At 45.7% G+C, this 137,042-nt stretch overlaps 19 protein-coding genes and 1 pseudogene across 21 annotated transcripts; 16 read left to right on the forward strand and 4 right to left on the reverse strand.

Annotated features, from left to right (window-relative positions):
* Positions 1-606: 606 nt before the first annotated feature.
* LOC120709072 (CBS domain-containing protein CBSX6-like) lies at positions 607-4,762 on the reverse strand. 2 transcript variants are annotated; one of them, XM_039994589.1, is made up of 3 exons: positions 4,039-4,742; positions 2,886-2,981; positions 607-1,860 (listed from the first exon to the last, which is right to left on the reverse strand). In XM_039994589.1, the coding sequence occupies exons 1-3, from the start codon at positions 4,359-4,361 to the stop codon at positions 966-968; spliced, it is 1,314 nt and encodes a 437-aa protein (XP_039850523.1). In that variant the 5' UTR covers positions 4,362-4,742; the 3' UTR covers positions 607-965. The 2 variants fall into 2 exon arrangements, with proteins under 2 accessions (XP_039850523.1, XP_039850524.1); XM_039994590.1 differs by lacking the exon at positions 2,886-2,981 and having other exon boundaries at positions 4,039-4,762.
* Positions 4,763-19,988: 15,226 nt separating this feature from the next.
* On the forward strand, positions 19,989-22,610 carry LOC120709076 (uncharacterized protein At3g27210-like). Its single transcript, XM_039994593.1, has 3 exons — positions 19,989-20,395; positions 21,238-21,318; positions 21,912-22,610. The coding sequence occupies exons 1-3, from the start codon at positions 20,197-20,199 to the stop codon at positions 22,331-22,333; spliced, it is 702 nt and encodes a 233-aa protein (XP_039850527.1). The 5' UTR covers positions 19,989-20,196; the 3' UTR covers positions 22,334-22,610.
* Positions 22,611-23,215: 605 nt separating this feature from the next.
* Positions 23,216-25,734, reverse strand: LOC120709077 (transcription and mRNA export factor ENY2-like). The gene is made up of 5 exons (XM_039994594.1): positions 25,578-25,734; positions 25,332-25,419; positions 24,931-25,025; positions 23,869-23,945; positions 23,216-23,634 (listed from the first exon to the last, which is right to left on the reverse strand). Coding segments are annotated over exons 1-5 (339 nt in total). The 5' UTR covers positions 25,580-25,734; the 3' UTR covers positions 23,216-23,557.
* A 162-nt stretch (positions 25,735-25,896) lies between these two features.
* LOC120709074 (uncharacterized RNA methyltransferase pc1998-like) lies at positions 25,897-31,479 on the forward strand. Its single transcript, XM_039994592.1, has 16 exons — positions 25,897-26,231; positions 26,407-26,521; positions 26,834-26,945; positions 27,081-27,125; positions 27,221-27,288; positions 27,464-27,518; positions 27,611-27,690; positions 27,837-27,920; positions 28,556-28,669; positions 28,918-29,036; positions 29,648-29,765; positions 29,852-29,982; positions 30,119-30,272; positions 30,382-30,461; positions 30,785-31,052; positions 31,188-31,479. The coding sequence occupies exons 1-15, from the start codon at positions 25,939-25,941 to the stop codon at positions 30,867-30,869; spliced, it is 1,653 nt and encodes a 550-aa protein (XP_039850526.1). The 5' UTR covers positions 25,897-25,938; the 3' UTR covers positions 30,870-31,052; positions 31,188-31,479.
* Positions 31,480-31,887: 408 nt separating this feature from the next.
* On the reverse strand, positions 31,888-38,942 carry LOC120709073 (dynamin-related protein 3B-like). Its single transcript, XM_039994591.1, has 20 exons — positions 38,364-38,942; positions 37,562-37,844; positions 37,441-37,469; positions 37,247-37,348; positions 36,814-36,882; positions 36,670-36,729; positions 36,476-36,589; positions 36,287-36,335; positions 36,044-36,153; positions 35,837-35,929; positions 35,650-35,742; positions 35,273-35,410; positions 34,573-34,683; positions 33,959-34,060; positions 33,820-33,862; positions 33,430-33,578; positions 33,205-33,351; positions 32,779-32,831; positions 32,582-32,681; positions 31,888-32,474 (listed from the first exon to the last, which is right to left on the reverse strand). The coding sequence occupies exons 1-20, from the start codon at positions 38,760-38,762 to the stop codon at positions 32,247-32,249; spliced, it is 2,472 nt and encodes an 823-aa protein (XP_039850525.1). The 5' UTR covers positions 38,763-38,942; the 3' UTR covers positions 31,888-32,246.
* An 8,352-nt stretch (positions 38,943-47,294) lies between these two features.
* On the forward strand, positions 47,295-48,945 carry LOC120709079 (uncharacterized protein At1g28695-like). The gene is made up of 3 exons (XM_039994597.1): positions 47,295-47,654; positions 47,753-48,130; positions 48,310-48,945. Exons 1-3 carry the CDS (start codon positions 47,439-47,441, stop codon positions 48,793-48,795), a joined length of 1,080 nt encoding a protein of 359 aa, XP_039850531.1. The 5' UTR covers positions 47,295-47,438; the 3' UTR covers positions 48,796-48,945.
* A 601-nt stretch (positions 48,946-49,546) lies between these two features.
* Positions 49,547-50,928, forward strand: LOC120710302 (uncharacterized protein At4g15970-like). Its single transcript, XM_039995935.1, has 3 exons — positions 49,547-49,759; positions 49,946-50,320; positions 50,407-50,928. The coding sequence occupies exons 1-3, from the start codon at positions 49,547-49,549 to the stop codon at positions 50,926-50,928; spliced, it is 1,110 nt and encodes a 369-aa protein (XP_039851869.1).
* A 526-nt stretch (positions 50,929-51,454) lies between these two features.
* On the forward strand, positions 51,455-54,113 carry LOC120709080 (uncharacterized protein At4g15970-like). The gene is made up of 3 exons (XM_039994598.1): positions 51,455-51,720; positions 52,853-53,215; positions 53,307-54,113. Exons 1-3 carry the CDS (start codon positions 51,535-51,537, stop codon positions 53,811-53,813), a joined length of 1,056 nt encoding a protein of 351 aa, XP_039850532.1. The 5' UTR covers positions 51,455-51,534; the 3' UTR covers positions 53,814-54,113.
* Positions 54,114-61,576: 7,463 nt separating this feature from the next.
* Positions 61,577-64,817, forward strand: LOC120709078 (uncharacterized protein At4g15970-like). Its single transcript, XM_039994595.1, has 3 exons — positions 61,577-62,061; positions 63,519-63,887; positions 64,008-64,817. Exons 1-3 carry the CDS (start codon positions 61,852-61,854, stop codon positions 64,521-64,523), a joined length of 1,095 nt encoding a protein of 364 aa, XP_039850529.1. The 5' UTR covers positions 61,577-61,851; the 3' UTR covers positions 64,524-64,817.
* A 394-nt stretch (positions 64,818-65,211) lies between these two features.
* On the forward strand, positions 65,212-66,728 carry LOC120709081 (uncharacterized protein At4g15970-like). The gene is made up of 3 exons (XM_039994599.1): positions 65,212-65,516; positions 65,638-66,006; positions 66,116-66,728. Exons 1-3 carry the CDS (start codon positions 65,313-65,315, stop codon positions 66,620-66,622), a joined length of 1,080 nt encoding a protein of 359 aa, XP_039850533.1. The 5' UTR covers positions 65,212-65,312; the 3' UTR covers positions 66,623-66,728.
* Positions 66,729-71,866: 5,138 nt separating this feature from the next.
* Positions 71,867-73,419, forward strand: LOC120710303 (annotated as a pseudogene).
* A 1,072-nt stretch (positions 73,420-74,491) lies between these two features.
* On the forward strand, positions 74,492-76,035 carry LOC120710817 (uncharacterized protein At4g15970-like). The gene is made up of 3 exons (XM_039996386.1): positions 74,492-74,789; positions 74,873-75,247; positions 75,434-76,035. The coding sequence occupies exons 1-3, from the start codon at positions 74,538-74,540 to the stop codon at positions 75,920-75,922; spliced, it is 1,116 nt and encodes a 371-aa protein (XP_039852320.1). The 5' UTR covers positions 74,492-74,537; the 3' UTR covers positions 75,923-76,035.
* Positions 76,036-78,243: 2,208 nt separating this feature from the next.
* Positions 78,244-79,791, forward strand: LOC120710304 (uncharacterized protein At1g28695-like). The gene is made up of 3 exons (XM_039995937.1): positions 78,244-78,492; positions 78,763-79,125; positions 79,234-79,791. The coding sequence occupies exons 1-3, from the start codon at positions 78,244-78,246 to the stop codon at positions 79,735-79,737; spliced, it is 1,116 nt and encodes a 371-aa protein (XP_039851871.1). The 3' UTR covers positions 79,738-79,791.
* A 23,257-nt stretch (positions 79,792-103,048) lies between these two features.
* On the forward strand, positions 103,049-111,615 carry LOC120709082 (alpha-glucosidase 2-like). Of its 2 annotated transcripts, XM_039994601.1 has the most exons (22): positions 103,049-103,484; positions 104,279-104,352; positions 104,608-104,859; positions 105,097-105,271; positions 105,398-105,484; positions 105,579-105,647; positions 106,100-106,196; positions 106,411-106,493; positions 106,847-106,954; positions 107,120-107,241; positions 107,365-107,472; positions 107,566-107,639; positions 108,012-108,137; positions 109,317-109,384; positions 109,491-109,640; positions 109,746-109,796; positions 110,098-110,154; positions 110,244-110,390; positions 110,483-110,574; positions 110,762-110,871; positions 110,953-111,016; positions 111,110-111,604. In XM_039994601.1, exons 1-22 carry the CDS (start codon positions 103,143-103,145, stop codon positions 111,261-111,263), a joined length of 2,610 nt encoding a protein of 869 aa, XP_039850535.1. In that variant the 5' UTR covers positions 103,049-103,142; the 3' UTR covers positions 111,264-111,604. The 2 variants fall into 2 exon arrangements, with proteins under 2 accessions (XP_039850535.1, XP_039850534.1); XM_039994600.1 differs by having other exon boundaries at positions 103,064-103,484; positions 110,762-111,016; positions 111,110-111,615.
* A 2,098-nt stretch (positions 111,616-113,713) lies between these two features.
* LOC120709083 (probable arabinosyltransferase ARAD1) lies at positions 113,714-115,423 on the forward strand. The gene is made up of 2 exons (XM_039994602.1): positions 113,714-114,298; positions 115,063-115,423. The coding sequence occupies exons 1-2, from the start codon at positions 113,789-113,791 to the stop codon at positions 115,369-115,371; spliced, it is 819 nt and encodes a 272-aa protein (XP_039850536.1). The 5' UTR covers positions 113,714-113,788; the 3' UTR covers positions 115,372-115,423.
* LOC120709084 (probable arabinosyltransferase ARAD1) lies at positions 115,239-116,637 on the forward strand. The gene is made up of 3 exons (XM_039994603.1): positions 115,239-115,380; positions 115,530-115,625; positions 115,826-116,637. The coding sequence occupies exons 1-3, from the start codon at positions 115,375-115,377 to the stop codon at positions 116,243-116,245; spliced, it is 522 nt and encodes a 173-aa protein (XP_039850537.1). The 5' UTR covers positions 115,239-115,374; the 3' UTR covers positions 116,246-116,637.
* A 2,199-nt stretch (positions 116,638-118,836) lies between these two features.
* Positions 118,837-122,080, forward strand: LOC120709085 (exocyst complex component EXO70B1-like). Its single transcript, XM_039994605.1, has 2 exons — positions 118,837-120,903; positions 121,621-122,080. Exon 1 carries the CDS (start codon positions 118,916-118,918, stop codon positions 120,893-120,895), a length of 1,980 nt encoding a protein of 659 aa, XP_039850539.1. The 5' UTR covers positions 118,837-118,915; the 3' UTR covers positions 120,896-120,903; positions 121,621-122,080.
* Positions 122,081-122,794: 714 nt separating this feature from the next.
* Positions 122,795-125,028, reverse strand: LOC120710305 (SNF1-related protein kinase regulatory subunit gamma-1-like). The gene is made up of 6 exons (XM_039995938.1): positions 125,006-125,028; positions 124,404-124,863; positions 124,097-124,282; positions 123,702-123,977; positions 123,445-123,605; positions 122,795-123,263 (listed from the first exon to the last, which is right to left on the reverse strand). The coding sequence occupies exons 1-6, from the start codon at positions 125,026-125,028 to the stop codon at positions 122,984-122,986; spliced, it is 1,386 nt and encodes a 461-aa protein (XP_039851872.1). The 3' UTR covers positions 122,795-122,983.
* Positions 125,029-125,342: 314 nt separating this feature from the next.
* LOC120709086 (probable mitochondrial import receptor subunit TOM20) lies at positions 125,343-128,843 on the forward strand. The gene is made up of 6 exons (XM_039994606.1): positions 125,343-125,564; positions 125,678-125,756; positions 126,658-126,827; positions 127,077-127,124; positions 127,438-127,521; positions 128,381-128,843. Exons 1-6 carry the CDS (start codon positions 125,463-125,465, stop codon positions 128,513-128,515), a joined length of 618 nt encoding a protein of 205 aa, XP_039850540.1. The 5' UTR covers positions 125,343-125,462; the 3' UTR covers positions 128,516-128,843.
* Positions 128,844-129,667: 824 nt separating this feature from the next.
* LOC120709087 (disease resistance protein RGA5-like) lies at positions 129,668-134,464 on the forward strand. Its single transcript, XM_039994607.1, has 3 exons — positions 129,668-130,691; positions 131,850-133,953; positions 134,075-134,464. Exons 1-2 carry the CDS (start codon positions 129,865-129,867, stop codon positions 133,903-133,905), a joined length of 2,883 nt encoding a protein of 960 aa, XP_039850541.1. The 5' UTR covers positions 129,668-129,864; the 3' UTR covers positions 133,906-133,953; positions 134,075-134,464.
* Positions 134,465-137,042: the final 2,578 nt, after the last annotated feature.

Below are 137,042 nucleotides of genomic sequence, written 5' to 3' on the forward strand. Positions count from 1 at the left end.
GTGCATGCAGGACACGCTGCTCCGGCTCCGCCCGACAAGTGTAGGCTCTGCCCGTCTCCCCGCTTTGTCTCGGTCTCGGCTCGTCGGCGAAGGCACGGCTCGAGCGATGTGCCAACTCCGTGCATTGACTAGTGCTGTGCCTGTGCTCCTGCCATGTCCTGAACCTTACGCTGCCGCCTGCCGGCGACCGGTGGCTTGGTGAACCTCAATCTCTCTGAATTCCAACCTACCTTTCGCAAATCAAGAGGAAATCTTCATTTGAGATGGATCATGGATGGGCAAAAGTGGTAGGAGCGATTTCTTTTTTTTTTGAAGGGAGGAGCGATTTCAATTGAACAAGTAGTAGAAAGTACGAAGGCAGGTGTCACAAGCAGAAGGAAATTCAGAATTGCTTTGCTTGCGAACAAACGAAGGACAATAACAAACTGACGGCCCAAGCCAAGCTCTCGGACCGAGCCAGACAACATGAGAAGAATGGAGTGGACTCCCAAGCAAGTCCCTCGCATTTTTCCTCTCCATTTCAAATACGGCCACCTCAGAGCTGTATGATTTTTCCCTGTCTGTTCCTGTACTGATGGAAACGCTAAACACGCTTAGGTCTAACAATGGAAGTCTGAATTTTGTACCACATCAGATTCAAAGCATGCACAGGAACTCAACTACACTCTATACATGGAAAAAGCAAGGTAACATCCATACGTACATTTGGCAGCTGCAGGGGAGCAAGCAGAATGGAGTGGACTCCCAGGCAAGTCCCAGTCCTTATTTGAACCGTCCAACGAATGCAACAATATACCACCAAGTCTTGCGCTATGTAGACCAAGAATATCTAAAACTCTCCAAACGAACCAACAGACCAACCAAGTGCAGTTTACAGTTCGGTGCAAAGCGTGCACCTGGGGGCGACCACCAACGGATCAGCCAAGTACAGTCTACTGTACAATACGGTGCGGTGCATCAAGCCATCAGGAAGTTGTCGGGCTGGAGCAGGTGCTCCGGGTGGCAGCATTGAAGATATCGGTGTAGCCCACCACGCCGACGAGAACACCATCCTCCTCCGACTCCACGTCCGTCACCCAGACATGCGTGGCCCGGTGAGACAGCATCTGCGCCATGACCGCCGCGAGGGTGCTCGTGCTCTTGCAGGTCAGCGGTGTGCTCCTGCCCCGGTGGAACGAGCTCCGCATCCGCCACGCAGACATCTGGTTCGCCTGGAAACCGATACTCCTGCTGCTGAACTTCTTCGCCCTGGGTGAGCGCCCGGGACTGATCTCTTCCACTGGTGATGATGGGCTGACAGGAGGCTCCGGGAGGACAGACATGGACATGGATCCATTCTCATCAGCGCCAATGACAAACTGCCCGGCTGACAGGTTTGCCAGCGCCCATGCTGCTGAAATATAGTCACATTTCCACAGTTTGTAAGTAGATATGTCTCCTAGTATCTTACGAGTTCCATCTGGCATCGTTTCCACTACAGCAACGGCACATGGGTCCTGAGGGATCTTCTCAATTGCTTCCATGGCGGGCGCAGATGCTTCTACATAACTATAGTGTGGATTGATGGCTCCGAGGGAAGATATCTGAGTCAGTGGAATGGGCGCAAGAGCGCCAAGGCATCCAATTAGAAACCGGAGAACATCTTCCCTTGAGAGGCAGCAAAACTTGTCTGCAAGACCCATAGATGAGGACAGCTGTCTGCTGCTGCTGGCTGCGTTTGGAGAAGTTGAGTCCATATTCTTCAGCCATTTGCCATTATAAAGCACTGAAAACCTCTTGGTAATGCCTTTCCAGCTCCCACTCTTGCGAACAAGGAAGCGCTTCACTCCATGCCTCATGAGCTCCAGTGCATCAATCAGCCTTGGATAACAAAAAAAAAACTTATTTGAGTAGCAGGCAGTATGGACCATAATACATTTGAAAAGGATCTACTTTATTGAAAAGTTAAAGAAAAAAACTATTCAGGGAAATATGGCGTGAGTAGACTCTTTTTCTAAAACAGAGAGAATATCATGGGAAATGCAGGTTCAGGTTGTGTAAACATTCAGAAGTTCTTTCCTTTTTTACAATTGAATTATTTGGTTACTTGTTAGAATATGAGCTGTTGCCATTTCTGGGTATTTCCAAAAATCACTGACACGTCATTGGACCGCCTTGCATTTGCCATGCACTCATTTGTTCATGTATTTGAGTTACAGTATTTGCTCATGTTTCGGTTACAGCATGTACAGCCTTCCACACGATCGTTACCTTCCTGTTTCTGACATTACTTAGTGAAATGGAATCATGTCCTCACTTTGTTCCTCTTTAGGCAAACAAAATCAGAAATACAAGTTCTGTGCCACATGAAACCCCATCTGGCTTGTGTAAGTTTGGAAGAGCATGCCAAACAACTGGAGTTGTCACCATCACATTACAACATGAAACGACTGTTTTTTGTTTCATGAAGAAAACTTGCACAGCTCAGCAGATCATTGGGGTCTGTTATATACTGAAATTTATTCAGTTCCACCATTGCACATTTGTAGCTACTAACTAAATATCAGAGTTTTGTTTGTTTGTTTTCTGATATTGTACCATTGATATTTTACCATTGAGTTGCCATTGAGTTACTTTGTGAAATATATTACTGCCATATCATCTCAATTTACCAGTGCAAGAATTAGGATGCATGTGAGCACAAATGGAACTGCCCTACCTATTTATAGTGACAGTAATATATTTTCGTGATGAACTAAATAATCTTTGTGGTGAATACTTCTACATTACACTCATAGCTATAATTAAGGTAGTTGATTGACTTTCATTATGACTTTGCTTTGCCTATCAAACGAAAGCTTGAGGAATCTGTGAAGGAAGCAGTGTTTTAAAGGCGTCGGCGTCACCTAGGCAGCCCCAGCTTGTCTTGGGTAACAGCCACGCCTTGTCGCCTAGCATACCCAGCTCGCCTTGGGTCGCCTTTAAAACACTGGACGGAAAGGCTATAACAAAAGAAATTATATTGCTACGTCAATTCGATATGAAAGTTCCATCCATCAAACTCTTCTCATAGATTGTACTTGTAACAGAAATTGATGACTGTTTAAACTTTTGCTCTTTCAGGTTGTTCTTTATTAATTATGACCATGACGACTGATCAAATCTACATGACCACCAAGGCGCATACAGAAAACAAATCGAAGACCTGAAAGAGACCTGTATGTTCACATCGAATATTAAGATCAATCCTAAACTCAAAAGATCAAATCTAAAGCAAAATGAATGTCATCTTCAGTTTGTCTAAAAGATGCTGAATCGGCATTCTTTAATGCTGCCTCAAAATCAAGATGATCTATCTATCATGTGATGTGGACTACATTGATAAATACTAGCAACATGACGTAACATCCAACCCTCAAAATCCATGACAAAGAGAGGAAGGTAGGCAGCTTGGGTAGTCAATTAGCATTTGCATTCTGCAAGGGCAACCTGAAGTGGAACCCCGATCGCAGGAGTAAATTAACTACAAACCCATGTGGTCTCTAAAAAAAATTGAGATGGACTCAGGAACAAATTTTTGCCCACATCTTCCACGGAAGGTCAAACTACTACTACGATTTAGAAAAGACAAAGATGAACCACCAGATCAAATTAAAAACGGCTAGCGTAGAAGCAGTAAAAACAGTGATCCAGCAGAGCAGGAGCTATAGTAAAAAAGAAAGACTAGAAGACTTATATCCGCGCACCATAGGACGTGAAATTGCTTCCCTGAGAGATGCCTACAGATAGAACACATAAAGGCACTAGTTGAACATGATTCAGCGGAGAACACATGGGAAGATTCAATTCCGCTCCCTGATCAGTGAAAACGCATGGAATCGCGCGCGTATTGATCGGTTCAATACTTACCGCGTATGATTAGTCTAGATATTGGGCACAAGCATCCCAATGGAAACGAATCAGTCGACGCACGCAGTCGGAACCAAATTTTCTGGATATATAGGACAGCAGCTAGAAGAGATCGCGCTTTATAAACCACGGAACAAGCAGAGACCTCACCTGGTACCCGGATCGATCTCCCTGAGCAAAACGGGGTTGGGCTGCACGACCTCGCCGACGACCGCCCGCATGGCCCGGTCCCCGACCCCCGCGGCGGCCACGAACGCGGCGATGTCGAGCGCGGAGATCATCCCGATGAACCTGGCCCCGGACGGCGGGTCGTCGGGCGTGGCCCGCGGGCGCCAGACCGGCACGGCGCCCTCGGGGCTGGAGGCGATGGCGCGCGCGGCGTCGTCGAGCGTGTCGGTGTCGTGGAGCTCCGCGACCTCCGGCTTGCCGACGGTGAGGTCGCCGACGACGTGGTGGAAGAAGACGGCGGCCATGTGCGGGGCGCCTGACCCTGACGGGGCTATAACAGCGAGTGGAGGAGGAGCAGATGGAGCAGGAGGCTGGAGGGGCCGAGGCTGGGTCTCGGTCCGCCTCCTGCAGCGGCGGCGGCGAGGGAGAGGGAGGCGGGGCGGTCACCGGCGGCGCGGGTGCGGGGATCGCCGGCCATGTCGGTGGGAGGGAAAGCCCATTAAAAGCCGGGGGCAGGGGGGGAATTGCGGCCTTGCGGGCGGCGGAGTCCGACGAGCGCTGAACGATGGGAGGGGCGGCGATGCGAATGCGAGGGAGCGAGACGAGTTCACGAGACGAGACGAGAGAAACACGGCCGAGCGCTTCGCTGAGGTGCGGTGGCCGCGCAGGGGAAGGGTGGGGGAAGCTGACGACAAAGGGTGCGGGTGGGCAGCTAATGCGGGTGCTTAAGCTTAAATTGGCTCCACCGCTTTAAGATTCGGGACGCTGTCGTTTTTTTCTTTTTCTTTTTTGGCGGTCCAGCGAGGAATGGAGTGGGTGATGGTGATGATTGGTCCTGGAGCTTTCGCTCATCTTGCTTCATGAGGTTGGTGTACGTTTCTACTAATGACTATAATCACTAGAACCTTTTTTTTTCCTTTTCATCGTGTTATCGTGATCGCAGACACTTGTCTGTTTTCTCTCTCTCTCTGTTTAACGGCATTGGAGAATGCTTTCAATGAAAACGATCGACCAAAGTGCTAGACTCATGGGAAAAAAAAACTATCATCACCGGAGACCGAAACACACGACTGCTTAGATCCGCGTGCCACCAGAATTTTTTTTTCTTGAAAGAAGGATAGGGCAATTTTATGTACGGCACAAGCACAATGCATACGGAGTATTACCGTAACAAAAGGCGCTATTACAGTCAGAGACTGAAATATGATTACTTTCCATTAGCACCGGTAGGATAATTTTTTATGTACGTCAAAATGCATGTCATTAATCTAAAAAAAATGCATGTCACTATTGGTCTCCAGACATACTACTTTAAAACCACTTGCGAACGTCACCTAGATATTTTTTTTTTGCTAATAACATCTGTCGTTTTCGGTCTTTTGTTGACTCCGTTAGCCTGTCGATGAATCGATGTACGTCAGAGCGGTCGTCTATTTCCTTGCTCGGCTAAAAAGAAGTAAAAGGATGGCATCACGTATGATCCAAGGAAATTGGAAACAAATCGTCCATTCGTCTCCTTGCTCGATTGCAATAATCCGTCCGACGTGGCGACTGGTTGGCACGCCCAATCGCCAATCTTATCCATCATCGCGCAATCACTAGTGTGAACCCCGGCTTGGCTGGCCTGGTTGCAAAAACAAATCGAACGAGCGCAATCATGCATGATCGGGGGCACCAGTTTGGATCGTGCGAGATCGGCCCCGCGGCCACCGAAAGGGCGTTTTTTCTTCCGGCCGTGCTGACTTGTCATGGATCTGTGTTGAGGAGGGGGACGGAGGGGCCCACCTCCCTGAGAACTCCGGCGGCCATCACGGCCACCTGAGACCTCTCTCACCTAAGGCTTTCTCCAACCATTCCCCGCATCCAACTCCCCCCAAACGTACTATTTACTATATTTTACTACCTCTCTCTAAAAGATTCCTCCCCCTATAACTTTTTCTCTCCAACCATTCCCCTCATATCTATTCTCCCTATATATTATCACTCATTAACTAACTATTTATTTAATGTTTTTGAATTTTAAAAAAATCATACAGTATTTGTACTGTCATAATACGCATTATCATCGTGTTACGGGGTTCAAACGGGATTAATATCGCGAAGAAACGGTGTGATTAGAGATATAGGGGGACGAGCTGCTCCCCCCACATATGCGGAGACGACGACGCTCACCGGACGTAGGGGGAGCATTTGGAGGGCGCCGTTGGAGCGTTTGGGGGGCACTGGCGCCGGTACGTGGGGTGGGGGGGAGCAAATAGAGGGCACCGTTGGAGAACGCCTAACCTCAATGCGTGGCACGTCGGCATGGGCAGGGCAAGGCCGACGGCGATAGGCGGCGACCGGACTGTGCGTGCTCCGGTGGCGTGCCTCCACAGCCCACGGGTGATCGCCGTCGATCGGATCCGGGCGCGAAACCGGCCAGGAGGCAGTGGCTGTGGACGCGCCACGGCGATCCCATCCCTTGGGATGGCCCTCGGACCGACTCGCGAAACGACGACGGCCACACCACGCCAGCAGGCTGACGTGCCCGGGGGCGCGTCGAGCGAGACGCGCCGCAGCCGCCACGCAGTGACGCAGGCTGGCGGATGCAGCTTGGGGTGGTAAAGGGCTAAAGATTTTGAATTAGAAAATGCTTGATCAAATTTTAAAAAAATTAGATTTTAATTTTATATAATTTTGAGCTAAAATATTTAAAAATCTTGTTGGGCTGTGAAGAGGCCACTAGGACCGTGACCCATTACCACCCCTAGACGCAGCGCCGCGCCGGGGTGGATACTATATATCTTCCGGAAAATTTTTTCCTCCACCTTCCAATATTTGAGATTCGTGCAAACTATCTCATCCGTTGGATTTTCTCAAACCTAACCTTCTTCCTCCTTGTGCCCCCTCCTCCTCACGCGCCGCCGCCGCCCCGTCTGCCCGCCGCGCTCTGCGGGCTGCTGCTGCTCGCCGCCGCGCGCCGTCGCACACCGCCCGCTGCGGGCTGCTGCTGCTCGCTGTCGCGCGCCGCGCGCTGCTGCTCGCTGCCGCGGACCGCGTGCTGCTGCTCCCTGCCGCACGTCGCGTGCCGCTGCTCGTGGCTGCGTGGCCGCCGCTGGGTGCTGCTGTGTGCGTGCTGCTGCGGGGGCGCGCGCGATGCGGCGGCGCTCCCACCGGAGGGGCTTGCCGGAGAAGAAATTTTCAATATTTTTATTTAATATTTTTAATATTTTATGTTTTTACTTTTAACATTTTGTCTTTACAATTTCAATATTTTGAAAGCTAAATGTTGAACATATTTAATAAAATGTTGAGTTATTCTTATCAAAATATTGAATATATTTGCAGTAAATAATTAACCTAAAATAGACTTTAAAAATAAATATTTTATCGATCTTCCACAAGATATAAGATAGATAGGAGCCCCGCGCCGGCGCGGGTTGGTTACCAGTTACCACCGGGGCGGGCTGGGCTGATGCACGTGCGCGGAAAATGGGCCGCAGTATGGGCTGCCATGCCGCGGGAAAAACAGCCCGTTATATCGATTTTCCCACTGAACGTTCTTGCTTGTGGGCTGGTTCGCACTAGGTCGCCGCCGGAGGCCTGTGGGCCTCATGCAGAAATCCATGCCGGCCTCTCTCAGTTCTGCTGTAGTTGCGCTGCTTGCCGTTTTCTTTCTTTTTTTTAATCGAAACATCAAACAACACCTGAATACTGATCACGAGTCTTTCGCTTCATCAGAAAAAATCTGGGACGGAAGGATTCGAACCTGCCCTTCCATCTCTTGGATAAATAGAGAGGGAGGGCAGAGCACTTGGCAGCCGCTGCGACTATACGTCCCGCGCGTTGCAAAATCAACAACCATCGCCTGAAAGAATTAAATAGGTTATTATAGAAAACCGGCCCAATAAATTTTGAACCGCCAGCTTTTGATCCTGCTCTGTACATACTCGTAGGTAGCTGTAGCCTAGCTGCACTTATAGTACCTGTAGTCTAGCTGCACTACGCATGCTGCGTGCATGCTGATTTAGTTTTTTTCTGTTTATATTTTTTTCTTTTTTTTATATTTTCTCTTTCTTATTTCTTTCTTCCTTCTTTATATTACTTTATTACTACACATGCTGCATGCATGCTGCTTTAGTTTTTTTTCTGTTTATATTTTTTCTTTTTCTTTTCTATGTTTTCTCTTTCTTATTTCTTTCTTCCTTCTTTATCTTACTTTATTTCTAATCTAAACATAGATAAATGTTCCATTAGCTGCTCCTTTTGGTTTACTTTTCTTTCTCTATTCTTTTTCTTATATCTCTTCCTTTCCTTATTCTTTTCTTTATAGTTTGAGGATATTTCTTTTCAGTACATAAAAATTCAAGCAACAAAAATTATTGAAAAATTGGTGTGTGTGAAATAATTTATTTTTTATACACTAACTTGTTTATCATGTGTATATGTGTTTATAAAAATACTTTTTGCAATATAGATGCATTTGTTGTCATGTAATATTATTTATCTGTGTATAACTAATTTGTTTGAAAAGTCAAATTATTTGTTCGCTTAGTGGATTAAATTGTTCCGTGATATTGACTCATTTGTTCGTGATATTAATTTTTATTATTTATTCTATGCAAACAATTGTTCATGATGTGTAATATTTTGTTCGTTGTATATTATTATTTGTTCGTTATATTTAACTTTTTTGTTCGTGTAAAATAATCAGTTGTTCGTGTAGTTAAAATATTTGTTCGTATGAGCTGAAAATAATTATTTAGTATTAAAAATATGATTATAAAAAATATTGTATAAATATAGGCAAGTGTGGTCTTGTTTTGAAGATCTTGTTATAAGAAAGATAATGGTGCAATCCAAATTTGATTTGGATGCTCGGTTTGATGGATATTATTATTTTTAGTTTCAAATTTGTAGTGGACATATGAGTGACAACATCATCATTACTGTCTTTTTTGCATGTAAATTTATAGACTATCAGTTTATTAAATACCGTGCTAATTTATTAATTTTCAGGCGATGGTTTCCGTTGTCATCGCCCCGCGCATAGTCCCACGGTCCCACCCCTTGGCAGCATGAAAGCCCGCCAGCCTGCAGATGAGCGTCCAGAGTCCCCGGTCAACCGAGCACTGCGTCAACCCAACCCGTGCCCGTCTTTCACGGCCACAGGTGAAACGAGCGACTGTTCGAGATCTTTTCAGCTCAAGGTCCCTGCCAAGCCTCTTTCCGTCTTCCCTGACTCGTAGGTTGTTTACTGACCATCGCATCATTCACGAGAGCCTTGACTCGACACAAGACAAGACGATTGGCCTAATGAATCATACTACGAGCATGCCATGTACACGATGCATCATCCACACCCGAGCAGGTCGTTTTCCATCACCCAGACCCACCTGCCCATCAAATCATCCAACCCAAATTACGCCATGTGTGAGAATCGCCAAATTTAATACTATTTTAAACGAACTGTCGGTCATTATCATTCAGATGAAAGTTAACACATATTTGCCAAAGAGCGTGCCACGTGTTATCCCACATCTAAAAACACGAATAACCGACACGTCATTCATCCAAAATAATATCAAATCTGGTAGTCCCGGTATGTGCTCCAACATACGCCCAGAATCAGTATATGCACATACCGTTTACAATCGAATACATCGCCAATAATCCACAAAGAGCGGTTTTACAATTTCTAGAGATCGAAACTTAAGATTACAAGTTCAATATAGGAGGGTTCAACTAATTTCCATTACAAGCCTTGAGCTCACGAAAGCCATATTAAACATGAACTTAAAATTTATTGTATTTACATGCTTTTACGGAGTTCGACTACGATAAAAACATACTAAGGTAATGATGCCTTGCTCAAGGACATCATCATAGCCACAACGACCTACTCCTCCCCCGCATATGGATCGGCGGGGTAGAAGTGGCCGAACACCACTTCCGGCTCACCTGCAACTAGGTTTAGAAGCAACCTGAGTACAAAGGTACTCCGCAAGACTTACGCGATTAAATAAACAAGGATCATGCAAGACTCAAGTAAAAGCTTTTAAGGGTACGTAATTATTACATAAACATGAGCTTCCTAGAATATCTCCTAGCAAAATTAATTAGTCTTGCCCAACCCCCAGAATATTTTAGTTGATTAAGATAGTAACATAACCTTCAATAGATCATTGACAAGACATGAATCCAAAACCAACAATACCGAAACTCTTTAAGAGGAATTCGGCGAACCAAGAGTTTGCTCATATCCGAGATCGCGGCAATTCGAATTGTTTATAACCTTGCAAGGGTGTACTACTTTACCCACACGACGTGAGGACCATGCGGCTCACCCAACCGATCACGTCGGGCAAGGGGGTACACACGTCAACCGTTCCCAACAAGGCTCAACCGTTGAGGTTACGCCCATCTTGCGCGTGGAGACTTAGTTCCACCGAGGACATCTCTAAATTTCCTACACATAGTTCCACTCGGGGGACCCGCTAAGCCTCCCTGCATAGCCCTTGGCCACGTATATGGGACCGGGCCCCAATGGTTAAGTCAAAGAAGGTAATTGGCTCATCCGTACCATTATATTGGATATGTGGTAGCACGGAAAGGTGCTCAAGGCCGATGGCATCCACTCGGTCCTTAATCGATCCAAGCGGACTATGCCCATGTGACTTCATTCTCTAGGCTCTACCATTCCGCTCGAATCTCGGTACTACCACTTCACTAACAATCAAACCCAACCAGTGCGATCAAGGGTAACCGGTAAGTGTGATACTCCAAACATTCCCTCCTAGCAAGCGATAAGAAATCTAAGTAGGGCTAAACATCTAGTCAAGTTAAGTAATTAACTGACTAACACATGGCAAGGACATGGATAACAATTCAAGGAAGGATAATGCACAAAAGTAGGTACCAAATTGCAATACATACATACTATACATACATATAGCCCAACAATATCCAAGTGGATTAGCTAAATTAAATCAGATTAGATAGGTGCAAGGAATATACTTAGCTGCTTGCCTTGGTTAACTTCGGGCTCAACCATGAACGGGACTCTGGGTTCAGGCTCAACGGACTCGGCGGGCTCCACGGGTTCGTTCTCCGACGGTTCGGTCACTATAATGCATGAATGCGATGCAAGAATTAAGAAATGAACTAAACAGCAAGCATAAATCATGAAATAATTTGACCATACAGAGGACATTACAAGGGACTCATGAAAATTGGTTTTGCAGCAAAAGCATTTTCCTATAATTAATCATAAATAGATCAACTTTCAGCCACTCTAAGCAAGTAAATTCGGAAAAGGCTTGCAACCTTAACTAAACAAAACCAAGAAAAATATCTTAGATACTAGGCATGAAAACGAAGCTAACAAAACTAGTTTTACTCTTTTCGCACTTTCCAGCAAAAATTTCTATATTAAACCATTTTCAGATAAAGTATAAGAAAACAAGCTAAAATTTTGATAAACAACAAGGAAGCATGTGAACAAGTTGCACCACTGAAAACTACACCTCACAAGGAATCTAACAAAATTTAGTTTGAAATTTTTAGAGCAATACTCAAATAACTAAGCATTAAGATCACTTTTGCAAAATAAAACTACAGATAAATTTACAGCAAAGTAACATACGAAATATTATTTTTCTAAGTGGATCTCAGTGATACGAACCCAACAAAAAAAGTTTCGTATTTTTTTGAGGTTTGTAGAATTTTCTACACATTTTTCAACATTGCAGCACAAATCAAGAAACCCTAAACGCTAGATCCACCCCACGGCCAGCCAGCCCTGAGGCTGACATGCGGGGCCCACGGGCCAACGGCCCACCAGCCCAAGTCAAGGCCAACCAGGGGCCTTGACCCGCGGCGGGGCGCGGCCAGGGCGCGCTGTGGGCGCGGCCACGGCGTCGCGCATCGTGCGTGCGCGTGCGCACGCGTCGCGCGCGGCGACGGCGAGCAACGGCGGCACGAGACGGTGCAGCGAGGCGAAGCCGGAGCGGGGCAAAGGGTGCTTGCACAGGGTGGAGGTGACAGCGGCGAGGCTCACCAGCGGCGGCGCGGGCAGGGAACAGCGACGAGGGGGCGGCGCGACGGCGACGGGCGGTGGCGGGCGAAGGAGCTCGCCGGCGGCCCTGCACGGCGAATGAAAAGGCCGGATGAGGAGGGGAACGGGTCGAGGAGAGGGAGGAGATGCTCTCTGCGCGAGGAATCGGAGGGAGGCCCACCAAGGGCGGGGAATCGGCGGCGGCAAGGAGCTCGGGCCGGCGTCAATGGTGGACGGGGACGGGAGCTAGGGTTTGGGGCCGGTCGAAATGGAGACGGAGAGGGCGAGCGAGCGGACTCGGCGCGGATAAGGATGCGCGGAACGAGGTTCGTCGGTGGCGACGCCCGACACGTGACACGGGGAATGAGGATGGCCGACGCGTGGACTCGCGCGACGCGTGCATCGCCCGCCGAAGCAGAGGAGCGGCGGACCGTCCGGGCCTTCATCCGGACTGTCCGGCAGGGGTCGTGACAACTCTCCCCCCCCTTAAGAAAATCTCGTCCCGAGATTTGGTTAAGCAAGAGGGGAAGGATAAAAACTCAGACTAGGTTAAGGCCATATTCACCTAGACAGAACAAAAATCTAAAAGAAGATGTGCAAAGGCAGGGGTGATGTGGTGTGATGAAATATTGCTAGAGTCTTCTCGATGGTGATTGTGTACACATATAACAATATTTAGAAAGATGAACTTCATTAAGAAAGTAGGGTGTGGTAGAGAAAGAATTTACTCATCGGAAAAGAATTCCGGATATTCTTGACGTAATTGATCTTCATGCTCCCAAGTGGCTTCATCTTCGGAATGATTGCCCCATTGAACCTTTATAAATTTCACTAGGCTATGCTTCACCTTTCTTTCATCTCGGTCCAGAATGGCAATTGGGTGTTCTTCGTAGGTAAGACCCGGTTGAAGGTCAAGTGACTCAAGGTCGATGGCGTCAGTTGGAACACGATGACACTGCTTCAATTGAGAGATATGAAAGACATTGTGTACTGCAGAGAGTGATTGAGGAAGTTCGAGTTGATAGGCCACTGCTCCCACTTTCTTGATGATCCGAAAAGGTCCCACATAGCGTGGCGCTAACTTTCCTCTGACTTGAAAACGGCGAGTGCCCTTAAATGGAGAAATCTTAAGATAGACATAATCGCCAATCTTAAGATGGAGTTCCCGACGGCGACGATCAGCATAAGTCTTTTGACGAGATTGGACAATGCGAAGATTCTCACGGATAATTTTGACTCGTTCTTCGGCATCTTTTACCAAGTCAGGGCCAAAGAAAGATCTTTCTCCAGATTCATACCAATTAATAGGAGTCCTGCACCGTCTTCCATAGAGGGATTCAAAAGGAGACATTTTGATACTTGCTTGATAACTATTCTTGTAAGAAAACTCTGCGAATGGCAAGCAAGTAACCCATTTCTTCTCATATATAAGAGCACAAGCTCGTAGTATGTCTTCTAAGATTTGATTAACTCTCTCGGCTTGACCGTCGGTTTGAGGATGATAAGCAATACTATAAGTGAGATCGGTTCCCATAGCTTCATGCAGACTTCTCCAAAAGTGAGCGACAAATTGAGGGCCGCGATCCGAGACAATTTTCTTAGGAGCACCATGAAGACAGACAATGCGAGTGAGATACAACTCCGCATATTGTTTGGCATGATAAGTAGTCTTAACTGGAAGGAAATGAGCTGATTTTGTCAAACGATCCACAATTACCCATATAGAATCATATCCTTGGGAAGACTTGGGTACCCCGGTGATAAAATCCATTCGAATTTCTTCCAACTTCCATGATGGGATAGGCAAGGGCTGAAGGGTACCGGCAGGTTTGAAATGTTCGGCCTTAACCCTTTGGCAAACATCACACTCAGAGACGTACCGAGTAATTTTTCGCTTCATGCGAGTCCACCAAAATCTTTGCTTGAGATCTTGATACATTTTAGTACTACCTGGGTGAATGGAAAATTGAGAACTGTGGGCTTCATCAAGGATAATTCGCCTGAGGTTATGATCCTTTGGCACCACAATTCGCTTCCCAAAGAATAGAACTCTTTCATTATCCGTAGAGAAGCATCGAGTTTTGCCCTCCTTCATTAATTCCCAAATTCGAGCCATACCCTTATTCTTCTTTTGGGCCTCCTTAATTTGATTATAAAGATCAGATCTGACTGTGAGAGTGGCAAAATATCCTTCTTTGACCATAGAAATTCCAAGTTTCGAAAGATCATCACAGAGAGTATGCACAGGAGGAGCTATGGTCAAGCAGTTGCATTGAGCCTTCCGGCTTAGTGCATCGGCAACGACATTCGCCTTACCGGGATGATAGTGCACTTCAATGTCATAATCCTTGATTAATTCAAACCATCGATGTTGCCTCATGTTAAGATCAAATTGAGTGAAAATGTACTTGAGGCTCTTGTGATCGGTGTAGATATTGCAATGATTGCCAAGCAGATAGTGACGCCATATCTTTAGAGCATGGACAATGGCCGCAAACTCTAAATCATGGGTAGGATAATTTTCTTCATGTCGCTTGAGTTGACGAGAAGTATAGGCCACTACTCGGCCTTCTTGCATAAGAACACAGCCAAGGCCGATGCGAGAAACATCGCAATAAACATCGAAACTCTTGGAAATATTTGGCTGAGTAAGAACAGGAGCGGTAGTGAGACGATCCTTAAGAGTTTGGAAAGCTTCTTCACAAGCTTGAGTCCACTCAAACTTAACTCCATTTTTCAATAACTCAGTCATTGGCTTCGCAATTTTCGAAAAGTTCTCAATAAACCGGCGGTAATATCCCGCACGTCCAAGAAAACTCCGAATCTCAGAGATATTTTGAGGTTGCTTCTAATCGAGGACATCTTGCACCTTGTCAGGATCTACAGCAATACCATCCTTAGAAATAATATGACCGAGAAAGGATACTTTTTCAAGCCAAAACTCACATTTGCTAAACTTGGCATAAAGACGATGTTCTCTCAATTTTTGAAAGACAATATGAATATGACGAGCATGATCTTCCTGGGTCTTGGAATAAATGAGAATATCATCAATGAAGATGATCACAAAAATATCAAGTTCTTCCATGAAGATGCTATTCATCATATACATGAAATAAGCCGGTGCATTGGTGAGGCCGAAGGACATGACAGTGAATTCATAGAGACCATATCTAGTAGAGAAAGCCGTTTTTAGAATGTCTTCCTTCCGGATCTTGATTTGATGATAACCTAACCTTAAATCAATCTTAGAAAAATAACGAGCTCCCGAGAGTTGATCAAACAAGATGTCAATCCGAGGAAGAGGATATTTGTTCTTGATGGTGACCTCATTTAACGGACGGTAATCAACACACATCTGCAAACTATCATCTTTCTTCTTTAAAAAAAGAGCCGGGCATCCCCAAGGAGAGGAGCTCGGACAAATAAAACCCTTGTCCAATAAAGTCTTGAGTTGTTTCTTCAATTCCTTCAACTCATTGGGAGGCATTCGGTAAGGCTGTTTAGAGATAGGAGCAGTCCCGGGCATGAGCTCTATAATGAATTTCACCTCACGATCAAGAGGCATTCCCGGTAATTCTTCCGGAAAGACATCTGGATACTCACACACCATATGAATATCTTCCAAAGCAGTAACTTTAGTACTCGGCAAAGCATATAAACAAGATTCCATCTTGGCAAAAGAGAGTAGAACTCTATTCCCTAAGGGATGCAAAAGATCGATGGTGCGGGGCCCACATTTGATAACTCCATCATGCTTACCCAACCGATTCATCCCAAGAATCACATCTAATCCCAGCTTGTCTAGAATGAGAAAATTAGCTCGAAAAGTAACTCCCTCAATGAGAATTGGAACCTCATTAACAGAGTGTCTGGCAATGATTTCCTCACCCGGTGATTCTATATGGTATGACACTTGTAGGTTTTGCATCTCAAACTTACTATACAGCATAAATTTCTTATTGATGAATGAAAAAGTTGCTCCAGAATAAAAAAGAACCATAAAAAAGGGACGCGCGGCCTCCTACCTCCACCCCCACCTCACCCGTCGGCGGCAAGGTCGGAGGTCGGAGTGCTGCGCTCGCGGTGGCGGGGATCGGACGGGAGAGAGACGCACAAAAGTAGGGCTCCCTTCAATCCTAAAGGATTTGGATTATCCTTTTTTTTAATCCAACAGAATCTGATTCTAATTTATCTAAAGCAAATGGATATCCATATCCAATCAGATCCAAATCCAACTAAGTGTAAGGGCCAAAATCCAATTGGATTTGGATCTAATCCAATCCATTCCCAGGACTAAGTAGGAGATTAATTTTCTGCAATTCTATTGGCACTGACACTGTTGGACACATCGGCAGGTTTCCGGCCGGTGTGCTAACACTGCTAACTCTCCACACGTCAACATGATATTTTCGTCTCTTGTAAGTAAAAATAAAATAAAATAAAATCGGGGTAGGAAGCGACGAGGCGTGCACCAAGATCCTCGAATCGGATTAGCTTCCCATTACCTGCCGCACGGCGCGTCCTTACCGGCAACGTTAACTGTGCACCGTATCGTGCAGGACAATCAGTTGACATTGCTGTTGCAGGGAGAAAACACTATTCAATTTTTCTTTCGTGTTTAACATCCAGAGAGTAACCTGCAGAAAGCTCAGATTTCTTATGGCCCTGTTGGTATCTCTGAACTTTGAACAAACACAATAAAAGTCTCTGCATAGCAAACCCTTGATCTGTGAAAATTGAAGTTAACGCCTGATTGCAATGGGATTAAATATGCTACATGACCCAAGTACAAGAAGAGTGCATGTATCAGCAGAAGGATAGGATACGCCACTAGGAGAGTGATGTCTGAAGCCTGAATTGAGCCGGGATTTTAACATCGATGTTGCTCTCTGCTAACTGCAGAACCCCGTGGCCCATGCCCAAAGGTCACGCTCATCTCGCCAGCAAGTCCCGCCACGCTCGGCGTCGTGGGTGGACGTCGCGCACTTGGGCGTGGTTCCAACTTCCAAAACGTCTATTCCCGGCCCTGTCGCCATTCCGCCAAGTAGGACAGAGAGAGAGAGGGGGAGGACCCGACGGAACGTGACAAAGAAATTTTGCAATAAACTTCGCTTTCCTGGTGTATCAGTTGAGAGCATCTCTAAGAAATTCTTTATATCTTCTCTAATTTATAGAAATATAGATTTTGATGAAAAATTAGCCTCCAACAGGCTCTTCAAATGAATATCCAAAGATAGATATCCTCTATTTCGGATTTCATGTTATCCAAAGATGGAGAGTACAGATGACTCTCTAGACTACAAATAAGATATAGAAGAGCTGTTGGAAAAGACAAAGATATGAAAAACGATTTTCACTCAAATGACTCTCCAAATGATAATTTAGAGTGTAGATTTTAGAAAATCTCTCGGAGATGCTCTGATTAACTGCTCCCTCATTGTATTTCTCTAGAATTTATGTAGCAGCTGGTACGTAAATTATTTGTTGAAAGGGCGACGTTTTTAAGTCGTATCATGCATATCTACTACTTGGATTTGAAAAGTTTTGGCTATAACCAAGGGTTCGACACCTTAAACCTACGTCACGCGACTAGTTTGGTCCGGTTGTCAACACAGTCGAGGAAAGGTTACTTTGGACATCAACCAACATGGTCTTGGATATATAGTTGGAGCATCTGTTCATCAAATTTTTGCTCGGAAAATTACTTACCTTCCTTTTTTTTTAAAAAAAGTTCAGTTTTATGTTCAGAAAATACAGTAATAAGATACCCTAACACAATAAACGGCTCTTGTGAGTGGGGTTAAATATGATTCGCTCTGATATCTAGGACAAGATGGCGACGGAGATACAAGAGGGTGATTGAAGAACAATTTCTACGAGCAATTATTGACATCTCGCATAAAGTTCTTTTTCTTTCGTAGAAAATATGAAATGTTTTGACCACTGATGGTCTCGAGGTTTTCCACGTTCAATGTTGGATATTTGATTCTTGTTATGCTATAGTTGCCATTTGTGGATGCATTCATTATTTTTAAGGAACTATTGTTGAATACTCGTATACAAACCTTAATTTGAGATTTATTTCTCAACAAGTCACAGTTGGAAAAAAGAAAAACAATAGTAGCTTGGTTAGTTATGTTCATTTATCATTATGACAGAATCTACCTATCCAGGTTTGAGTTCTTGACTAAATACAAATATGCATATATTATATTTTGTGAAAAAAAATCACCAATGGAAAAAAATCTGTCCATTTAACAAAGTCCAATCTGATCCCCTCACGGAAATTGTGTGGTACAAGAAAAAAAAGAGAGAAATACTGTGTGCCACAATTAATAGTTTCATGAAGGGTATGCACTGGATATGTTCTCTTTCATGAATTAGGACGCCGCGCTTGGCAGTTTCAGAATTGAGGCTCCCCAGGTCCTTCCCACGCCCGTATCTCAAAAAGAAGAGGCATGGCCGCCCCGGCGTCGCCGCACTGCTCCCACTCCCAGTAAAGAAGCCTACTCCTCGAGGGTTTTATATGTATACTATTGTAAAAGTTGGCCCCGACGTCCATACCACTAAAAAGTTTAGAGGCATCTCTATATTATTGTGTTTTTTCGTTTTGACATACACGCTATTCCGTCCACGTGCCGTTAAAACTTAACGAATTCTCAGTCCTGACAGGTGGAACCCCCTATGGAATTGTCTATTGTGCCCCTTACCAAGAGCTTATACCAATGGCGCGGGCAACAACGTCGTCCTCTGCCTCCTCCTCCTGGCCATGAGGCAATCCCCTGCGGCAGTGCCGACGAAGAAAAAGAAGCTGTGTCGCCGCCCAAGAGCAAGAGGAAGAAGAAGGGCGCGTCCGTGCATGTGTCCCGGCCGCCGAAGCCCCCGTTGCCAAGAAGCACGAGGCCGCCGACGCGCCCACCACCGACGCCAAGGCCGCTGCGCGGCCCCTCCCTCGCTGGCCCACACCCTCGAATCCCGGCCGCTAGGGCGGTCGCGGCGACTGGGGCGGTCCGCCGCACGGGGAGGGCGGCCGTGGCGAGGGCGGGGGTGGGGCCGCCGAGCAGCGAGGGCGGCTGTGAGAGGCCGGCCGGGGCGAGGATGGCCGGGGCAGGGCCGCCGCGCGGTGAGGGAGGCCCATGGCGGCAAGCAGGGGCGGCGCCCATGGCCGGCGCGGGGCAGGGAGCAGCTGCGGCGAGGGCGGTGGCGCGAGGGTCCGCGTGTCTGGGGCGGTGCCGAGCTCTAGGCGGGGCCCACGCCCCTCGATGCCGCCTGCTCGCCGCCGCCGCCGCCCACGCTCCTCGACGCCGCCCGTGCCCGAGCCCGCCGCTACCTCCCACTCCTCGTCTCCCTCTCCGGCGCGCGGCCCGGCCTAGAGCTCGGCGCAGCTCGGCTCCGCCGGCCATGCCGCACGCCAAGGAGAGCAGAGGCCGAGCGATGCAGGCGGCCGCGGGTGCGCGCGGATCGAGCCGGCGGTGCGCGTCGGGCGGCGACGGGGCCGGCGAGCACGTTCTCCTCCCTCCTCTCCCCTCCGCGTTCCTCCTTCTCCCTCGCGCCGCCCCTCCTCCTTCCTTCCTTCCTTCCTTCCTTCCTCCCGCCCGCACGGGCTGGCGCTTGGTCGTGCCCTTGGCCGAACAAAAGCCATCGTCGTCGACGGCCGCGGCAAGCTGCTGTGTGGCGGGCAGCGGGGCAGGGCGCATAGCGTGCAGTCTGGGGCTAGAAGGCAGAAGGGTAGCAATGTCTTTGTGCATCTCTGTTAGTCTCGGTTAGTAGTCATTCTGTTCAAAATGACATGTATGTCAAAACGAAAAAATACGATAATATAGAGGTATCTCTAAACTTTTCAGTGACATGGACGTCGGAGCTGATTTTTATAATGGTATACATGTAAAAAAGCTTCCTACTCCTCCAGTCCTCCCTTCCCCTTGCCTTCTCGCCTTCGTTTCTTCCCCGCCTCTTCACCTTTTCCTCCCCCGCTTCGATCCTTCACTCGCTCCTTTTCTCGATCCTTTCTCCGTAGGATCTTTGGCTAGGAGTAGCCCGCTTCGTGCGCGCACTTCACGGACATGCTTATTGTTGCGGCTTGAAAGGGGAGAAAAACGGGGATGGGTTCTTGCGCTTCGGTCGACAAGAAGGATCCAGGGTTCCCCAGGAAGCAGTTTCTTGCGTCGCCCACCAAGGCGAAGGCCGCCATCGGCAAAGGCGGCGGCGTTGCTCCGGTTGGTGATGGCTTTGGTGATCTCAATTCCAAGGTCGAGGCGGAGCAACAGCTGGGAGGGTTTGGCCCCAATAGCCCGGATTCTGGTACGCGTGATGAATCTTTGGTTTCTCTGTTTTTTTTCAAGCGAGGTACCGATCTTCATCTTTTTAATCAGTTACTATAGTTTAAAGAAGATCTTTGGAGGTAAAGAATCAGACGGTCAGTCAGTTCTTTATATGAAAAGGGACTTTTTGGGTTCGTTTACTTATTTATTATTTATTGGTCTCGGGAAGATTTGATAGCGAAGTGGTGTTGTGTTATCGCTGGCTCGCTGCACTAATCGCTTCTTGAGATCAGTTAGCTTCCTATTTTTGCAGGGGTTGATGATCTTAAACCAAAAAGGATATTTGTTTATACTGGCTGATTTTGGATTCTTTTAATGGAGAAGGGGTTGGAGTTGTTACAATTTATGGTTCTTGAAAAGTTGACACTTCCTAAATGACGATGCTCTTCTATCCAAAGTACTTACTCTATTGGTTGAAGGTTTTTTAGCCTGATTACTTTGTTGTTTGGTTACGTTCCTTAGGGATGGACCCGAGTTTTTTTGTTGTAAAATTTGCTGACTAAATCTCAAATAACGCACGACTTTGTTGTGGCAAATCAAGAGCTTGCTCAATAACCTCCTGAATATCTTAGTTGCAATGGGCTGTGCTTCAGTGTTTCTTTCCCCAGAATAAATTGCCAGCTCCTGAATCATCAATCTGCCAGGAAGCATAAAGTTTGTTCTGTGGTTCTGAATTTCTTTTAGCTGAAATTGTTCTCTTCACTGAAACACGCCCATTTACCAAGCTGATTGAATTTATCTATCCAGTTAGCTGAAAGTACAATAACCTGAATACAATGGCTCTTTTCATCAAAATTACGACTTATTGAATTTAATTTGCAGGTAGCAAGGATGAAATGTTCTTTGAAGCTCGAGGTTGGTTAGATTCAGACTGCGAGGATGACTTTTACAGTGTGAATGGAGGTAATCAAACCGTTGCACATGTTTAAATTAGTAACTGCTTAAAGAAGCTGCAGTCTAGTTTTAGATAGGCATAGGCATAGTTTTCTTCTATTCTTGTATGCAGTTGTCCTGGCCCATCATATTGTGATTACCTTTGCACCAGTGGTTTAGTTTATCACGCTCATGCCATTCACTTTTTTAGGTTGTCCTATTATTATTATTATATTAGTAGCATGTGCATGTGGATTGTTCCGCTTGTTACGCGCAAACTGCATGTGCTGTGATAGGTTTCTTGATGATACAGCCTCTATTTCTCTCTAGAATCTAAGGGGCCTAACTTATCCTTTGATTTTGTCTTTGGGCTCAATCATGTTTCTTAGCATCTAACAGTTAAGGACATGGTCACATGGACCCCCCACCTTAAGTTTCATAACCTATACCATGTGGTCCTTTATCAAATCACTCTAGCAATATCCTGGAAACATAACACATTCATTTATGGATTGTGATGATGTTGTAAAGAGAGTTCTGACGCAATCAAGTTCAATAGTTGAACAAGTGATGGGATTTGCTTTAGTTGCTGCATAATCATAAGCTGTGCTCTTCTTATGCAGATTTCACTCCATCTCGTGGCAGCACACCAAACTATCAACCCAGAACGCAAACAGTGATGACTAACATCTTCCGACCTGACAATTTGGACAAGTCCAAATCATCGGAACCTTCTCCAACTGGCCGGAGGAAATTAGCCGAGCTCTTGCAGGAGCCAATGCAAAATGGTGATGAAGAAAGCACCGATGTCAGCAAGAACGAGAAGCAGCAGTTACAATCTGTTGCCGTAGATGGGAAGCCGGTGTCTGAATCCACATCCAGCTCCGCTTGCAGTACAGAACCGACGCCGACCGTGGTCACCAAGAGCCGGAAGGAGAAGGCGTGGTACACCGGGCGCTGTTGCCTGCCGAGTTTTGTTCATAGCCTGACCTTAGATGAGGGTGAGAGGGGGCATAATGTGAGCTCGAGGCCATGTGCTGTTTGACAGTGGTGCTCCAGTGTCCTGCTGCCCTGAGCGGCTGTATTTAGCACGACATATTACCCGATCCTCCGGACCCTGAAGCTACTGTAAAGAACGGGGGGAGTATTAAGAGTACTATATCCTTGTAGGAATCAAGTGGATGATAGCTACTCGTAAAATTGATGTGCACTGCGTGTTGATCAGCTGCGAGAGTAGAGCATCTAGCTCAAGAAATTACCCCTATCTGTGCATACCTTCTCGAATCTTTATGGGCATAAACATATATTTTTCCAGATGTCAACCGCCAGCTGAGCTAGGGCATGTGAGATACCATACCTCTCTACAGTGACTGAATTGTGATGCCCTCTTGGCTCTTGCATGATTGACACATGTGTATTGCTCTATCCTGTACCAAGTGTACCCTTTGCGTTTGCCCCTCAGATACTGCAATGGCCATGGCATATCATGAGAACTTTATTCTAAAAAATAATTGGCATTGGTGTCATGAATCGAGCCGGGTGCGGGTTTTAGCGCTGATGGAGCTTATGACAAGGACACCACTGACTTCGTCATTTCTGTTCTCCCCTAACCACCGAGCAATAATTCAGGAATAATTGTCAAAGTTTACATGGATGGCCAAATGACCCGCAAATCCTGTTGTTCCTGGAACAGACAAGTCTATCTGGAGGTGCAGACATTATGCACATCGGACTCAGAACAGCAAATACCAACAATGAAGTGAGCAGCACTGCAGCAGCCACGAGCCCATACGATCAAACATGACAACGCAGACAACCGATCCCCCGAACGAATGCCAAGCAATACTATAACATCCACGAGCATCACAACACAATGACAAAGTGGAATCGATTCACGTTGGGGCCCACTGGAGATGACCCAATCAGGTTCCAGTTTTCAAATGGATATTATCATTTATATCTAGATATTCCAGTTTCCTAATTGTGAAATCAAGCATCAATTGAGCGATAATAACACTGTGTAGCATTACAAGCTCAGGTTCCTTTAACAAATACAGTATTCAAGGATTACAACCCCCGTGTCTTGGACACCTGAATATCACGCTAACGACCAAGGAACATGTGGACAGCCTCATGAAGATCAATCTTATTCTTTTCATGTCATGATATTGCCATATGCATTGTTTTACTGCACCCTTGGTCCACAACAAGGTTAACTTCCCAGTATTCGTACAATGGTACATGTAGCTCCAACACTCACAATAAATGACTACCGACGTGAGGTAGACATGAGGAAGGACCGGATACGTTGCAGAAGTTCTGCCTTCACTGAATCAGGCACTGATGCTGTTTCACATGCGAAATAAATTGCAAACACTGTATGAGGGACCGCAACAAAGAGGAGCAAATTTTCTCCACCAGGAAAGTAAAAGTGCAGAACTGCCCAACAATGAGCATTTTTTACGGGGGCAAAAAGACAAGAGTATGCATTACTGATTGTCCAATTGTTTTGTTCCAAGTACGCAAAGAAAGATGAATGCACATGAAGACATTTTTGACATATATAGTGGAATTAGTTACCTCTTCCTTTCGGAGTAATAACATGAATAAGATCATCTACTGTCACATTATTTCTTCCTTTCTTCCTTGCATATGCCCTACAGACAAACACAAAAAGGAGATGCACAGCAAAGAATGTTGAGCATGGGGAAGATACATATTATCCAGTTAAAACCACACTTTCTTTATTCCTAACCTACTGAATGTGTAATGTAGCACACATTTCAGACGCTAGTGGCAGCTTAGGGTTTTGAAGCTTCCAGAATTAGATCGAATCTTATTGGATGCAATGAGCATTTAGCACAGAATTTGGACAGAGTTAATAAAAGAACCCACTTTCAGCTGAAACATGTCAGTATATGTGCTAAGTGGTTAAACCCTAAATCCCTCATATGAGCAATAACTGTATATGCAAAAGAGCATGTGCTAAGTGGGTTACTCCGAACCTTTAAGCTCTGGACATGTTTATCCGAGATTTTTTTTTGCAGGAAAAAGAATGAACACAGAAACAAATTGCAGATTTTGCATGGATTGTTATAACTGCAGTAGCCATCTTGTAAAATCATTGCAGCTATTATTTACTGGAAAATTTTGAAAAGCCAGCCGTAAGTTGTTGTTCTATGGAATCAACTTGTGTGTGCATTAGATCTCGCAAATAATCCAATTTATTATGAAGTAACAGAACCCCTGCAAGTTATTTTCACGAGGAAACACTTGCTTCTGCTTCAGAATTTAGCTGTACTATTGAGCAAGATAGAAATAAAGGTTTCGACAGATTAACATGTACCTGTCAAGCTTTCATGCATTTTCAGTAGCAATTCACCAAACTACCAAAATCAGTTGAGTATAAGGCAATCATTGGTAAGTAGGACAAAAACATCATGTTTTCTCAAAAAGTCCAAAAATTTGCTATGCTTAATGCACAGATCAGAACCATAGGAATATGAACCACTTGCTCAGCATCGTTTGAATACAACTAAGATGAATGCGATTTATTACTATGAATCATTGAACATACTTTGTCAATAGCAAACATACACTCAGCACGAACGGCATTTTAGTTTAATGGGTGAGAAGCCAAACCTGCAGAGCGCCTTCATCTCATCCCTCCAGCCGCACTCGACGAGCCGCTCACGGAGGAGCTCCATTAACTTCTCCTTCTCCCCACTCTCTACCAACTTCATGACAAACCAAAGCCCACCTCATTGTTACCACACCCAAGGAACAAACAGCAGAGATAGAAGTAAAACTAATTGTTTCCTCTTCGTTTTAACCATCCCAGAACCTCCTCTTTCCTTACAACCAAACCCTAACCAAATCCAACGGAGACTACCTACTTGGACCACACGCCAGAAGCTACAGACTCCAGCTTGTGAGCATTAAGACCTCTAGTTTCGATCCAAAAAAAAAAAAGAAAGAAACCCTGCGATGCACGATTTTCCTGCTCGATTTCAGCAAAGACGGGGAAAAGTACTAGTTAGTACCTTGATGTTGATGGCTTCTTCAAGGGAGGGCTCCTTATCCCGATCCTCCTCCGCGCTCGGTGTCGGCGGCCGATTAATCGACGCTCTCCTGCCAAAAACCATCGCCCCAGCGCATCACAGTCAGATTTTTTTTCACAGGCAAAAAAGATGGGAACGGAAATTTTTCGAGAAACCATTGATAGAACAGTTTGGGGATCAATCTAGAGTGCGCATAAAGACAGCAGAAGATGGAATTGGGCAGCTCACATGCTTCAATTCGGGTTGATGCGCCCTCCCTCCTCTTGCTTCCTCCCCTCGCTGCTGCTTTGTTTCGTGGGCGTCGTCTTCTTCCTTCGGTTTTGGGTGGAGGGCGTCCTGTCACCTCATCAATGTTTTGGGAGCCGCCGACTCGAAGACTACCCGACAGGTTGATGGGCCGTATTCCTACAAGGATCCATGGGCCGTATTCCGAGAAAAACGAACGGGCCTGGGCCCCCAGAGCAGGCTAAGCCCACCGAAAAATATCTGTGCTCTGGATAATCCAAGAGGGAGGATGCGTCTCTGTCCTCTTATCCCCATTTGCTTCTCTACTACACTTCCCGCCTCCCCACCTCACCGCCGGCGAGCGATGCCTCCCCCGGCGGGGCTGCTCCCCTGGCCATCGCCGTCCACCACGCGCCTGAACACCCCAACACCGACCCGCCCTCCTCCTCGCACCACCCGCGTCCGCCCGCCGCCTCCTCCTCCCCCGTACACTCGCGTCCGCCTTCCTCCTCCCCCTCCGCCTCCTACGACGCCACCGCCGCCCCGCCTCGAACCCGCCGCGCCAAAACCAACCGCCGCCTCCACCCCCTTGCCTCCCGACACTGTCTCCACTGCGTCTTCGTCGTCCACCTGCCTCGATTGCGTCCACTTCGGGAAGTACGTTTCTCTCTCCACCGACACACACACACACACACACACACACACACACACACACACACACACACACACACACACACACACACACACACACACACACACACACACACACACATAGAGGTCCCGTGCCGCGTTGCGTTCGTGTGAACTAATTTATCATTGATCCAATTCGTAGGTGCTCAGGCTGCACGCACGAGGTAGACCTCGACAAGCCGCCGGTGCTGCAGGAGGTGGCGAATTTCTTCAAGGGCCATGGTGTCGGAGATTTCACCTTCAGCAGGGGTAGGCTGGTACGTGTGCACTCCATCCAGTTGTGTAGCTTCTAAAAATTCCTTCTGCATCCCATCCAATTTACCAGTCGCCATGCAGTTGTATGCTGTTTGGGCGGTTTGTTGAGCTCTGCTCCAATTTTGTAATTAGCTTAGCCATTGTCAACCTATAATATACTCTTTTTGTGGTTCTCGTTCGAACACTCACTTGGTGAATAGAACCTTAACTTATTTCTTCAATCTCTGAAAGCATATATTATCTGACCAACTAAAGTGGGCATGCTGTTACTTGGGTGCTTTTACTTATTGGTAAATGGACAACTGTGTTTTTAGTCCCAATGGCGGTGCCGGGCAAAGTTAGCAGTTCGTGGAACACCAGAGAACCCGTTGATCGGTTTATACCAGGAAGGGACACATGTCGTAACAGATATTCCGGAGTGCAGAGGTTAGCGATCATATTTTACTTATCGTAAATTCATAATAGTTATTTAAAGGAGTTAGCAAAAGTTGTTTCAGCTCTGGAATGTTACATATTATTCTGTTTGCAAAATAAATCCATTTTATTTTCACAAATTTTCAGCTCACCACCCAAGCATTAATGCTGCTGTTAAGCTGCTAAGGCGAGGTATATTACCATCGTAAATACATGCTTTCTTCAGTGGATGTGCATAAATACTGTCTTAAACCTGTCAAGTGAAGCTTACTATATTGGAGTTGTAGGTATATCTGAGTTGAATATTCAGCCATTTGACGAAGACGCTGGAACTGGTGAACTCAGATATGTTCAGGTAATTAGTTTTCTTGAAGTAACACATAACCATATGAAGAAACTTTATGTTTTTCTAGGCCCAGCATTATACTCCACCCGTGAATTTGTCACTTCTAATATAGAATGCAGATACCATAGAGTGTAGTTGTCTTCCCTGCTGTAATGGAATTTATTTGCTTTGCCATGTTCTCCAGATGGCTGTGACAACATACAACACATCTATTCCAGTTGATAAAAGATATGAGCAAGGTTAGTCTGATTCTCTAACTCTTCATTTGCTGAATGCTCTTTCCATCAATCTCCTTGGCCAAAGTGATCGAAAAAATCCCATTACCATTCAGGGAGAGTTCAAGTTTCGTTGGTTTGGAATTCAAGAGATGAGCGTTCCCAAAATGCAGAGAAGCTGGCTTTATTGATAGAAGTAAGTTGTTGAAACTTGAAACTGCGGTTCTGCAACACATGCAGCTGTTCGTTTTCCATATATTTCCTTGAGAATCTTGTACCAACATATTCCCCTGCTTTGCATGCTGTATCATTTGATCATTGTGAATATACTTCTTATGACAGTTCTTGTGGAGAAATGGTGGGCCAAAAGGTAGTGCTCATCTGATCCATTCCATATGGGCCAATTTTCAGACATCAACAAGCAATGTAAGATACCTTTCTCTTAGTTTTGTGAATGTAAACCATGTCCTATACTTCTGCATGCAAATAATACACACTCACCGTTTGGCATTATTATTACAGTCGCTGTAAACAGTTGTATTTTTCTGCAAAGGGAGGCAATCAAACAGAGTGAAGATTAAGTTAGGAATTAGGAGTGGCCCTGTAGACATATGGTAGTGGTAACCACCCCACATGTCAACAAATCCAGATACCCCCCCCCCCCCCCCCCCCCCCCCACACACACAAGCAACATCTAGCAGAATTTCAGCTGGAATTAGGTCATGTCCTTGGTTTGAGTTAACAGGTGTACCAAGACCACTTTTCCTTGCCTTATAGGATTACATATGCTAGCAGTCACATCTATGCAAGTTGTATGTATACCAGTATATGTACGAGATGCACAGAGTGGGTAAATAATCCTGTTGGACTAGTCAATTATATTGTCAAAATTTCAAGGTTCTGTTGTTCTTCCTTCTTGTTGCTACTCTTAGCTGTTTGCCTCGATCAAATATTAGCTGCCAGATCTGTTGAGCAACCAATTTGTTCACTTCAGTATATGATTTTCTTCACGGGAAAAGGGAACATATTTTTTTCTTTATAACAATGTGTGGCTTCTGCAGATAATTTTTGGGCATAAATGGAGACATCTCAAAGGGGAGAGAGACCTGTGGGAGCGTTATGGAGGAGTTGATATTTCGCTGGACCCTTGTAGCTTTGGCCAGGCTAATACTCTGGTATGTGCGATTAAATCATGCCTGCTCATGTAGAACTTCAAGTATAGCATGCAAAATTTCCTGATATATTGTCTTGGCAATTCAATTCTCCGCAAGCTACTTGATACCCTGAGAGCTCCATGCACCACATGTATTGTTGTGTACTTGCGCAAATATCTCAGATATGTCTGGAGCTACAGTTCTAAAGTTTATGTGAAGTTTCTCGTGCTATTTTCTTGCTATTACACAGTGCTTTGTTTTCTTTGCAGTCATTTAACTCTTTGCTGCATAAGCTGAACAAGTATGTGCCACGTGGTTCAACAGTTGTTGATTTGTACTCCGGTGCTGGAGTTATTGGGCTATCGGTTGCTGCTTCAAGGAAATGTAGGTGAGATAAATGCATCCCAACAGGAACAGATGTTATTTCTGTATTACATCCGGTAAATCAAATATGCTGGTCAGGATATATGTGCTAAAATATTTGCAACCTGATGTAATGTCTTAATGCATGCACTAATTCCAAGAGCTTTTGCTTCCATATGGTTTCTTGGTTGATATCTTTTGTCGACAGCGGTTCGGCATGGCATTATATGTTTTATTAGTTGTAGGCAGCTAACTAGCCAAAACCAGTACTGATTTGGTTGACCTTGCTGAGTATGGTACTGCTCAGACTTTATTTCTAAAGGCCTCGGCTGAATAGGCTAAAGCCCAGAGACCAAGTCCGGTCCTGCCTTATGTGATTTGGCCCCAAGCCCAGTTTTTTTTTTTTTTTGAAACCAATTATTGACTGAACTATAAGCATGGGAAGACAAACTATTGTTAATAAGCTAAGAAATATTTTATGAAAAAAACTGACATTTACAAAAAGGAATTTGTGTGCAAAGCGCTGCAGTTCAGTGCTGTCCATATCTGATTGGGCATGCTTACTTTCAGTACATTACTTTAGATTGAATGCTTTCCTACCCAGTTATTTTCATTTAAAAATCGTTCTACTTCCAGGTCTGTGAAATGTGTTGAGATTAACAAACAATCGAAGATGTCTTTTGAGAAATCAGCAAGCCGACTTCCAGCGAACCTGGGTTGCACCATCACTTGGCACAATACTGACGCTTCAGTTGTAAGCAATCGATCTTGTATTTCTACTGTACATATATCTTATATTAGGTATTCATTGGAATATTCAATTTTGCATCATGGCACCAGGAACCTGTTCATTGGTTTGAAGGGTCAAGTGTCGTTATTGTGGATCCTCCCAGGAAGGGATTGCACCCATCTGTTATCACTGCTTTGCAGAAAGTTGCTTTGTCTGAGCGCAAGGCATACAAGGCTAAAAGGTGTAGCTAGCAGCATTATGTTGTTTTTGTACTTTCATGCTTTTATTTCTACTAATATGCATGCTAATTTTCTGCAATTCTGAGTTCCTTCTCCTTGTGGTAACTTTATTAATAAGATATTATTTTATGAACACAGTTCACTTGCAAAGGTTAAGGATGAGAAGAGACCATGGATCTTACGGGCAAGGGAAGCAGCTGTTCATGTTGATAATACGACAACAGAAGAGAGCAGTGAAACCTGGCCTGAAACCCTTATATACATTAGCTGTGGGTGGGAAAGTTTTAAGAAGGTGAGACTCAGAACCTGATTTAGTTATGTAACTTCTAAGCAGTGCCCAGTTGATACCCTTTGGACTCAGTCATCTGACCGTTATGGTATCTGTAATCATTCGTTTGCAGGACTGCAAAAGCTTGATATCCAGCAAGGCCTGGCAGTTGGAGAATGCCCATGCTTTTAACTTCTTCCCTGGCACAGATAGGTAACTATTTCTGCTACTTGACTAGAAAGCACTAAACTATATTTTACTGCAACAAATATCCTTACGTGTCGCACCAAGTTGTGGACTGCAAGAACAAAAATTGTCCCTTCCAACTTTGAAGTTGCTATTATTGATCCTAATTACCACCTGTTTTGGGTCATTATAGACTTGAATTTTCTGTTGTAAAGTTGATCATTCTTGTGTATTGTATTCGTATCTGGAATTTTTCAAGGAATTTCGCCATCATTTCACATCTAATCAATGTGCTTACTGATGTGTACATTGTCAACTTTGAATCATACTAAATGGAATTGCTAGTGCAGCATTGAAATCCTGGCAATCTTCAAACGTGAATCAGAAGCTGGTCAGAAGAAAAAGAAGAAATCAAAAAAGAAGATGGCCAAGTAGACTATAACAGAAGGCTGACCTGTAACTGGAAGACTGAAGTGAAATGGCCTAAGAGTTCTGCAAATCTTTAATGCCGATCCAGATATAGCACGAAATACTGTCGTTGGTGCTCTGAGGAATTTTACATGCTCCAAACCAATCAGCTCAATGATCTCTAACTAGCTCATGAAATTCGGATACAAGGTAATCTAGAGAAACTTGCTTGATATAAATTCAACCGATGAATCTTCACAACCTTTTGATTTCCAATTTCTAATAATTCAAAATGTAGCCGTCCAAAAGGGGCAGCTTATCAGATTGTGAGCTTTGTGCGTGCAGGTTAGCTTAGGGTGATCATGTGCGAGATGCACTGTCAGCAGTCTGCAGACAACTTAGAGGTGGGAATTTCAGACAGCGCAGAGGTCCGTTTGTATAAATATAGCTAATAGGCCGTTTGCTGATTTTTTTTTCTGCAGTCGCTTAATGTAGTTTGTGTTTTATGTCATGTATTTCATTTATTTGCTCAGGGACAACTATAGTTCGTATGGATACGATGGAGAGCTCCTCCATTGTGCATTTGTGCTTATCCTTTACTTCGTTATAAAAAAGGGAAATCCTTTTTACACTTGCACTTCTTTGGTTATGCCACGAGTTTAGGAAGAAACCAGATTGCGCTGCTCGCACCATCTCTTTGCTGCTGCGCCGAAGTAGATAATGGAAGGAACAAGGAAGAGCAGCGCTTTCCTCTTCTCTCGCGTCATGTCTTTGCTGCTGCCGCGAGAGAAGATAACTAGATACTGAAACCTGAGCTGCGCTTGCGGACGGAAACTGAACGCCGCTTCCTGTGTTATCTGTGCAACGCGCTTCCTGTGTTATTAGCAAGTCACAATTAAAAATTACTCCTAGCTCAAGCTTCAAGTATAGAACTGCAGTACATGAAGCATTATGTAAAACAAAGAACGATCCTCTCGCTTAAAAATTATTCAACAAATCACAATGCTGATTAACAATCAGCATTATTAAACGAAGGCTCTACAAATCAAAACAGCGTAAAAGGGAACAATTTGTTGTCAACTTCTTGCACCACCATACCAGCCATGTCATATTTTGCACAGCAAATCCGTGGTAACATACAGGCACTCGGCACTACTACACCTAGTAGAAATTTCCATAGCTTCTTCCATGGGTCCGAACAAAACTATACCCATCACCGATATCATTTAAGACAATGACTGGGCAAAGATATACTGTACAAAAAGGCGAAATGACAAAACTCGCACCATGTCAGGCTTCATCGGCGCAGCGCTACAAAGAATATAACTAGAAAAAACATATATCTATGGATGGCAACAAACTTGATGCGGTTCAATCTGGGAGAGGCAACATTGAAAGGTGGCATCAAAAACCATTGCCACTCATATTGGTATTGAAAGGGGGCTGTTCCCCTGAATGGTTGGATCTCCTTGACCTTGACTGCTTTGGGGTTGAATATGGTGAACTTCCATCATTGAATCCATGTAGGGATGACGAAAGCCCGTGGGCCCTTGGTAGACCAATCACATCAGAGTCAAGGGAATAGCCACCCCTCTCAACTGCCTCCGCGTCGAGTGGTATCTCGTCCAAAGTCTGAATGATGCAGAAGAAACATGTGAGGCGAAAAAAAGCTGAGTGTTGGTGAGATCAAATGGCACCAGAGACTTTTGAATGGAGGAATTAGAGTCACGAAAACATACTTTGTAAGCTTGCTGAAGAACCTTGAGATTTTCTCTTATCTGCTTCCTCTTTATGGTTATCTCATCAGGTTCTTTGAGCAAGTCCTCCAAGAGATCATCTCTGAATTGGGTAATAGAGAATATTTAAGCGTTTGGAGTGAAATTGTACCATAGCATATAAAATTTCTTTGCTTAACAAGAGTAAATCATGTACCTACCTGTAAAGCTTTGTTATGAGGTAATTATGCAGCGCCCTTTTTGTGTGATTAACCTGCAACAGAACCAGTGTCACAGATGAGTGAAATGTTACAAGACAATTCTCAAATCCATATCGTCTCACTTAATGAAATCTGGAACTTATTGGAGCAATCTGGCCACTAGAATGCAATGTTTAGGACTGATGAAGAAGAAACCAATCACTTAATGACCATGGACATGATCAATCCCGAACAATAGTGGCCCTTAACAGTGTCCACCAAGGATAACAGTGCTATTGGTATGCAACCATACTTGATATAGACATATTCATAACACTTCCCTCTAAGCCTACTAATGTCATTAAAAATAGCACAAGGATTGCATAAGAAATGACATGCACACAGAAACAGACAATCTTGTGGACAAATTGGTTAGTAATCACATACCAGGAAATGCATAATTGCTTTTGGGATGAAGTCCTCCACATTTTTCCTGACTATATTGTAATATGACTTCAATAGCAATTTTGTGATTGCTATTTCGAGTGCTTCCTGCTCAGACTGGTGTTCTGAAGGTTTAAGGACGACCGGTGGCTGTTCAACAAGGGTCTCTTCATCAATCACTCGGTGTATGTGAATGGCATTAATGAGAAAATTAATAAGATACCTCACCTCTCTTAACTGTATCGTGGAGAATGAATGTTCCAGATTGGGTGTCGGCACAGTATACGATCTGTTTGCTGAATTATCTTTTGCAGAAGCATGTGCACGGTCCTCGTTGGAAGTAAATATTGAATTCCAAAAGGATGTGCTTGCACTACCTAAAGATACCAGGTAATTTGGAGCAAGATAAATGGTTTCAGTAACTAGGATGATAAAAGATGCCAGGTAATTGGACTGAGATACATTGTTTCAAAAAGATCATGCCAATAAAAATGCACAGGGAAAGAATCATAAAAAGAAAAGCAAAAAAAAAAGAGAGAAAGAAATCGAAGACACAGAACTTTCTTATTATGGTAACACACAAAATATATATTTTACATTTGCAGTAAAATTCCTTACCAGAAGATCCTGGTCTCTCAGCCTCGGAAGCAGGCCTTACCCCCTGGTATTTTTTTAAAAAAAAAGAGGAAGAGTAAAGATACAAGTGCCAAAAAAATTCCACAATACATAACTGCTAAAAGATGGTGATGAGAAAAACCTGGATGTGATCAGTAATTACTCCATTTACTGTTCTGCCCAATACTGCACGCATTTTTTGAGTCTTTTCAGAAGCCTGTACCTTATCAGCATCTACTCCATCCTGCAATTCAATATATTATTAAGTATTTTTGGATAATCGGTAGGATGTGAGCTGAATTAACTTGACTTGCAAACAACCTGAGAGAAACATATGCCTCCAAAAAAAATACCTCATTTTGGTTAATAGCTTGTTCTAAATGTATCAACAGATTTGTTTGTCCTAAGCCCATATATTTAAAAACAGAGGGTAGTAAAAGAAAAGCAACATTTCCACAAAATAAAATAAAAGGACAAAGGTACATGTGAAATAAGTAATAGCAGACCAAGTGGAATAAATCTTCATAACCCTAAAAGTGTCCTGCCTTTCACATCAAACAAGGAACAGCAAGTGGTCACAACTCCAATTCTTCATTCTAGAATCTATAGTTTTGGCATGGTCCTACGAGTTTGCTTAACAAACAAACAAATTCAAACAGAAAAAACATAGTTTGACAAACATATTATGGCTGGTATAGATTCTAAAGTTCACTCATAACAACATTTGTAATAACAGTTGACATAACATATGCATACCTTTCTTACCACCGACGATGACATTTTAGCAGACCTAACTTGCTGTTGTGCTAGCTCGACAGCCTTGCTGCCACCGATAAAATTCGGGTGTGATGTGTTTATGTAATCCTCCTGCACAATTAATATCATTGCTAGTGAAGGAAAAACAAGAAAAGATGTATGAATGCTGAATGCAAAGAGTCAGGTTAAGTATCGTGCAGGTGATTACACTTATGGTCTATTTGAAAGGTGGTTTTAAGATCCAACTCCCTAGGATTTAGTAGAAACTAAACTAAAATACCAAAAGTTCCTAGACCACTCCATCTTTTCCAAACAGGCCATTAGAAACCACAAAGCTTTGGAGATTTAGAACTTCAGATCAGGGATCAGGTCCTGAGTTCGACTCCCCGTGGGAGCGAATTTAAGGCTGAGGGTAAAAAAATCCCCTCGCTGGCCCCGTGTGCCAAAGCACTGGTTGTGAGACGACCCAGGTCGGCCTGAGGACCCTTACATGGCCCAGGCAGGTAGTTCCCAGGGGTTACGTCTCCCAGTGTCAGGGCGGGGCCAGGGTTCGGGGATTTTCTCGGTCGGGGAAGCCGAGGCTTCTTCTTAAGCTAATACCGGTGGGGCGGTCTTTCCCCACCCGGCCGAATTTTTTTTTAGAAGTCAAGCAGCTCCCAGGAAAAAAATAAGTTAACAACCACAGTGCAAGAGTGTGTACCTCCATCTCAATAATGTGTGCTATCATACTTTCTGCTGGCTTAAGCCCATCCCGCAAAAACTTCCCAATTACTTCATCCATGCTTCGGCGGAGTATAGGAAACTGCTGCAGCTCTGTTGCAAGGCAGCGATGGCTCATCTACAACAAAAGAGTGAAGTTATGAGAACTATCAATAGAAAGAGTATACAGTATGTTAGATAGCACAGTAATAAAGTGATTGAACAAATACATATTTCAGCTTCCCAAAATATACAACTGGACTGACCCATTATTAGGGAATTTCCACCTAGATACATTACAAAATCTGAAATCATACAAGGTATGTAAAGAAAAACTGCCCAAAAAAGGCCATAAAAGTGATGTAGACAAGTATATACCTTTACTAGCTCATCATATATGAATTGTGCACACTGAAGACTTGGATCAAGCAATCTGCTGATCTGCCTACGTACAAGGACTTCAAATGGTACCTAAGAGATTGTTTGCAACAGAATTATCAGCTAAACTGTTCAAAGGCTAATAGTCTCAACAATGCACGCAAAAAGAGACAGGTGCGTGTCTTACTTCAGGTACAAACAGCGCGCTTCTAGGACCAGTTGCATTTTGGATAGCCATGCGGATGTCTTCATCCGTAACATCCTCATAGGGGTCAACCTCCTGTCGAGACACAGATTTTATACTCATGTTATCGCACGACGCATGTATAACGAAAAACACTATGCATCATGGAATAAAAGAAAACAAGCCAGCACATCAACTGTAACCACGCACCTCTAAGCTTTTTACAAAGATAGACTGAAAAATGTAATGGATTCTTGCTCCACCAGAAAGTTCAATGGTTGATATATCTTCATTTTTTCCTTCCACCATCGAGGAGAATGCTGTGGCATACACAAGGTGTTAACAACCTAATGCTTAAAAATAAAGACACAGCACAAGAAAGTAATAGGCAAATCTATCTATTGAGGCATACATATAGCTTCCATGTAAAAATGGTCATGGTTCAGTAGTTACCTTCACAATATTTAGCTAGAATGTTCAAAAGCTTTGCACCTTGCCCGGCCTGCAACCATGAAACGTTTGATGGGCATCACAAGGAGATAAAAAGAATAAGAGTGCAGATGAATCATAAGCAAAGAAACAAGCCAGGTAATTCAGTTTATGTTATCACTTTGTCCAAAAGAAACCTAATGGAAAACAGACCTTTGAGTCAACAGGATCACCATACACAGCAAGCTCCTTAGCAACAGCAGTCAATTGACTGCTTATGCGTGACTTAAGCCCTGGCAGAACTGTTTTTATATGTTGGACCAGGATCTGAAACCATATAAATGGAATTAGTTTTGAATCACAATATAAAAGTTGTCCTAGAATGGACATCTCAGTCAAAACCATACCTGGTTTAGCTTCTTTGCTAATTGTGGTATTCCACAGTACTGAGTAAGACCATGATATGCCTAAGAAGGGCAAACAAATTCCGTTAATACGGAAAAAGGGAATGTGAAAACCAAAAAAAAAAAACAAACTCTATAGCAGCATACTGGTTGAGTATGGAAGAATTTTTCTTCACGAGCCAGAGCATCTTTGATACTAAGGTCAGAGTTGATATCCTGCATCATTAACAAAGGTATATATTATTCTAAATAAAAAAACTTCCTGAACACCAAGGAAAATGCATGTATTTGATTGGTAAAGCAAGATTCAGATAATAATCATTCATCTTATCATATTAACTAAATATAAAGAGTTATTTGCTAGTTTAATAGTAAAGCTACAAAGTTTTCATCCACTATCAGCAACTAGGAGGCAGAAATGCAACAGCTGAATTTTCCGATTATTATCCAAGTAATGAACGATTGAACAATAAATAACAAAATCAAACTATTGGCTACAGAAAAATTGTTAATACAGTTGAACCCTTCAGTTACAAGATTCTATGAATTGATGATCTTAACCAAGAAAGACAAAAGGCACCTGCTGGCTTCGGTTTACCACGCCAACATAGCCAAGTTTCAAGGGGATCACATTTCCCAGCAGAAAGTTGCGGGCATCAGTGCCCCTGTCCATTATGTCCAGCTGGAAGAAATAGAACAGACAAGACCGCAATGAGTAGGACACAATATATAGATAAACAGTCTGTAGCCTTGAAATAAGGCTAAGAAACAAACCTTTGTGATAACACCGATTGTTCGAGAACCTACAAGAACAATAAATCAGCCTACTAAGGTATACAACTCTGAACTGAAATGTTCTACTGGACTAGACGTGGATTTTGCAGTGCACACATACCATCAGGATCAGCAACCCGAGCCATTTGAAGAGCATCAGAATTTGCTAAATCTGCATTTGCTGGTGAAACAGCTAAGATGATACATGTCTTGTGTCTGATGTATGACATTATCATAGTCCTTATTCTGGCCTCAATATCAGTTGGTTGGTCACCAACTGGCACCTTAGTGATTCCAGGCAAATCGACCAAAGTAATGTTAAGAACATTTGGTGAAAAAATCTTCAAACGGATCTGCCTATCTGATACACCCTTGTTACCACCCGCCTCCCGATCCGTTTCTGCCTGCATAGATGAAAGAACATTTACCGGTGGGTTCATAGAATCTGTGCAACAATTATGGCAACTCAACCCCCACGATAACTGATGAACCCAACTAAACCCAAAATCCTGTACAAAAAACTTCTGCACTCCCAAGTTAACTTCATATAACCACAAATCTTCCTAACAACCACTGATGGGAACCAAATTGTAATGCAACTAGCATCAAAACCAGTATACCCACATGAAACTACCAGATGAAATCACCTGAGGAACAAGCAAAGAAACAGCATCACCAATAACGCTAAACACAAGAGATGATGCCACATAACCCAGCATTACCATCGTTACAGTCCCAGAGCACCATCATAACACCTAAACAAACATCTCAAACCCTAGCAAACAGTCAGAGCACAACATTATTGTCACTAAACTCCCTAGCACCGATCCTATCCACTGAAAGCGAAGTCCAAAACAACTGATTATTCCCAATACTGATGAGCCGAATCACCGAAAGCGGCGGTGAGAAAAGGGAGTGCCGACCTGGATCTCCCGCCGGATATCTCGAAAGTCGTAGAAGCGGCGGCCCGAGAGGTGCAGGAACTCGCCCCACTCATCGGCCTCGGCGTCTGTGGGTCGTCGCGGCTGGTGCACGAGCTGAAGCACGAGGGGGCGGCGCGTGCAGATGTCGGAGCCCCGCGGGAGGAAGTCGCGGCCGACGAGCGCCTCGAGGACGCTGGACTTGCCGCTGCTCTGGCTCCCCACCACGGCCACCTGCGGCAGGTCGATCGTGGAGCTGCTCCCCAGCTGCGCGAAGATGTCCTGCAGCTTGTTGACGATCGGGATCACCGACGACCCGACCGCCGCCGCCGCAGCGGCCGCCGCGGTCGCCGCCGCCGACGGGGCGGCGGCCGACGCGGAGGAGTAGTGGTCTTCGGCCATGGTCCGGGGCGGGCGAGCTCCGCCGCTAGGCTGGCCTAGGGTTTTGGGGGAGGGAGGGGAACGAGAGGCCGGGAAGGGGATCCCTAGATCGAAAGCTTTTTGTTTTTCCTCTTCTAATTTTTTCCGATTTCGGGGTGGGGATTTCAAATCGAGAGGCGTCGGACGGTCGGAGGGGGGTTTCCGGATGCCGGGGAAGGAGACGTGCGGGCAAATTACCTTTATAGCCCCCAGCTTCTTGGCTTAAGGAACAAGAAGAACGTGCTCCTGTCCTGTTGTTTGTAGGCCTGGAGAGTGGAATCCGCTACTGAGACGTAGACCTGGGCATCCTCCGGGCCGGGTCGGGTTCGGGTCGGGCCAAAAAAAAACCGGTGTTTTTTCTAGCGGCCCGTGCCCGACCCGACCCGGTGGCCGGGCTGTAAAATTGAGCCCGCACCCGACCCGACAGCCAGTCGGGTCGGGTCGGGTTCGGGTCGGGTCGGGCCGGGCCTATATAAAATGTCGGGTTCCTTCGGGGTTTTCGGATTTCGAGTCAAAAAATTTAGCCCGTGCCCGGCCCGTCAGTCATACCGGGTCAAAAATTTTGACCCGAGCCCGCCCATCAAACTCTTCGGGTCGGGTCGGGTCGGGCTATTTTCGGACGGGTTGGGTCGGGTCTGTCGGGTCGGGCAGCCCATGCCCAGGTCTACTGAGACGTCTTGCCGCGTTTTAGTACTGCTTATCCCCCAACTGATGTGACCATGTTTCTTGGTGAGGTAGAATTGCAGCGGTAAATAGGCAATCGTATTTAGATCATACACATATTAAGTCTTATTTAGTTCGCGAAATTTTTTCAATTTTGCTATCATAACACTTTCGTTATTATTTGGCAATTAATGTCCAACTATAGACTGATTAAATTTAAAAAAATTATCTCATCATTTATAATTAAATTGTGTAATTAGTTATTTTTTAACTATATTAATGCTCCATACATGTGATGAGTACTGTAGAAAAATTTTTAGGAACTACATATGGTTTAAACCCTTGTACAATTGTACTGGATCAAAAACCAATGTGCTTCTTGACTGACTACCACTACTTACAAAGGTGCCAGCAACTTTGGATGCAGGCGGGTCAAACTCATAGTGAATAATAATACTGTGCCATCACTATCAGAGTTTTACTGCAAATTATTACAAGTCATCGAATAACCCAAAATCTTGAAGGGTAAAACGGGTAAAGGCCAGTTTTCTCCAGTCTCGCCGACTCGCCAGAGGGGCAGGCTATATATCGCCCGCGCTGCAAATTTAGAATCTATCGCCTAAAGATTTTCGTGCTTTTTTTTTGGACTGTTTGTTTGTTTATTCAGCCCAATTGTACTTGGAGTTCAGTGCAGGAGTAATTTTTCTGATTGGACAGTGTGTGCATGAACGCACGGGCTCGTGTGGGTGTGTTTAGATCCCACAAAAATTCCAAATTTTTCATCACATCTCCATCACATCGAAACATTAAATATAACAAATGACTCATGTATAGAGTACTAAATATAGGTAAATAAAAAAACTAATTGCATAGTTTTGGTGTACGTTACGAGACGAATTTTTTGAACCTAGTTAGGTCATGGTAGGACAATATTTACCACAAACAAACGAAAAGTGCTACAGTGTGCTACCCCCACTGGCCGCCCGGCAGCCGGGCGGCCGGCCCCCACTGGCCGCCCAGCTGCTGGGCGACCAACTCTCCCACCCTTATATAAGGGTTGGCTGGTCCCCCACCCCTCATTTGCATCACTACAATTCCAGAAACCAAGAAAAAAGAGAGAGGGAGTGAGAGAGGCGAAGACCTGCTAGATTTTCGAGCCGGCGACTGCAGGTAACCAAAATTCTTCTACGCTTTACAAATAGCATGATTGTGTGTCCAGATATCTTTTGCAATTATTTTTGTTGTAATTATTTTTGTTGAAACAGTAGATTAGCAATCAATTTAATATCATGATTCTGTGTCCAGATATGTCGAGCAAGCTTCGTTTTCAAGTTCATTATGGTGATGGATATATTTCTCATGATGTGTATGGAGTAGATCTATCAGCTTTTGAACGAAGAGAGTGCGGAATAGATAAACCCTTAGAGATGAGTTTTGGTTCCATACGCAAATGGCTTCACGAGATATTCAATGTGAATCCAAAGACTCATTTCCCAACCGTTCAGACTGTGACAAATTGGGGAATTGAAGGGGATTTCTGGGAGTTGATGCTTATAGCAAACACCGAAGAATGGCGGACTTACATGCAAGCAGATCTTGACCGCGGGTGGCCTCTTGCAATGCTAATTCAGATTCACCAGAAGACAGTCCAATTCGGTGAAGGATCAACAAGTACATCATCTCATATGAACCAAGCAGTGGAACAAGAAAATGAAGATCAGAACATGCATGTCACAGAACCTGAGCCGCAATGTATAGCTGATCAGGTAGGAGAAAAAGAAGATCAGAACGTGCATGTCATTCAACCTGAGCCGCAAGGTTTAGCTGATGAGGGTGAGTGGATACCTGGAATTGTGGAAGCTGTACAGAATGAAGACCAAGAGGCTCGAATGATGGAAGAATGTGGGGACTCATCAGACGATGAGGACTACCCGTTGCTAGGTGAATGGAGAGGCAAGGGTTTTGGAAATCCAGTGATACAGGATATTAGGAGTAATGAGTACGAATACAGAGAGAATGAGGTTGTGCAGGGGGCAAAGTATCCTAGCATTGAAGCTGTGAAAGATGCTGTGAAGCTTTGGGCTATATCGTTGAGGAAGGAATTCAGAGTTGTGAAGTCTAGCAGCAAAGAATATGAGGTGAAGTGTGTCAATGGCGATTGTACATGGCGAGTACATGCCTACAAGGGCAAGTACAAGACACACTGGGAGTGTTCAATTGTTACATCACATACATGTAGATTAACTGCTGTTGCTCAAACTCACCGTAACATCACATCCACTTTCGTTGCCAAGAAGATGTATGGGGTGATTCTGGACAAAATTGATTATGAGCCAAATTTGATAATTAGGGACATCGACGACCGTTTTCAATACAAAATCAGCTATGCAAAGGCTTGGCGGGCAAAACAAAAGGTGTTTGAGATGAGATTTGGCACATATGAGGCATCATATGATAACTTGCCTCACATGCTGTCAGCAATTGTGCAGAGAAATCCTGGAAGCGCGGCTGATACCTACATTGTACCGAGTTTAGATGGGGGACCTGGGTTTCTGCTTCGTGCTTTCTTCTGCCTTGGTGCATGTGTGAGGGCATTTATGTATTGTTTTCCTGTTCTATGTATTGACGGCACATTCTTGACAGAAAGATATAAGGGGACAATACTGACAGCGATTGGAGTTGATTGCAACAAGCAGGTGGTTCCCATCGCCTTTGCTTTTGTTGAGAATGAGAACACAGAGAGCTGGTACTGGTTCCTTGAACGTGTGAAGATTCACGTTGTTGCTGTAAGGCATGATGTTTGCCTCATCAGTGACAGACATGCTGGTCTTCTAGCAGCAATAAGATAACTACATAAAGGAAGTCGAGGACAGCCTCCTCTATGGTCAGATGTTGTGAGTAGGTGGTGCATAAGGCATATGGGTGCAAACTTTTATAAGCGCTTCAAGAATAAGGAACTTATGAATTTGTTCAAGAGATTCTGCACTCAAAATCAGCAGCGAAAGTTTGATGCATTGTGGCAGGTGCTAGATAACATGTGCGCCGAGCTGCTAAAGGAACAGGCCTCAACCTCCAGCCGGAGACGTTTCACACAGTGGATTAAGGATGCACTTAAGGAGAAGTAGTCAATTCTATACGACACTGGTGGTCGTCGATATGGGATCGAGACAACCAACCACGCAGAGTGTTACAATATGGTAATGCGTCATGTTCGTGGATTTCCTCTTCTTGGCATAGTTGAATTTATCATATACGGATGCACAAGGTACTTCAGAGAGCGGTATCAGGCAGCTGCTGTCTTACTTAATGACCCATGTGTGATTTTTTGTAATAGGGTCACTAACTACATGAAAGAAAAGATTGAAAAGGATCAATATCACAGAGTGGTCTCCATGGGCACAAAGGATCAAAGGTTTGAGGTTTCATGCAAGGATAGGACAGGGCAGGGTGTCCGCAGACAAAGGGTCGTTCAGGATTGCTTGATAACGCCGGAAGGCAAGGTTTTTTGCAGATGCAAGAAGCCACAGCTTCTTCACTTACCATGCTCCCATGTCATTGCGGCATGTTCAGAATCTGGGTTGGATCCTGGGGTTTTTGTTTCACAATATTACAGAAAAGAAACCGCTGTGCACACTTGGGGCCATGAGATATATGGCATAGGCAGTCTGGGATCATTCACTACACCAAATATCTCTCCAATGTACATTCCCAATACAGATGCTAGAAGAGGGGTAGGTCGACGGCGGACACTTCGTATCCGTAACAGAATGGATGAGTCTGAGGCAGGAAAGAAGAAAAAAAGATGCAACCTATGTGGAGCAGATGGTCACACTTACAAGAAGTGCCCTAAAATGCAAGAAGATAATGCTGGTGCTGAGGTTGGACCTTCTGGAAATCCCAACGATGGATTGCCTCCGGATTTTAGAGCCCATCGCGTCTAGATTTCGTTATGTATGCATATGTATTTGAACCAGTTGTATGGATATGTATTCCGACCTGTATGTGATAATTACATTTCGTTATGTATGGATATGTATTTGCACCAGATTGTAGTATGTAATATTACGAAGGTATTTGTGTAGTAACATTTCTTGGTTGTAGTTCTAAATGTGTAGGTTGGTTCAATTATATTGCTCGCTTGGGGTTTGAAAGCTTTATTTGAATTGTTATGTGTTTTGCTTGATGGTCTGTTACTGGTTGACCAGATGGGATTGCAGAGAAGAAAATCAAGATAAGAGCATCCGTAAAGGAGAAAGGCGTCATCATCTGAAGGCAAGTTCCTTCGGTAGCAAAAGGAAAAGTTTCTGTAATTAATATTCCTTAGAGTTGTTCTGTACTTTTCAACTCTTCTTGAAGAATTATGAAAAGAAAAAGCAAAGACTCCGCTTGTACAAGATGAGAAGTGTTCATGCATTTAATAGAGTTTCCATTGTACACTCCCTAATTATATATATGATGGCTGGAAGAACAATCCAAGAACACAGAAGAGAGTGGTAACTCAAAATTCATATCTCACTGGAAAAACTGGAAAGTGTACTGAAAATAGAAGGGTAGTTAATAATCATAAATTTTCGGTTTGCAATACAGTTTTGTAAACAATGCTACGATTACAAAGCAGAGGCCTAAGCCGTTTGTACTACTAGATACTTGAACAATGAAAAGCATGACATGTGCAACACGATAACCTCGTGTTGTGAGTAAACCTAACATGCCTTAGGAAATGTAAAATGCCGGGATTACATGGTGATGCTTTACTGAGTGCACCGGGGATATTTTCCCTTCCTAATAGCTTCAGACCCTGCTTCCTTAGCACGGCGGGCCCTCTCTCGCTTCCTCTCCCTATCAGCTTCACGTTCTTCTGCCTTCTGACGTTCCACTTCTGCAATCCTCTTCTGAATATCTTCCTGGTTTTTCTTGCGCTTCTCCTCCATCTATTCTTCATGCAGCATTCGTTGCCACCTTTGTGCAGCCCACCTTGCCTGACGCTCCACGTGGTCCTTATCCTGCTGAGATTGCTCGGTGTCTAACCACTGCACGAAATCACATAGAGGCGGTGGAGTCTTTCCCCAAATCATGTTAGAAGTCATTACTAGATCTGAAAGTGACAAACTCTGATAGTGTTTTGTAGTACCTTTGCTCGGTCCTTGCCGTAATGCTTGGGCGGGTCGTACTCGTAATTCTCGCACATGAAGAATCTCTTGCCAAAGTCGTCCCCCAAAACCCTTGATTTCATTAGTTTGCACAAGGATCCGCAAAAACACATAGGCACCTGGACTCCTTGGGGGACTGTTTCCGTCACCTTATTCCATGAAATGTACGTGGATCCTGCGGATGCCATGGTGTTGAGCCCTGGCAATCACAAGTGAGCAATCAGATTGCTAATATACTATATCAACGCTAATCATTATCAGTAGCTACACCTAAATGTATCACTAATCACTCCTAATAATAATTAAACTGATTGCTAAACTATTTTCTAACATTTTTTCTAACATTTTCTATAATTTTCTACAATTTTCTAACATTTTCTACAATTTTCTAATATTATCTTGCATTTTTTTGATTTTCTAATACTTGTCTAACAATTTTCTAGTATTTTCTAATACTAAATCTAACACTAAATGTACTATATCAACGCTAATCACTATAAGTAACTGCACCTAAATGTACCACTAATCACTCCTAACAATAATTGAACTGATTGCTAATCTACTGTTAAAAAAATAATTACAACATAATCTATTTATAAAATATAGAAAATTTTAGGTACCTAAAGTCGCCGGCTTGAAAATCCGACAGGACTTCGCCGCTTTACCTCTCCCTCACCCTCCCTCTCTTTTCTTTTTTTCTGGATTTTTAGTAAGCCAAATGGGGGGTGAGGGGCAGCCAACACCTTATATAGGAGTGGGGGGCCGGCCGCTCAGCTGCCGGGCGGCCAGGGGGGCCGGCAGCGGGGCGACCGGTCCCAGAGACCTGTCTGCAATTATTTTTTATGTTTTTTTTTTGCGGATAATTCCCTGCCGCCCGGCTGCCGGGCGGCCAGGTCCCGGCCGCCCGACAGCTGGGCGGCCGGGGTATATTTCTGTAAATTTCCATATCGAAAATATATTTTTGTAAAAAACCGAAATAAAAATTATAAAAATAAAAAAACCGCGCGAGAGACCTCTTATCCGTTGTTGCCTTGTTGGCAAGGAACTCCCGGACTCCCGGGCCGGGAATCTGTCTTCGTTCTTCTTCTTCAACCAAAGGTGACGTCACGAAATGATCTCGATGGATAAACTAGGCAGAACCACAGAACATACCCCTGCTTTTTAACCTTCCGGAACCAGTCAATCACGATTTTTTTTACCGCTACTTTCCTCAAGGTCATTGATCCGCGAGGCGGAAAAAAGAGACTTGACTGCTCCGGCCTCTGGAGCCGGAAGGTATCACCGTATTCAGTAGTAGCCTAGTAGGTCACCAACATTTCGTCAACGCACGGTGCCATACGAGTTTGACCATACCAAGCAATAATTCAGATGGAACAACGAACGAGCTCGACCCGTCGCCCACAGTTAGATCATCTTTATTTGCGTTATCCGGGCTTCGCTCAGCAAGGGCCACGCGAAACCCGTACGAAAGCAGCCGAAGATGCCAGTAATTTAAACCACCAGTGGCTCATTAGTTCATTAATTTATTTGCAGAATAAGGTAGCGTGAAGCGTTGAACAAATTAGGCCCTGTTTAGTTGGTGAAAAATTGTTGGTTTGGTACTGTATCACATTTCGTTGTTACTTGATAAATAATGTATAATTATGGACTAATTAGGCTTAAAAGATTTATTTCGTGCTAATCAGTTAGACTGTGTAATTAATTATTTTTTCAACTGTATTTAATGCTCTATGTATATGTCCGAACATTCGATGTGACGGATACTGTAGAAATTTTTTTGGGAACTAAACAGGGCCTTAATAAATTACTGCACTCAAGAACAGCAGAACAGGCGATAACTTTGTACTAAGGTGTTTAGTAGTACAGGCTGCTGAGGTGTCCAACGGCCAGAACAAGATTAACCTACATGCATGGTTAAAAAAAGAAAAGGAAAAAACAGTGCTTACTCATGCATAGAATCTTCAGTATGAGCCCCCGTACAAAAATACCATCATCTCGGAGAATTTACAGCGCATCACGCTGCGAATTTTTGCAATTTAATAAAAGAATGATGGCGTCGTAGTACAATATATCCAGTAGGATGTGTTCTGAATCTGATGCACATGGACCAACAGGTTGCAAACTCAGATTACAGAAGAAGCGCAGGACATTTCTATAATCAAGGCCGAGAAGGTTTGACCCTCCACATGAGCATTAGAAATGCACATGCAAGACAGTGAAACACAACCATACACTAAGAGCCTGTTTAGTTCCCAAAAATTTTCACATGCTACAGTACTTGCAATATTTGACCACTAATTTAGAATATTAAATGTGGATAACTGATAAAACTCATTCCATAATCCTGGGTGAAATTGCGAGACGAATATAATGAACCTAATTATGCAATGATTAGACAATATTGTGCTACAGTAACCAATTTCTAATGACAGATTAATCAGCCTTAATAGATTCGCCTCGCAATTTCCCATCCATCTGTGTAATTAATTTTATAATTAATCTATATTAAATGCTCCTAATAAGTGGTCAAACGGTCCCAAAAATTTTTATCCCAAATTTTTTTTGAAACTAAACGGCCCCTAATATCGTGAAACACAACCGTACACCAATATCCTACGCTGTTTGTAACACGACTGAGTCGGTCTCATTGGCTAATGTCACCCTCCTTGACAAGATCAACACCCTAACACACCAAATTGTTATGTTTCTCTCGTAGGATTTTCTAAAGGGGGGACGAAAACGAAGAAAAGAGTTGAGCAGGCAGTTTCCCCTCTACGGCACTCCTCTGCACCCCTTCTCTGTTCTTGGCTTCTCTCGGCGGCGTCGGCAGTTCGCGGGTCTTGCGATGGGGAGCCAGCAGAACGCGCTTCACCAGCTCGTGTCCTTCATCCTCGGGGCGTCCGCCGCCGCCGTCCTGCTCTTCTTCCTGACGACGGCGAGTAGCGGCGCGCGTTTCACGGGGATATCGAGCTGGGCCAATGGAACCACGGCGCTTGATGCTCCCGCCCTAGAGGCGAGCCCGGCAGGAGAACCTGTTGCTCCTGCTCACGCCGAAGCAAAGGTTAGTTCATCACATCAGCCCCGTTCTAAACTTCTTTTTTTCTGGTCGCAATTCTATCTGCCTTCTTGACAGCTGATTTTTTTTTCTGGCTCATCCAGGGAGCACCGGCGCCGGAGCAGGACGAGCTGGAGCGGCTGCTGCGCGCGGTGGCGGACGAGGACCGGACGGTGATCATGACGTCGGTGAACGAGGCGTGGGCGGCGGAGGACTCGCTGCTGGACCTCTTCCTGGAGAGCTTCCGCACGGGCGAGCGCATCTCGCACTTCGCGAACCACCTCCTCGTGGTGGCGCTCGACGGCGGCGCCCTCGAGCGGTGCCGCGCCGTGCACCCGCACTGCTACCTCCTCCCGGCTGCCGCCGGCCGCAACCTCTCCGACGAGAAGGTGTTCATGAGCAAGGACTACATCGACCTGGTGTGGAGCAAGGTCCGGCTGCAGCAGAGGATCCTCGAGCTCGGATACAACTTCCTCTTCACGGTACGTACTACGTAGGCAGCAGTTGGGGGACTTGGAATAGTTCTTCTCATCAGAACAGACCAAAGAAACAGTTGGTCCAAAATCCAATGCGCCCACATTTACAAAATTACCCTTCAGATGTTACTATGTTACAGTGCCGTAATAAATAATAAAAACAAATAAATTGATGGATGGTGCAGGACGTGGACATTCTGTGGTTCCGCAACCCGTTCGAGCGGATGTCGGTGGCGGCGCACATGGTGACCTCGTCGGACTTCTTCTTCGGCGACCCGTTCAGCCCGATGAACCTCCCGAACACGGGGTTCCTGTACGCCAAGTCGAGCCGGCGCACGGTGGGCGCGTTCGAGGCGTGGCGGCGGGCGCGCGAGTCGTTCCCGGGGAAGCACGAGCAGCAGGTGCTGAACGAGATCAAGGTGGAGCTGGTGTCCACGCGGGGCCTGCGCATCCAGTTCCTGGACACGGACCACAACGCCGGCTTCTGCAACAACACCGGCGACTTCAACACGCTCTACACCATGCACGCCAACTGCTGCGTCGGCCTCGGCGCCAAGCTCCACGACCTCGGCAACCTGCTGCGGGAGTGGCGCGCCTACCGGAGCATGGACGAAGGGGAGCGGAGCCGGGGGCCCGCGCGCTGGAAGGTGCCCGGCATTTGCATCCACTGACCGAGCTTACCGATCAGAGTGCAGTGAGAAGGCCATGTGTGACTATCGCGCAGCGTGGATGGCATCATTAAGTTTATTGTAATTTTTATGATGATTGTTTGTACAAAATCGGAGGAAATGAGATGGTTTGCACGGTTTCGCATACTCTAACCATGCCCAAAACAAGTTCCAAAACATGAGCGTGTTCGCGGACATGACGACGTTGAGCGTGTTCATGCTGCTGCGACGTTACATACTTATTACATGCTTGGGGAAAAGTAACGCTGTTGATTCATGAAATATAAATCTGAAGCTGGACCAAATCCACAGTAGATCCTACGCCTCTTTGTTTCAGGGGCGAAGGTCCAACTTAGAAACTTGAGCCAGATTCCAGATACGTCAATGAGACCAATAGAATACTTCCAGAGGCTAAACCATCAGCAATTCATCACCAGAACCATGTAACCCGAAGAACACTCAAAGGCTCATAATGCTAGTACAGTTCACCACCTGAAGGAAACAAACGCGTACTCAAAGGCGAGGCAGCTTTAATTTGCATCGACGCAGGGCGTGGTGGAATGCACATGGAAACGCCTGCAGGTCGGCGTTTGCGCCATCTTTGGGCAGCTTCGCGATGCGCCTACTAACATACGAGCATATATATGCATTCAGTTTCGCTCGTCTAGTCATCGTCTCTGTCCTCTCGACCACCACCCCAGGCCCTCTCCGTCTTCCTCCGTTCGCTGGATCCCGGCGGCGAGCTGACACGCAGATGGGCAGCATGAGCAAGCCGAGCGGGCTCGGCCATTTCGGTTCTTTCCTGCTCGGGGCTCTCCTCCCTACCGCCCTGCTCTTCTTCCTCGCCTCCGACAGGGTCGGCGAGCGCTTGACAAGCAGCATATCGAGCATTGGGAATGGGTATCTGTTGAACAGCCCCGCTCGACAGGCAAATCTCACCAGCGACGGTGGCTCAGCCTCTGCACCCGCCGGAGACGAAGAGGTTAGTTATTAGGCTTGGTAACTTTGAGTGACAAGTCACAACGCGATCTGTGCTGTATTTCCATGGACCGCAGCGCTTCTGTGCGAGACTCGGCCCGGTGAGCCCACACACATCCTGGGCTTCCTGGTGACGGGCTGAAGTAAGTCTGGGCCATGTTTCTGTGTGATGCAGGAGGAGGAGCAGGACAGGTTTCCCGGGCTGGCCGAGCTGCTGCCGAGGGTAGCCATGGCCGACCGGACGGTGATCGTGACGTCGGTGAACGATGCGTGGGCGGCGCCGGGGTCGCTGCTGGACCTCTTCCGCGAGAGCTTCCGGAACGGCGAGGGCATCGAGCACCTGCTCAACCACACCCTCATCGTCGCCGTCGACGCCGGCGGGTTCGACCGCTGCAGGGCCGTGCACCCGCACTGCTACCGCCTCGAGGTCAAGTCCGCCAACGTCAGCGCCGCCAACCGCTTCCTCAGCAAGGGCTACCTGGAGATCGTCTGGGCCAAGCTCTCGCTCCAGCAGCGCGTGCTCGAGCTCGGCTACAACTACCTCTTCACGGTCGGCATGCAATTAATGCACCTACGTCGTCATTGCATTGCATTGATTGTGGTTTCACGAATCATAGATCGATCACTTGCAAGCAGGACGTGGACGTGATGTGGTTGCGCGACCCGTTCCGGCACATCAACCTGTACGCCGACGTGACCATGTCGTGCGACAGATTCTCCGGCGAGCCCGAGTCCCTGAAGAACTCGCCCAACACCGGCTTCTACTACGTCAAGTCGACGGAGCGGACGGTGGCGATGGTGCGGTACTGGCGGGCGGCGCGGCCGCGGTTCCCGCCGCACCACGACCAGAAGATCTTAGACAACATCAAGAGCGAGCTGGTGGGGGAGCTGGGCGTCCGGATCGCGTTCCTCGACACGGCGCTCTTCGGCACCTTCTGCGAGTTCCGCGACGGGATCGACGGCCGGGTCTGCACGATGCACGCCAACTGCTGCATCGGGCTGGACAACAAGGTGCGCGAGCTCAGGGGCGTGGTCGCGGCCTGGAAGAACTACACGGCCCTGCCGCCGGCGGAGAAGGAAGCCGGCAAGGCCAGGTGGCCGTACCCGACGCGGTGTAGGGCGGCGCGGCGCGCCAAACCGGCGCCGATAAAAAATTAGCAAACCGTACGTAACTCGATATATATATATATGGTAAATGCCAGTTAACCGATACGTCAAAAGTTTGAGACTTTCTCTGTAAGCTGGAGATTATGAATGCAAACTCTGAGACTTCAATTTTCTCTCGTTGTTTGAGAAGCTCCCGTGATAGCTAGCTAGTTGCAAGATAGTCCAAAGTAGAAGCTCCATCCAGCTGAAACGTACACGGTCGCACGGGCCAAATATTCGTCGGAACTACGGCGAACTCGTTGACAAGTAAGTAAATCCGGCTGGGTACGGTACCTGAATAACCTGCGCCGCCGCCCCATGGCCAGTCCAGTCCAGTCTTCTCAGGCTGGACACAAGGAAAACCGACCGCCCGTGGACGTACGCCGCTGGCTGCCTCGCGCTCGTCAAACCCGTGGCGTGGCGGGGCGGCCTAGTGGCTGCCGCCTGATCGCACGTTTCTTGATTGCTTCTTTGAAAACGAGCTCACGTTTGTAGAAATGGGATGGAATAAGAGCCGGGCCGGGGGACATGCATATACAAATACTTGTGTGTTCTTGCCAATAATCGATCGGCCACCTCGCTCGCCGCGCCCGTTCGCGGCTCAGCTCAGTTGGAGACATGGGGCTGGGGTTCGGGAGCAAAGAGGCGGGCGGCCACGCGGTGAGCTTCCTCCTCGGCGCGGCGCTGCCCACGGCCCTCCTCTTCTTGCTCGCGTCCGACCGCCTCGGCGAGGGGCTGTCCAGCATCTCGCGAAGCTGGGGGAGCGGAGCCGTGCCGCCGGCGGGCGACGGTGCCATAAATGAGGTAGTGATCGATTACAGGTGATGTGTGTATATATACACACACACTGTACGCCATGAGGCATGCACATGCCAGTGCGTGCAATCTTTTATTTGGATGCGCTTTAATTTGTAGGTATCAGCGACACCTTGCTTGTTCTTACACTTTGCACGGATTTTAATTTTGTTGTCGCACGAGTCTTTTTCTGCCGGTTGGAAAAGTCTATTTCACTACTCTCAACAATTCACTAACCCTCCAAACGAAATATCGATTCGATTGACTCCTCAACACAGTTCAAATTGGACCGAGTCCCTCCCTAATGAACTTTGTCTTTTTTCCCCTCCACGTACAAGTTTTGTTTGGGTTTTAAATTTGGTTGGGTGACAACTGGCATTATGTCACATTTCTTTTCATAAACTGTCCAATTATTTTATCAACTAGAACCATTCTACAATACTTCAACACTCTATATGAATTAGGTGATACCCTGCGCGTTGCTGCGGGATTTCTTAAATGAAATTTTAAGGTGAAATTTGAAAATAGAAACACTAAGGTGATTGCATCTCAACATTCTTTCGCATGGATACTATTAATAACAGAAAATAGGTGGAAGACATAAATGGATGGTCTTAATGAATAGTGATGTGACGTCTGATGTAGTAGGTTCCTATGTGACGTGAATAACTTGCATGTAGAGAGAAATAGAGTTAATGACTTTAATGGATACCATCTATATAAATGAAAAATAACAGCAAAGCGATCAAAGTTTTTTTAAAAAAATAGATTATAATGCCAACTAATAATCCCACTAAAAGGTTATCGACCAGAAACATAATTGTACATGGAACAACAAATAAAAGACAAATCCATTAGAGGGTGAATTATTGGACCAATTAATTTGAATGGTTTGAGCTTAGAAGGAATTGAATATTTTCCTCTTTTTATGGTCATTTTTCACTTTGTATGATTCTGAGATAGCTAGCTAATCGAGACTTGGGAATTGGAATACCACTCAAAGGTCAAACTTGTCTGGTTTCAACAGTTGGAGGATCTTTGTTATCACGTTTTATAGTTGAAGTTGAAAATTGAACTTTTACAATAATTTGAGTGTGTAAACTGAATTTTTTTTCTTCTTATTTTATTATTTGACACGCAGATCATATTCAGGGGCCTACCCGAGCTGCTACCAAAAGTGGCCATGGAGGACAGGACCGTGATAATCACTTCGGTGAACGAGGCATGGGCGCAGCCCGGCTCCCTACTCGACCTCTACCTCGAGAGCTTCAGGAACGGCGAGGACATCGCGCACCTTCTCAACCACCTCCTCGTGGTCGCCCTCGACGCCCGCGGGTTCGAGCGCTGCAAGGCCGTGCACCCCCACTGCTACTTCCTCAACGCCACGTCCGTGGACATGAGCTCCGCCAAGCCGTTCATGAGCCCGGACTACCTGGAGCTGGTCTGGACCAAGCTCACCTTCCAGCAGCGCGTCCTCGAGCTCGGCTACAACTTCCTCTTCACGGCAAGATCAATCATATACACCCCCAACACTTTCAGCCTCCATTTTTTAAGTAACAAATCTGAAGAACACTAATCGATGGTCGATCGATCAGGACTGCGACATGGTGTGGTTTCGCAACCCGTTCCGGCACTTCCCCGTGTACGCCGACATGAGCTGCTCGTCGGACGACTTCAAGCCGTCGCGCGCGCCGCTGGACAACCCGCTCAACACCGGGCTCTACTACATGAAATCGACGAACCGGACCATCCAGATGATGAAGTACTGGAGGGCGGCGAGGGAGAGGTTCCCAGGGCAGCACGACCAGGCGGTGTTCGTCAACATCAGGCACGAGCTCGTGAGCAAGCTGCAGGTGAAGATCGAGCCACTGGAGACGGTCTACTTCGGCGGATTCTGCGAGTACCACGACGACCCGGACAAGGTCTGCACCATTCACGCCTGCTGCTGCATCGGGCTGGACATCAAGGTGCACGACCTCAAGGACGTCGCCGCGGATTGGAAGAACTACACGAGCCTGACGCCGGAGCAGAGGCACAAGGGTGGTTTCAAGTGGACGTACCCGACCAGGTGTCGGGATTCCATGGGGTGGCGTAGGCCTTGATGATCGAGACACGCAATCGTCTCAAGTGGCCTGGCCAGTATTTCGCGGTACACTTGTAGCACGATGGACAGATGGAGTATATGAAATTTAACGCTGAGATCTAAATAAACTGGTTAGGTCTATATGCTATCTAAACTCACTCGGAGAAAATAGAAAAAGTGTATGGTACACTCTAAATTCACGTCCTTTTACATACGAGTCCTTTTCAAATGATAGTATAGAGTAGTATTGTGCATCATAAAAAAGGTCAAATTTGAATGTTGGTGAGCCCTGAATCGGATGTGTTAGATTTCATTTTCAGATGCGATGTCATTATCTCTGATGAGGTGATAAGATATAATGAATATAGAGAAGATTTTTTTGCTCTCAACTACGTAGGAGAATTGCGTATCTTTCCATACACAAAATATTCACATGCTTATTTTTTCTATATATGAAACAACAAAAAATACAGGAATTCATTAGTACTTTACTAGAGTGCTCTTTTGCACACATGGCACTGTTGGAAACAGTGTCCATTCAAAATCACAATGAACTCACATTTCAAAATCACAATAAACTTAATATATGTTTATGCCAATTAGTAGTATAAGCAAAGACGACATGATGCTTTCATGCATGAATCAAAAGGCAGTCGTAATCATCATAAATATACCCTCGAATTAATCTACTATAGGTAGTGGAACTTGCGAGTCAACTAGCAATAATAATACAAACCTAAATCATACCCGGTTTACGCGGATTGTACTAAGAAATTTAAATTAAGTTGGTCGCACAAAACCTTGAGAAGGAGGTAAAATATCCGGATATATTGAAATAGTATCTCAAGCAAATAGCATAAGGCAAGACAACTTGCCCAATGCAAGGAAAATTGTGTAATGTAATGCCAACAAATATTTTATTCATGCCAACGTCAAGCGGTCCTACTCCTAGCCTTTGGAACCATTGGCTGGGAATTTCGTTCACGTTGTTGTTCACCGATGTTTTTTTAACTTCACATCAACCGGTCCTATTCTTGAAGTGTGCATATATATAAATTATAAATGTGTGTCTTGTTAGAACTTATAGGATCATTAGCACGAAATGGAACCACAAACAGGGAGCTCAATTTGGTTTAGTACCTTTGCTCTTGAGCTTCCGTCTTTCCTCTTCTTGCTCTGTTCTTCTTCTTGTTCTAGATGGCTAGGGTCTCGGGAAGCCCCTGTGTATGTGTCTGTGTGCATGTCGGTCACAAAAACCCCGGTGATGGCCATAACCCGTGGATCGGTTCCTAAACAGGGTTTCACCCCTTTTCTTTTATAGTCGTGGCTCACTCGGGGGGAACCGACATACTTGGGTCGGTTCCCGTTCCCGATCAGAACGGGACGGGAACATTCGTTCCCGTTCCATAATTTTCTTCCATTAGTTTATCTTATCGTTTTACTGTAGATTATTTAATGAGTTTACTGTTTAGGCTTACAGATCACCACAGTTTTAACATTCTCCCCATTGATCGTAAGGCTTAAACTTATAAGTCCACTTTTCAACAAAATGACGCACCAAGACAAAAGGATTACAATGGTGAATCATAAATACCATTGAACCCAGTTGTTATAGCACGCCACCTCATATCAAATATTTTTTTTAACTTAGGAGCTCCAAAATTTATTTCTTATGCTTATACAAAACTTACGGACTCACTTCTCAAAAGATGGTACACTAGATCAATCAATCACTGCAGTCAATTAAGTACCACAAGACTAAGTGACCATGGTTCCCATTCAAAATCAAAGTGATTCCTCTTAGACTTATGGGGAGATGGGGTTATTATAGTCCCTGAGTGCAGTTGGTTTTCATATATTTTGTCCTCACACATTTATTCTTTCATGCATGCACTTTTAAAGGAGGAAGAAAATCAACATATTTCCAGAATCATAACTTGTCCCTTAGTAATAGGCTACCTTTTATTTCTTATGCTGGCAATATATATTAGGCAAGCCTCTAAACATGATGTTCAATCTTTAGGACTTATGTCACATCACTTAATGCTTACAGATTGAGCACCATAATCTTAGAACTTATTTGATGCTCAACACTTATGACATACTTAATTTGCCAAGCACCACTTAGTCTTAAACATAGTTCATCTAGGCCTTGAATATTTATGTTTGATTCTGGATTCAATCTTTCACAATGTCTTAGGTCTGGGAATACCTCTCGACATGTTACTCGATTCAAAATTGCACTCTTTCATTTAACAATTTTCGGGATAAATTGCTTAAAGCAATTTCTTATCTTTAAAATGATATGGATTAGGGACACAAATTCATATTTGATGGTGTATAATTCAAAACATGCCATAATTTAACTTTCATCTTTAATGATGCCTTTAGGGAAAGTATTGGTTGAAGCGTTCCACATATGACTTCTCCCACAAGAGTGTTGATAATATTTTATGTGGAATTTTTCTTAGTATCAATACTTCTTGTAGCATAATTGTCCAAAATATTAGACTATTTACTTGTGGGCATGTAACCTAACACCTTTGCATTTATGCCAATAAGGCATACTGTTCTTAATGATTTTCCAGGAGTCCAGTCCTGGACTTATTTCCCAGATATCCCGGCCCTTTTAAGGATATTTAGGGCAACTCATAACTTAATTAAATACATAATGCTTACGTTTGCCACAACATAAGCAAACTTATTGCCCTTAATGGGAATCAACCTATTTCCTGAACCTTTATCTTGGTGAACATTATTGTTCAAAACTTAAGAGACATCACCAAGACAATCTTAGTATCCAGATAAAAGAAAATCTGAATCTTATGTACACAATATCCCTATTGTTTAATAACTTATTTCTTATTGTACTTATGTATCACTTATGGACTCAATAATTTTTTAAATGATGAGCAACAAATGTCATCAATTCTTTATATCTTATATAACATAATCAATCCCTTTCATTTTAAGTGGGATTGATCAAAGATCTTAATGTGGGCACAAAAGCACCACAAGAAGCTAAAGCAAGTATTCATAAGTGAGCTTAGCTAATTTTCTTTTAATATTATTCTTCCTTGCTTTAGATCTCCCTTCTAATTTTCAACTTAGTGACATTTAGTGGTGAGATATGATACTGAAATAGTATCTAGTTCTAAGGCTAACATATAGCTCATGGTAAGAATAACATTGTTAATTAAATGATACATAAGAAACTAACACATGATAAATTTATCTTAATATTTTGTCAATATTTAATTCTTATCTGACATAAAGAAGTGGAAAATGCTTTCTTAATAAAAGTTCCACTCTCCCCATCGAAATGTGGACTATGCAATAGTACCATATTTCGAATAACTTTCATAGCCTTTTGTTAATATATGTTCTAAGTGAAGATCCCTATTCTAAACATATAAGATCAATAAACATAACTTTATACTAATGGAATGTAATGATATTATCGTCCTTTTCATAAATACAATTCTTTAGAACTTAGGATTTTTTATTACTTAGAGACTCATCATCTTATTACCTTAGTCTCATTTTCTTTGATCTTAATTATGCCCAGAGGCATATCACATTATCTTATCCTTATTAATACACAATGAAGGAAATAACTCACCATTAATATAAAATGTACTCTTTAACATAACTTATCTTGAGGATTGCTCCCCTTGATTTATCTAGAATTGAGGGATTGCTCCCTTTATTCTGATATTTGTCCATAAGTGACTTATCTTAATATTTTCCCATTAGATATTGATGATCAATAAAATCATTAATTTCTCATCAATATCCTTAGTATTGAACTTTTCTAATGGGAACTACACCTCTTATGACACTTGTATGTGCCATCTTAATTATAATCTTAAGAACCAATGAGGTGCAGGTAAAAGCACTTCACTTCTAATAGTGAAGGGTCTTAGGAACTTATGACTTAATTAATACTTATCATCAATAGGGATAATTCATAAGTTTGATTTTGCATCCATAAACGGATGTTCTTTCCATGAGGCATAGTTACTCTCATTTAATTGCTTAGTGCCACTCATTGTTTTTACTCTCATTTAATTGCTTAGTGCCACTCATTGTTTTGATCTTTAGAGGCATGTGATGCTTTATTGAATATTTTAGCAAGCATCATCACAAACTTCTTCTATTGAACCAGTCCAAGTCAGCTTTGGCCAGAAATGGAAAAGAACAATAGAATTTTATGAACTAGTACTTGTTCATCAGCTTTGGCCAGAAGAATAAGTACAAATCACACTTAATATCATGTGCATAAAACTTCTTTTGTTGAATCATAACCCAAATCAGCTTTGGCCAGAAGTGGATTAAGACTAACAAAAGTATTGTGGACAAGTATTTATCAATCAGCTTTGGTCAGAATGATAAACACAAGCCACACTTAGTTTAAGATATAAACTCCTTTCATTATTCCGATTCAAAATCAGCTTTGGCCAGAAGATGAACCGGAATAATAAAATTTTACAGTCACACATTCATCAATCAGTTTTGGCCAGAATGATGAATGTATGCCACACTTAATCAGTGTGTTATTTCTTTTGCAGCGGAAACTTTATTGGAAATGACCCATGTGCCTTTCAACATAATTTCTCATAACTGAATCATTAACTAAGGCACTTTTTTATTTTTCTTATTAAGAGATTTCTTAATTTTGTATAAACATAATCATTATTGACATTAGTCATCAATAGTTCAGTCTATCTTAATTTATGATTATACCCATAATTGCTCTAGAGCTGGCAACTTAATAACTTAATCAATCTTAGTGACACATGACCATAAACAACTTTGGTCAGTATATAGTCATGAGTCACAAAATTAATCATAATCTTCGGAATGAGAATGACATGTGGCTACAAACAACTTTGTTCAGTATGTAGTCACAAGTCATATAATCAGTTACGTTATGCCAATACTCTTTTGAGCAAATTCTCACTTATCAGAGAAAACTTTAGTGTTTTCCTGACATTCTTATCAACATTATTTGTGGCTCAACTAAGAAAATATTCAAAAGCCAGCTATTAAGATTTATGTCCAAAATTGGACTCACTAAGTATGCATGGCTTAAGAATAATATTCTTTATTAATAAATGAATTGAATCATGATAATCCATGATTGTAAACAACTTCGGTTAGAATACAATCACGAATCACCATTAAAAATTCTGATCTTGAAGCAAAATATCCCGTTGGATTGATTCCAAAATGGGATAAAATTATAAAATAGAGCCACTCAGTCATTAAAATTTGTGCATCCAATCTTTATAATAAATGATTCCTTAATGATCTTATCTACATGATGCACATTTTTTCAAATGTAAGCAAAAGTATTAATGACATCAAATAAATATGACCCGTTATTTAATTTCTTAGAGGACTGGCCATTAAAAGATGTCATTATTTGATTTTTCCCAAAATGGGTCTTAAGCTTCATGCTTAACTTACGGGCATATCAATTCTTATGAGTAAAATATGATCACATAATTGAAAATACTTATGGGTCATAAGATGCTTTATTATTAAGCCTCAATTCAAGTGGCACATAAGTACGTGGCAGATAACTTAATTTCATAATGAAAGTAATTCATCATCATAATTGGACCATAAACATTACAAACAATGCTTCAAATAGACTTAAAACTGAATCTAAAACTTTACCAAAAAATAATCCCAATTTAATTGGAGAGTATTTCATAATTTTTAATGATAACATAAATTGCAGTAAGGCAAAACATAAACATAATAAAATGCTTTAGAAATAAAGTGAAGCATTAAAACATAATGAGAATGCTTAACCATAAACATAAGAAAAATACTTAATTATTAACGGAGGGAAAAATTTTCATAAGGTTTGGCTTAAAATAGCATTATCTAAGAAAAATCTAATTATCCATGAATTTATCATAATTTTACCTAATTTTAGCCTCACTTGATAAAAATATTATTTATAACACATAAACATTAGCTTCAAATAATAGACATAATATATAAAGATCATAAAATAAATATGAAATAACTTCATCACATAACAAGTCTAATTATCATTCTAATCCTTATTTGCTAAAAGTTAAATTATATATCTTTAAACTTTAAACATGAGATAATAATCATAATCATAATACTTAAAAGTAAAACAATATTTGTAACCTAAACCAACATTATTTCAGCCCAAAAGCCATTTTAGCCCACTACTATGCAGCCCAAAGCTTTTAGGCCCAATACTATGCAGCCTAATTTATATTTCATAATTTTTCCAGAGAAAAAACATAATAAAAATCGGCCGTTTTTGGCCCGGCCCAGCTAACCGCGCCGCCTCTCTTCCCGGGCTCCAGGCCCAAAAACCTGGGCCTGGGCCGGGAATGTGCCGTCCCTCGCCGGCCTCCCGCCGGCCCGTTGCGGCGCCAACGCGTGTCGGCCGTCGGATCAAACCCTAACTTCATTTCTTCCTCTCCTTTCTCTCTCCTCACCCGACGGCGACTCCCGGCGAGCGAGCGAGCAGAGGGCGTCGGCGGAGCGAAGCGGCTTGCCGGCGCGGAGGGAGGCCACGGTGCCGCCGAGCTCCGCTCGCCGGAGTTGCGTGCCGCAAACGCCGGCGCGTAGCTTCGTCGAGCGCTGCTCGACGGTGCCCTAAGGACACCCGCCGGCCGCGCGCGCAGATCTGGAGCGGCGGTCGATGGCAGCCTTAGATCCGGCTGGCGGCCGGCCACCTCGGCCTCATGGCGCGCGCGAGGGGTCGGCGCCGCCGGTGCGGGGGGCCGCGAGGCCGCTCGGGACCAAGTCCCGAGCGCGCTGGCCATCAGTGACAGCCATGGCGGCAGCCATGGCGACGGCGGTGGCCGAGAAGGCCCTTTAGGTAAGCCCCCCGACCCTCTTCTTTAGATTTTAGGGTTAGGGTTCTTTAGGATTTGGGGATCTTCCTAGGGTTAGGGTTTCGGCAGTGGGATTTGGGGGGTTTCTTTAGTGGATTAGGGTTTCGGGCTGCATAATTTGGGTTTAATTCTTCATGACAGGGGCATGAACACATAAAAGATGCACAAGAACACTTAAATCAAGCATAAATTGAGTGCTCAGAGTACTAATTGGGTTCCAATTTGATACTAACCCTAGCTCTTGCTGCCATTGTTAGAACTTATAGGATCATTAGCACGAAATGGAACCACAAACAGGGAGCTCAATTTGGTTTAGTACCTTTAATTTGCTCTTGAGCTTCGGTCTTTCCTCTTCTTGCTCTGTTCTTCTTCTTGTTCTAGCTGGCTAGGGCCTCGGGAAGCCCCTGTGTATGTGTCTGTGTGCATGTTGGTCACAAAAACCCCGGTGATGGCCATAACCCATGGATCGATTCCTAAACGGGGTTTCACCCCTTTTCTTTTATAGTCGTGGCTCACTCGGGGAGAACCGATATACTTGGGTCGGTTCCCGTTCCCGATCAGAACGGGACGGGAACATTCGTTCACGTTCCATAATTTTCTTTCATTAGTTTATCTTATTATTTTACTGTAGATTATTTAATGAACTTATTGTTTAAGTTTACAGATCACCGTAGTTTTAACATGTCTTTGTCAGTTTGTCTGTTCTGCGTTTACAAAAAAAAAAATCCTGTTATCTCGCTCCAAACTGATGGTACACAATACAAGTCTAGCCGGGAACTTTCCAACCAATCGTGTAGGGACGAAGGGATCAGAAAGTCTCGGAGGCCACACATGTTTTTCCCGAATCAACACTCAAAGCGGCCCGGGCTAGCTAGCTAGTCGCCTGAAGCTGCGCCGGTCTTCCTTCGATAGCTACTCGGGACACGGGGGGCAAACATGACACGCCCACGCAGAGATCCCTCGCGCGTCAAACCGTTGCGTGGCCTGGCGGGGCTCGCATCCTATTGGCTCGTTGCGCCTGTGTGTTTCGCTTGATAGCGAGAGCAGGCATGACAGGATTCATGGAGCTGGGTGTTTAAGTAGAGACCACAGGATGGACCGGTTAATTGGCAGCTTCAGCTCGCGATCGAGCTCCAAGAGGCAGATCGATCGAGCGACGACATGAGCCTGGGGCTTGGGAGCAGTAAGGTGGGCGGCAGCCATGCGGCGGCGTTCCTCCTCGGCGTGGCGCTGCCGATGGCCCTCCTCTTCCTCCTCGCGTCCGACCGCCTCGGCGAGGGCCTGTCGAACGTCTCGCGCAGCTGGGGCAGTGTTGGAACGACCCAGCAGCTACCGGCTGCTGATGCTGCTGCTCCTACACGAGATCAAGAGGTAACCGTAACGCAAACTCTATCATGTTACAGGGAGCTTATTAGCTCTGTTTACAGTAGTACTCCTTCGCAAAGAGTTTGTCTAGCTAACCCAAACTTGAATTGGCTTGGTTATTGTGATTTAATTTTGCGTACTCTGCGGAATTAAATCTAAGAAAAATTCATTTTTCATTTTGATCGCTATACAAAATATATTTTGTCGAACATTTGAGTTTTTTCTTTTCTGTGAAACAGACAGTTAGAGGTAGTTTGATGGACTTTCAATTTTACTTTTCTAAACAATGCCCCAAACAACCCTTTTTTTTTGCTGGGCCGGTACACACGGCGGGCCTCTGAGACAGCAGGCCGAGCTAAGCTGGCCCATCTTAGCCCACATTCTAGTGCTTTCAGGTCCGTTTGTAATACGCTACCTGTTTGACTATTCAAACTCAAAGTTGAATTGAAGTCCAAACCAAACCACTAGTCTTAATATTACTAATTGGAGGAAAAAATTGGAGGTTTCTTTTGAAGCCTCCAGGTGAAGCCACCTAGGATCTTAGGTGGACAGTCTAAAAATAGAGAAAATCTACAAATTCTCACAAAAATCAGAAACATCCGGCCATCAATTTGGCAACTCTAATCATAATAGTCATTGGATCTGTTATCTTTTTAAATAAATTATTCACCTTTGCCATTATGAAAATAGACTAAAGTAAACCCCTAAACATGTATCTAAATTACCCACCTCTGCCATTATAAAAAAATAATCTAAAGTAACCCCCTAATCTTCATGTAAATTACCCACTTATACCATTATAAAATAATATCAAATAACCTCCTAAATTTTCATATATATTATCCAATGATAACATAATAAAAAGTTAAAATGAACCCCAAATCTAAATCTAAATTATGTTATTATAATAAAATCTTAAAGCGTATCAATATAAAATTCTAAATTATTATTTCTATCATTATTAATATATTATTTATGTTATTATTTATATAAACATACTAATCATAATGTGTTTTTCACCATATATTCATGTATAAGAGAAGAGATAAGGATACTAATTTTCATGTTGTTCACATAGCTCAAACAAAGTGTTCATGTATAAGAGAAGAGATAAGAATACTAATTTTTATGTTGTTCACATAGCTCAAACAAAGTGTTCAATTAAACGCATATCAAACATATATGGAGGTGGGATGCGAAGTGAGTAAAAAATTATTAGTAACTAAATGTATCACATTTATGATAAATATGTATCTTTGCAGTAATGAATTAGAATATTTAATTGGTTAAAGAAAGTGTGAGATAGATAATTATTAGATATTTCTAACTATCACGTGCGGGAGCACGTGTTGATAGACTAATGTACAGAATTCTTTTTGACCAAACTTCGACTAGAATTCATTGGTGGATCGGAATTTGGAAGTCCAGACTACTAGCGTACAATTTTGACACAATGTTTGCAGGTCGAGTTCGCAGGCCTCGCTGAGCTACTGCCGAAGGTGGCCATGGAGGACAGGACGGTGATCATCACGCCAGTGAACGAGGCCTGGGCGCGCCCGGGCTCCCTGCTGGACCTCTACCTGGAGAGCTTCAAGAACGGCGAGGACATCGCGCACCTCGTCAACCACGTCCTGGTGGTCGCCCTCGACTCCCTCGGGTTCGAGCGCTGCAAGGCCGTGCACCCTCACTGCTACCTCCTCCGGGTGGCAACGACGACCGCGAACATGAGCTCCGCCAAGCGGTTCAATTCCAGGGACTACCTGGAGCTGGTCTGGGCCAAGGTCACCTTCCAGCAGCGGGTCCTGGAGCTCGGCTACAACTTCCTCTTCACGGCAAGATCGATCGAGCATGCACAGACCAAACGACCATTTAATTTAATTTGCACCCAACTCTGAATATAATTGATGAAACTCTGAAGAAGAAGAACTGACAGGTAGCATAGTGTGGTGCAGGATGCAGACATGATATGGTTCCGCAACCCTTTCCGGCACATCGCCCTGTACGCCGACATGAGCTGCTCGTCGGACGACTTCAAGCCGTCGCGCGCGCCCATGGCCCAGCCGCTCAACACGGGGCTCTACTACATGAAGTCGACGAACCGGACGATCGAGATGGTGAGGTACTGGCGGGCGGCGCGGGCGCGGTTCCCCGGGCGGCACGACCAGTGGGTGTTCGTGGCGATCAAGCGCGAGCTCGTGAGCAAGCTGCAGGTGAGGATCGAGCCGCTGGACACGGTGTACTTCGGCGGGTTCTGCGAGTACCACGACGACCCGGAGAGGGCCTGCACCATGCACGCCGACTGCTGCATCGGGCTGGAGAACAAGGTGCACGACCTCAGGGACATGGCCGCGGACTGGAACAAGTACACGAGCCTGGCGCCGGAGGAGAGGAGGAAGAACAAGGCCGGGTTCAAGTGGACGTACCCGGACAGGTGCCGGAAGTCGTCCCGCTGGCGCAAACCCGCCTGATGACGGAGCCGCGCGCGCGCGCGTTAGAGAAGACTGGCAAATAACCTCCAGCTCCAATCCAAGTGGCGATTATTTATTTATATATATTATATATTCTGATGGCACGCTTAGCTTTGTAACATGATGTAGATTCCTGGGCTGGGCTCTCTCGGCTGAAAAGTTGTATCGTCTCCGATAGCTGGAGCGATGAACGCTGCACGTCTGACAAAAGGGTTGCAGAGTGTGATGGAATCTTCATCGTCAGATGATTATGCGTCAATAACTCGGTATTAATCCTCCAGATAATTAAGATAACCTGTCGCCCGCTGCTAGCTGCGTGGCCAGTTAGTTCCTGCAGGAGCGCTTCTAGCGCTAGCGAATTGGAACGCGCGGGCGCTCGCTGGGTACTATTGTACTTGGCGGGTCAAACTGGCATTGCGTTGCGCCCACCGGCCCGTACGCACATGCGTGCGTGCAAATTGTGGGCTTCAACTAATACTACTGCTAATACTACTACTAGTCTACTGGTAGATGTACGTCTAGATCAGACATGAGACCACGTACCACTTCTTGGCTAACAACTGCGTCTTAGTAGGAGTAGTTGTCTGATAAAAAGTCCACGGCGACCTGTTCGTCCTAAAAAAACGACAAGTCGGCAAGACAGCGAGGGGGGAGAGAGACAAGTTCTCTTAAAACAGTACTCCAGAATTCCAGATCGAGTCTTAACTTCTAGGTGCAGATACAAGTAGATAGAGCGTTGTCGTACGTTTTGGTTATTGCAGCAGTTTCGACCCGGAGACGATCGGCGGCATGGGGTTTGGAGGAGGCAAGGAGCTGATGGGCAGCCACCTGGCGTCATTCCTCCTCGGCGCGGCTCTGCCGACGGCGTTCCTCTTCTTCCTGGCGTCCGACCGGCTCGGCGAGGGCCTGTCCAGCATCTCCACGACCTGGGGGAGCAGCGGGACCCGCGGGCACCCGGCTGCACCGCCGGCTCTGGACGCTCGCGATCAGGAGGTAATAATCAAGCAATCCAGCGTAGATTTTTTTTTTTGAAAATAACTTCAGCGTAGATTCAACCAGCTATATCATCCATGTATTTTAAACGATTTAACCTGAACCCCGAATCTGACCCCAGGTCGCCGGATTCGCGGGCCTAGCTGAGCTGCTCCCGAGAGTGGCCATGGAGGACAGGACGGTGATCCTCACGCTTGCGAACGAAGCATGGACGCAGCCCGGCTCGTTGCTCGACATCTACCGCGAGAGCTTCAGGAACGGCGAGGGCACGGAGCGCTTCCTCGACCACGTCCTCGTCATCGCCATCGACGCCGGCGGGTTCCACCGGTGCAAGGCCGTGCACCCGCACTGCTACCACCTGGAGGTGACGAAGCCGACCAACCTGAGCTCCGCCAACAGGTACATGACCAAGGAGTTCCTCGAGCTGGTGTGGCTCAAGCTCTCCTTCCAGCAGCGAATCCTCGAGCTCGGCTACAACTTCCTCTTCACGGCAAGATGCAAGATTTTTTCCAAATTTAAACGCGCGATGAATATATCGTGTTTAATTTGCATTGGCCTCCCACGATGGTAATTAACTTTTTTCATTGCATCGCTTGCAGGACGCCGACATCTTGTGGTTTCGCAATCCGTTCCGGCACTTCTCCGTCTACGCCGACATGAGCTTGTCCACCGACTACTTCAGAGACACATTCACTCCCCTGAACAACGAGCTCAATACGGGGTTTTACTACATGAAGTCGACGAACCGGAGCATCGAGATGATCAAGTACTGGCGGGCGGCGAAGGCGAGGTTCCCCGACGGCAGCGAGCAGGGGGTGTTCAACAAGATCAAGCACGAGCTCGTCAGCAAGCACCAGGGCAGGATCGAGGCGCTCGAGACGGCCTACTTCAGCGGCTTCTGCGAGTTCCACAACGACCTGAACAAGGTCTGCACCATGCACGCCAACTGCTGCATCGGGCTGGCAAACAAGGTGCTCGACCTCAGGGATAAAGCCGCGGACTGGAGGAATTACACGGCGCTGACGCTGGAGGAGAGGAAGAAGGGGGTCTTCAACAAGTGGACGCCCCCGGCTAGGTGCTGGAAGACAATCGGTTGGAACGTGTAAATTATTGTCGTTGCCTCGTTGGAAGTGAGATCCCAGAGGACAATTCGACTACCGCAGCTAGCTTTGTAAATGGAGTTTGAAATACGAACTTTCAAATTTTGGTTGACGGTCTCCTAGTCAGCTTAGTGCACCAACCCATAGTCACAGGGGACGCAGGAGCATTTTTATCTCCGTCTTGTAAAAATCTATCCAAGTATGGTACCATGTTCCTGTTCCACCTTTGTCGATCCCGTCTATAGTTGTCCAACGGGCCGAGCCCGGCCCGACCCGACCCGGCCCGGGCCCGATCCGGCCCGGCACGATTAGCCCGGATAACTAATCGTGCCGGGCCGGGCCGGCCCACGTGCCCGGCTCTGTGCACGAGCACGGCACGGAGGCCTGTTTGGCGTGCCGGGCCGGCCCGATATGCTAGGCGGGCTTCGTGGGACGTGCCAGCCCGAGCCCGGCTAGGCATCTGCACCAGGCCGCCACTTCCTCAACTCAGAATGATTTCAAGATTTCAAATCTAAGATTCAAATTCACAAATAGATCACAAAACAGAAGCACATTTCACGATAACAAATTTATTAAATTGAGTTGTTTTGGGTGCTGCCTCGTTAAAAACCTTTATAGGTAAAACCCCACACCTCGTGAGGATAAAACCCTACAAAAGAAAAGAGTACATCCAGCTCTAAATGTTCAAATGTTCATCACAAGTTCAAGTCCATAGTCCACACTACATAGTTATACAGATTCAACATCTAGATATAAGTTTTCAAATGATTCTTCAAGTTCTTCATCCTCTATGAGATGCTGAAGTCTTGCATCGGCTTGCTCCCAGTCCTTGATCAGAGCCAACATCTCCACGACCTCAGGGCCCAGACGCCGTCGTCGCTCCTCGATAATCCTGCCAGTCATACTAAATGCAGATTCTGATGATATTGTTGAAACAGGAACAGTCATTACATCTCTAGCTAGAATTGAAAGAACAGGATATGATAGATTATGCTCATGCCACCAGTTCAAGATATTGAAATCATCATCATACTGGTTAACAGTATCACTGTCCAGGTAGGCAGACAATTCAGAACCAGATGATAGAGAAGCACCAGAAGTTGCAGCTTGCAACAGAGCACTAGCAGAGGTTCTTCTATGCAAGGAGGAAGTAGAACCAGAACCAAGACTAGTAACAGAACCAAGAGTAGTACCAGACAAACTAGAACCAGAAGAAGAAGACTCACCACCAAAGATTTTTCCCCAAGCAGTTTTTCTCTTACCTGTAGGGCCTGGTTGGGCAGCCCTTTGCAACCTTACACCACCAAACTTCTCATCATACTTAGCAAAAATAACAGACAACTCAGCCCTTACCTCAGTCAAGTAGCATGAGTAATCATTACCATTAAGCTGAGATAGAAGTCTAAGAACATTGGTGAAACCTTTCAGCTTAGCCCTAGGGTCTAGTATAAATGCAAAGGAGTATAACATGGGTATGTCACACCAGTATTGCAAGAACTTATCTTTCATAGGAACCACAACTGATCTTAAGTCTCTCTCATTTTCATAATTATTTAGATGGCTAGCTATCTCAAGAACATGATGCAATATTAATGGAGATGTGGGGTAATAAACACCAGACATAACAACAGTAGAATCGTAGAACTGTTCAAGGAATTCAAAAAAAAATTCAGTAACATACCAGTGTTGGTCTGTCAGGAGTGGCTGACCATCAACTAAAGGATGCTGAGTAGTGATGAAAACAGAGAATGTAGCCTTATGGGGCAGGAGATGTTTTAACATAAGATAAGTAGAATTCCATCTCACATCCATATCCAAGCCAAACTTGCGAGGTCTTTCACTAACAGCAATGCAATATGACTTGTATGCAGCAATGCGCTGGTTAGATGAGTTTAGAAATGATATAGCAGATCTAAATGCACCAAGCATTGGCTTAAACACTTCAAGACCAGCCTTAACAATAAGATTTATGATATGACAAGCACATCTTTGATGCAGGAACAATCTACCAACATATCCAGACAAAACATGGTTAAGTTGATTAATAGCCCTAGTGTTAGCAGCAGCATTGTCCAGTGTAACAGCAAAGATTTTATCAGTTAACCCATAATCAGCAATAACAGAAGTAATACGCTCAGCAATATTCTCAACATTGTGAGACACATCAATCAACCTGAGACCTAAGATCCTTTTCTCTAGTTGCCAATCAGCATTCACAAAATGAGCAACCACACTAAGATAATCCTCCTTAGCATTGCCAGACCAGATATCAGAAGTAAGAGCAACAGAGGATACAGACTTCAAGCACTCAACAAGCTGAGCACGACGTTCAGTGAAGTACTTGGCAAAATCTCTAGTGGTTGTTTGCCTAGACACCTTAGCAAATTTAGGATTATGAGCAGTAGTAATGTACTCTTCAAAAGCATCAGACTCACCAATGCAAATAGGTAGGTCAAGACGAGCAATTAACCTACACAACTCAGTACGAGCTACTTCTGGTTTGTACTCCCAAAGGTGCACAAAGCCATCAGGATTAAACTTAAGTTGAGATTGAGTCATGGCATTACGAGATTTCAAAACAGGGCATATAGGAATGTGCCGCTTCAAGTGACCAGTACCATGGGTTGATTTACCAGTGAGGTTTTTCTTGCAATGCTTGCATCTAGCACCAGTTCGATGTTCCTTACCATCAATTACCTCATAGATCTCATCAAAGTCTTTCTAGACCTTGGAGGTGGACGCCCTCCTCTTCCTGGTCGAGCCAGACTCAGTGGCAGCGGCGGTGCTCGCGCTACCAGTGCCAGATCCAGCGGCGGTCCCCTGAGGAAGGCCTTCTGGATCCAGGTCGATGGCAACATTGCTGCCAAACAGCTCAACGGCATCCGCAGACAGGTCATCCTCATCCTCTCCGCGAAAGCCCATCGACTGCAACTCATTGTTGTAGGAGTCGGCGGCGACCATCGCCGGTCTTCGGTCCCTCACGGCCTGCACAAGGAGGAACATCTGTGAGGGGGATTCGTGAGGAAGAAGGAGAAGAAAGGCGAGTTCTGACTTACCTTTGGCCGGAGCACCGAAGACCGAAGTTACCGTCGACGCCCTCACCGGAGTTGCAGGCCACACAGACTCGCAAAGAGGGGAGAGGAGGATTCGTGAGGAAGAAGTAGAAGAAAGGAGAGGGGAGGAGGTGAGGGCCTGAGGGGAGCAGCGGATCTGACCGTGCAGAGTCAGAGGAGGTCCACTGGAGCGGCGGATCTGGCCGAGGAGAGGCGGAGGAGGTCGGAGAGCGGCGGATCTACGCCGGAGAGGTGGGGTGCAGGTCGGGGTGGAGCGGATCGGGCGAGGAGCGGGGGAGGCGGAGAGGCGGAGGAGACGAGGCGGCGGCCAGGCGAGCAGGGAATGGAGGGGGCTAGGGTTACTGGCGATCTGCACGACAGGAGGAGGTCGGAGAGCGGCGGATCTACGCTGGAGAGGTGTGGTGGAGGTCGGGGTGGAGCGGATCTGGCGAGGAGCGGGGGAGGCGGAGAGGCGGCGGCCAGGCGGGCGGGAATGGAGGGGCCTAGGGTTACCGGCGATCCGCGCAACAGGAGGGGGTCGGAGAGCGGCGGATCTACGCGCGGAGAGGTGGGGTGGAGGTCGGGGACTCGGGGTGGAGGCGTGGAGCGGATCTGGCGAGGAGCGGGGGAGGCGGAGAGGTGGAGCGCGGAGCGTGGAGGAGACGAGGCGGAGCTGCGGAGGAGCCAGGGGGGCTAGGGTTACCGGCGCCCGCGGCCGCCCCCTCCCCCTTATATGTGGCCGGCTGGCTCGGGCTGGCGGGCTTCGTGGGCTTCGTGCTCACGGGCCGGCCCACGTGCCGAGTCGGGCCGGCCGCTAACCGTGTGCCGGGGCGGGCCATGTACCGGGCCCAATTCTCGTGCTTCGGGCCGGCCCACGGCCCACGGGCCTGATGGAAAACTATAATCCCGTCATCCCGGGAAACTTGGTGACTATGCACCAAGCGCCAGCACATAGTAAAGATAGAAGAGAAGAGAGTGGGAGGGGAGCAGGGAGGAAGAGGGCAGAGTAAAAGAAAAAGAAGTAAAATACATAGACGGTCCTCCAACTTGTCTCAAGATGTCCCTAAATTCTTAAAATGCACTTTTAGATCTCTTAATTTATCCGGATGTGTCATTCAGGTCCCTAAACTTCCAAGGTGCATCTTCATGTCCCCCAAACTTGTCTCAATGTGTCATTTCGGTGCCTAAACTCTCAAGATGAATTTTCATATCCCTAAAAACTGCCATTAGTTAATTGTATTCTAGATCATTTGATATCAATGGTGGATATTATAGTTTTCTTTTTTAACATAGATTTATCAATACTAATCCTGAATATTTCCTACTAACTATTTATATTTTGCATGTGTTTTGTATAAATTTATTAAAATAATTTGTTCCCCATTCACAATAAAAAACAAATTTGCAATTTTATTAGATTTAAAATAGCAAAACAACATTTATATTAAATTAAAAATAGTATCTTGAGAGTTTAGAGACCTACATGACTCTGTAGAACAAGTTTATAGACTTAAAAATACATTTTGAGATATTAGAGACCTATGTAACACCTTGAAACAAGTTCAGTGATCTGGAAAATGTATTTTAAGAATTTAAGAACCTAGATGACACACGGGAACAAATTTAGGGATAGCTAATGTACTTTACTCGAGAAACAGCAGTAATCGTACTCAGAAAACGGCACTGGTTTTGCTGAATGGACATAAAAAAACTGCCCGTATAGTCGTATGAATCGAAGAGTAGCACAGTAGCACTCTCCATAGTCCATAGTGTTTGAGGTGGCCTTGGTGTTTGAAAACAACAGGTCCAAGTTAAATTACTTCTTGAAAACCGATCACCGTCGATCGTTGACGAGGAACGGCGGCCTTGGCAATTAATAACCAAATTAAGAATTATAAGGCGTCGCACTGCGTGTTGTCGGTGCGCAACATCAGATGAACACGCGGGCAAACCACGTGCTTAGCTCAGAATAGTACGCGTCCGTCACCGTAGGCTCCTTCATTAACTGCGCATGCGTACTAGTACTAGCCAATTGCCTCGACCGAGATCAAGCTAGCAAGGGAGGCGGAGACGACGATGCTATAGGAGCTACTAGCTGCTAGCAGTGTAACTTCTCCATCTCCGGCGGTCCCGGAGACGTACGTGCCGGCCGGCCGTAACAAGCTATCGTGCGTGCTGCTGCTGCTACCAAAACAGCATGGGGCTGGGGCTCGGGGGCAGGGACAAGGAGGCCTGCCACTGCCAGCACGTGGTGTCCTTCCTCATCGGCGCGGCGCTGCCCACCGCCCTCCTCGTCCTCCTCGCGTCCGACCGCCTTCTCGAGCAGCTGGGGGAGTACTCGGACCCAGCTGCCGGCCCTGGCTGGCAGCCCGACGCCGGCTCATCAGATGGGCAACAGTACTCCAGCAACAGCAGCCGGCGCTGCTGCTCCAACTGCTACCCACGGTCAGCAGGTACGACCGCGATAGATCATAGATTACACTATGTAGTGTCCATGCTGCGATAGTCTTCTACTCTCCTTGTTGCTGTGTCAGATTATTGACTTGATGAACTGATGATCGATCTGATGCCCGCACCCCCAGTCCGAATTTGCTGGTTTGGCTGAGCTGCTGCCCAAGGTGGCCACCGACGACGGGACGGTGATCATCACGTCGGTGAACGAAGCGTTCGCGCGGCCCAACTCGCTGCTCGACCTCTTCCGCGAGAGCTTCCGGGCCGGCGAGGGGATCGAGCACCTCCTCAGCCACGTCCTCGTCGTCGCCGTCGACGACATGGCGTTCGCGCACTGCGCGGCCGTGCACCCCCACTGCTACCTCCTCGAGGTCCACTCCAATCTGAACCTGAGCTCCGCCAACGAGTTCATGAGCGAGGCCTACGTGGAGCTGGTCTGGACCAAGCTCTCGCTGCAGCAGCGCGTCCTCGAGCTCGGCTACAGCTTCCTCTTCACGGTACGCCAATCCTCGACGACCATCGAATCTGAAACGACTCGACTCGTATACGTATTCAGTTAATTATTCATGCATGTCTGAATGATGAATGGCCGAGCTCGCCGGCGTGCAGGACGTGGACATCGTGCGGCTCCGCAACCCGTTCTGGCACATCAGCGTGTTCGCGGACATGACGACGTCTTCCGCGGCGACGCCGGCAGCCTCGACAACTTGCCCAACACCGGGTTCTACCACGTCCGGGCGACGGACCGGGCCGTCGAGATGCTGCGGCGGTGGCGGGCGGCGCGGGCGAGGTTCCCGCCCAACCAAGAGCAGGCCATCTTCAACGAGATCAAGGGCGAGCTCGCCGGCGAGCTCGGGGTGCGCATCCGGTTCCTCGACACGGCGCGCTTCGGCGGCTTCTGCCAGATCTTCCACAGCGACATGGGCGCGGCGTGCACGATGCACGCCAACTGCTGCTTCGGACTCGGCAACAAGCTCCACGACCTGAGGGAAGTGCTCGGGCAGTGGAGGAACTACACCGGCCTCACGCCGGAGGAGAAGAAGACTCGCAAGTTCATGTGGAAGAATCCCACCAAGTGCGGTACGCCGGACAAAATGGACTGGCCGTCTACAAATCCATGAGACCCCTGTACAGGCTTTGAGTTCGTGCTGGAGCTTTCCCACACTATCTCAAAGTCAGTGTTGAGCATAAGCAAACGTTTGTAGACCTGGGTCCTGGTCAAGCTCCGCCGTGCAACTCAAAGCCAGCGAAGAACACTACCGGAATCAGCTGCATTAGACGATAATCAATTTAATTGGTGAAAAGTAGTATTTATTTACAATTTTTTTGAAAGGATTTGTTTACAATTTTTCTCAACATTTGAAGACATGTAACTTTTTCTTCTTTCGGAAGATTAGACAGAATTATCGGGTTACCTCACCCACCCAGCGAAGCTCAACAGAACCTGTCTCTAGCCCATCAGACTACCACAGCGATCCGATTCGATTGAACCATTCTCGAACCTGATCTACTAAAACTTTTTTATTCCAGTTTGGAAGAAATTGTTTTTGCGGAGAAGGGAAAATTGTTTGGGATTGGACAGTTTCCTGCCAAATTTGTGCTGGATTCATGTTCCTGCATTCAAAAGTCCCACAAACTGTTAATCGCAGTGCTATCGTTGCGGGGGACAAAAACTTTACAGTTTCAGAGAGAGATAGAGAGAGAAACTGACACGTTCATTCAGAAACCTGTCCCGATCGGCTTAAATGGAAGTGAGGAAATGGTTCGCGAGTTGTTGCTTTCGTCTCCGGATCAACGATTTTGGCTTGTTTCGTCGATCCCTTTCGCGGTGGCCATCTTGCCTGATCATCATAGCACGTGCCGTGCGCTTCAATTCGAGCAGTTGCAGTGTAGGCGAGCAGACTTGGGCTAGCTTCAAATTCAATTGCATCATGGAACATGGCATCGGTCGAAACTCTTACAGCCAAATGATGGCATAGGCTGCCCTCCTTGCGAAACATGTGCGCACAGCAGCCTCGCATCTTCTGTTTGGGATAAATTTATGAATTATGATGCTAATTAATAATTGTGAAATCTTCTTGTTCTGTCTGAATTCCTAACTGGATCTGCATCAACCATGCATTTTGGAGTCTTAATATTTGAGACGCGCTATAAACTTACTGAGTATAATACTAGCGATTGCAGAAGCTTCAGCAGCTGCACAAGATCCCATATTATATCTGCTTTTGGCACAAGTGCTACCAAACAGGTCGAATAAGTTCAGAAAAATTCTGCAGGCGACACGAGCGTTGGGGCAGCACGAACTGGCACATCTATCATTGCTCCACAAAAAGTCAAGCTCGGAACAGATGCACGATGCACATCACATATTAAGACGAGCACACGAGTAGCAGCATTATTGGCTAACAGCAGCAGGAATGGCGTCCTCCAAGGTCGGCAGCTCTCTGCCTCTGGTGGTCGTCTTCCTCCTCGGGGCGGCCTCGGCCACCGCGCTGCTCATCTTCTTCGTCACGTCGGCGGCGAGGCCCGCGTGGCCCGCTCTGGAGGCCGGTGCTCACAGAAGAGGGGAGGTGCCCGGCTCGGCTAGCGTGCGTTGCGGCACTCCACGGGCAAACGGCACGGCCGGAGCAGAGGAGCACGCCGGAGTGACGGCTCCTCCGGCTAATGAGGTAGTGTAGCTAGTTCTTGTGGCCGAGAGCAGATCATATCTGTAGTGGTCGGGCATTGATTGGCGTTTTGATTTCGCTTGCAGACCGGCGACGGCGAGGCGGAGTTCGCGCGGATGCTACGGCGAGCGGCGATGGAGGACCGGACGGTGATCATGACGTCGGTGAACGAGGCGTGGGCGGCGCCGGGGTCGCTGCTGGACTCGTTCCTGGAGAGCTTCCGCGTGGGCGAGAACGTCTCGCACTTGGTGAAGCACATCGTGGTGGTGGCCATGGACGAGGGCACGTTCCGGCGGTGCCGCGCCGTGCACCTGCACTGCCACCTCCTCCGGCCGGAGAAGGAGGGCCTGGACCTCTCCGTCGCCAAGAGCTACATGACCAAGGACTACCTCGACCTCGTCTGGAGCAAGCTCAAGCTGCAGCAGCGCATCCTCGAGCTCGGCTACAACCTCCTCTTCACGGCACGCACACGCAACACTAAATTATTTCCCATTATATTTTAATTCCATCCATCTCCGATAGTCCTATCCGATCGATGAATGCATCGATCGTCGATCGCTATACATTTTCCTTCTCCTTCTCTGTCTGAACTAGCTAGTAGCTCGTTGACTGACTGATGCTGATGCGGTTGCGTCGGTGGCACGCAGGACGTTGACGTGGCGTGGTTCCGGAACCCGCTGGTGCACATCACGATGGCGGTGGACATCACGACGTCGAGCGACTTCTACTTCGGCAACCTGGACGACCTGGGCAACTTCCCCAACACGGGCTTCATCTACTTCAAGTCGACGCCCCGGAACGCGCGCGCCATGGCCTACTGGCACGCGGCGCGGCGGCGGTTCCCGGAGAACCACGACCAGTTCGTGTTCAACGAGATCAAGCGGGAGCTCGCCGGCGAGCTCGGCGTCCGGATCCGGTTCATCGACTCCGCCACCGTCAGCGGGTTCTGCCAGCTGGGGCGGGACCTGAACCGGATCGCCACCGTGCACATGACCTGCTGCATCGGGCTGGAGAACAAGCTGTTCGACCTCAAGAGGGTGGTCGCGGACTGGAAGCGATACATGGTGCGCCCGCTGTGGGAGCGCCAGATGGGGAAGATCGGGTGGACGTTCGAGGGAGGACGCTGCATACACTGACTATGGCGAGAGTGAGAAAAGACCGCGCGCGCGCCTGTATGTTCATAACTCAGAAATCAGAAATGGTTGTACACACTGCACATTAGGTCATATATGCATTTGAATTTCGGATACATGTATGTATATGCATTTGAATTTTTTGGATTGGCTTGACATAGTGGATTGTTCACATGTGCATATGACTACACGGTCTATCTCAACATGCTTTCCCTCATCTAAGATGCACGACGAAACCCCATTTGGAACCTCGACGCAATCACGCCTCACACGCCTAGCCACCATCTACTCTCTCGGTCCATCAAATTATTTCTGTTCGTTTGGTTTATACTGTACGATACGATAGAGACGTGCCCTTATTCCTTCTGAAATAAGTAGCGTGTTTGAAGGCGACTGACTGGTTTCATCTTTTTGTTTAATCTTATACTATTACTAATTGGAGCATTGGTGCAAACAAAATTGTATGTCAAACTGATTGCCTTGAAGTGGTGACAACGATGCAAGATGGGGGTTTCTCGGCTACCCCAGCTGCGGCAATCTATGATGAATGTGGCGAGACTTCATTGAAACTTCCATCAAACATGGTGACGGTGAAGCGAATATGGTCGCTCATGGTTTAGCTAAGGCAAGCTTTTATTTCTAAAACATCTTGTACTTGGTTTGATGAAACCCTAGATTTTATTTTGAGTGCTGTTGCACGTGATGTAATTGTGCTATATGATCAATAAAAGCTTGCCTTATCGTGTTCAAAAAAAATTGGAGACTCCTTTTGAAGCTTTCAAGTGAAACCACCTAGGATCCTAAGTGGACAATCTAAAAATAGAAAAATTCTACAATTTTTTATAAAAATCAGAAATACCTGGCCATCAATTCGGCAACTCTAATCATAATAACCATTAGATCTATTATCTTTTTTTCTAATAAATTATCTACCTTTGCCATCATGAAAATAGACAAAAGTAACCCCCTAAATATGTATCTAAATTACCCACCTCTACCATTATAAAAAATAATCTAAACTAACCCCCTAATTCTCATGTAAATTACACTTATGCCATTATCAAATAACTCCCTAAATTTTCATACATATTATCCAATGATAACATACTAAAAAGTTAAAATAAATCCCAAATCTGAATCAAAATTATATCATTGTAATAAAACCTTAAAGTGCATAAATATAAAATTCTAAAATACTATTTCTATCATTATTAATATATTATTTATGTTACTATTTATATAAAAATACTAACTATTCATGTATAAGAGAAGAGATAAGAATATCAATTTTCATATTATTCAAATAGCTCAAACAAAGTGTTCAATTAAATACATATCACATTTATCATAATTACATAATGATAAATATGTATATTTACAGTACTGGATTAGAATATTTAATTGGTTAAAGAGAGCGTGAGATAGATAATTATTAGATATCTCTAACTAGCATGTGCGGGAGCACGAGTTGATGTAGATTAGTAATGACTAATTTGATTTATTGTTGATCAACAAAATAAATTGAGGATACAGAGCTTCCGTAACCACTACGGCCAATAAGGTAAGCTAATAAACTGGCTCGTACGCGAGCACTGTGCTTATACGTGTGTCTGATCCTACGGCAGCACGTCGATTAGGTAACTAAATCCAATACGCGAATCATTAGAGCCGCCAGCTGCAATCGATCGAATCGCAAGTTCTATGGGCCCCAGAGTAGTATTCCCCCCCCCCCCCCCCCCCTTGTGATGGGCCCTTTTAACCCATAGAGTAGTACTATTGCGGAAATGTGGGGCCCAGAGAATAATCGGCCCAAGTCCAATCTACACATGCCGACGCGGCCTCCGTGACCACCCGCCGACGGGCTGAGCAACCACCGACGACGACGAGGTGCTAGGCAATCGGCGTATCGGCGAGCGCGTCGTGGCAGCGGCGAACGTAACGGGGCCAAGGAAGTTGATCCCGTAGTTTTTTTGAAGGGAAGTTGATCCCGCAGTTAATTGCGCATTGATTGTCAGGCGGAGAGTCCACGCCGTGGCCGGACGATCGAGATCAAGCAATAGGGGCCTGTTTAAGTAGTATCATCAGACGGCGACGAATGAGAGCGCTCGAGCACCTTGTCCATCGGATCACAGCACGTGCATGCCTCCCTGACCCTGCGTGTGTTCGAATTTCGATCTGGGCAGAGACGACCGTCGCGAGCTAGCGACAAGGCTATACAAGTACACGATAGCATGGAAGCTACCGTTGCACGCTTGCACTGCCGAGCCCGTCGCAGGTAGGCTCAGTGCCCGGTTGCCCCGGAGACGAGACGAGAGATCGTCGACATGGGGCCGGGGTTCGTCGGCGGCAAGCTGCAGCAGGGCGGCCACGCGGTGAGCTTCCTCCTCGGCGCGGCGCTGCCCACCGCCCTCCTCTTCTTCCTCGCGTCCGACCGCCTCGGCGAGGGCTTGTCCACCATCTCCACGAGCTGGCGGGGGAACGGGACGACGACGGCCTCGCTGCAGGCCGACGCGCCGCCGGCCGATATTCCCACAGCCGCCGATGGCCGTGCCGCTCCTGCGCAAGATCACGAGGTGCGTACGCGTAGATTAAGTACCACCTTGGGCCGTCCCGTCTTCCGTCTCTATGGCCGCGCATTACACTAGTCAAACATGAAAAACAGTGCGTGTTCTTGGGTTTGCTCGTGCTCTGTATATGACATTTCGCGTTCGAACTCATAATTACTTTCGTTAATTTATTATTATATATATATATTCTCAATTAATTATCTCATTATCTCCACTACGTACTCTAGAAACAAAGGGGAAATTATATATGCATGAACTCTTGAATTATACACGCAGGTGGAGTTCGCGGGCCTCGCTGAGCTGCTCACGAAAGTGGCGACGGAGGACCGGACGGTGATAATGACGTCGGTGACCGAAGTCTGGACGCGCCCCAACTCCCTGCTGGACGTCTTCCTCGGCGGCTTCAGGGACGGCGAGGGCATAGCGCACCTCGTCAGCCACGTCCTCATCGTCACCGTCGACGCCGGCTCGTTCCGCGGCTGCAAGGCCGTGCACCCGCACTGCTACCTCCTCGAGGTGAAGTCCATGGACATGAACATGGCCAAAACGTTCGGGACCAGGGAGTACGTCGAGATGATCTGGCTCAAACTCTCGATCCAGCAGCGCGTCCTAGAGCTCGGCTACAACTTCCTCTTCACGGTAACAAGAAGATGCTCAATTATTGGTACTGTAATTTCACATAGAAACAAACAATTAGCAGCTGGATCGACTCTGAATTCTGAAAACGTTGGTCTCCTCGATCTGTAGGACGCCGATATCCTATGGCTTCGCAACCCGTTCCAGCACATCTCCGTCTACGCCGACATGAGCTGCTCGCTGGACAACTCCAAGATGGCGCCGGCTCTCCTGGACTGCGAGAACAACGTCGGGTTCTACTACATGAAATCGACGAACCGGAGCATCGCGATGATCAAGTACTGGAGGGCGGCGAGGGCGAGGTTCGACGGCAACCCGATCGAGCAGGTGGTGTTCAACACGATCAAGCACGAGCTCATCAGCGACCTCGGGGCCAGGATCCAGCCGCTCCAGACGGAGTACATCAGCGGCTTCTGCGACTTCCAGGAGCGGCTGGACAAGGTCTGCACCGTGCATGCCAACTGCTGCATGAGGCTGGACAACAAGGTGAATGACCTCAGGAATGTCGCCGCGGACTGGAAGAATTACACCAGCCTGACGCCGGAGGTGAGGAAGAAGGCGGGTATCAAGGTGACGCCGCCCAGCAAGTGCAGGAAGTCCATGGGATGGACGTAAACTCTGACGGAAACGCATCGGAGAGTGTGAGTTTCAGGTCGGCAGTTCGATGGATCGCTGAGGATGGATTCGGATGTTTATTCGAATGTCAGATTTTTTGTCATTTTTCTTCGATTATGGACAAATAAGATATAGAATTTACTATGTAAATTTATAGCCTTCTATTTAACATTGATCTTGTAAAGATTCATAAAAACTAAACCTCAAATTTATCATATATATTTTCAAATAATAGATATAAAAATTCGAATACGGATCGGATACGGATTCGAATCTTTTTTCACCTTTTTAATTGTAGGGAGCAAATAATACATAAAAAATCTATACAAAATTTTATTCTTATGTGTAATAATATGCTTGATAATATAAAAAAGATTAGCATAAAATTTTAAGCATATCTATTTTAAAATATCAAATTTGTTCTAAGAATTCGAATGTCTAGATCCATCCTATTCGCTGCTGCGTAGTACACTTGTAATATGAGCTCGAGCTCTGAATAATTAGGAGTATGCTAGGTTCGAAGGATATTGGTCTGTGGCTCTGTGATGAAGCCCGAGAAATGTGCCGCCAGTGTTTTCTGAAACCTGTTGCGAGTCTAAATGGAGTTGCGAGTCTACATCATCAGACATGTGTGTGAAGGGGTTTACCACACTGTAGCATGCAAGATGGCATCGAAATTCTATCAACAAACATTATAATAATAGATCATTGCTGCATGTACCTTCTGCCTTCACTTGCAGAAATACGGTGCTAACATGTTTCTAACCTTTATTCTTTATTTGGATTCTAATTAAATGTCCAAGTCTGAATGTTTATGTGCGAGTTTCGAATCCTTGACGATGGGGCTATGTGCCACAGACCCTGTTTAGTTCCAAAAAAAATTTCTACAGTACCGTCACATCTGTTTGGACACATATATGGAGCATTAAATGCAGTTGAAAAAATAACTAATTACACAGTCTAACTGATTAGCACGAGATAAATATTTTAAGTCTAATTAGTTCATGATAAAACATTATTTGTCAAGTAATAACTAAATGTGCTATAGTACCAAAATCAACAATTTTTCACCAACAAAACGTGGCAACAGTGCCATAGATCAGACCTAGGGATGCTCGAAAATAATTCGCGTACGTCTTCAGAGTTTCAGACCCTGACAAGTGACAAGAACACGCGGCTTTTTTAATTTTATAATTTTTAAAAACATTTTTTACAGAAATATATTTTCGGTTTTATATTTTACAATTTTATACCCCTACCGCCAGGTAGGGGGCGGCAGGGACTTACATATAAATAAACATAAATTTTTTTGCGCGGAGGCCCCTGGCGGGAGCCCGCCGCCCCCCTGCCGGGCGGCAGGCAGCCCGCCCGCCCGGCAGGGGGGCGGCAGGCTCCCCACCCAAATATAAAAGCTGACCCCCTTCCCTCGCACCCTCATTTTCTGTCCACGAGATCCAGAGAGGGGAGAGGGAGAGAGGAGGGGTGATGGAGGTAATTCCACCGGTGAACGCACACCTGGATCATGAAGTAAGGAAGCGGCTTATGCGTACCGCTCCCTAAAATACCTTATACATCCATACATGATGAACTCAACAATGCCAATAAGAGAAAATCCACGAACACGACGCATTACCATATTGTAACACTCAGCATGTCCAACTACTGAATCTGTAGAACGTCTCCTGCTGATGATGAGGCCTGACTCTTAAGCAATTCGGCGCTCATATCATCAATTATACCCCACAAAGCATCGAACTTCCTCTGCTGATTCTGAGTGCACAATCGCTTGAACAAATTCATCAGATCCTTGTTCTTGAACCGCTCATAAAAATTAACAGCCATATGCCTCATACACCACCTACTGACAACATCTGGCCATATAAGAGGTGAAAATGGACTACCTTCTTGTAGCTGCCTTATAGCTGCAAGGAGACCTGCATGTCTACCTTATAACTTGAAACGCCACCTTGCTCGACATATCTGGCCATCCAAAGACTTTATTTTAATTAATCCAATATCTAGAAACATGGTATGACTTCAATTATAACCACTAATTCGAACCCTAAGTGCTTGCAATAATAAAAAATATTAATCATAGAATTAAACATATAAAAAATTTTCAATGTGAAAGTTGAGAAATATTGGTTACCTGCAGTTCGGATCCAAAATCCGGCAGGGCTTCGCCGGTGGAATTACCTCCCTCACCCCTCCTCTCTCCCTCTCCCCTCTCTGGATCTCGTGGGCAGGAAATGAGGGTGCGAGGGAAGGGGCTTAGCTTTTATATTTGGGGGGAGCCTGCCGCCCCCCTGCCGGGTGGGCGGGCTGCCTGCCGCCCCTCCACCGGGCGGCAGGTGCCTGCCTGTGGCAGAACCGCCCGACATAAACTGGCTTAAGTGCGCTAACCATCATCAAAACGACAATCAGGGTTAACACGCACTTAAAACGGAGTAATCCGGTAGTGCTGTCGGGTAAAATCCCGATTAAACCACTTGAAACAGGATCGACAAAACAGTCCAGAGAATGCAACATCCCACAAATTTTACAACACAGAGGATGAAATTGAATTAATATTACAAACCAAGTTTGAATTTATAACAGGACAACAGAGTTCAAGAGTGACGGAAATCGAACGATAGTCTAGCGACGAAACCAGACGTCATGATGAAGCCCGTACATGACGTCATCCACATCCTCAGATGTACCACCTAAAAAATAAAGCCACAAGTAAGGCTGAGTATACTAATACTCAGCAAGGCTTACCCGACTAAAGGTATACTTAGTCCTTTATCTAGACATGCAAGGCTTTTGGCTGGAGGGGTTTGGATTGCCGAAAAGCAGTAAAGAGTAGATCCTTAATTTCATATTTTAGCTTTCAGGTTCTAATTCAATTAACCATTCTAGGTGAGCATCTATCCAATAGCATACATGGTGGAAATAATTATCTTTCATCATCCAACCAACCATATTCATCATCATTATCATATTTCACTTCTTACTCTATGTGGCAAAAGGGTTAAGCAGTCCCAAACCGTGAGAAGCGGATGATTCGAATCGAATTTGTTAACCTGGCCAGGCAGAACTAAACACACGCATGGGAACAGAGTCACCCACGCAACAGTTCCCTTCAATTCCCGCTTCACGGAACAGGCCCACCGCCCCCAAGTACAGCAGTACGACGACTCTGTACTCGCCATTAGCTAGATGTGAACGAGTTCAAGACGGTGGGGAGTATGTTCCGGCTACGGTTCAATCCAGTACTTAAGCTTACCGATTACCATATTCTCGGCATGTGATTAGTACGTTCAAAAGCTTAACCACCACTACCACACACTGCGGCCTTATCATCTTTTACTAAACAGATGGGGTATCACAAGTACCACAACCCCGCCCGTGAGCCTTATAGTTACAGTATGTAGTAGACAATCAACTCCTATAGTTCTCGCGAGTGACAGGAAATCACTCGACTTCTACCGAACCATTAACCTAGTCATCTAGCGACCTACACATACTAGTGTTCAAACATAGGTACCTAGAATTATGCAGCTAAGGTTCCAAGCAACTCCTGTAAACTTAAATGCGCAAGTAGATAGGAATAATAATAAGTTGCATAAATTTAAAATATATAGGACATGCTTCGGGGCTTGCCTGGAATTAACACTAGGTCAGTGTTAGTTAGAGGCTTCTGGAGTCGGGTTCGGATTCTCAACGGCGTCTGCAAAGTTCACTTGAGCTTCTCCGGGACCTGCTTCGGCTTCAGACACCAACTTGTACGTTCCGTCTGGTAGGTTCGTCGGCTCTATATGAATGCATATGTATGAGACGAATATAATGTATTTATTTTTTTGACATAGATGGAGATCAACCAAACTCAAGTTGGAGGGTGCCACTACTTTCTTTTTCATCCAGTTGGGCAGTCATTTATAGAGTAGTAATTTAATACAATTTAATTCATAAAATCAAAGTGGGGTTTTCATTATATACCAAAACATACAAAAGTTATTTCTTCTAACAAAAATAAAGATAACATGCTTTATCCAAAACTATAGTTACCCATAGCTCATGGGGTTGAAATTCTTCTGCAAGGAACAAAACTAAAGTACCAACTTACAATAAAATTTTCAGCTATTTTCATGAAGCAGATTAAACATGAACAATAAGTTAAACAACTTCTGTTGGGATAAAGATCTATTTTTACAGAACAAAGTAGGAAGTTATTGATTCTCAAAATTGGCATGCATGTTCATCTACTCAGAACCAAGCTCTAGTAAAACTATGAGATTTTTCTAATGAAGGAAACTAGGGTTTTTTATTTACAAAGTTTATTCATGAATAAAACAAAAGAACTAGTTATACATTACTAAAAATTCCCAAAATTTTTATATAGCATCTATAAACAAAGGTAAGATTGTCATAAAAATTTCAGCTCAAGAAAACTAGTATAGAACCCTGTGGATTTAACTCTATTTAACACAAGCATAAACTAAGATCTAATGAAACATATAGCTATAGTTGTCAAAATGTACTCAAATGTTTACAGTAATCTATTCATCTATGGTGTAGCACACTTTCCAAAAACTAGCCTTAGTTCATGACTACAACAGGAGATACATTTGTGTGCTATTTAATCTAATCTTTATCCTAGATTAAAATATAAGCATAATATGAACATGTGACTGTAACAAAAGTTGTAGGTTTTTATCTAAGGATTCCAAAACATTTTAGTTTGAATTTTTATGATTTTTCTACGATTTTATATAGAATTTACAAGTTTGCTGTTTTTGAAAACAAAAGAAAAAGGAAACGAACTTTTGCATCTAGGCCCCTGAGTTTCTGTTTCTTCTCACGGGAGGCCCTTGGCGGAACTGGACAGAACAGGGGAGGGTCGGGCGGCCATTTTCCGGCGAGGTTCGGCCCTGGGGGCGAGGGGAAAGTTGGGGAAAAGAGAGAGGGGACTGAGCCGCACCTCTGGGTGTCCTTGGTTCGCGGGGAGGAGGTCCGACGCGGCGGCTCCACATGCGCCGGCGGACAGTAGCGGAACTGTGCCGCGGCGGCGGCGTTCCGGCGACCATGGATGGAGGTGGCTGGACTTGGGAGCTCCGTTGGGGCGAGGTGAAGCCGTTCCCGAGGTTTTTTTTTGGACGGGGAGAGGGCGGAACGACGAGCTCGACGGCGAGCTGCGGACGGCGGCGATGTTGTGCCGCGGCAGCGACGTTCCGGAGTCCCTGGGTGGCGGTGAGCGGGCTTGGGAGGACCAGTGAGGGCCGACGAAGCTCGCTAGGGGTTTGGTTGGGGGCGAGGATGAGCGGAGGAGGGGTCTCCACGGGAGCAGACGGCGGCAATGGCGCCTGCGACGCGCTGAGCGACGGGGAGGAGGGGGCTCAGCTCTGGAATAGGCAAAACAGAGAGTAGAAAACGAACTTGGCTTTGTTGGATGGTTAATGTAACACCCCTGTGTTAATCATCTCGCTAATCACGAGTTAACTCGCTAATCGTGGACTCAAAATTTGTTATTAGCGTTAACCGAGTCCGCGATTTAATCTTTGTCTTAGTCGTTTTCGATCTCGTTTTTGTCCTTGATCTGAGCTCCAAATCAACTTCCGCCCAAAACGAAAGTTGTAGATCTTTTAATCCTCTACAACTTCTATTTTGGCCAAATTTCATGTTCCCATATGAAATTTGGAGTTTCAACTGGTCAAACTCGAGCTAAAATCATTTAAACGAGTGAACAGTGTCTCCACTGTGCTCGTCACTGTGACGCCCGACGCCATACCGGCGACTGTGGCCGGCGGCGAGCTTCCACGCGTCGGCCATCGCGTTCGAGCGCCGCTCTTCACCTCGCGGACGACCTCGAAGCTTCTAGTGCCGTCCCAATCCTCCTTCTCCTCCTCAGTGCACGACGAGCCGAGCTCGAGCGAGCAGAACCGAGCGAAATTGCCGCCGTCCGCCGCGCCGGCCACGGCTCACCGCCCGACCTCGATTCGTCGCACCCCGAGCTGCGCAGCCTCGCCTTCCACCCACTCCGACCTTCCACGAGAGCGACCGTGCGCAAACCCGGCCGAAATCAAGCTCAGACCACCGCCGCCATCGCTGTCCGCCCCGAACTCCACCCCGCGCCGTCGAGCTCCCTCTCCGAGGTCTCCTCCGCCCCAAATCGACCCACGATGAGCTCAATCGCGGCCTCCTCCTACTCCCCGACCTATTCCCCACCCGAATCGGCACCGCCACCGTCGAATCGAAGCCGCGCCGCCGCGGAACGCGCCGCCCGCCGCCCGCGCACTCCGCCGGACCTCCCCGCGCCTCCCCGTGCGCCTCTGCCGCGCGCCCTAGGGCCGCCTAGAACCCCTGGCCGCGCTGCCGCCCACTCCCGCCGCCGCTTGGCTCCGCTGCGGCCGGAACGCCGCCGCCGCAAGCCGCCGCCGCGTGCCACCGCCGGCGCACGCGGCGGGGGCCCCCTGCGCGCGCTCGCGCGGCGCCGCTGTAAGGATCGATGGACCAAGAGGGGGGGTGAATTGGGCCTTTTTCAATTTCTAAACAAAGTAAAGCAACCTTAACCTATGCAATGCTAGTAGGGCACCAATTCACCAACCGGATAACAAAGCTACTAACACAAGCTAAGAGAGATAAAACAACGTAAAGCCTAGCAAGGTAGAGCTAAGTTATGATCTCTAAGTCAAGCACATGAGTAAATAGCATGAAAGAAAATGCTTGAATAAAGAGAGTGGACAAGAGACGACCGGATTTTTTTCCGTGGTATCGATGTGTTGGCACACACCCCTAATCCACGTTGTGACACTCACAAAGAGTATTGTCACCTCCCAAGTCACCGAGACGAGGGTGCTCACTAAGAGTCTCCGTTCACCATCCCGGCGTGGTGGAGATCAAGCCACGTACAATCTTCTTCTCCGGGCTCCCACAATCCTTGGCAAGCTCCGCGAGAAAACACCTCGATCACCAAGATCGCCTAGGTGATGCCAATCACCAAGAGTAACAAGCTAAGGCCTTCACTTGAGCAAGAACCGATCACCAAGAACGGATGCACACTAGCTTCTCTCTACTCAAGTCCTTAATCTTGCTTCTTGATTGATTGAATGCACAAGTATGTGAATGATGAAGCTCAAGGTGGCTCTTGACTATGGTATGAGTGTTTGGATGTTGCCTGGTGTCAAGAGTGGGCGAAATGACCCATTGGAGGGGTATATATATGCAGCTCACACAAATAGAGCCGTTGGAGAAAAGCTGCCAGAAAACTGCGTAGCGCCGGTTAATCCGACGTCCCTCCAATTGTCATCGTCGGTTTAACCGGTGAATGTAAACTGCCTCTTCTGAAAACTAGCCGTTACAACTTGGGCAGATTGACCGACGTATCATCGGTTTAACCGGTGAGTGTAGTTGTCCACTGATCAACTGAAAAACCAAGTCTCTGGACAACTGCACCGACGTTAACTCAAACCTATCGTCGGTTTAACCGGTGAGTACAACTTTTGAATTCCTCTGAAAAACCATCTCACTGGTCAATTGCACCGACGTCTTGATTCAAACAGCGTCGGTTAATCCGGTGAATAGAACTTGAATTTCCCTGGAAAAACCAACTCTGGACTAATGCACCGACGTTAAATTCAAACACGTCGGTTTAACCGGTGTATTGAATTTGTCCAGACTCTGCTGACTTCGTTTAACCGACGTATAGAAAATAGAGAGCGTCGGTTAAACCGGTGTATAGACTTTTTCTGATTTTGTCTTTTCTGATTTGAGTCTTGAATGAAATCCAAATATTCTTGAGATATAGTTTGAGAACCACTTACTTGAACTTCTAGAAACCTGAGTGACCATAATGTGCATCTATTTTCAAATGACCATGTCCATGCTCAAGTTACTAAGCCTTAACCCCTCTTAATAGTGCGATCACTACAAAACTATAAAACCTATACTAACCTAAGTGTCCTTCTCAACCTTGTGACACTTAGGACTAGAAAGATCCTTAGCCTTGACATATATAAGTTGAAAACCGAGATCGCCTTTTAGAATAACCGAAATTGAGGGGCCTCTTTTGACATATGACCAAATGAGCGATAATGATCTAATAAGCTGCACAAACTCATTAGTCACAAAGATGGTTGTCATTAATCACCGAAACATACCTTGAGGGCCTAGATGCTTACAATCTCCCCCTTTTTGGTGATTGATGACAACACAAACATAAATAACGAGAGAGCGAGAAAGATAAAGCAGGATAAACACAAGCAAACTCGAAAGCAGGACCAAAGAGCTCAACGGCTCAAAAGAAATCCATAGATATGTCTCAAAGAACGGCATACTCAAGCGACAAATGTACATATCCATGAATTAACACCAAATGAGATACAAAGAATCAAAGTCCTGATAACTACGAGCTCTCTCTAGCTCTACCCTCCCCCTAACTCTGGTGCTCCCCCTAACACCTCTCCCCCTTTGGCATCAAAGCACCAAAAGGCGAGCTACGGGTCGTGCTGTCGTGGTACGGCGACGAAGCGGTCCGGGTCGTCGTCGTCGGACGGAGAACTCTCACCCTCGGTGACAGACGGAAGCTGCTGGTCTGGGTCTGAGCTCACTGGGGGAGTAACTGTCGTGGAGGCTCTCGTGCTGGCACTGCCTGGTAGAGGATCCGTAGAAGTCGTAACCGGGTCAGCAGAAGAAGTATCAATATCTGAAGAGGTGACTGCTGAGGCTGCCGGCTGCGTCGACTGTGGAAGCAGGGACTCCTCTACTGCTCCTCCCCCAGAAGGTGCTGCCTGAAGTGAGGAAGGTAGGGCGACCGACTGAACCGCTGACGGTGAGTCCTGAAAGAGTGTGGTCGCTGGCAGTGGTGAAAAGAGCGGACGACCGGCAGACCCAAAGAGTGCGGACATCGAGAACGTGGTCTCCGGTGTCGCTGAAGTAACTGGTGCTGCAGTAGGGGCTGGAGGAGGAGGAGCTGGTGTGACGGCGAGCTGAGGTGCTCCTACACCCTGAAGTCCGGGCTGCTGCTGCTGTGGGGCGAGTCCGGTGTGAGAGTAAAGCTGGGAGATCATCCCGAACATCGCCATCATGCCCTGCTGCATCTGCTGGAACTGAGCGTCTGTCCTCTGTGAAACTCTGTCAATGAGGCCGACAAAACGCTCCTCTGTAGCTGCACGCTCTCGGGCTGCCTCTCTCTGAATAGCTGCAATCTGGGCCTCATGTGCTCTCCTGGCCTCCTCCTGAGCAAGTCTATCCTCCCTCTGCTGGGTCACGAGCTGCTGTAGTAGTGAAGTGAGCTCGGACGGCTGAGTCACCTGGGACTCAGAGACTGTAGCAGCTGCTGAAGTCGGAGGAGCTGGCTCTCCGGAACCTCCTGCCTCGTGGTCGTGTCTGGCTGGGGCAGCTGAAGGGAAGTACTCAACGTCGTCGGAGGAGTCTGACTCAAGCTCAGACCAGTGAATCTCATCATCTCCCCCGGGAAGCTGTGCCTCTGCTGCTAGGAGTGCCTCATCCTCCTCTGCTACTCGTGCCTGAACCTCCGGTGACAGTCGAGCCATCGCAGCTCTATCTGCGTGTCTGCCCCTCCTCCTGTCCTGTGGAGCTGTGGGTCGGTAGACAGGGAACCTGGGAGCCTCGTCGTGACGGTAGGGGGCGCTGATGGGTGACTCTGCTGGCACTATCATGGAGCATATGTAACTGATCCAGTGCGCATAAGGAAACTGTCGCACAACACCCATCCCATCAGTGATCACATCCTCGATCTCAGCCAGAATAAAGTCAACTATATCAAATGGCTCGTGAGTGAGGATGTGTAGGAGCAAGAGCTGCTGCAAACCTGTGAACCCCTCTGGGTAGCCACTCCTCGGTAACAGAGTCCTCCGGAGTGCCATGTGAACAGCGTAAGCCTCTGGGGTCAGCAAACTCGGTACTCTGGCGTAAGAGGCTGGGAACGGCTGGCGGAAGCACTGAGTGATCGCCTCGTGAGAAGGAGCAATCCCGCCAACCATCGCCCTGCGGGGTGGATCTGAGTCCCCGTAAACCCTCTCGTGCAGCGAGACGTCGACCAGGTCAACTCCAAGTATACCAGCAATGGTCGCCCTCGACAAACCGAAGTCCTGCCCTCCAAACATGAAGTGCACGGCTCTGCGCTCGGGGGCTATCCAAGCTGTAGCGTAGAACACTCTGACCCAGTCCTCGATATAACGGTTCTGCTCCATCTCTAGCAGCCTGGGCAGACCTCTGAAGTGAGCAAAGTGTGCTCTCACATCTGCTCCCCCTGCGGCTGTCCTCAGTGAGACCCAGTCAAGAACCCTGTGCTGGAAGATCCGGTGGCCCCTCCGCTGGAAAGTCTCGTAGAAGCTGGCCTGTAGCAAGGTCCAGAACCTCCTGTCGACTCTGCTGTCTCGGGTCACTGGGAACCAGACCTCCTCGTCAACACTCCACCTGAGCCTCTTGACCTTGGCCGTATTGGCTCGGGTCAAGTTCTGGAGCATCACACCTGGCTCCAGACGCACAACAGTGTCCATACGGAACACTGCGCGCTCGGCCTCTAGGGCCTCGGCTCTGCGAGCTGCTGCTGCTGCTGCAGCTGACCTGCGGGGCTCCTGTGGCTGGTGTCCTCCCCGAGTCCTCGGTCCGGTGCGACGCTCTGTCGCTGCCGGGGAACCTCTCTCAGACGACTGCTGTGGAGAACTCTGCCCCTCTAACTGTGCTGCCTCTGAGTCAGAATCTGCAGCTGTATCTGACTGATCTGACTCTACTGCTGCTGCTGCTGTCGCGGCTCTGGTGGCCCTGGCACCTCTCACTCTACCCATACCCCTGCCTCGGCCTCCGCCTCTGCCTCTGGGGTCCTCCCTGATCTGGAACGGACGAGCACGACCTGATGCCTGCTCCTCGGCGGCCTTGGCCACCATCTCGGCCCTCTCGGCCTCCTTCTCTGCACGAGTCCGTTTGCGAGCGGGCTTCTCGACCACAACTTCCTTACCCCTCCTCTTCTCGCGACCCATCTCGAACAGGCAATACGACGAGCACTTGGCGAGCACTAATGGGCTGCGGCTGCGGCGTGAACGTCGTGGATGCTTGGAGACGTGGAGGCTGCGGCTGCGGCGTGGATGGCGTGAAGGCGTGGAGTACAGTGGCGCTTGGAGGCACGTGCGGCGGTGAGGGCGTGGTGCGGCGGCGGCGGCTACGCGCGCAGGCGGCGGCGCAGAGCGTTTGCGCGGGCGGCGCAGGCGCGCACGGGCGGCGCTGGGCGAGCGCGAGGGCGCGGCGGCGGCGGCTCGAGTCGGGCGAGCGGCGGCGAGTGGTGGCGGCGCGGAGGCGAGAGGCGGCGCGAGAACGAGGTCGGCGGGGGCTGGAGTCGGGCGAAACAGAGAGGAAGAAGTTCGCGGGCAAGACACATATATGACAGGTGGGCCCGCGATTTTCTTTAACACCGGTTGATCCGACGCGTAGGGTTTGAACGCCGGTTGATTGCGTCGGTGTGGTTCACCCGAGACTTCTGCAGATCTATTTTTGAACGCCGGTTGAACCGATGCTGTCAAAAGTGAACTCGTCGGTTGATTGATGAAAACACCGGTTGATTGCTAGGTCTGATTTGCATTTACTATCACCGGTTGATCCGATGCTCTGACTTTTGTATACGCCGGTTGAACGCCTGAAACTTGACTGAGCTGAGACAAACTTAGTAACGCCGGTTAAACCGATGGGTATAGATCCTTTGAACGTCGGTTTAACCGGTGAAGGCAAAAACCCCACACTCAGCTCACTCTTCTATGCTAAGTCCAATAAACTTATAAGATTCAAATAAACTCAAGTTAATGGACTTGCATAGGCGACTTTACCCCTCAAAATAAATAGGATAGCACACTTGCTTAAATAAATTTCTTTTCAAACACAAGGAAAAGCCGCAAGAGAGACAAAGCGCCAAAAGAAATGTATGAGTCATGTCATAGGAATATTGAAGATAGAAAGCTTCAAACTCATCATGACATTGCTCACTAGGCAATAACGCACCTAACACTTTGCTCTTTTCACTTTTCATGAATTAAGATCTTGTATATGAAAACAAGTCTCATTTTCATCAAGTGATCTCCTTTGTGACCCTTACGCATGCAATGATGATGCAAACTACAACCACATGCGAAAGCAAAATAAACATGAAGTGCACATCTATATGACAAGAAATGCATAACAAGAAATTGAGATCTACTTGTCAAGTTTGAACCCACGGGAAGCTTCTTCATGATGAGCCTTTCTACAAGCCTAGAGGAAAACAAGTGGACCACCACCTCTAGCTAAACCCTTGCTCATCACTATCTTACCATGGTTAGACAAGTGTCCTATATGTATGCATTTTTCTATATGACATGGCAACTTACATGACGTTTGCCGCATCTAACACATTAAGCTCATTCCTTAGCCTAACAAAGGTACTCTCGTCTAATGGTTTTGTGAAGATATCCGCCAATTGCTCCTCGGATCTCACACCTTGAAGAGATATGTCTCCTTTGGCTTCGTGATCACGCAAGAAGTGATGGCGAATATCAATGTGCTTTGTGCGAGAGTGTTGAACTGGATTCTTGGCAATTTTTACGGCACTTTCATTGTCACAAAGGAGTGGGATCCTATCTAGTTTCACACCAAAGTCCAAAAGGGTTTGCTTCATATATAGGATTTGGGCACAACATGCACCGGCCGCTATATATTCCGCTTCCGCGGTGGACAAAGCCACGGAATTTTGCTTCTTACTCGACCAAGAAACTAGAGAACGCCCAAGCAAGTGGCAACCCCCGGAGCTACTCTTGCGATCCACACGGCTTCCGGCAAAATCCGAATCCGAGTATCCCAAGAGATCTAAACTAGCGCCTTTGGGGTACCACAAGCCTATGCTAGGAGTGTGCTTGAGATACCGAAGGATCCTATTTACAGCCGAAAGGTGTGACTCCTTTGGGTTAGCTTGAAAGCGGGCACACAAGCACACACTAAACATTATATCGGGCCTAGATGCGGTAAGGTAAAGCAAAGACCCTATCATAGAACGATAGAGGGATTGATCAACCGGTTTACCGTCCACATCCAAGTCGAGATGCCCATTGGTTGCCATGGGTGTCTTGATTGGCTTGCACTCATCCATCTTGAACTTCTTCAAGATATCTTTAGTATATTTTTCTTGATGGATGAATGTCCCTTCCTTCATTTGTTTGACTTGAAAACCAAGGAAGAAGGTCAATTCGCCAATCATGGACATCTCGAATTCCCTAGACATCATGGTAGCAAACTCATGGCTTAGTAAATCATTAGTTGAGCCAAATATAATATCGTCAACATAAATTTGACAAATGAAAAGATCCCCGTTGACGTCTTTTGTGAACAACGTGGTGTCCACCCTCCCGATCTTGAAGCCTTGCATGATTAGGAAGTCACGAAGCCTCTCATACCAAGCCCTTGGAGCTTGTTTGAGCCCATAGAGTGCCTTGTGCAACCTATAAACATGGTTAGGATTCCTCGGATCTTCAAACCCGGGAGGTTGCTCAACATAAACAAGTTCGTTAATAACGCCATTTAAGAATGCACTTTTCACATCCATTTGATACAACTTAATGTTATGATGTGAAGAGTAAGCAAGAAGGATGCGGATAGCTTCAAGTCTTGCGACCGGAGCAAAAGTTTCACCAAAATCCAAACCTTCGACTTGAGAGAACCCTTTTGCCACAAGTCTTGCTTTGTTACGTATCACCACCCCATGTTCATCTTGCTTGTTTCGAAAGACCCACTTGGTGCCGATGATGTTCTTGTCTTTCGGAGGAGCTTCGAGGACCCAAACTTCATTGCGGGTGAAGTTGTTCAACTCATCTTGCATGGCCATCACCCAATCCGAGTCCTCAAGCGCTTCCTCTATGCTAGTGGGTTCAATACAAGAAACAAACGAGTGATATTCGCAAAATGAAGCATGTTTAGAGCGAGTTCTTACTCCCTTTGATGGACTACCAATGATTTGACCAATTGGATGATCCTTGGAGATGCGACCATGCTTCACTAGCGGTACTTGCGTTGATGCTTGTTGGGGTGGATCATGAGTGACTTGTGCTTGTGGTGGAACACTTTGCTCTTCTTGTTCTTGAACTTGGGGTGTTGGCGTTGGCACACCTTCTTGAGGTTGTGTATCATCTTTTTCTTGATCTTCATCCACTTGGGGCGCCGTGGAGGTGCTTGGTGTAGATGAGGAAGGTCCTCCCCCTTGATCATTGTCTTCATGCACCTCTTCCGGCTTGATATCCCCAATGGACATATTTTTCAAGGCTTCATCAATCTCTTCATCACCTACATTTTCATAGCCAACAACCTCCTCTTGGGAGCCATTAGATTCATCAAACTCCACATCACATGTTTCTTCAACTAACCCGGAGGTTTGATTGAATACTCTATATGCTTTGGAGTTTGATGCATAACCAAGAAAGAAACCTTCATCACATCTACTTTCAAACTTACCGAGCCTTTTCTTCTTGTAGATGAAGCATTTGCAACCAAAGACTCGAAAGTATGATATATTTGGTTTCTTCCCGGTGATGAGCTCATATGGAGTTTTCTTGAGGAGTCGGTGAGGATACACTCGGTTGGATGCATGACACGCCGTGTTGATTGCTTCCGCCCAAAATTTCTCGGACGTGCCATAATCATCCAACATTGCTCTAGCTAGAGTGATGAGAGTCTTGTTCTTCCTTTCCACCACTCCATTTTGTTGAGGCGTGTAGGTGGCGGAAAACTCATGCTTGATGCCCTCTTCATCGCACCTTTCTTCAATCTTCATGTTCTTGAACTCGGTGCCGTTGTCACTCCGGATCTTCACAATTGGGGAGTTGTACTCCCTTTGAGCTCTTCTTGCAAATGTCTTGAAGAGTTCCGGAGTTTCACCCTTATCGCCTAGAAACATAACCCAAGTGTAACGTGAAAAATCATCAACGATTACTAGGCAATAGAGGTTACCACCAATGCTCTTGTATGTAGTTGGACCAAAGAGATCCATGTGTAGTAGCTCGAGCGGCTTGGAGGTAGACAACATTGTCTTGATGGGATGATGTGTTGCAACTTGCTTCCCGGCTTGACATGCTTTGCATAACTTGTTCTTGTCAAAAGTGACGTCCTTCAAGCCGGTGATCATCCCTCTCTTGTGGGCTTTCTTGAGGTTGCTCATGCCAATATGAGCAATTCTTCTATGCCAAAGCCACCCAAGAGAAGACTTGGTGAAGAGGCATGTCATGGTGCTTGTTTGCTTTGAAGAGAAGTCCACTAAATAGATGTTGCCATGCCTAAACCCCGTGAATACCATTGACTTGTCTTTTTCATGAGTTACTACAACACCATTCTTGTCAAAGGTACACGTTAGTCCAAGATCACACAATTGAGCAATAGAAATGAGATTAAAACTAAGTGCTTCTACAAACAAAACATTAGAAATAGATAAATCTTTAGAGATAGCTATTCTACCCAAACCTAAAACCTTTCCCCTTGAGTTATCACCATAGGTGACATGTTCATGGTCGCCGGGGTCTTCAAGGGAGGTGAACATGCTATCATTGCCGGTCATATGTTGAGAGCAACCGCTATCAAGTACCCAATGTTTTCCACCGGCTTTGTAGTTCACCTACACACATGAGAATTCACTTTTGAGTTTTAGGAACCCAAACAAGCTTTGGGCCTTGCACATGTGTGACAAGAGCTTTTGGGACCCAAAGTTGCTTGGGGAGCTTCTTCTTTGACTCCTTAGTGAGTTTGCCAATGAATTTGGCCTTCACCTTGCCCTTCACTTTACTCAAGAGAAAATGGTTATTTTCAAACATTGAAGAGTAATTCTTGGGTAATTTAGGAAGAGGACGTGATGGTAAAGTGCACTCCCTAGTGTGGTGCCCGGTGACTTGGCAATGTTGGCAATATGATCCAACTTCCTTGATGAAGCTAATCTTGATCTCCGGAGAAGGAGTAGTAGCTATGTTTGGCTCCGGAAATGAACCAAGACCTCTCTTGCCATAGTCACGGGCATTGTTGAAGAGAATCTCCTTGTGGATGTATTCTCCTCTTGAGAGCTTCTCCACACTACTCTTGAGGCTTGCAACTTAATCCATCAATTCCTTTTCCCTAGAAGGTGCAAGCTCGGGCAAAGCATTAGTAGCATTTGCATTAATGAGTAGGTCATCACATGAAGTAGAAGCATTGACCTTCTCAATAGTTTCATGAGCAAAGTTCTCAAGACTTGGGTCAATTGCTTCATAGGCAAATTCAAGTTCTTGATACTTGTGAGCCAACTCCCTTTGCTCTTGTTTAAGCTTTTTGTGGCTCTCTTCAACTTGCTTAGCAAGTACAAGTGACTCATTGTGCTTCTTGAGCAAATCATTGTACTTGCCAAGCAAATCGGAGTGGGCAAGCTCTAACTTGGCACGAGTGCTCTCAAGAACCTTGACTTTGCCCTTTTCCCTCTTGATGACGGATGTATACTCATTAATGAGGTTAGCAAACTCATTAGGGTCAAGCTCATCATCACTATCATCTTCACTCTCACATACCTTGGAGTTACCTTTGGCCATGAGGCACATTGGAGGTGGAGGTAGTGATGGTTCTTCATTTGTGAGGGCGATGGTGACTATGTCTTCTTCATCACTTGAATCTTCGCTTGATGAGACATCGGTCACCCACTCTTGTTTTTCCACCAAAAAGCTTCTCTTGGTGTGCCCTTTCTTCTTTGGGAATAGCTTGGTCTTCTTGTCATGGCTCTTTTTCTTCCCAAGTCTCTTGTTTTTGTTCTTCCTTTCTTCTTCTTCATCATCGCTTGAATCGTGGCGATGCTTGCTCTTGTGATCCTTGTTTCTTTTGTCCGGCTTGGGGCAATTTGGACGGATGTGACCTTTTTCTCCACAATTGTAGCAAATTTTGTTCTTGACATCCATTGGCCGGAACATTCCCTTTTTAGAGTCAAAGTTGAACCCCTTCTTGTTGATCTTGTCATTCAAGCGGGTGAACTTTCTCATCATAAGAGCAAGCTCTCCATCATCTTCAACATCGGATGAGCTTTCATGATGATCATCTTCTTCATTGCTTGAGCTTGAATCTTGCTTGATCATCTTGAGCTTGCGGGCTTTGTTAACTTTGGTTTCGAGAGCAATTGATTTGCTTGTTGTTGGCTCTTCGGACATACCAAGGATACCCATTTCATGAGCGCGAATTTCGCCCACAAGCTCTCCCACTTCCATTGCATCAAGATTCTCTTTTTGAAGCATAGCATTGATAATGTTGTACTTGGGCTTCGGAAGGAGCATGAGAATCTTGCGGTTGATGGAGGCACTGTCAATTTTAGAGACTTCAAGAGCATTAATGTCCTTGATAATGACATTTAAGCGAGAATACATATCATTGCAATTTTCATGAGCAAGCATCTTAAAAGAATCATACTTTGCTCTAAACAAGTGATATTTTTGTTCACGGACTTTTGTGGAGCCTTCATGAATTTCAATTAGCTCTTTCCATATCTCACTTGCTAAGTCCATGCCATTTACTCTAGCAAAGACTTCCTCACTAATGGCTTCGAAAATTGCATTTCTAGCCTTAGCGTTCCATTTTAATTGCTCGGTGGTGGGAGTTCCGGTGAACCCGGTCTTAGTGGCCAACCACACTTCGGGGGCAATCGCATCAAGGTATGCGGCCATGCGAACTTTCCAATAGGCAAAGTTCTTGCCCTCGAAGTGAGGCGGCGAACCACCCATCTTGGCCATAGCTCTAGGCGGTGAAGCCTAATGACCCAAATGAGCAACGAGGCTCTGATACCAATTGTAAGGATCGATGGACCAAGAGGGGGGTGAATTGGGCCTTTTTCAATTTCTAAACAAAGTAAAGCAACCTTAACCTATGCAATGCTAGTAGGGCACCAATTCACCAACCGGATAACAAAGCTACTAACACAAGCTAAGAGAGATAAAACAACGTAAAGCCTAGCAAGGTAGAGCTAAGTTATGATCTCTAAGTCAAGCACATGAGTAAATAGCATGAAAGAAAATGCTTGAATAAAGAGAGTGGACAAGAGACGACCGGATTTTTTTCCGTGGTATCGATGTGTTGGCACACACCCCTAATCCACGTTGTGACACTCACAAAGAGTATTGTCACCTCCCAAGTCACCGAGACGAGGGTGCTCACTAAGAGTCTCCGTTCACCATCCCGGCGTGGTGGAGATCAAGCCACGTACAATCTTCTTCTCCGGGCTCCCACAATCCTTGGCAAGCTCCGCGAGAAAACACCTCGATCACCAAGATCGCCTAGGTGATGCCAATCACCAAGAGTAACAAGCTAAGGCCTTCACTTGAGCAAGAACCGATCACCAAGAACGGATGCACACTAGCTTCTCTCTACTCAAGTCCTTAATCTTGCTTCTTGATTGATTGAATGCACAAGTATGTGAATGATGAAGCTCAAGGTGGCTCTTGACTATGGTATGAGTGTTTGGATGTTGCCTGGTGTCAAGAGTGGGCGAAATGACCCATTGGAGGGGTATATATATGCAGCTCACACAAATAGAGCCGTTGGAGAAAAGCTGCTAGAAAACTGCGTAGCGCCGGTTAATCCGACGTCCCTCCAATTGTCATCGTCGGTTTAACCGGTGAATGTAAACTGCCTCTTCTGAAAACTAGCCGTTACAACTTGGGCAGATTGACCGACGTATCATCGGTTTAACCGGTGAGTGTAGTTGTCCACTGATCAACTGAAAAACCAAGTCTCTGGACAACTGCACCGACGTTAACTCAAACCTATCGTCGGTTTAACCGGTGAGTACAACTTTTGAATTCCTCTGAAAAACCATCTCACTGGTCAATTGCACCGACGTCTTGATTCAAACAGCGTCGGTTAATCCGGTGAATAGAACTTGAATTTCCCTGGAAAAACCAACTCTGGACTAATGCACCGACGTTAAATTCAAACACGTCGGTTTAACCGGTGTATTGAATTTGTCCAGACTCTGCTGACTTCGTTTAACCGACGTATAGAAAATAGAGAGCGTCGGTTAAACCGGTGTATAGACTTTTTCTGATTTTGTCTTTTCTGATTTGAGTCTTGAATGAAATCCAAATATTCTTGAGATATAGTTTGAGAACCACTTACTTGAACTTCTAGAAACCTGAGTGACCATAATGTGCATCTATTTTCAAATGACCATGTCCATGCTCAAGTTACTAAGCCTTAACCCCTCTTAATAGTGCGATCACTACAAAACTATAAAACCTATACTAACCTAAGTGTCCTTCTCAACCTTGTGACACTTAGGACTAGAAAGATCCTTAGCCTTGACATATATAAGTTGAAAACCGAGATCGCCTTTTAGAATAACCGAAATTGAGGGGCCTCTTTTGACATATGACCAAATGAGCGATAATGATCTAATAAGCTGCACAAACTCATTAGTCACAAAGATGGTTGTCATTAATCACCGAAACATACCTTGAGGGCCTAGATGCTTACAGCCGCCGCGAGCCGCACGGCTGCCTGGGGCCACTGGCCCTCACCCGCCCCGCAGCGCCGCCTATTCGACCCGCCGCCGGCGAGGAACCACCGCGCCGCCGCCTTGGCCCTGCGCCGCCGCGTGCCGCCACGCCAGCTGCTCCCCGCGCCTTCCCGCGAGCCGCCCGCCGCCCCGCACCCTCGACTGCCCCGGGCCACGGCTCGGCCCAGCAGCAGCCGCCGGTTGGCCCCCCTGCCGGCGGGAAGCGCCGCCGCGGCTGCCTTGGCGCGCGCCGGCCGCCCGTCCGGGCGGAACAGAGGAAAGGGGGGGACGGGAGCTGGGCCGGGCTCCCTGACGGGTGGGCCCCGGCGGTCAGCCCCCCTCCCTTTTATGTTTTATCTTTTGTGTTTATTCCTTTATTTTGGCTGAAACTCCATAATTGCCTAGAAATTCGTAGAAAATTCCTAAAAATGCAAAGTAAATTTTGTTAGGTTCCTAAAATTGAGATCCATAGAAGAAAAATAGCTGTGCAGAGCAATTGTCACTTTTGGTCTGCTGAAATTTCAGTTTGTGTTAAACCTAGCTTAATTATTGCCGGTAGTTCTAGAGCTCTAAAAATTATGAAAAATTCACAGTGGCTTACTTCTTGTATGTGCAGTCCACTGTAAAAGTTTCAAATGCATGGCCTATGTTCTTGGTGTGGATCTGTTAGTGTTTGTTTTCCTTTTCTAGGGCTAAAAGAAATGTTTTTTCTATATCGTTAATTGTTGGAAAAATTTGTGAGGCATGCTTTACTACTTTCGCGGTGCGCTGATTAATTGTGTTGCTAGATCATGTTTGCAAGTTAGGGTTTTGCTTATAGTTTGCCCTAGCCATGCTCTTTTCTTTATTTAGAGTTTAGTAGTTGTTTTTGGAAGGAAACACTTCAGGCTAAATGTTTGAACTTTGGATTTGCATCGTAAACACTTATGCTTTGCTCTGTGTCCTAACGGTTGCATGTCATATTTTATTCGTGTAGACGCCACGAACGACGCTGTCCACGAGCTAGTTGCTGAGCCGGTCCAGGAGCCACGAGCAGGAGCGCAGCAGGAGGACGCCGTTGAGCCCGCTCCAGAAGACTTTGTTAACCCCGCTGACCTGCAAGGCAAGCCCCGGAGCATAACCATAATTTAAATTATTCAATATTTATTTAAGTATTGTGCATTTATGTTCTAAGAGTTGAATGGAACCATAGTATGCATGTTTTCCCTAGGTACCGTGGGTCTATACTAGTATGCAGGTGTCGATAGAAATGCTCTGCTAAATAGGATTTCGGTAGAAGTCGAGTGATTACTGTCACTCGCGAGTTTAGGATCTTGATCCCTTAGCCTTGGCTTTGAAATGTTTTGTTGAGTAAAGAAAATTGGAGACCGGGCGGAAATGAGTTGGATTAATGGTATAGAATGGATGAAAAGAAATCTCCACCTGTGTCGATTGAGGACCGTTCCATTGTTGGCAGTGATGACTGAGTTTGAACAGTACTAACCACATGCCGGAAGTAGGAGGTAGTCGAAACCGGTAAGCTAATTACCTGATTTACAACGATACTTTGAATCGCGACCTGCTACTCTGGGAGTGGAGTGATGGCGGGTGTTGGAGTGTATGTCGCCTCCTAGTTCTCTGGGAGTTCGCTGTGAGGGACCCTTCACCCGGGTTTTGGCAGGCGTGATTCAGACGTCGGGGGTGATGATGGGAACAATTGACGTGTGTGGCCCGACGGGGTTTACGCGTGTCGTGTGAGTTAGGTCCACCTTGCAAGGTTAAATCGGATCGATTCGCCGTCTCTCTCGGTTAAGAGAACCTTGGTCACTTTGTCACATCGTAGTAAGAAGTTGAATTGAAAACGGAATGGAAAAGGCTAGTTTGTGAGTTCTGAAAGATAATCTGCCCCACCATGCGTGCTCTAGATGATTAGGTGAATTTAGTTAATACTTGGTATACTAAATGGAGCTAAAATATTGAAAGTAAGGATTCACTTCTAGCAGCTTTTCAGCAAAAGAGCTCCAGAGCCAAAAAGCTTTGCATGTCTAGTTAATGGGCTAAGTATACCCAGAGTCGGGTAAGCCTTGCTGAGTATTAGTATACTCAGGGTTGTTGTTGTAACCCTTCTGAGAAGGTTGTGTCCCTGCGGACTTCGAGGAGATCTGTGTGTCCTGGATTGGGCAGCCACTTCCTCCGGGTTGGACCGTCGAGTGGGCCCCATCTTCCCCGTGAAGACCGGGCAGGTTGGCATCACATCGGTGGGCAGGATGTGGAGCTCACCTTTTATCGTCGTCGTGGCTATCGTATTGTATTTCGAACTCAGTTTTAAACTTCCGCTGTGCGTTTGAACTCTGTTGTTTGTATTTAAACCTTTTATGTAAAACTGGTGTTGTAAATTAATTTGAAGATTTCTGTGTGCTGGTAACACCTGTGCTCGTCTTCGTACGGGTCTAAGTGCAATTGTGATCCTGGAGTACAGTAGTTTAATCGGGATTTTACCCGACAGCCTGTCAGGTTACACCGTTTTAAGTGCACAGTAACTTGATTAAGTATTAAGATGATGGTTAGTGCATTTAAGCCGGTTTAATTTGGACGGTGCTGCTACAGTTAAGCGGCGACGAGAGGGTTCGACGAGGCGACGCGTGGTGGTGCCGGGCTGCCGGCGACGAGACGGCGACGAACGGCGTGAGCAGAGAAGGAGATGGAGTTGATGGCAATATCGTAATTAACTCGAAGTTCCAAAACTTCATTTTGTAAACTAAACTTTTATCCATTTTCTTGACCTCAAAAGAAAAACTCTTGAATACCAAAGTTGTTCAAAATTTCGAGATCTACAACTTTCATTTTAGGAAAAAATTCATTTGAAGCTTCGTTTGAAAGTTAAAATTCAAAACTTGAGTGCATTTGAAAAGGTACTATATACTTCAAAATTCAAAATTTTCTCCCATTTTTGTGTGATGACTCGAAAAACTTTGAACACAAAAGTTGTTCGTCTTTTGAAAACCTATAATTTTGGTTTTGGCAAAAATTCATTTGAGCTATATTTTAGAAATTATTATCAAAGCAGATGGGTTCGAAATTTGAAATGTAGTTTCAATCTTTTAAAAACCATGATTCAAAAGACTTGTCATTTCATGTGTGAACTTTCATTTTCTCACTTTAACTTCAACTAGACTTTGGTTTATCATGACGTTAATGTCATGCCAAAACAATTTCATATGTAAACCTTTATTGGTTTGTGAGTTATTGATTGCCAAAGTGCATAAACATGGGCACATACATACACACATACACATGCATGCACACATAAATGTATTCGATTCCATTTTTCTTGGTTGACTATGCATAAAATCATATTTAATATTTCTTGCTTAGTTTTTAAAACTCTGGGATGTCACACTGCCGCCCGGTAGAGGGGCGGCAGGCTCCCGCCAGGGGCCTCCGCGCAAAAAAAAATTTATATTTATTTACATGTAGGTCCCTGCCGCCCCCTGCCGGGTGGTAGGGTTATAAAACTGTAAAATGTGAAACCGAAAATATATTTCTGTAAAAAACGTTTTTAAAATATATAAAAATAAAAAAGCCGCCAAGAACACTATCCTACTAGATGGGCTTAAAGGCCTCACATTGTTTAATTTCTTGGGCTGTAGATGGGTATGGCTAGGCCTAACTAGCACATTGCAATCACGTTTCGCAACAAAAAAAAAAACACATTGAAATCACCGATCACGATGTCCGCGACCATGGCGATTAAGCGTAAAAGCAACATTACGCAACCCCATTTGCAAGGCGGAAGATAGAGCAACTACCTAAATCAAACCCCTCCAGAGTCCAGAGTCCAGACTCCAGACTCCAGTCTCCCCTAGTGACGACTCGACGGAGTCACGGTCCCCAGCAGAACGGAGAGATCGCCGGCGAGAGTTTCCCGATGACCGGCGGCGGCGGCAGCACCCGGCGTCCGGCCGCCGCCGCTAGGAGCCGCGGGAGGCCCTCCGACGCCTCGGAGCCGGAGCCGGACGCTCGCCGAGCCGCGGCCGCAGCGGCGCGGCGCCGTGGCCGCGGCGACCATGGGCCACTGCGCCTCATGGACGTGAGCCCCCGAACCCTCGCGCTCTTAGGGATTGCTTCCTTCGCCCTCATGTCGGTCGCCTTCGTGGCGTATACGGGCGGGTGGTGGGAGGAGGTGGAAGGGGAGGGCGCGGCGACGCTACGAACAGTCATGCGCTCCGTCACGCCGCTGCCGGCGCCCAGGATGATGGATCTGCCTCAGGTGATGCCCATTGGTTTGCCATGTTGTTGTTTCGAGCGTTATATATTAAGTTTCAGTATGTAGAACCTGAAGGTTGAAATGGCACGAGAGCTAAGCTAGTGGGAAAGCACGCCACGGGAACCTCTGTTGATTTTGGATTGGTATCAACCGTAAAATAATGGTGATTACTGATTTAGCATGAAGTGGTACTGTTACCATGAACTAGTGTGCATCACTGGTTTGCATTTGATTGATGGAGTTATTTGAAATGTGTTAGTAAATGTCGCCATTGATCAACAAGCCTAACCAATTTTGTTTACTAGGAAGCATGAACTAGTAGTTGTGCATCACTGGTTTATATTTGATTGATGGTGGAGTTATCTGAAACGAGTTAGTAAATGTTGATATTGATCAACAATCCTAACCAAGTTTGTTTGCTGGGAATCATGAACTAGTAGTAGTGCATCACTGGTTTATATTCGGTTGATGATGGAGTTATCTGTGAAACACATTAGTAAATGTTGCCATTGATCAACCAGCCTAACCAAATTTGCTTGCTGGGAAGCATGACTGCATGAGGAAAACTAGCTAGACTTTCTTGGTTACCAAGCACTTCTTTTGATAAAATATACACTATTTTCTAATTCGTCTGCTGATATGCATTTGAATTTCTCATCTAGGTGCGTTTTAATTCACTCTCCATCTATCAGTTGTTCTGAATAATGCATATTCCAAAGGCTCTCATTTCTTCGTATCATTAAGTTTTGGTTGTAAACAGGTTAGCTTTATGATGGTTCACGTTTAATTGGTTGCAGTTCCAAGGTGACCACAAGGAAAGCTTGTATTGGGGCACTTACAGACCAAATGTGTATCTTGGAATTCGTTCAAGGTGCTTAACTGCTGCAACACCTCTGTATTCTTCTTTATAATACGTTGTCTACGACTATGGAGTACATTTGAAATTCATGGTTTTTGTATCTTTAGTTTTGATGATGTCTTCATACACTCTCCCCTCCCCCCTCCTCCTAGTACTGTATGTGTGTCGTGATATTTCCTATTTGTTGAAAGTATCATTTCTATGCAATAAAAATTCTGTTGAATGTAGCATTTTGAAAATTTTATGCTACTATTACTTGTATTTCAGAACTCCTCTGTCTCTAATTGCTGGATTGATGTGGATTGGCTTGAAAAATGGACAATATTTTCTTCGTCATGTTTGCCAAGATTCTGATGAGCTGAGCACATTTGGGTGGACAGCTCACAATGGTAGGGATTATGGACATCAGGCGCTGGTTGATCATGGCCTATTCTTGACTACTGGTTTTATTAAAGATAAAGGAGAGGGCAGTGGTTATGGTGGAGACTGGGCAGTTCGATTGGATGCTAACAGTGAGAGGTAAGCGAACATTCATTATCTGCAAACAAAAAATGAGCATTTCATTTTTTACTAAAAAGATGTGAGTGCTTCTCAATTTTTAAACATATTAAACACAGGATGGAAAGAATGATGATTCTGTGTTGTTTTTTTTGTTGCCTGATCCCAATTCAGTAGGATATTACCTGTCATTAATAATTTGCAAACCTGCTAAATAATCAAACCAAAAGAATTTATTTCATGTTAAAATTTGTCTAGGTCAAGTTTAAGTGATGCTCAAGGAAGCACCACACATTTGTTTTTCTACATTGCTGACGAAAGTGGAAAGTCAATCACTATGGGGTCACATGCACCTTCATCAAGGGGCCCTGTTCTTTTGGCTTCTGGGTCGCACGATGAGATTGGTGATTGGGAATTGTACTTGAGATCTGAGGTATCCATATGTCTTATTTTCTGACCTTGTTAGCTCTTCAGTGTTGCGTGGTACTGGGATGTGCTGACACAACTCCATTTGGCTAACTTTTATATGGATGTATATGAAACTCTGTTTTTCTCACAGGACAACCTGGAAATTCATAGAGCTGGATTCAAATCAATGAGTATGCATAATCTGAGTGACCTAGTACAACAGGCCGTTGCAACAAATGTATTTAAACTCTTCATCATCTACCTTAATATTTATGAAAAAATTCTGTAGATTTTATGTTTTCATGTTGCTACTTATGTGGACTTCTCTCTAGGCAATGCAAACTGGGAACCTTAACTTGCCAGACACGACTGAAGATTCTTCAAATATAATGATCTATCAGGTAACTGGAAGGACAAGCAAAATTTTTCACTCTATAATGTATGTGCTCATGTAGGTGTGAAGCCTTTTTGATAGAAAGAATTATCAACATCCTCTTATTAACTTTTTCTAAAAGATTAAATGATGCGCAACATGTACTTGTTTCCTCACTAATGTCTGGAAGCAGGTGTTGCATGTCGTAACTTTGATCACTAGCACATCATAAAGCATCTGCATAATGCAGTGTGGTAGCAAAATGTATTAGCACATTAGCTATGCGCACTGTTATGTAATATTAATATGTATGGGTGCATTTTATCTCCACACACACCAAAAAAAAAGAATGGATTTAACACCAAGGAGGATATAACTGAGGTTGTTTGTACTCTGATCCATGTTTGTATTGGTTTAGGCCTCATGTCGTTCCTTATGAGCTATGAGATTATGATTTGTACTTTACTTTTATTTTTGCAGGTTTCCATAAAGACTCCTGCTCAAATAGATATAGTATTCTTGTCAGGATCTGCCTCGAAAAATCCAACTGTTGAAGAACGGATTAGCAAGCTAACAGGTGATTCTGCTGCATACTGATACTTTCGTGTGTTTTTGTCATGAGATGCAAAGACACTTCTTTATTAAAACAAATCTACTTGGGCTCTTTGAGTATCGACTTGTTCTACACCCTTGCATAGTTTGTCAGATCTGTTTTTATGTACGTCTTATGCTTTCAGTGAATCTGAAATTCGAGAATGTTGGAAGCATGTCTTAGTCACTGATGATGTCAGGTCCCATGCTGAGTGCTCGTCTTGAATCAAAACAAAAGGAATTTGAAGAGAGATATGATCAAATATTCAATGTAAATAATAAGGTACACTCTGTTGGATGAACATCCTGTTTTCCATTCCACATTATTTTGTTTTTTTCACTATCTGCACTTGTTCTCATTTTATTGTATATTACTATTTCCTACAAATTACAATTTATGTAATTTCTTAATTCAAATGTCTTCCCCAAGGGATGACTCTTGTATTCGTTTGTGTATATCAGTACTGCAGTAGTGTCATTCAAGTATGGGTGTCAGTGCGCTTCATTTTACAGTTGAAAAGCATTTTAAAATTTATTTTTTTCCCTGTGAGATAAGCAATATCGTAGATAATTGGTGAAGCTTGACTGAAGTTTTGTGCTGGTCCTACGCTGATGTGGTTTTTTACTTTGATTCAGATTGATTCCAAAGAATTATCTGTTGGTAGAGCTGCCTTGTCAAATCTTCTTGGTGGTGTTGGCTACTTCTATGGGCAGTCCAAAATTGCGCTTCCAAAAGGTTTTACAGTAAGTTTTAGGGCTTCATCTGACATTAATTCCAGCTTGCTATATCAGGGTACTTTTATTTCTGTTATTGGCCATGTGTTAGTTTTATATTGTTTGTAGTATGTTGCATCTGAATCTTAAGATGATTACTACAGACAACCATTAATGCTTATTTTTCTCTGCCAGCAAAAAAATGGGGATAAATATATTCCATATTGGCCAGCTGCGTTATATACTGCTGTACCCAGCCGCTCATTCTTTCCAAGGGGATTTCTGTGGGATGAGGGCTTCCATCAATTAGTCATTTGGTAATATCCCATCATCTCAGTGTTCAGTGAAGGGTTTGCGATAATTCAGTTCAGCAAGTTTGTTGGTTTGCGCTGGTGTTATCACTTTCTGCTCTAACATACATCCTCGGTGGTGATGTACAGGCGTTGGGATGTGCATATATCAATGGATATCATTGGACATTGGTTAGATCTGCTTAATTCAGATGGATGGATTCCTAGGGAGCAAATCTTAGGAGCTGAAGCTTTAAGGTAGACTCTGCTAGGAACTATGTACTATGGTCAAAACCAGTGATAAATTTAGTGTGGCATGTCTTATATCATCCAACTTCTGCAATCATGCAGTAAAGTTCCTGAGGAGTTTGTTCTGCAGTACCCTTCAAACGGAAATCCTCCAACTTTATTTCTTGCGATACGTGGTAAGGCATTACTTTCTTTCTTGCTCTTCATATTGTTGATGTGTTTATCTATCAGTGTTGATATCTAATTATTTGTTCTTCTCGACATTTAGTGCAATGTGCATTCATTGCATGCCTTTACTTGAAAAATGTTGAAGGATAACACAATAAATCAATCTATATTTATTAGCTGAAGTTCTCTATTATGAAAAATCTTGCAAATTATGTTGGTCTGTACAGTTTTGGGGCAGTTTATCAAATTATAAAATCAAATACTAAGAAATTTTGTTGACTGGCAAGCACCACAGGTTTGTTAAATGGATGGTGGTCTACAGTCAAATCTTGCATTTGAATACTCAATTAATTTGCCGTATGCCCTTTTTCTTTGGACAGATTTGGCAAGTGGAATACACGCAAAACAGTTTTCAGATGATGAAGCTGAAAAGATCTCTGCTTTCCTTGAAAGGGCTTATATGAGGCTGAATTCTTGGTTCCAATGGTTCAACAGTACACAATCAGGTAAGGTTATTTGTTCCACTTTAATTTTCTGTACTCACTGACTAGTGTGTGGTTGGGGTTTAATGCTATTTCCATGATTATTTTCTGAGAAACCCAAACATGGCAAACCAAGTAACCAACAGGCTGTAATATGGTCTTTTGACATGATAACGAGAACCACTAGCTCAATTGACTATTGTTAGGCACAATTTGTGGTTGTATGACCCAAAAAAAAATCACAAGTGAATAGTGATATTATTTGGCTTTCAAATCTTAATCGGGTACTATTAATTTTTTTCGGTTGGATTGAGGAAGTTTATCCAGTTACTGCTGGCTTCAGTTCACTTATTGTGGTCAGCATACGTTTCTGGTAATGTTAGCGTGATAGATTGGGCTGGCCCATTGGGCTTAGGACGCCGGCCTATCGGACAGGGCTGCCGTGGGTTTTATGGTAGATTGATATGTATTAGGCAAGGATCTCCGTTGATTGGGTGTATTCTATAAACCCTAGACGGTCCTTGCTTATATAATGTACCCTGTACTCTCTTCAATCAATCATCCAATTTCCCGAGCCTTTCCTGCTTTCAGGTAAGATATGAACCTAATGATCAGAAATAAATTATTGACATATCTGACAGAGGCATATTGGTCGATCAGCTAGACTACCTTTTCTTCCTTGAGATAAATATCACATTTACAGAAGTGATTTCTGGTTTCCCTATATTTTCTGACCTCAAGTTTGTGAACAAAAATATATATTTGGTTCTCAAGTGTGATGCTCATCTAGTTCAGTAGCTCTTATATCACAAATCCACTGTTCCAATGAGAAAGAAATGTGACAACTGTTTTGAGTCTTTTAAAGCTTGGAAGTTGGAATACTTGTGTACTTTCTGGTCCATCTAAGGGACCTGGCCTGCTTGTTCAATAGGAAGCATGCACTTTGGCAGGGAACGGTTTGCGTGTTTTGATGATCCTCTAAGAAACACCATGTGGCTTCACTTTGTGCACTAGACTCTAGAGCTTTCTACAAATCCATGTAGGCTGTAAGATATAAGATATTTATTCTACAAAATTGTAGTTAAAGGTATGCCCTTGTGAAGGCCAAATGACCATGGATATATGATTGTTCGTTCCATATATGATTCTACTTGTCATGTTAGCGCTTCCCTCTATGGCTCATTTATCCTAAATTGTCCATAGGTAAATACAAAGGCACCTTCTATTGGCATGGAAGAGACAACATGACAACAAGGGAGTTGAACCCAAAGGTTTCTTTTTCTTCTTCTTTTTTCGCATAATTCATTGTTGCTTGCTCCTGTACTGATTAGAGTTCCTTCACTCTGCACTCACCTGATGTTCCCAAGTACCTTGCAGACTTTGACATCTGGATTGGATGACTATCCTCGTGCATCGCACCCTAGTGATGATGAGCGCCATGTTGACCTTCGTTGCTGGATGCTTCTAGCTACAAACTGCATTTGTTCAATTGCAGAGTTTCTTAAAATGGATAGCGCTCTTGAGAAGGTAATTCAGTATCGATGTAGGAACATGAATTGCTAATTTCAAGTTGACTTGTGTCAACCATTGACTGACTCTTTTTTTTTGGAAAACTTTGTTGAATTAATGCAGGATTACTATAAGATGTCAAATCAACTTTCAGATTTTGGAGCACTTAACAAGGTATTGTGCTGTCAATTCCTTCAATTTTGTATTACTGGAATTATTTTTTTCGAGACCTCTGAGTGTTTAGGCCTGTCTTGGCTCCATAAAACCTAACATCTCTCCTCTTGAGCGTGGAACTCTCAATAATTTTGCCTTTATGTAATATTTAACAGAGTTATACATTTATCAAAATTCTGCCCTAAATCATGAGTTTTATTCTATTTTATATAATGGTCATGTTCTGAACCCTGTTTCGTGCCTTCTATGATACAGTATCATGTTTACTTCCAAAATTGATCGATGATTGGCATTTTTACAGTGGCACTTGGATGACAAAATTGGTGCTTATTTCGACTATGGTAACCATACTGAAAAGGTTAGGCGTTTTGCTTCCTCTTAGCTTTGGCATTCTGTTTGCCACACATTGTTGTCAACTTTGATTGTGATGGGAGGTCATTTTTGTAGGTCCGACTGAGATGGTATGATGTCCAAGACAAGGATACTCTGAGACGAGAGCTCTTGCGAGAAACATTACAACCCCCTCAGCTGCAATTAGTACCCCATATTGGTTATGTCAGCCTCTTCCCATTCATGATGGGAGCTATTCCACCTGTATTGCTCTTTACTTCTGTCTGTTTGTTTGTCACTTCAATGATTTTTCTGATGTTCATCCTAAGTAATAATGGCCATTTGACTGTGCTCAGGAATCATGGGTTCTTGAGAAACAGCTTGATCTAATATCCAATACCTCTATATTGTGGACAGATTATGGTCTTCGGTCACTTTCTAGAACAAGGTATAAATGGTCGTGTTTTTGTTCTTTATTACCCTGAAAACTTCTGAAGTATGGCTGTACGAGAGTAGATGCCCCCCCCCCCCCCCACACACACACAGAGTACCTTTCGATGCAATGGTTATTCTAACACCGTTATTTGCTCATCTAACCACCCGGGGCCTGAATTATCTGTTGATACATCGTCCAGTTCAATATATATGAAGCGCAATATGGAGCATGATCCCCCATATTGGAGAGGTGCCATTTGGATAAACATGAACTACATGATTCTTTCAGCACTACATCATTATTCACATGGTAAGCTCTTGAATTGGCTACTTTATCCCCACTGCAAATCTCTATGTTGGCACGCTGATATAACATTGTGCTTTACTGTAGAGGATGGCCCATACAAGGGCAGGGCAGGAGAATTATATGACAAGCTAAGATCAAATCTTATCCGGTGTGTAAATTTTTCCCCCTCCATTAAAGCATATTAGTGAATTAGCAGAACTGCAGCTTGTCTAATATATTGGTAATGGCTCGACATTTACAGGAATATCGTGAAAAATTACCATGAAACTGGTTTCTTCTGGGAAAACTTTGACCAAAAGAACAAAGGAAAGGGAAAGGGTGCACGGTCATTTACTGGATGGACTTCACTTCTTGTTTTGATCATGGCAGAGTCCTACCCGACGTTGCATAGGTGAGATATACATGGCTAACAACCACAGAAGAAGATAACCGTGGCAATTCGAATGGAGGGGCTGGCAACTGGCCATTGTTTAGCTCGACTTCAACCAAAAAAGTGAGGGAACTTGATTCATAGCATACTAAAATTACTCCTTGTCAATCTGTTTAGAATTAGTTACACATTGACATCACCATTCCGTTCTCTATCACTGTAAAATTTTAGTTCCCAGTCCCATTGAAACTCATTTTTGGGGATTTTCTTCAAAACCACCCCGGGAAGCATGAGCTTATAGAAACCGCAAACAATGAAAGCTTGTTAACTATTCCTTTTTGGTTAAAGCTGAACCGTGGAGCTGTACTTACTTGCAATTGCTATCGAGCCTCTGATGAAGGTAATCTGCACCGCCCTTTACCATGCTTGGCCATTTGCACACTGTCCTGAGGGAACATGATGGACAGAGTTAGTGGTACAACGCAATGCAGACATGTGTTTACATATCGTTTAACACTCTACGACTGCCGACTGCGACACACCAATCAACCAATGCAAATGGAAGCACGATCATCGTCAGCGAAAGAGAATAAGGACAACGACACGCCGTTGTTAGCTAGTTTCTTTCATCACCCAATGCAAGCTGACTACGGTCTACAGTGCCGGCTCTCAGGTTTATCAGGCACTGATTTGACTTCTTTTATTTGTCATCACGCACGCGTCCGGTCCAAACTCCAAACTAAACTGCCCGATAATGCCAAGCTCGTCTTGAGTTGGATGTGAATTGAAAACTGAACTCGCGCGGCGCGAGAGACGCGATGCCACGGCGCGCGCGCAAATCTCGCGTTCAAATTGCAGAATTTTCCTCGCCATGTGCATCATGCATGATGAGTATACGGGGACAAGAAAGGCTAGCGACTTCAATTTTCAAGGGGTACGAGCAATTAGTGGTATGGTATGCATGACATGTGTTTACAAATCGTTTTAACACTCTGTAACGTAGGCCCTGGACCCCGTGTGTCACTGTGTCTTGCTTGCTGCGTCTGCGAGCATCAATCTATCCCCTGTCTTGCAAGCAAAGTACTTGTCCTGAACACTGACACCATGTTCGGCTGGTATGGTTTAGGCTGCTATCGGCTGCTGGGCTGAATCTCGCTGGCCCAGCCGTTCGGATGGTCTGCAGCAGCCGTTCGGATGGTCTGCAGCAGTCGTTCGGCTGTTCTACTTCGCACTGGTCAGTCCTTTTCCCAATCGCACACTCAGCTAATGTTCCCTTCCCCTGACAAGTTGTTGCTTAGTTACTGATTTCCTTTTTCAGTTCTTTTTTTCCGTATTATAAAGCACACGACAGAGCTGGTAGCAGCCTGTTAATTTATTAGGGCACCGTCATACTCGAACAATCGTAGTCCTGCCGGAGAATCACATGCGATCAATTAACGGAGTTTTGCCAGGCCTCCTGCAATTGATCTCTTTGTTCACGCGTCAGTGCCATTTATGTACGGTGATAGTACCGTTGCTCCAAAGTCCAAGCATGCAGTACTCACCTACACTGGAGTACTGAGGAATTTCCCTTCATTTATTTGGGAAAAAACAGTTGCTATGAAACGAGAAGGAAAGCATATATATTATACGGTATTTCAAAGGGTTTTTCTCTCTTACAGGGAGGCAAATGTGCCTCAATTTTGCTTCTGATGATTAATCTGACTAACAAGGTGATTGGTAGACCTTCGAAAGTGCGACGGTTTAATTTAGTACATTAGAAGTATCTTTTGTTAAGGCCGCCTCCAACAGTGTGGTCGAAATCTAATGCCTACATGGAGGGAAGAGATAGTAAAAAAAAAAGAATTCTCTCGGGTGCCCTTCCGATCCCGGTAAATACGCTCTCTAGTGGCCATGGGAAGCGTGTCATGCGCTAAAGGAGAACCAAGCGCTAGCGCAGCAAGATTCACGGTTTTTTCCCTCCTCCACTTCAGCGCAGGCTATTTTCACTTCCTAGGCCCTATATTGGCTAGTGGGTGAAAAAGTTTTCATAAAAACTTTTCGCCTTTTTTGACTACTAATTGACTACTAATTAGAGATATTAAACGAAGTCTAATTACAAAATAATTTTCACAATTATGGCACTGTAGCATGTGATGTAGCTAATAAAGTCTTTGGACGCATGAGTAGAGAATGTTTATATGTGGTTACTGTAGCATCACTGTAGCCAACTCATTAGATTCGTCTCGAAAAATTACACTCATCCGTAAGTTTTACAAATAAATTTCGTTTAGTACTCCATATATATATTTATCTTTTTGTGAAATTTTTTTCACGTCATGAATCAAACATGGTCCTAGACTGCCCCTGTCCTAGGCACCACCGTGGTCGCGGTCCAGAAAACGAATCGCACACACAAAGCACAGAGCACAGAGCCGTCGCCATCGCACGCGTCCACCCAAAACCGTTCACCAGCTTTAACCCCCCCCCCCAAGCCCCGACTACCAACACCGCCGCCGCTACCACCATCAGCATTCAGCAGGCACAGTGCGAGCCGGCGGCGGTGGCGGCATGGGGGCGCCGAGCAGCCGCGCGGTGGCCTTGGGCGCGGCCTTCCTGCTGCTCCTCGTCGCGCTGCCCTCCACCTTCCTCTACCTCACCTCCGCCGCCACCCCCGCCGCCTCCCGCGCCGCGCTCCTCAACCTCAAGCCCTTCTCCGCGCGGTGCCCGCCCGCCGCGGCCCCGCCGCTCCGCGTCTTCATGTACGACCTGCCCCCGCGCTTCCACGTCGCCATGATGGCGGCCGACGGCCCCAACGCCACTGCGGCGGGGCCGTTCCCCGCGTGGCCGCCGTCGGCGGGCGGGATCAGGCGGCAGCACAGCGTGGAGTACTGGATGATGGCGTCGCTGCAGGACGGGGGAGGCGGAGGGGGAGCGGGATCGGAGAGGAGGGAGGCGGTCAGGGTGCGGGATCCCGACGCCGCCGAGGCCTTCTTCGTGCCCTTCTTCTCCTCGCTCAGCTTCAACGTGCACGGCCGCAACATGACCGACCCCGACACCGAGGCCGACCGCCTCCTGCAGGTGCCGCAATTCTCAGATTATTTTTTTACCAATTTTTATTATTTTGTTGATTAGCATTAGTTCGGCTCAGACAGCTCTGTACAAATTGCGTGTTTCGGGGGGAAAAGCATTTGGCTATATAATAGGATGCCAGGAAAAAGGAGCCAGAATTACCCGGTGAAAGATCAATGAGCCACTGAACACAACGCTAAGCACATCAAAATCCCTGAGAAAATAGAATTAATAAGCACATCGAAGATAACCCATAGAGGAAAAATCTGTTGGTATTTGGACAATGCTCTCACTAGTTGGTGTTCAGCTGCCATCAACTGTGCTATTGATGAGGTGTCTCCCCAAATTCTATAGGCTTGCCTGTATCCCCCCCCCCCCCCCCCTTGCTCGATAATATAGTGTGGCATCTTTATGTCACTGTAGTGATTAATGTAATGTTTTGTTCACCCGGGTCTCCGAGATGTGGGCATGTGGCTGGGTGCAAGTTTTTCTACTGTTTGATGATCTGATGGCTCCTTTCAAGCTCTTTGGCAAGTTTCAAACTGTTGCATTGCGCAATGCACATGTGCGAAAGAAAAAAAAACTCTTCTGATATGTCGGAATTGTAATTGAGCTAATCTGGAGTGGCGTCTTGCCTTGCGAAGTATATGATTATGTTCCATTTTATTTTAACAACAACAAAGACTTTCGGTCCCAGTTCATTATAATGTTAGAAAATGTAATTTCATATAATCAAACAGTTTTTAATTCGTCTTGCTATCATTCTCATGTAGGTTGAACTTATGGACATTCTATGGAAGTCTAAATATTGGCAACGATCTGCAGGCCGTGACCACGTGATTCCCATGCATCACCCTAATGCTTTCAGATTCCTGCGAAACATGGTGAATGCATCTATTCTTATAGTTGCAGACTTTGGGAGATACACAAAGGAACTGGCTTCCTTGAGGAAAGATGTTGTGGCACCATATGTGCATGTTGTGGGTTCCTTTATTGATGATGATCCACCTGATCCATTTGAGGCTCGTCATACACTGCTTTTCTTTCGAGGCCGTACTGTCAGGAAAGATGTATGGAACTGATTTATGATAGTAATAAACTCCCTCTGGGCCCTGGCCTTCCTCTAATTTGCTATTTTGGTTTACTGGTTTCCCCATAGTTGAATTTTTCTATATCTAAAGCAACATTAAGGTTAAGTTTCAGAAATTTGACATTTATGGCATTCATTTTTCCTCCCTAGGAAGGGAAGATCCGGGCAAAACTTGCAAAGATATTGAAAGGAAAGGGTGGTGTGCGCTTTGAGAATAGCTTTGCCACAGGCGACGGCATTAAAATAGTAAGGGACATTTTTCATTTCCACTGTCCTCTACTTAGTGGTCTAATCTCAAATGAATATGCCCCTCACATTATTAGTGTTTTCTGACTATAGGTTAGCCTTTTATTTATAATTTTACTTTGTCTGGGTCATATTAACTTTTTTCGATTAAGGCATCTTGATATGGATATAAATTTACAGAATCTGTTTGATCCTAACAGTCTACAGAAGGTATGCGGTCATCGAAGTTTTGTCTTCACCCTGCTGGGGACACTCCTTCCTCGTGCCGCCTGTTTGATGCCATTGTCAGTCACTGTGTTCCTGTGATTGTGAGCAGTCGCATCGAGCTCCCTTTTGAAGATGAGATTGATTACAGCGAATTCTCCCTTTTCTTCTCAGTTGAAGAAGCTCTAAGACCTGATTACTTGATCAACCAGCTCAGGCAGATATCCAAAAAGAAGTGGGTTGAGATGTGGTTGAAGCTAAAAAATATATCTCACCACTATGAGTTCCAGTATCCCCCCAGGAAAGGTGATGCTGTGAATATGATATGGAGGCAGGTGAGGCACAAAATCCCTGCAGTTAACCTTGCCATTCACAGGAATAGAAGACTAAAAATTCCAGACTGGTGGGGACAATAGTCTTTGAGTAGTGTACATATTACCCTATCCACTGGTAAACCTGGTTATTTTTGGTGCGTGATCTTATCCAAGGACCAGTGCTCATCTTATCCAAGGACCGAGCCCACAACTATGCTGTGCTGGGAACTGACATTGTCACCCTTTTTTTGGTTCATTTTTTGATAGGATAAGTATTTTTTCCCCTGAAACTACAAAATACTGGGAACAAATATTATTTATAGTGAAGATTTACCTGACAAATAGGATATATCTGTATCTTCTTTGTACTAGCTTACTGAAAGTTGCAATATATTCCTGTTGCTGGTGCTGGTAGATACCGTTCATCTCAGTGCTTGCTTGTACTATGGATCTGTTGACTTCAATGGCAGAGTTTTCAATGCTTAGCTTGATCATTCTACTGAATTTCACCTTGGGTTGGTGAGATGGTGTGAACTCTGTTGGAACCTTCTTATGTTTGTCGGATCCTGCATTAGTCATTAAGCAAACCTGATCATGCATCAGATGTGAATCTGAGCCTCTGGTTTTATTATTAGTTTAGAATGTAGGAAGAAGGTTGCTGAAAAGATGGGATGAAAGGAACGTTTCTTCCAAGGTGCTCTGCCGCTCGGGGATTATCATTGTTTGCCTGATTTTATATCATTGACTTGGTAGCACATGCCTGCTGGGGAGCATATCATTATTTTTTCAACTTGCAATTTTTCAATAACAGTTTTCCAAGCTAATCTGTAGTTGTGCACTTGATTAAACACAAGAGGCATCGGTACCTTGCATTGGGCATGCAGATGCGGACACGTCATCACACTATCACAGTCCACGCAAGAGCTTCGTAAGCACTAGGAGTTGAGAACCATGACATGTATGAACCGTCTGCTTAAACTTTTGACTAGCGGACACGTCATCACACTATCTTATTGCAGAGCTATAAGCTGGTCCCAGGAGGAGGGCGCTGACCATTGCCTGCCTGGCTGACCGTCAGGATCAGGAGCAGCAGCAAACAGTAGGAGACCATTGACATTGACCCCAAGAAGAGACCTGCTGCGGCGGTGAAGGTGAAGCCGTGAAGAAGAGGGGTGCCGGTGCGCATGCGCACGCCATTATGCATGACACTCCCGAGATTAGTGATTTCTTTGAAGAAACCCGAGATTAGTGATGATGCAATCACCGGAGGGAGAGAGAAATAAAAGGACAAGCAGACCGAGACAGCAGAGCAAGCATTCTTGGGGGAATAGGAATATACTAGGGTAGCCCACCCCTCCATGATCCTTCCAGAGGACAAGCAAACAGCACGGGCACGAGACCATGTGCCTGCGGCCTGAGAAACTTTTGGTTTACTCTTTACTGCAACGAAACAACCAGAGAATAATGATACCAGTTGGCTGAAGTAGGTGACTAGCTGGGATAGTGTACCGGATGAATGTGTTCCTTTTGAGCGAGGCATTTCCTCCTAAAAATGGACAAGCAAAAGTATGATGGTGGCTGTCAATCGGCCACATTTGCTGAAATCAACGACATTGCGGAACTGAGTTCGGTGCTTAAGTTTTTTGGGCTGGAGAACAGAATTGGGCTGATCTATCACCACCTGATACCTCATGAGTACACGTTTAGCTTAATAGTAAGGAATGAGTTCGTCCCACCAAAAATTATGGGATGACTTGATGATGGACAATCTGTATTGTAAAATAATGACAAGCTCAGCTAAGCCGGATGGAGTGGACGAGTTTGAGCATGGATATCTCAATCAATCATTTGGGTATTTGCCATCAGCCATCAAGGCAGGGGAAAGCGGCAATCATAAGATGGGCACGTTTTTTTTTCTTTTTCCAGACGATGAGATGGACACGTATTTTAGCATGGCAATCAAATGGCTCCAATTGTTAACGTGTCTTTGGTTCGGCTAAACTGCTGTACCAAGTGAATGAAATTTACAGTGCTACAGCTGCTCTATAAAACCAGATAATAGTTTCAATTTTAACTAAATTTATAAAAAATTACTTGCGACATCGATCAGACTCCCACTACCAATGCCATGGTGCTGAATCGCATGGCATGCTGGAATTTGCTACTGACTGCAGCTTTCCTGCTACAGACACAGATATTGGCCGCACACAAGACAAGCAGCGTTTAGTTCTCGATTTTGTTTGCACAGTAGCTATCAAATCAAACTTTCAAACATATGCATAAAGTATTAAATATAATTGGAAAAAATAATTAATTACATAGTTTAACTGATTCATACGAGATGAATCTAATAATATTAATTAATCTATAATTAAATATTAATTGTCAAATAACAACAAAACGTGCTACAGTATCTAAATCCAAACTTTTTCACAACTAAACAACCCCACAGCTGGATTGCGGTAGATGATCGGGCAGTCCGAGGCGAATCCGAATCCCTTCCGTACGATCAGAATCCAGCGATATCGGCCAGCTGTGGTGGTGGTAATAACCCATCAAGCGAGTGAGAAAGACAGGGAGAGCAGCAAACCACCCGGCGACCGATTCAAAACCGCCCAGCTCAGCACGATTAGTGGTAGTCGACTCCATTTCGCTTCCCATTCCATTCGCCTTCGCCCCGGCTTCCACCATCCCCTTCCCCCCTCCTCCACCCCCCCCCCACCCGTTCGAAGCGCCGGTTCCTGCTCCCGATCCAGCCAGCGGCGACCCGGGATGGCGGCGGCGCCGCCGGACGGGCAGGAGAAGGTGATCGCGGCGGCGCAGCACATCGTCAAGTCGCTCGCCAGCTCCAAGAACGCCGCCGACGACATGATCCGCATCCTCTCCGGCTTCGACAACCGCCTCTCCCTCATGTCCGACCTCTTCCCCCCGCCCCCGGGGGCCGCGGCCGGCGGTCCCATCAGCGAGGCGGACGAGGGGACCTCCCAGGGGGACGGGGAGGGGCACGAGGAGGACGAGCCCGACCCCAACGACGACGACGCCGCGGCGCGGGCCGAGGCGGAGTGGGACGCCGCAGCGGAGGTGATCGAGCGCTGGGACTCCCCCTCCGCCGGGGACAGGACGGTGTTCGGCTCGCGGGAGGACGCCGAGGAGTACCTCGCCGCTGCCGCCTGCCTCGCGGGCGCGCCGGGCCCGCGCGCCGAGGCCGCGCTGCAGGCCGCGATGGCGCGGCTCGAGGACGAGTTCCGCCACCTGCTCATCCGCTGGTCCTCGCCGCTCGCCGCCGAGGACCTGCAGGCGTCGCTCCTCCGCCGGCTCTCGCTCACCGTACCCTCCTTCAACTCCTCCGCCGTAGACCTAGATTGCCCCTCCTTCGCCAACCACGCCGGCGAGGGCGGGGACGAGCCGGCCGGCAGGAGCTCGGTCTCCGACGACGAGATCTCGCCCTACCTCATCGCTCCGGACACCGTTGGCGCCCTCAGGGACATCGCGGACGTCATGCTGCGCGCGGGCTACGCGCCCGAGCTGTGCCAGGTCTACGGGGAGGTGCGCCGGGACACGCTCATGGAGTGCCTCGCCGTGCTTGGGGTCGACAGGATGAGCCTGGAGGAGGTACAGCGCGTGGAATGGGGCGTTCTTGACGGCAAGATGAAGAAATGGATCCAGGCGCTCAAGGTCGTTGTCCGGGGCCTTCTTGCTGAGGAGCGACGCATCTGCAGCCAGATTCTTGTGGCCGACCCAAATGCTGAGGAGGAGTGCTTTGCTGAGGCGGCCAAGGGATGCGTCCTGCAGCTGCTCAACTTTGGTGATGCCATTGCAATTGGGAAGAGATCGTCTGAGAAGCTGTTCCGCATCCTTGGTATGTATGAAGCGTTAGCGGATGTGCTGCCAGAGCTTGAGGGTTTGTTCTCAGGTGAGGCCAAAGATTTCATCAAGGAAGAGGCTGAGGGGATACTTGTGCGGCTTGGTGATGCAGTGCGTGGCACGATTGCTGAATTTGCCAGTGCCATACAAGGAGAGACTTCTCGGAGGCCGCTGCCCGGTGGGGAGATCCACCCCCTCACACGTTATGTTATGAACTATGTACGGCTTCTTGCAGATTACAATGCCTCGCTGAATCAACTTCTCGAATATTGGGACACTGAGCTGAATGGGGGTGATAATCCAAACATGACTCCATTGGGGCATTGCGTGCTCATGCTGATCACACACCTACAGAGCAAAATTGATGAGAAATCGAGGCTGTATGAGGATGAGGCGCTGCAGAACATATTTTTGATGAACAATCTGCTGTACATTGTGCAGAAGGTGAAGGATTCAGAGCTGAAGACATTGCTTGGTGATAACTGGATTCGCAAGCGCCGTGGTCAGATAAGGCAATACTCTACAGGGTATCTCCGATCGTCATGGACTAGGGTGTTAGCTTGCCTGAGAGATGATGGGTTGCCACAGACAATGGGTTCATCAAGTGCACTCAAGAACGCACTGAAGGATAGATTCAAGAACTTCAACTTGGCCTTTGAGGAGTTGTACAGGACACAGACATCATGGAGGGTTGTAGATCCTCAGTTAAGGGAAGAGCTGAAGATTTCCATCTCGGAGAAGGTTCTTCCTGCATACCGTTCATTTGTTGGGAGATTTCGGGGCCAGCTGGAGGGAGGGAGGGGGTCTGCAAGGTACATAAAGTACAACCCTGAGGATTTAGAGAACCAGGTTTCAGATTTCTTTGAAGGGAAAAGGCCAAATGCTTGATGGTCAAGGTAGGTTCTATTCCCAGACTCTGTTTATATTTTATTGAAATTGTATCTTTAGATTACTTTATAGATCATGAAATTGCAGCAAACAGTTATATATTTTCAGTAGTTTTGTAGTTTAGTAAACAATATTTGTTCTAGATTCTTCAATGGTTTATAAGTTTCGTACTTAACTGAGTGATGTCCTGAGGGATTCTGATACATCAGTTGGCAATAATTTGCTAGCTCTTATATGCAAATTTAAATGAACCAGAAAATTCTCCTGGAGAACTGAACCCTAATCCCATAATTTGAATTCCCTCTAGCTGTTTCTTCCAGCTGCGTCACTTCCATAAGGGCATATGTTACTTGTAATCCTTGCACTTGAGAACTTAATGTAAATTGACAACCACAGTTTATCCTGCAAGTTTTTTTTTTGATTTTTATGGCTTGAGAATATCATGTTAACTGAGAACCACAATTTAGCCAGAGCTTTGCACAATCCCTCTAGAACACCGTGTCAAGTTTAATCAGCTTTCATGCGCTTCTTATAAGAGAATACTAGCATGGCATATTTTCCTTCATAGATGGATTACATTCATGATAATAAAATTACAGAATTAATGAAGGGGTGATTATTTCCCCAAAAGTTCATCACTTATCAGTTAATGTTAGTCATTCTGTAGTCAAAAACTTTTGTGAGTCTGGCTAAGAAGCTAATCTTCTGATCCTTTCTATGTTCAGGGATGTTCATATCAATGATGCCTCCAACTCCCATAGTCCCATGGAAATTTTGATGATGCTAGTTCCAAGTCCCGTCCAAATTTTATTGGCACTACTGTACAGGGAACTCGACCTTCCATTCGTCTTTTGAAGGTCTGAAGATGGAAATATAAACTTCTCCTGAACTGACCGAAATGATGTGAACTGCAAAGCAACCTAAATTGAATGATTTAGCTTCTCATCCTTGATCCTGTCAAGGTGAGTGGTGACATTATTGAGGCTTGCACATGGAATTATGACAACTGAATCTGTCATGAGCTGTGTAATCCCAATTCTTACATTTTGCCCTTCTTTTGTTGATTGTAACATCTTGTCACTATTGTTTGACTTCAAAGAATGTTGGTGCTTGGCATTTTTATGTACAATTATACTAGCAGTTATGTTCACATTTAACTTGTGGCAACGTTTCTTATGTTCAGCATGTCTTTTGCAGCCTTTTGTTGTATTCATTTTTTCATAATGACTTATGATGTTCTTAGTCTTGTCAGTTCATGATGACTTATGATGTTCTTAGTCTTGTCAGTTCATAGGCATTCTCTGTTTATCCAACTTAATTGCATTTATTATTTTGCATGTGCTATCTGATTGATGATGACATTGGGATCTTTCCTTTAATTCCCTAGTTTCATACTTTGATGTGTGCCTTCTGGATGTTTTTTAATATAGATGCCTGAGGTTGCATAGTGTGGTCGTGTAGATGACTGTTCATATGCAGAACATGTGATGTCTAAGTAAATATCTAACAGAACAGAAGTGTCATGTGTCAATTTATTACTTCTTATATTGCCTAATGTACAGACTAATGTACAGATACATGGTTGACACCTATGAGGGAGAGGTTAGGGACCTCCATAATTAGGCAATGTATTTAATGGAAACTACAGACACTGTAAATACTAAAATTATGTATTAAGGGACAAAAGAAAATGGGAGAAAAAGGAAATAGGCTACTTTTGACGTCAAAATACTTAAGATATTGCAACCTGAAAACCATTTGGATTTAGGCACTAAATAAAAATGGCAGGTAAACTGGAGCTAAGTGGTAAGCTAGTACCTAGTCCCAGGAACAGGATAAATAGTAATAGGGAAATAAGTGAAGCTAGCATGGCTGAATTCCAGGATTGAACTCGTTCAACTTTAACAAGCATTAGTGTTCCACACATGGAATCATTATGACAAACTATTTATCCACATAGAACGTTTAAGGTAAGCTCACTAAACGCTTATGAACACTGGAAATGTGAAGGAAAAAATAATCAAGTTCTACAGACAATGAATCAATAGTGAGCACGGCAAAAAGTAATTCTTGGTTCGTCTAAACTTTTCAAACCCTGCTGTTTTGTGGTAGAGGGATAACACCATTGAAGAAGTCCCCAAAATAGCCAGGTGGCTCATACACCAACTTGGCGATGATATCTCTGAGGGTGATCAAGCCGTCCAGGTTCCCTTCGTCGTTGATCACATAGATCCTCTGCCTCTTTTCTGCATCCAGCTTCAATATGATGTCCTTGACACTGTCCCCTCTGCTGCATGTTATAATGCTCATTTGCCTTTCGCCGGAGCTCTGTCGTGCATTCGCAATGAAGTCTTTCGCTTTTAGTGTCCTGCAAGTGGTGAATTCTTTAGTATACTTGGCTTCTGTGTTGTATCTTATGGTTGTTTTGAACCCCCAGCATCTGTGTGGTTCTATATACAACCTTCATGTACGTGCACTAATAGTTCATGTTGAACAGTGTTTCTAAAAGCGATGATTTTATACCATGTAAACCATCTACAATATCTGACCTGTAGTCTCTGTTTGCCTCCGATGCCGTAAGGAGATGCTTGACATCCTTAATCATTATGCTCCCTACCGCCCTGCCGCTGTCATCCACAACCGGTATGCCTCCAACCCCTTTTCTCCTCATCAGCCTGAAGGCCTTGAGCGCCGGCTCGTCCTCGCGAACCTGCCGATCTCACCTCCAGGATCATCATCACCAGGAAGTGCGAAGAATGCCTTTTCCGCAACCGTAAAACAGGGGATCCGATTCAGAAATGTGTACCTTGACGATCTTGCTGAGTCTCATGATGGGCAGTCCGATCTCGGAGAGCGTCTTGGTGCCCCACTCCTCGAACCAGTGGAGGCCGACGCACTCGGAGAGCATGTGCACGACGGCGCCCTGCGTGATGACGTTGCTGATGGTGCCTTCGCCGATATCCACCACCGGCAGGCTCTTCATCCGGTACTTGGATAGCAGCAGCAGCATCGTCAGGAACGTGTCGGAGCTCTGCAGCGCCAGGAACGGCGCCCACCGGAACGACCCGGAGATGTCCTTCACCTGCCACGCCGATCAAGCCATCAATGGAGGTGGTGGAGAGGGCCATTGTTGATTGATCTCTCTCACAGGCTTGCGAAAAATCTGACAGAGTTGGTCAGGAAGCGTCACGGCAAGATCACCTTTGTTTTGTTGAACAGGTCTGAAGAAGGCAGGGCTCCGAAGACTTCCGCGATCGCTCCTTCAGACTCCGCCATTTTGGGCTCTCGCACGTTCGCCGCCGCGGCCGCTGCACCCTCCAGGGTGACGGTGCCCAGCTTCGCCGCTAGCTCGTCGGCGCCGACGTCGGCCTTCGCCGCGGCTTCAGACTGAAGGAAAGGAACAGCCAATCCGGCCGGGTTCAGTGTTTAATTTCCTCGATCATGCGGAGGGCCGTGCATGTACTAGGCCATTATCAGAACGGAAGCAGAGGTTATGAAGGACCACCACCTGATGGAGGAGCCAGACGGCGATGCCGGCGAACTCGACGATGCCGATGTAGCGGTCGATCCAGCTGGCGTCATCGGGGGCGTCGACGTTCCTGACGGGCGCGCTGATGATCCTGTTCCGCGACAGGATGTCGACGGCCTCGGCGAGCGTGGCGTCGGAGGGGATCTCCACGAGCTGGGCGCCGTCGAAGGTGTGCGGGAAGGAGGCGACGGGGATGCTGTCGAAGCAGCTGTTGAGCTTGTCGCCGTGGCTGAGCTGCTGCTGCTGCACGTCGAGGCTGTCCCAGATGTCCTCCACGCGCATGCCGATCTCCGCCTCGGGGCTCCACGACCGCGCGCTCGCGAGCGGGCTCGCCTCCACCGCCGCCTCCGCGCGCTGCTCCGGCCGCGTCCGCACCGCCTGCATGGCTCTGTGCCTTCTTCTACCTCGCGACGGTTCAGCCGCCCTTCTTGGTTTCTTTCTTCATCCACATGCGCCCATCTGTGCTCATCCCGTCACCCTATTTTGGTCCATGGTTGGCAGCCGAGAACTGAGGCGCGCGCGGATCTCACTCAGATGTGTCGCTCGTAACCACCGGCTTCTTCGCGGGGTCACAGCCTCACAGGAAGCCGGCAGGTGGCGCCATGCGTGGCCGCGGCAGACATGGGCCGGGTAAAACCATGAGAATTACTGGGCCGTTTCCTCTTGAACATCGAGCCCATTCCACCTGCTGGGCTCCAATTCTAGAGCTTGGCGGGCCGCGAGATATTTCTCTCCCCCAACCCCTTTCGCAAGTCATCCCTGCGGGCGGGGCCCGTCAAGTTCACCTGCCTCTAACATGTGAGTCCCGCGCGGCCTCGGCCCACACGTCAGCGTCCCGCTGCGGCCGTGTTGATCCCAACTCCTCCTCTCCTCCCCTACAAGGCTGGCTACGACTGGGACCGCCACGTCCCCCCCCCCCCCCCCCCCCCCCAAATCCAAGCGACAAGTATCGGAGAGGCCGAGAGAGAGGAGAGCCTAAAACCCTAACCCCCAAATCGGATCCCGCCGCCGGAGAGCGGAACCCGCCCCCGGGCCGCCATGGAGATGGGAGCGATGAGCGACGCGGAGCGGATGTTCTTCTTCGAGCTCGCCTGCAGGAACGCCGAGGCCGCGTACGAGCAGAACCCGCTCGACGCCGACGTACGACGCATCTCGCACTCTCCTCCTCCCGTTACCTTTTCAGCCGCCTGGCTCGAACTCTGCGCGATCTGATCTGATTTGACCTGGTGGTTTGCTTCGTGCGCCGCGCGCAGAACCTGACGCGGTGGGGAGGCGCGCTGCTGGAGCTGTCGCAGGTGCGGACCGGCCCTGAGAGCCTCAAGAGCCTTGAAGGTATTCCTTCGTCGGATTTGGACGATTCCTCTTATTATGGATTGGGCGATTCTGATGAGCCCTTTGTCGTGAATTTTGTTTTGTGTTTTCTGTTAGCAGTCCATCTAATGAGCTTAGGATCTCAATGTGTTTTACGAATCCGTAATGTTCAATCCCTGCGTCATTTGTGAGGTCCTTGAGCTGTATGCTGGCAGTGTTGACCCCCTAAGAACGATTGCTACGTGATAAATTGCGCTGCTGTTCCATGCATTCAGGAAATTTATGGCTCAATTCTTGCTACCATTCTCCGAAAACTGCAGTAATTTTTGGACTGACAGACTGGCTTCTGTAGTGATTTTTAGTCCCTTCGTTTTTTGCTTCATTAGTTAACATTATGGATGGGTATCAAGTGCTCTTAGCTTCCGATATTTGCTGGAAAGTTTCTAATAGTATATAAACAGTTGTTACTCAATAATACTTGGTGTTGGGCACATTGAATCTTTAGCGCTGAAATCCACTGGCACTTTTGAATACTCTTTAAGCAGTTGTGAACAAAACACTTCAGGTGATTATTGCTTATTATGTACCCATCAGGGAATTGGCTGCTTGCTTCCATTTTTCTTTTCGTTACTTGTTTGGTATATAGTGAAGCTTACAGTGGCATTGTTCATATTTGTTATGGTTGCTTGCTTCAAGTTTTCTTTTGATTGGTTGCTTGTTCATACTTCGTCACGCAAGGTACATATTTTCACATTTAATGACGCGCTTTGCATTTTGGCTGGTTAGATGAAGCTGTATTTCTATATTTTACTATTTGAGAGCTCATGTATAGGATTATGTTGTGCTCACTTTATGTAGCCTTGTGTAGATGTTATTAAACACGGTTCTAAGTGTTCTACTAACTGTATGAATCTTGTCGCAGATGCTGAATCCAAGCTGGAGGAGGCACTGAAAATTGATCCCATCAAGGCTGATGCACTCTGGTGCTTGGGAAATGCTCAGACATCTCATGGATTCTTCACTCCAGATACAGAGAAGGCAAATGAGTACTTTGTGAAGGCAGCCGAGTGTTTCCAGAAGGCTATTGATGTGGTATGTTTACACTGCTAGTTTACTGCCTTCATTTATACACATTTTCCACCGTTCCTTTATGTAACCTTCCGTATGTGGGCCGACCGCTACATGAAGTCAGATTGACATGGAAAGCATCTGGAAGAATGTTCATGGAAGAACTATTTTTACGTTTCACCATCCAAAGTTACAAACAAATTTCTGCTGTTTCCTCTTGTGCTCTTTGGTTGAGCTGGAAATTGATGTGTTCTCCACTGCTCCTGTTTGTAGGAACCTGCAAATGATCTGTACAGGAAGTCTTTGGACTTGTCAGCTAAGGTGTGTTCTGTTCTCCTTTTTGTTCTGCAGGACATATATGCTGTTAAGCTATAATGCATCCGTACAACTGTAACCAGAGCCTAAACTAAGCTAATAATCTTACTGGATTTGAGTTGTGTCAGAAATCAGGTTTCTTTTCCTCGTGCCTTGTTACATTTAATTATTGTGTTTGTTACAACTTGCAGTGATAAAACAGAATTTTGACAATTGGTTATGATTTTTCATTTTGGCAGCATTTTTATTGTCATGCTTGTATGAGTGATAATCACCTGTATAAGATTGTTACTGTAACATTTGCTTCCAATTATATCAGGCACCTGAACTGCATTTGGAGATCCATAGGCAAATGGCTTCTCAAGCGGCAGCGACACAAGCACCCTCAGCCTCAAATCCAAGGGTAAATCTATCTTGCTGCGAAGAACTACTTAAATGAGTTGTAGTTGCTTGAGAATAGTTACATATTCTTGTATATTGGACTGGTGATACAATTGAGAAGATATTACTCTTCCAGCTTACCACATTGTTTCACCTTGCTGGCTCATTCTATTGCATGCATGATCATAAGATAGCTAAGATCCTTCCCTTGTTGTACAAGTCAATTTGCAGCATGAACAAAAAAAAAATGGTGGGGGTTAATTCAGTAGCTAAACCTAAATGATATAAAATTCCTCTGTTCCACTTTTCTCATTAGTCTTTACAAGTTATAACATTTTTCAACTAGCATTTCAGCTGTATATATTTAAAATCAAATGTTGGTCCCTCCTTTTCTAGTTATACACTTCATTTCCTCTAACTTGCAAGTATTCTTCAGTTAAGAATTAATTTCTTTCCCACTATTTTGATTTTGTATGCCATTCTTCAATTATGATTTTGTATGCCAGTCAATATACAGTGTAAGCACAATAGAATAGAGATTTGGGTAGCAGAGCCAACATGTTGGGCTGGGTGCTGAGATTTTACCCCTTTTGTGTCCACCTGTGCTGGAGGGATTGCGGCAGAATTCAGATGCTGCTATAGACTGAGCCTGAGTCTAGGACTCTAGGGTACTCAAATGGTGCCCTGTTTTCTGGCTATTGAGCCCCTGTTCTGAGTTCTAGGGTCCCTGAATTCTTATGATAAGCTGTTGGTCATAAATGAGAGAAGTTATGTATTAGTTTTTTTCTAACTTTTTTGTAGCTTTGCAGTTTCATATGCCTTGTTGTTTGACTGACACATGCTTTACCCTTGTCAAATCTGACAATATTATAACTTTTCAGCAATCAAGGAAGAAGAAGAAGGATACTGACTTCTGGTACGATGTTTGTGGATGGGTGATCCTTGGTGTTGGCATTTTTGCTTGGGTTGGAATGGCCAGAGCAAACATCCCCCCTCCACCGCCGCCAGCCAGGTGAACTGGATGCGCCTCCAACAGAACCTTGCAAATGGCCTGCCTATGTCAAGTGCCTCAGACATGAATCTTGCTAGGAGTTAGTTTGTGTATGCAGAGGAGGAAATGTTATTTCCTTGTTACGGTTTGGTCAAAATTTTCATGCCTGTTTTCCCTTCGAGCCTTGATGAGGTTTCCTCATTATCATCGAGATACGGTGCTGGATAATTTTGTAGTTACTTACCTTGCTACTGTTTTGAGGTTAAAACTATTACATGCTGCGATATTAGTTCTGTTCACATTGATTCTCAGAAGGTACCACACATCAAGCGGTATCCTATATTAGCAATGCATGAAATAAATGTATAAGATATATGTCATGGAATGTTAGCACCTCAGCACGGCTGGGTAACCCCGGCGTGCCCAGCTAAATAGCCTGCCTTTTTGCCATGGAATCCTAATGTCATGGTGCATGCTCAGCTGCCACCCTCATATCGGCTTCGAAGTTCGATCGCTGGTAATCTCTCCGATATTCAATCTCAGCATAATTCCACTCGTTCTATCGTAATGGTTGTATACTAGCCGTCACCATCCGTCGGTATTCTAGCTCTCAAACATAGTTTGTTTCTTGCCTGTAACTATATTTAATGGATCATGCAACAAGTTTGAACTGAAACAACTGGAATGTATTCATACACTTGCGCTCGCAAAGAAACCTACACATTGCCTACAGCCGATTTGTAATACTTCCATATAAAGAAGAGATTACAAGCATTAAGTCGGGCGTGATAGTTTTTAAGATGTTACTTCCCAACGTTGACGGGTTGATGCTATCTCTCGTTGTATTTCGATGCTCTCTACTGGATGAACTGCTTGCTGGTCCATGGTATTTAATATGCTCTCTACTGCATGAACTGCTTGCTGGTCCATGGTTTCACAAATGTAACATGGGCTTTGGCAGCATCCGACGATATATAATCCATCCGGCACGTGGGTTCAGACATGAAAGCTGGGATCACTAGCTAATAGGGGTTTGGATGATTAGCATATTAAATTGCTGGCACAGCACGAAGCCTAATCAAATGTACAAGTGGCCGGCAAGATGCATTGTTGATGGGATCTTTTTGGCTGCTAGCGCGTGGGGGGTGAGACATCGTTAGACGAGTAAAAAATGAAAAGTTTGCAGCTTACGAAGTATTCCCTCCACCTCAAAAATGTTGACCTTCTGAACTAACCATCGTTAGCCAGTAAGCAACCAGTTATTCCTTGGTCCTGTATGTTCCTGTTTCAATCTTCCCTCACTTCTTTCCGCTCCTAGCGCACACAACACAAACCACATGGATCGCAGAGTGTAGTATAGGAGCACAGAGATCAATGGAGGTGGTGAGCGCTTCTCATGGCGTGTTGGGTCCCCTACTGGGGAAGCTCACCTCTCTGCTCGCCGACGAGTGTGTCCGCCTCAAAGGTGTCCGCCGTGAGATCCGGTCACTCAGATCTGAGCTGATGAGCATGCATGCTGCAGTCCAGAAGTATGCCATGCTACAACATCCTGATGTCCAAGGGAAGGTATGGACAGCACTGGTGAGGGAGCTGGCCTATGACACCGAGGATGTCATTGACAAGTTCGTCCACCACCTTGGCAACGGCAGTCACCATGGTGGTTTTAAGGAGTTCTTCCGCAAGACTGCTCGCCGACTCAAGACTCTTGGGTCTCGCCGCGGAATAGCCAACCAAATTGACGACCTGAAGGCTCGTGTCAAGGAGGTGAAAGAGCTCAAGAGCAGCTACAAGCTGGACGATATTGCTGGTAGTGGTACCTTTGAGCATTGCGCCGTGGATCCCCGGTTGTCTGCGCTTTTTGTCGAGGAAGAACACCTTGTGGGCATTGATGGTCCGAGAGACTATCTTGTCAATTGGATGGTGGAAGAGAAAGATAGCTCAACGAAGAATCTCAAGGTCCTGTCTATTGTTGGGTTTGGAGGGTTGGGAAAGACAACGTTGGCAAAGGAGGTCTGTCGCAAGATCCAAGGGCATTTTCACTGTCAGGCTTTCGTCTCAATCTCTCAAAAGCCGAATGTGAAGAACATTATGAAGGCTGTGATTTCCCAGGTGCCTTGCAAGGAAGATTTTACAAAAGATATTGACACTTGGGATGAAAAGAAATTTATTGCGAAGCTAAGGGAACTGCTACAAGATAAGAGGTAATTTCATTCAAGAAACTATCTAGGTTTTAGGATCGTTCCTTCATACTAGACCGATCGACTATATATTTCTTTTAGGTAAACTAGTGTATCAATCTGTGCTCCCGTACAGACTAGTTAGAGATATCTAATAATTATCTATCTCACACTCTCTTTAACCAATTAAATATTTGAATCCAGTACTGTAAAGATACATATTTATCATTATGTAATTGTAATAAATGTGATAGGTTTAGTTACTAATAATTTTTTTCACTTTGTATCACACCTTCATATATGTTTGATATGTATTTAATTGAACACTTTGTTCGAGCTATGTGAACAACATGAAAATTGATATTCTTATCTTTTCTCTTATACATGAATATATGGTGACAAACACATTATGGTTAATATTTTTATATAAACAATAACATAAATAATATATTGATAATGATTTAAAATTTTATATTGATGCGCTTTAAGATTTTATTATAATAATATAATTTTGATTCAGAATTAGGGTTTATTTAATTTTTATTATGTTATCAATGGATAATATATATATGAAAACTTAAGGGGTTATTTGATATTATTTTATAATAGCATAAGTGGGTAATTTATATGAAGATTAGGGGTTACTTTAGATTACTTTTTATAATGGCAGACGTGGGTAATTTAGATATATATGTTTAGGGGTTACTTTAGTTTATTTTCATAATGGCAAAAGTGGGTAATTTATTAGAAAAAGATAATAGATCCAATGACTATTATGATTAGAGTTGCCGAATTGATGGTCGGATGTTTCTGATTTTTGTGAGAATTTGTAGAATTTCTCTATTTTTTAGACTGTCCACCTAGGATCATAAGTGGCTCACTTGGAGGCTTCAAAAGGAGCCTCCAAATAGTAACAGTAAGATAAACCGGCTATATTGCTGTGAAAAGGAATCAAATGGTAAAAAAAAACACGCGTAAGTGTGCCACTATAGATGGTGTACCACCACTTTCTTAGCATGAAACAACAATTCTTTCATTCTTCAACTCAATCCTCTATAGATAGTGTGCCACTTTTGAAAACAACAAATTGAACTCCCCATAACAATGACTAGCCTTAGCATGATGTTCATGCATTCCTACTTGAACTCTTTTCATAATTGGCTAACAATATTTTACTTATAGGTACCTCATCATTATTGATGATATATGGTCTATATCAGCATGGGACACTATTAAATATGCTTTCCCGGAGAATAATTTGTCTAGCAGAATTATAGCTACTACACGAATTGTTGAGGTGGCAAGATCATGTTGTCCGCGAGATGATTTTTACCGCATCTATGAAATGGAAGCCCTAAGTGATCTTCACTCCAAAAGGTTGTTTTTCAAAAGAATATTTGGTTCCGAGGACTGCTGCCCTGATGTGCTAAAACAAATTTCAATTAAAATATTGAAGAAATGTGGAGGCCTACCATTGGCCATTATCAGTATATCAAGTTTGTTGGCAAACCGACCGAAGATCAAAGATGAGTGGGAGAGGGTCAGTAGGTCTATTGGTTCTGCACTGGAAAAAAACCCAAGCTTGGAGGGAATGAATAGTATATTATCCCTTAGCTACAATGATCTTCCACCTAATCTGAAGACCTGTTTGTTATATTTAAGTATATTTCCGGAGGATACAGTCATTGACAGAGAGTGTTTAGTGAGGCGATGGATAGCAGAAGGCTTTATTTGCGAAGAGCGTGGACATAGCAAACAAGAGGTCGCCGAGAACCACTTCTATGAGCTAATCAACAAGAGCATGGTCCAACCAGTGAAAGTTGGCTATGATGGTAAGGCTCGTGCTTGTCGAGTTCACGACATGATGCTAGAGCTCATCATTTCAAAATCGATTGAAGATAATTTCATCACTTTCGTGGGCCACGGGCAGACTGATGTAGCAAATCGTCATGGTCTTATTCGGCGACTGTCAATCCATCATATTGACCAAGAGCTGGCATCTGTATTGGCAAATGAAGATTTAAGTCATGTTCGGTCTCTAACGGTGACAGCATCAGCTTGCATCAAATACTTGCCTAGTCTCGTTGGCTTTGAAGCTTTGCGTGTGCTAGATTTTCAAGGGTGCCAAAATATGCAAGAGTATGATACGAATGGCATAGATAAACTTTTCCAGCTGAAGTACTTAAGCCTCAGGGGCACTGACATGTCGAAGCTACCATCAGGAATTGTGAGGCTATATGGTCTAGAGACGCTAGATCTTAGCAATACATACATCAAAGAGTTGCCACCCGAGATTGTTCAGCTCATTAAGCTACGGCATCTACTCATTGCAAGATACGGTAGTATGTATTCCCATGAACATTCTTGGTTTAAAGCTACAACCAAGATACCAGATGGAATCGGAAATATGAGGAACTTACGGGTGATCTCAGGCTTTAATGTTATCGAGAATTCATTAGGTGCAGTGGAGGAGTTGGGGAATCTGACAGCTTTGCAAGAACTCCATATAGAGCTGGACGGCAGAGGATCTCAGAAATACAAAAAGCATGAAGAGATGTTACTTTCCTCTCTATGCAAGCTTGGCGGATGCAAACTCCAGTCTTTATGGATACATGCTGCCAACTCAACACCACTCCAGTTCTTAGATTCTTGGTCCCCTCTGCCATCTTCTCTCCAAAGATTTCAGATGACCACTAGCTATTATTTTCCGAAGATGCCAAAGTGGATTACGCCAAAACTCACCGGCCTTGCATACCTAAATATTAATTTAGTGGAAATAATGGAGGAGGATCTGCACGTACTTGGAGAGATGCGTGCCTTGCTTTCTCTGGTGTTAACATTCCAGGGTGCCCAAAATGAAAGGATTATTGTCAGAGGCCATGCATTCCCATGTTTGAAGGAATTCTGCCTTTTAACTAGTTCATCTTATGTCACAAGGCCAACATATGTGAAGTTTGAAGAAGGGGCGATGCCAAAGCTCGAGAAGCTTGAGGTGCCATTCTCTGTGTCAGTGGCTAAAGCCTATGGGTTTAGCTTAGGTATTAACCATCTCCCATGTCTGAAACATGCCGAGGTTGAACTTGACGATGGAGGCGCGACATTTTCCGAAAGCAAGGCTGCAGCGGCTGCCATAAGGAATGAAGCAAATGCCAACCCCAATCATCCCAGGGTATTTATCCTGGGAATAATGGAAGAGGACACGGAAGAGAGTTCCACAGATGATGAAGAAGAGGGGTAGATACCTGGGAAATGTTACGATCACTACATTTCATTACCAGTGTAAGAGGTATTGATCTTAATTGCCAATTTGAAAAATCTGCTGTTGCTTTCTGTACATAACATATGTATTTCCTTTGTATGTGCAAGCAAATTTGACACGGCCACGTGCCCTAACCTTTTTCGTTCAGGTGAAATTTTACTCATGCAAATGCGAGATGGTGCGCTGCCTTGAATGAATGTAGTGGTGCAGCTTCGAGGCGCCTGTCCTTTTGCCTTTCAGATGGGAATACACATGTCAAACGAAGAAGCCCAAATAAAGATGTCTTGGAACAAGTTGTCTTGGTTGCTTTGCTACATGGCACCCATTCGGTCTGATCGAAACCTTGTATCTGATTTTATTTCCCCCAGGTTTTGTTAAGAAATAAGGAGGTCACCTCTAGGTGAAGTTTGTTTATTTAGTCGTTGGTGTGTTTTAAGTACTTGTGTGTAACTTAACTTGCTGGATCATGCATTTATTTTAAGCCGAAACAGCCGGATTGATAGACATTTGCAATAACTTGGATGCCGAGTTTCAGAGATGTGAAAGGTTTGGTCCCTGCTATACTCTGCCATTTCCTGCTGCCGACGTGGAGCATCAGGGCTACTTCTTCTTGCTCAAACGTGTGAATGCATTGTTATTTCTCTACTAGCAGCGCAAGTGCAGCCGCGAGCTGCATGGATGAAGATAGCAGTTGCGGCATGCCGTCCTTGTTGGCATTAGTTGCGGATCGGAGGGAGACGGGCTGCAGCCTGCAGGAATAGATCTCGGTGTCGCCGATGCCGAATGGATCGCACCCACTGATGGCCTCAGGTGTCAGATCCTATCGCCGCCGCCGCTGCCGCCGCCGATTGTTCACCCTCGCCGAGCTTGGGTCACTGCCATCGCCGTCGCCGAGTCCGATCAGAGAGGGGCGCTCCGGAATTTTTGTGTGGCCTCGAGCGGGCCACCTGGGAGACCGGCAAAGTTAGCTGCGGCCCGGCCCAGGAGGGAAGATAAGGAAAGAAAGGAATAGAGAATATATTGGGCCGGCAAGTAGAAAATGATTTGGACCGTTGGGCTTAGGAACATTGAATCTGCTGCGCTGTGCTATGTTCTAAAAAAATTCTAAAAAATAAGAAAATAAGATTGCTATATTTATGCTCATCATTCTTGAATGGTAATTACAGTTTGGAAAAGGTTGCTTTACTCCAATTACTTTTATCGTTGCGGACTCCTCCCCAAAAGACCAGGATGCTGCTTGCTTTAGGATTCAGACATCGGATGCGGACCCAGCAGTAGCCTCAGCCTTATTGCCACGACTGACCAAGACCAGGAGGAACGATGCCATTAGCCGACCGGTTGTTCTCGGACGATCTGGTGTGCATCCACCCGGCCTCCCAAGCCATCAGTCCCCCAACTGTTGACGCGGCTGGTCTCCCGGTAGGGGGGCGCGGCCGGCGCACATGCCCCGCGGCGCATTTTTCCTCGTCGCCGCCGCGTGGGTGGGCGCGCGGGGGGGCTCCGTCCCGTCCCCGTCGCTGGCCCCTGACCCCGAGCGGCAGGCCGGCCGTGATTGCTCCATGTTAGCATCCCATCCTTCCCGTCACCTACGTGCACCTAAACCCCAGGCAGGCAGGCAGGCGTTCCTGGCAGATCACGAAAAGCTCCGGCCCCGCCCGCCGGGGCGTCGCGCGCCGGTGATGAGACGGGTTGGTGCCGCAACTGCAGGTACCGGCCGGCCGGTCTCCTAGGACCTAACCCACGTCCTCTCGGCCCGCACTCATGGCCGATGATCGCGTCCCTGGCCCGCCGCCGGCCGGCCGCGAGGACGAGGGCGCCCGCACGCGCCTTCAAGAAGGCCCGCACGCGCCTGGTAGGGATCGATCCATGGACGGACGGGGCGGAGGAACGCTTCGTCCGCAAGCTTGCTGATTGCGCGCGGGGATGGAGGAGCGGCGCTGGCGGTGGCGGCCGGCAGCAGCAGCAACAGTGTGCCGACCGGACCATGGCGCGCATGGGCGCCTACGCCGCATGGGGCCATGCCTCGACAGCTCCGTGCCGGATCCATGCACCATTAGTGTGCGCTGCACGCAGCGATGGCTCGGTCGATCGATCCACCTGGCTGGGCTGGGCTGGCTGGCCTCTCGATCGTCTCATGTGAGGACGACGAAGCATGGCCGCCATCAGCGTACCAAATTGATTGCGTTTTTGTCAACACATTCAGCAATCACAGATCGATCAATTGGGTTCAATTCGTGCAGTACAGGAAGGGGCCGGGCTTCCTTGTGCCCGACGTCAGGCTCGGACATGCGTCGTCAGAGACATTTACGCTTCCGATCTCGCCGGCCATTGGCGCGGCGTTGCTGCTACTGCTCCTGCCGCCGGTGACAGACGGGTCCCATTTTTCTCGGAGCCATCCAGCGGCACTCCGATTTCCTCTCGTGTTGACTCGGCCGGCGAGTAGCCAATCCAGCTGGAACAACAGTGCTCCTATACCTACGGGAGACAGGCTAGTTTGCAACAGCAGCAGCAGCAAGCGGCCACCGGACAGCTGATCAGGTGCTGGTGTAGACGACGGAGACCCCGCCGCTGTACCCGCATGAGCCCCCGATTCAAACATGATGGTGGCCAGTGACAACAACCATGGTGCATGCACTGCACCCACAAACACAAACCCTGTGTTTAGTTCCAAAAAAATTCCTACAGTATCCGTCACATTAAATATTTGGACACATGCATAGAATATTAAATACAGTTAAAAAAATAATTAATTATACAATCTAACTGATTAACACGAGATGAATCTTTTAAGCCTAATTAATCTATAATTAGACATCATTTGTCAAATAACAACGAAAGTGCTACAGTGTGAAAATCCAAACATTTTTTAGAACTAAACAGGGCCGTACAGGCTGTAACATACTAGCAAGCATCTTGCAACGCATGCCACAAGCAATCAGGCACATTTATACACAGTGATTACACGCAGAAGGTGCTGCTGCAGCAGCTGCTGCTGCTGAGAGCCGATCAATGCGCATGACACCATCACACTAAACATGTAGCAGGAGAACGAAGCTGCTTACATGGTAATGGCATGATGCAGCTAGTTCTATGTGTGTGCCAGTGTGTCAGTGTCG

This window comes from Panicum virgatum, chromosome 5K (genome assembly GCF_016808335.1).
Source record: "Panicum virgatum strain AP13 chromosome 5K, P.virgatum_v5, whole genome shotgun sequence".
In the NCBI taxonomy this organism is placed as follows: domain Eukaryota; kingdom Viridiplantae; phylum Streptophyta; class Magnoliopsida; order Poales; family Poaceae; genus Panicum; species Panicum virgatum.

Bases quoted from the DNA above. Each gene is read 5' to 3' on its own strand.
- LOC120709072 (XM_039994589.1), bottom strand. From the start codon at position 4,361: ATGGCCGCCGTCTTCTTCCACCACGTCGTCGGCGACCTCACCGTCGGC. The intron at 2,982-4,038 runs GTGAGGTCTCTG...CTTTTGTTATAG, and splicing joins GAGATCGATCCGGGTACCAG to CCTTTCCGTCCAGTGTTTTA. The intron at 1,861-2,885 runs GTGACGCCGACG...TTGTTATCCAAG, and splicing joins GACAAGCTGGGGCTGCCTAG to GCTGATTGATGCACTGGAGC.
- LOC120709076 (XM_039994593.1), top strand. From the start codon at position 20,197: ATGGGTTCTTGCGCTTCGGTCGACAAGAAGGATCCAGGGTTCCCCAGG. The intron at 20,396-21,237 runs GTACGCGTGATG...TTTAATTTGCAG, and splicing joins CCCCAATAGCCCGGATTCTG to GTAGCAAGGATGAAATGTTC. The intron at 21,319-21,911 runs GTAATCAAACCG...CTTCTTATGCAG, and splicing joins CTTTTACAGTGTGAATGGAG to ATTTCACTCCATCTCGTGGC.
- LOC120709077 (XM_039994594.1), bottom strand. The intron at 25,026-25,331 runs GTACTAACTAGT...TTTGTCATGAAG, and splicing joins AAGAAGCCATCAACATCAAG to TTGGTAGAGAGTGGGGAGAA. The intron at 23,635-23,868 runs GTAACTAATTCC...CATGTGAAACAG, and splicing joins TATTACTCCGAAAGGAAGAG to CATCAGTGCCTGATTCAGTG.
- LOC120709074 (XM_039994592.1), top strand. From the start codon at position 25,939: ATGCCTCCCCCGGCGGGGCTGCTCCCCTGGCCATCGCCGTCCACCACG. The intron at 26,232-26,406 runs GTACGTTTCTCT...TCCAATTCGTAG, and splicing joins GATTGCGTCCACTTCGGGAA to GTGCTCAGGCTGCACGCACG. The intron at 29,766-29,851 runs GTAAGCAATCGA...TCATGGCACCAG, and splicing joins ACAATACTGACGCTTCAGTT to GAACCTGTTCATTGGTTTGA.
- LOC120709073 (XM_039994591.1), bottom strand. From the start codon at position 38,762: ATGGCCGAAGACCACTACTCCTCCGCGTCGGCCGCCGCCCCGTCGGCG. The intron at 37,349-37,440 runs GTTTGTTTCTTA...TATTTCTTCCAG, and splicing joins CAATCGGTGTTATCACAAAG to CTGGACATAATGGACAGGGG. The intron at 36,730-36,813 runs GTATGCTGCTAT...TGCCCTTCTTAG, and splicing joins AATTCTTCCATACTCAACCA to GCATATCATGGTCTTACTCA.
- LOC120709079 (XM_039994597.1), top strand. From the start codon at position 47,439: ATGGGGAGCCAGCAGAACGCGCTTCACCAGCTCGTGTCCTTCATCCTC. The intron at 47,655-47,752 runs GTTAGTTCATCA...TGGCTCATCCAG, and splicing joins CTGCTCACGCCGAAGCAAAG to GGAGCACCGGCGCCGGAGCA. The intron at 48,131-48,309 runs GTACGTACTACG...TGGATGGTGCAG, and splicing joins GATACAACTTCCTCTTCACG to GACGTGGACATTCTGTGGTT.
- LOC120710302 (XM_039995935.1), top strand. From the start codon at position 49,547: ATGGGCAGCATGAGCAAGCCGAGCGGGCTCGGCCATTTCGGTTCTTTC. The intron at 49,760-49,945 runs GCCGGAGACGAA...TGTGTGATGCAG, and splicing joins GTGGCTCAGCCTCTGCACCC to GAGGAGGAGCAGGACAGGTT. The intron at 50,321-50,406 runs GTCGGCATGCAA...ACTTGCAAGCAG, and splicing joins GCTACAACTACCTCTTCACG to GACGTGGACGTGATGTGGTT.
- LOC120709080 (XM_039994598.1), top strand. From the start codon at position 51,535: ATGGGGCTGGGGTTCGGGAGCAAAGAGGCGGGCGGCCACGCGGTGAGC. The intron at 51,721-52,852 runs GTAGTGATCGAT...TTTGACACGCAG, and splicing joins GCGACGGTGCCATAAATGAG to ATCATATTCAGGGGCCTACC. The intron at 53,216-53,306 runs GCAAGATCAATC...TCGATCGATCAG, and splicing joins GCTACAACTTCCTCTTCACG to GACTGCGACATGGTGTGGTT.
- LOC120709078 (XM_039994595.1), top strand. From the start codon at position 61,852: ATGAGCCTGGGGCTTGGGAGCAGTAAGGTGGGCGGCAGCCATGCGGCG. The intron at 62,062-63,518 runs GTAACCGTAACG...CAATGTTTGCAG, and splicing joins CTCCTACACGAGATCAAGAG to GTCGAGTTCGCAGGCCTCGC. The intron at 63,888-64,007 runs GCAAGATCGATC...AGTGTGGTGCAG, and splicing joins GCTACAACTTCCTCTTCACG to GATGCAGACATGATATGGTT.
- LOC120709081 (XM_039994599.1), top strand. From the start codon at position 65,313: ATGGGGTTTGGAGGAGGCAAGGAGCTGATGGGCAGCCACCTGGCGTCA. The intron at 65,517-65,637 runs GTAATAATCAAG...ATCTGACCCCAG, and splicing joins TGGACGCTCGCGATCAGGAG to GTCGCCGGATTCGCGGGCCT. The intron at 66,007-66,115 runs GCAAGATGCAAG...CATCGCTTGCAG, and splicing joins GCTACAACTTCCTCTTCACG to GACGCCGACATCTTGTGGTT.
- LOC120710817 (XM_039996386.1), top strand. From the start codon at position 74,538: ATGGCGTCCTCCAAGGTCGGCAGCTCTCTGCCTCTGGTGGTCGTCTTC. The intron at 74,790-74,872 runs GTAGTGTAGCTA...TTTCGCTTGCAG, and splicing joins CGGCTCCTCCGGCTAATGAG to ACCGGCGACGGCGAGGCGGA. The intron at 75,248-75,433 runs GCACGCACACGC...GGTGGCACGCAG, and splicing joins GCTACAACCTCCTCTTCACG to GACGTTGACGTGGCGTGGTT.
- LOC120710304 (XM_039995937.1), top strand. From the start codon at position 78,244: ATGGGGCCGGGGTTCGTCGGCGGCAAGCTGCAGCAGGGCGGCCACGCG. The intron at 78,493-78,762 runs GTGCGTACGCGT...TTATACACGCAG, and splicing joins CTCCTGCGCAAGATCACGAG to GTGGAGTTCGCGGGCCTCGC. The intron at 79,126-79,233 runs GTAACAAGAAGA...CTCGATCTGTAG, and splicing joins GCTACAACTTCCTCTTCACG to GACGCCGATATCCTATGGCT.
- LOC120709082 (XM_039994600.1), top strand. From the start codon at position 103,143: ATGACCGGCGGCGGCGGCAGCACCCGGCGTCCGGCCGCCGCCGCTAGG. The intron at 105,485-105,578 runs GTATTTAAACTC...ACTTCTCTCTAG, and splicing joins AACAGGCCGTTGCAACAAAT to GCAATGCAAACTGGGAACCT. The intron at 109,797-110,097 runs GTATTGTGCTGT...GCATTTTTACAG, and splicing joins ATTTTGGAGCACTTAACAAG to TGGCACTTGGATGACAAAAT.
- LOC120709083 (XM_039994602.1), top strand. From the start codon at position 113,789: ATGGGGGCGCCGAGCAGCCGCGCGGTGGCCTTGGGCGCGGCCTTCCTG. The intron at 114,299-115,062 runs GTGCCGCAATTC...ATTCTCATGTAG, and splicing joins AGGCCGACCGCCTCCTGCAG to GTTGAACTTATGGACATTCT.
- LOC120709084 (XM_039994603.1), top strand. The intron at 115,626-115,825 runs GTAAGGGACATT...TGATCCTAACAG, and splicing joins CAGGCGACGGCATTAAAATA to TCTACAGAAGGTATGCGGTC.
- LOC120709085 (XM_039994605.1), top strand. From the start codon at position 118,916: ATGGCGGCGGCGCCGCCGGACGGGCAGGAGAAGGTGATCGCGGCGGCG.
- LOC120710305 (XM_039995938.1), bottom strand. From the start codon at position 125,028: ATGGCGCCACCTGCCGGCTTCCT. The intron at 123,978-124,096 runs GTGATCTTGCCG...TCGGCGTGGCAG, and splicing joins ACCTGTTCAACAAAACAAAG to GTGAAGGACATCTCCGGGTC. The intron at 123,264-123,444 runs GTCAGATATTGT...CACCACTTGCAG, and splicing joins GAGGCAAACAGAGACTACAG to GACACTAAAAGCGAAAGACT.
- LOC120709086 (XM_039994606.1), top strand. From the start codon at position 125,463: ATGGAGATGGGAGCGATGAGCGACGCGGAGCGGATGTTCTTCTTCGAG. The intron at 125,757-126,657 runs GTATTCCTTCGT...ATCTTGTCGCAG, and splicing joins GAGCCTCAAGAGCCTTGAAG to ATGCTGAATCCAAGCTGGAG. The intron at 127,125-127,437 runs GTGTGTTCTGTT...CAATTATATCAG, and splicing joins CTTTGGACTTGTCAGCTAAG to GCACCTGAACTGCATTTGGA.
- LOC120709087 (XM_039994607.1), top strand. From the start codon at position 129,865: ATGGAGGTGGTGAGCGCTTCTCATGGCGTGTTGGGTCCCCTACTGGGG. The intron at 130,692-131,849 runs GTAATTTCATTC...TTTTACTTATAG, and splicing joins GAACTGCTACAAGATAAGAG to GTACCTCATCATTATTGATG.